The sequence below is a fragment of the Coffea arabica genome, chromosome 9e, assembly GCF_036785885.1.
Source record: "Coffea arabica cultivar ET-39 chromosome 9e, Coffea Arabica ET-39 HiFi, whole genome shotgun sequence".
Classification (NCBI taxonomy): domain Eukaryota; kingdom Viridiplantae; phylum Streptophyta; class Magnoliopsida; order Gentianales; family Rubiaceae; genus Coffea; species Coffea arabica.
Genome location: NC_092327.1, coordinates 33,402,529 through 33,524,424, shown reverse-complemented (window position 1 = coordinate 33,524,424; position 121,896 = coordinate 33,402,529). Strand labels below are relative to the sequence as shown.

Here is a 121,896-nt window from a genome sequence, read left to right as displayed (position 1 = left end):
AACAAAAGGAAATTTTAGTTACATATCATTTTATTTATTATTTTTGGTCTATTATTTTATCATTTTTAATTTCCAAAATCAAGTACTTCATGAGTACCTTTTGTTTATTGAAAGGCGTTGATGGTATTACAATGAATTGGCAGACAAAGTAAACAAGAATTGGTTTCAAATCGTGATTGTATATCACTTTTCTTTAAACTTTATTTATCCTGTATAACGTGCAATAAATTTGGACAAATATCCTTTTAGATAACATGAAATTTGTTTGTCTTAAACTCTTGCACAAAATAAGACAAACCCTTTTGAACTAAGAAGTGCTTTTGAGAGAATTCAAAATAGTAAGAAAGTGATTTTTTTTTTTTTGCAGTAAAGCACTCTCTACTTAACCTCTTTATATAGGAGAAATTGTTTAAGAAACAACTGAACATAATAAATACTTGTATGAATATATTCAAGGTATTGTGTACAAATTCATGTATTTAAATTCATGCATCACATAATTCTATGATCAAATATATGAATCTATCCTTACATTCAAGGATCCCCACATACATGAATATATTCATGAATAAATATACATTTATCACAATATATGTACATCTTAAAATCATTTGATTCATAATACAATACATGTATGTACATCCTAGAATCACTAAATAAAAATTTTGAAAATTTCCAACAAAAGGAAATTTTAGTTACATATCATTTTATTTATTATTTTTGGTCTATTATTTTATCATTTTTAATTTCCAAAATCAAGTACTTCATGAGTACCTTTTGTTTATTGAAAGGCGTTGATGGTATTACAATGAATTGGCAGACAAAGTAAACAAGAATTGGTTTCAAATCGTGATTGTATATCACTTTTCTTTAAACTTTATTTATCCTGTATAACGTGCAATAAATTTGGACAAATATCCTTTTAGATAACATGAAATTTGTTTGTCTTAAACTCTTGCACAAAATAAGACAAACCCTTTTGAACTAAGAAGTGCTTTTGAGAGAATTCAAAATAGTAAGAAAGTGATTTTTTTTTTTTTTTGCAGTAAAGCACTCTCTACTTAATCTCTTTATATAGGAGAAATTGTTTAAGAAACAAATGAACATAATAAATACTTGTATGAATATATTCAAGGTATTGTGTACAAATTCATGTACTTAAATTCATGCATCACATAATTCTATGATCAAATATATGAATCTATCCTTACATTCAAGGATCCCCACATACATGAATATATTCATGAATAAATATACATTTATCACAATATATGTACATCTTAAAATCATTTGATTCATAATACAATACATGTATGTACATCCTAGAATCACTAAATAAAAATTTTGAAAATTTCCAACAAAAGGAAATTTTAGTTACATATCATTTTATTTATTATTTTTGGTCTATTGAAAGAAAGTTTGGCATATTTTTTTTGTTACTTTTACTTCAAAATATTCGTGGCATTACACTTTATTGAGTTTGTATCATTTAAACTTGTTTCACATTGCACATATAGCAGATTAGGCTTGAGTAGTTGTAATTTTGATTTGTCAGACAATTGCCCAACTCTATTTACTCCTTTTACATTTCCCCTAACCAAATATTATTTTCCATCCTAATTCCTGCTTAATTATGTGTTTTATGTCATATTTAGGACAATGAAATCAACATACTAAATTTTTCATTCCATTTTGCCTTCTCAATAAGATTATACCAAGCATTGGAAAAGAAATATACATTTCATTCTGATTTCGGTTACCTAAGTATAGAATGATAAATAATTTTTTGCCCATTCTGACAAGAAAAAAAAAATCTTAAGTGGAAAGAACTTTCCATTCTGGACCATTCCTATGTAGTATCAAACAGAGGTAAGTGATTTGTAGTGATTCTAACAAATCGCATGCACTTTAACGGGTGCAAGACTCAAACTCGAACAAGTCAATACACGAATATGTACAACAGTCTATTTATCGTCTCATATTAATATTAAGTAAAATATATTTGTTTTCCTAAAGCATCGTAAGTTCTTCAAATAACATTTATTGTTAGAAAAATATATTTTCAATTAACACTTAAACACATTTCGTATTTCTTACCCTTTTTATACGACTTATATCACATCCAAAAAAATGCTTCAATAAATTTTATCTAATTGATTGAATTTCCAAATAATTTCCAAGAAAAAAAAAGATATGCATAAACCCAAGAAGATACAAAGAAAGATGGAACTAGACCTAGTAATCATCAAACAAATGGTCTAGTTGACTCTATGCTCCGTAATCTGCCATTTGCACTAAAGGCAACTCATCTCTGTCCTCGAATCCAGAGGACAACTAATTAACTTCCAAGTTTCAACAGATTAAAATTCCCATTTGCTCAAATCAGGCGTGGAGTTTCCAAGAAACGCGGTTGGGCGAGTGAATGTAGACGTATCCAATTATATTTAAGCAGTGACGACAGCCTTTACCTCATTTGTTAGTGACGTCTGATTAATCCATTGACTACTAATTTTCGTAAAATTTTAGTTCAGTTGGAGCACTTAAATTATAGTAATACCTTGTGAAACTTTGGACTTGTCAATGGTGTTCGATTTTTAAAAGATGGAACACATTTTAGGCAAACAAGAAAGGCCTGCACTGATTCAAGAAATTCTTTGTTTAATTAAATTTTCTTGTTTCACTTGGGAATTGCAGATGGTGAACGGCCAGCCAACTACTTAGACACATCAAATTTATCAAGCATGCATACAAGAAAGAAAAACATATGTAGGAGAAAATTTCAGTTTGAGTAGTTCTATGAATCTTTGAGAGTGGCGATTGAGGTCCCCAACTAAAACAAAAAGCTCGAGTGAGAATATTCATGTTTTCAGTTAAAACCATCTACAGGCAACAAATGAAACGGGGAGCACTTATGTTGTTATTGTTGAGTGAATAAATATTACAGAATTTTGTCTGATCGCATGTTTTAGTATAAAAGATGTAAAGGGCTGTGAAGGAGTGGTGAGAAACGGGGAAAGCTTGACAGTTAGGCACTGAAGAAGATGGTGAAGGCATCAGGGAAGAGGAAGCAGAGGATAAAATGGAGCAAACTGTATACGTTTTCGTGTTTGAATCCTCGCACTACAGATAATGATGCACCAAATCAACAGCTTCTTGGGCAGCCGGGGTTTTCGCGAGTGGTGTTCTGTAATCAGCCTGAGCTGCATAAGATCAAGCCACAAAAGTATCCCAGCAATTACGTGTCGACTACTAAGTACAATTTCATGACATTCCTTCCTAGAGCACTTTTCGAGCAATTTCGCAGGGTTGCCAATCTGTATTTTCTGTTAGGAGCAGCATTATCTATTCCCAAGTTGGCTCCTTTTAGTCCTGCAAGTATGATTACACCCCTTGTCTTCGTTGTGGGAATCAGTATGCTCAAAGAAGCTATAGAAGATTGGAGTAGATTTTTGCAGGTAGCTACTCTTGCATCTTTTTGGATTCTTTTAATTATGCAACCATAATTTGCTTTCTGTTTTTTCCACTTTACTTGCTCAAAATATCCTAAAAGTTTGACACGTTTCACTTCTGTCTTCGTGCTTCATCGGAATTGCTTTCTTTTAATCAATTTCATGGCCTACTTTTTAAGAAGTGAGTGAACTAGTTGAACATTTGTTACCTAATTGCCAAATGTTTATCCGATATTGTTTTTCTTGTTAAAAGCAATTAAAGAAGCATCTTCTTATTCCCTTAGAAACCAAGATCTCTAATCTGCATTTCATAAAGCTTTGCTGAGTAGTATTTTCTTGAAGTTGGATGCATGTCTTCATACTGCCTTAAATCAAATTTCCAGGACATGGATGTGAACTCCCGGAAAGTGAAGGTTCACTCAAGGAATGGTTCTTTTGTTGAAAAGACCTGGAAAGAACTTTCTGTGGGGGATGTTGTGAAAGTAAACAAGAACGAAAACTTTCCAAGTGATCTCCTCTTGTTGTCTTCTAGCTATGAGGATGGTGTTTGCTATGTTGAGACCATGAACCTTGATGGAGAAACCAATCTGAAACTGAAAAGAAGCTTAGAAGCAACACTTAGTCTGGATGATGATGTGGAATATACAAAGTTCCAAGCCACGATACATTGTGAGGATCCAAATCCAAACCTCTACAGTTTTGTAGGAAATTTGGAGTTTAATAATGGAACATATCCCCTGTCCCCAACCCAAATTCTATTAAGAGACTCAAAACTTCGGAATACAGAATACGTGTATGGAGTAGTGATATTTAGTGGACCAGATGCAAAAGCAGTGAGAAATTCCACCAGATCACCATCGAAAAGGAGCCGCGTAGAGAGAAGGCTAGACTATCTTATATATGTTCTTTTTCTGTTATTGGTTATGATATCAGTAGTAAACTCAATTGGCTCTGCATTGGTCTTAAAATCTGAAGCAGCTATGTGGTGGTACCTTCGCTTGCAAGAAAATGCTGATTCACCACTCAATCCATCAAAGCCTGTCACGTCGTTTTTCTTGCAATTTGTAAGGTCCCTCATTTTGTATGGTTACCTGATTCCCATATCACTGTATGTCTCAATTGAAGTTGTCAAAGTTCTACAAGCCATGCTTATCAATAAGGATATGAGGATGTATGATGAATTATCAGGTAAGGCAGTGGAAGCCCGAACATCAAATATAAATGAGGAACTTGGACAGGTTGAGATGATCCTCTCAGACAAAACAGGAACCTTGACTTGTAATCAAATGGAATTTAGGAAGTGTTCCATAGAAGGAATATCTTATGGTGGTGAAATAAATGAAGTTGATCTTGCAGCTTCCAGAAGAATGAATGTTGATGTAGAAAGGTATAGGATCAGCATAGATGGATCAGATTCCACAGGGGAAAGCATTGAGATGTTTGAGTACTCTGTAGCTGAAGCTGATGCAAAGCAAGCTGTTTTAGGTTGTGATCATGCCATAGAGAATTCAGATATTGAACATAGAAGAATTCCTGCATCAGGGAAAGAACCTAATATTAAGGGTTTCAATTTCAGAGATGATCGCCTTATGGACAAAATGTGGATCCACGGGTCAAATGTACATGACATGATAATGTTTTTCAGAGTTATGGCTCTGTGCCATACAGGCATTCCGGTTGAAGATGGTAACAGCAAGAGACTGAAGTATGAAGCAGAGTCCCCTGAAGAAGTTACATTTCTAATAGCAGCGCAAGAGTTTGGATTTAAGTTCTGTCAAAGAACTCAGTCTGTGATGTTTCTTCAAGAGCTCGAACCTTCTTCAGGAATTGAAGTAAAGAGGTGAAATTATGCCTGACATTAATTTTGTCTAATCTTTTCCATTCATATTTGTCTTTTATTGACAATGTTACTTATTTTGCAACGTCTGATTCTTCTTAACAACATGTATATGAAACTCTTAGGGAGTACAAGCTTTTGAATCTTTTAGAGTTCAACAGTGCAAGGAAAAGAATGTCTGTGATAGTAAGCAACGAGGCTGGGGAGATCTTTCTATTTTGCAAAGGAGCTGACAAGTAAGTGTTGGCTTGAAAAGCAATTAAGGCCAAGAAATCTATGCCACTAGAATTAGTTTTTTCTGGAGATAGTTAAGTTGGTAATCATGTCATTGTGAACTTTCTGCTTAGTCCACTAAATATATCCTTCTGCATTTTGGATGAGGTCCGACAGTTACTGCAGTGTCTTAGATGTAAATTTTTTTTATGTAATCCAATCATAGACTTGCAGGGTTTCTATCATCTAATTGAGCTGCTTTCTGTGGTTGTCAGTATCATCTTTGACAGACTAGCAGACAATGGTAGGATATATCAGCAGGCTACAACGGCTCATCTATCAAATTATGCAGAAGATGGTCTACGCACAATGTTGTTTGCATACAAGAAGATTGAAGTGGTAGAATATGAGAGTTGGAATACATTGTTTACAAAAGCCAAGGCAACAGTAGGTACTGAAAGAGAAGAGCTACTTGAGCATGCCTCTGAAATGATTGAAAAATATTTGTTTCTGCTGGGGGCAGTAGCAGTTGAGGATAAGCTACAGAAGGGGGTAAAGCTCACTTCCTACCTTTCTCTGTCGTTCCTTTTCTGTATTCCCCTTTATTCAGCGTTATAGGAATTCAGCATGTGCAATTTATCAGTTACGTTTCCTAAATTACATGAAATGGGATTTAAATTACATGAAATATGCAGGTTTTCAACTTAAATGCCAGATTTTGCTAAGTGAACGCGATCAAGTCCATTTCTTTTCCCTCAGGATTTGAATAAGTGACATAGGAATTTGGGTATTGTGATTGACAATTGTTTTGAGTATCTAACTCCCCATATTGGCCTTATATTGGAATATTTTCTCTTCATAGTCTTAACTAGTACACAAATTTTTAAATCAACATGCTTTTTTCTGGCAACATTTCACACGGAGTCAATTTTATACTTTCAGAATCTTTTGGTGGATAACATGAAGGAGATTGGAACTAGTATTATTAACTTTGTAGATACAAGTACAATTTTAAGATCAGCTATCCTTGGACTTCACTGCTTGACATGGTATTGGTATATTCCTGCCAGTGTTTAGATACTCAAAAATCAACATAATATATCTCTGAGATTTGATAACAGGTTCCTGAGTGCATTGATAAACTTGCACAAGCTGGGCTGAAAATCTGGCTGCTAACTGGTGATAAAAGAGAAACGGCAATGAATATTGGGTAAGACTGTGATCACTCCATCCTTCTAGCTGATGCGACTGTAGTAATGCTATGACATACGTTGGTATCATGTCATTGTAGTTCTTAGTTTCCATACTAACTTGTAAGGTGTAATTTGGCAGATTTGCTTGCAGTTTACTTCGCCATGACATGAAACAATTCCATTTGGTTTTGAGCAAAGAAGCTGAATCCAGTCATCAGTTAAAGGTGAAAACAATTTTCTTTAACTTCCATGATAGATAATATCTGCTAGAGATGATCAACAGCATGAACATAAATAATTCACTGGAATTAAGTTGTTTGTCTATGTCTAGCTTTTCAGGCTGTGGAAGAAGACATTTTATCCCAAATCAGGAATTCATATCAGGAAATTGTTAAAGGCAACAAGAAGGATGTCCCTTCTGCTTTGATAGTGGATGGAAAAGCCATGGAAGTTGCTCTAAGAAGTGAGATCAGCAACCAGTTCTTACAGTTAGCAGTAATGTGTGATTCAGTGATATGCTGCCGTGTTTCTCCCAAGCAAAAAGCTTTGGTAGAATCTGTCCTGTTCTTCTTCCTTTACACCTTCTTTGAGTGCTGTCTCTTTTTCTCCTGTCAGTCTCCAAGATCTGTGGCCATTACTTCCCCAAGAAATGTCTAGGAGTAACTAAATATCTCCATTGAACTGAAATTTTATGCTGTTAGTGAAATTGACATGCGGAACATCTAATTGAATGTAGAGGTTAAGCGAATTAATCAATTGGGACATATGTAGCCGACTTTGTAAACATAGGTCTTAGAATTTTCTTCCAGCATGTACCTTCTGTCTTTTGCACGGCATTTTTCAAGCTAGGTTTCTCTTTGTCCCTTCTTAAAGTTGCTTCACTCTATTGCATTTTCTTTTATGAATATTCTGACTGCTATAACCTTTTTTTAATGCATGATAAAATATAAAACGTTTCAATGAAATATAAGCACACTTATTAGACGTGACATCTGTAAATCTCTTTCACAAGTCTACTAATAACTTTGTTTGCCTACTAATCATGCCTAATACAAGCTTTTATGGACATACATGTTTGTTTTATACCTTGCCATGTTGTGGCACTTCAGATCGCTCGCCTTGTAAAAGAATACACAGGTAAGACAACCTTAGCAATTGGAGATGGAGCAAATGATGTTGGTATGATTCAAGAAGCTGATATTGGAGTCGGAATCAGTGGCATGGAAGGAATGCAGGTAAATATTTGGCTGGCTTCTTTTTTTTTCATTACTATTAATTTCGCGAATAAGGTTTGATAAATTGAATCCAAGCATACACAGCAATTAACTGAGGGATTCCACATTGAAAAACAGCATTTTATCTACAAGAATGGATGACAGCTACTTGCTACTTGTTTATCAATTACTAACTAATATGGAATGAGTTTCTGAAACCTTGTGTCAATGCAACATGCAGGCGGTCATGGCAAGTGACTTTTCTTTGCCTCAGTTCTATTTCTTGGAACGTTTACTAATAGTTCATGGGCATTGGTGTTACAAGAGAATCTCCAAGATGGTAATACTCCATCCTATCTTGTGTTGCGTGTATGCAAGTGCCCAGAAAAGAAAGATAATCGACTTTATTAAGGTTCACTGACACAAATTTTGTTCTGCTGCAGATTCTCTACTTCATGTACAAAAATGTTGCATTTGGCTTGACATTATTCTACAATGAAATTTACAGCAATTTCTCCGGTGATGATCTGTATGACGATTGGTATATGGTCCTATTCAATGTTCTGTTGACATCTTTGCCTGTGATTGCACTAGGTGTTCTAGAGCAGGATGTTTCAGCTGATGTCTGTCTGCAGGTGAGAAGAAACAAGTTCTACGATTTCATAACACTAGCCTTCATTGTTTGAAACCTCAGATAAACATGCAATTCTCACGCGTCCCCATCCCTACTGTCCCCTGAAAAAGCTAATCTTCTTGCAAGATTTTAACTTGATTAACCATTTTACCGTCACTGGAATAGTTTCCAGCACTTTATCAACAGGGACAAAGAAACATATGTTTCAGCTGGAAACGTATCTTTGGCTGGATATTGAATGCCACTCTTTCTTCTGTAGCTATCTTCACAGTCACCATATACATATTTTCTCCAGCTGCACTCAGACAAGATGGAAAGGTGGCAGATCTAGCACACATCGGTACCATCATGTATACATGTGTAATCTGGACAGTAAACTGCCAGATTGCACTCATAGTCACACACTTCACTTGGATTACCCATGTTCTGATCTGGGGAAGCATCTTGTGCTGGTATATCTTCTTAGTCTTGTATGGTATGCTTCCTCCTGAGCATTCTCAAGGTGGTTTTCACATCCTTATTGAGGCCATTGGGACTGCACCAATGTATTGGATTGTAACATTTCTTGTAGTAGTTGTTACACTCCTTCCATACTTCATTTTCAGTATAATCCAAAGATCATTCTACCCCATGGATGATCAAGTGATCCAAGAGATCAAGTACGGTAGAACGGATGTAAGCAACAAACCAATGTGGTTGAGGGAGCAGCAGAACTCCAGGAAGAGGACTCAAATTGGATTTTCTGCAAGAGTTGATGCAAAAATTCGTCACTTGAAGGAAAGATTGCGCCGAACGAAAAAATGAATATACGAATTTGTCACAAATAGCTAGTTTAACAATCAGCTGGAACCAGTCAAGTGACTAAATGATTATTAAGTGTATAACTTCCTCATTATCATCGAAGTATATTGTAATTATTTAGCAAGTTAGAAAATAAAGCATGGCTAGCAGCTTTAGCAAGGCTTAGAGTTATGCAGGTGAAGTCCCCTAATCTGCATTTCTTGCGAACTTAACTTGTCTTGGCTGTGATTTCTGGTTCTTTTTGGAAGGAAATTAAACCGAACTGTATTACCTAATCTTTTAGTCTATTGTTTGGTGTGTTGTTTGTCTAGTTTCCATATTAGATTAGGGAATCTCAATCAGTTTCCAGTTAGGTTTTGATTTACATTTGTATTTGTTTTAGGAAGTTTTAGAGTTTATAAATATTACTAGTTTAGTAGGTTATTAATTAAAGAGTAGAGTTAGGTTGAATTGAGTCTTTAAAGATAGATTTGAGAGAGTCTCATAATTGAATTTGTAAGTTGTCATTAGTGAAAGGCTATGACTTGATATTTGTTTTTGTTGAGTTTTGAATTAAATAAATTATTGACTATTTGTTCTCCTTCTCTTCCCACATATTTTTATATGTGTCAAAATTGCTTCCGCTATACACGTGATTTTTTGTGCCAACAAGTGGTATCAGAGTTCTAGATTCAAGAGTTTGATTTTGGGGTGTCTTTGGTGGTTGGAAAGGTGCAAAATTTTTTGATAGAGAAACCTATACCATAAAAAGGTATAAAGGTTGTTATACGTATATTAAAAAATTGAATCACAAGAGTTGGTTTTGAAGTACTAGTTCATTGATTGGAATTAGAAAAAAGACCCTAATTGGACAAAGGTCTAAAAAGAAGGATTCTGTCATGATTATTGATGTTATGCAGTGATCAAAACAAAAAAGATCGTGTCAGATTGTTGATTGTCAGTTTGTCACAATAAAATTTGATCAAATCTGAAGCCAGGGAAGTCAAGAAATTCAAGAAGGGAAGAAAAAAAATATTTGTCAAGATAAGTAAATTATTTTGAGTTGTCATGGATAGAGAATTTGTAAGTGATGAAAAATTTAAAGTTTTACGCACATTTAGTGGTGATAAAGAAAAATCTGAATGGTCAAGAATAATGCACAAATATCTTAAAAAGTGTGGTTTGGGTGAATTTCTTAAGATCAATCAAAAGAAATTAAGAGAAGGAAGGTCAGATTATTTTTCAAAATAATGCGAAAATCAATGGTTGAAAAGTATTATAAAAGGCTTATCATCTCTAATCAATTGGCTTAGTGGTTTTGGTTAGATCTCTTTTATATTTTGATGATAGAATTTTCATATGAATATAATTCTAAGTCAAAAATTGGTTTGGAACGCAAAGTTAATTTAAAGATGATGTGTTTGTTGATGATAAAGAGACTTTTGAAATTTTTGTTATGGTTGAAAATTATAATTTGCATATTTTGTTTGGGATGATTGATGAAGAAGAAATTTGTGATGGAAAAAGAAGAAAAAGAAGTTTTTGATGAGGCAAATAAAGAAGAAATTGTGGGTGCACATGAAAATAAAGAATTTGTGACTCAAGAAAAAATTTTACAAGTTAGTTGAGAAAGAAAGTGAAATCATTGGTCAAAGTAAAGAGGTGATTAAAGATCGTGACAATGTAGAAATTGTTAATTTTGTTGAGATTGATAAATTTTTTGAAGAGAAAAATCATGTGATGGAATTGGTTGATATCAATTATGAAGTGGATGATTTAGTTGAAAATTGTGACACTATCAAGGTTGATGCAGTTGTCAATGTGAATCAATCAACACAAAAATATGGTGAGGTTAAAAATCTTGGTGAAAAAAATTATGATTTTTTTGGTTTTGGGAGATTTTATTAGTGACATGGATGAATTGAATTATGGAGTATTAGATGAAGAATAGGTGGATATGTTTGAATTTTTTGACAAGAGTGATCAATCGAAGAAATTACTCAAGAAGTATAAGATTCATCCACTACTACGTGTAAAAATGAAATTGAAAACCAATCATAAGTTGAGATTGAATGTTGTGTCTATCGCAATCGAGTTTTTCATGGAGAGTCAAACTCGTGATAGCATTGGAGATGACAATGAAGAGTTTGGTTTAAGAGAGACAATGAAAGAAATTAAACCAAACTGTATTTAGTTTTGCAATCCATTTAGTTAATTGTTTTGGTGTGTTGTTTGTCTAGTTTTCATATTAAATTAGGAAATTTCAAATCAGTTTTCAAGTAAGTTTTGGTTTACAATTATATTTGTTTTATGAAATTTTAGAATCTATAAATACTACCAGTCTAGTAGGTTATTAATTGAAGAGTTGACTTGAGTCTTGAAAGATAGATTTGAGAAAAAGTCTCATAATTGAGATTTGTGAGTTGTTGTGGGCTAAAGGTTATTGATATTTATAATTGAGACTTGATATTTGTTATTGTTGAGTTTTGAATTAAATAAATTATTGAGTATTTGTTCTCCTCCTTTTCCAATATATTTTTATATGTGATAAAATTGCTTTCGCTATGCACGTGATTTTTGTGTGCCAACATTTTTTAACTTCATTAAAATGTATATCCAAACATAATTTGTTAATGAAGGAAAAGCAAGGAAAGAAAGTAGGATCAATGGTAATTTTATCTTACCCGTTTTGTTTTCATGGGCAAAGAACATGGCAAAAAGTTACAAAGTTTGAGATGGATTTAAACATGGGATAATTTCAGAAACTTCTCCTCAGGTTTCTGAAAGGTTTTTGACTATTTTCACTGATCTCCCTCCAAATTTTAAAAATTACATTAATCTTCCTTGAGGTTTACTATCTTATAATAGGGATAATTTCAGAAACCTCCCTTGAGGTTTCTAACAATTTCACTGAGGTCCCTTAAAATTTGAAAAATTACACTTACCTCCCTTGATTTGATAGTTTTAGTAACAAAACCTTAAAATAATATTGACTTGGTCAAATTTTAAGTGAATACCCAAAAATGCCCCTGTGTAATGAGTTTTAATTTACTTTTTCATACAATTATAAGATTATCTTGTATAATTATAAGGAAAAGATACCAAAATTTTCATGTTCATAACTTCTATTTGATAAACAACTATAATAATAGTAATAATAATAATTTTATCACTATGATATGATACTTTTGATGGTATTTTATTATGGATTTAGATTTATAAGATAGAAAAGAAAATGATTCATTTAGAATTTATAAATTTTTTGAGCAGTGAGATTATCATAATTTAGTACTGATTTTGGGTTATTTCTTTTTGATGTGTTATTAATTTTAATGCCAAAAAATAGAAAACAAAGATCAACAAAAACATTGGATTGCATAGAAAGTTAACTGATAAAAAAATTTACTAGTTTGACATTTGGTTACAATAGAAACTAGAAGTAATAGTAGTGTTAATTCTATAGTTTTATTGGAAAAAATTTTTTAAAAAATGAATAAGAATGAAAAAGAATGAAAAAATAATTTTTAAAAGTCATTGTAAATATAAGCATACCAAACAAGGGAATTTCATTAAAATATTTAAGGGTAGTATTGTCATTTTAAATGACGAGTGAGGTATGTATAATTTTTAAAACCTCGAGGGAGCTAAATGAAATTGTAAAAAACCTCAACGGAGGTTTCTGAAATTATCCCCCTAGAATATTTAGGTCCAATCAACAATTAAAAAGTGATATTAGAACAGAGAAGATAATATGATTTCCCCATTATCGCTCATTTACTAAATTGTTTGATTAATCTAATATTTGCCCAAATACTAAAGAAAATATTAGAATTTGTTGTTTATCATCAGTAATTAAATCACATATAGTATCAAAAATAGTGCATCATTTTATATATTTTACTTATTGTAAGATCTCAATTGCACATTTCAGTTATAAATCCATTATCATACATGATTAACAACAAATAATGAAAAAAAAAAATTTGTAACCAAAATATTATAAAGTGCAAGTTTTAATACCATAAAAATATCAGCAACTAACTTTAATATGTTGACAAGAATATTTATGATGTTAAAGTTTGTTCTCTATAATATTTTAGTTGCAAATTTTTTATTATTTATTATTGATCATATTTAACAATTGGTATGTAATTAAAAAGAGTAATTTGGATCTTATATTAAGTGAAAAATATAAAATGATATACTATTTTTTGATGTTATATGTGATTTGATCCTTAATGATAAACATCAAATTTTAGTATTTCTCTTTAATGTGTGGGTTGGTATTAAATTAATTAAATGATGTAGTAGATGAGGGGCAAGAATAGAATCATATTATTTTCGCTATTTTAATATCACTTTTTAATTATTGATTGGTGCTAAATGTTACAATATAATTAATCTCAATGAATGTTATTGTAATTTTTGAAACTCAGAGGTTTCTGAAATTATTCCTAAAAACCTCGGGGAGGTTTCTGAAATTATCCCTAAAAACAAACATTACAGAGGAAATTACAAATTGCACCAAACTTTGAGGGCCTCAAAGTACTTAACGCCATTTCTGAAGTAATCTGTCTTCTCTGCTCATTAATTTGCAGGTGTTCTCCGACTCCATCGGTCTCTCTCTAATACACGTCACTAACTATTTTCAGCGAGAGGTTAAAAATGGTAATTAATTGTAGTTAAATTAAGCAATCCAAAATTAGAGCCGGATTCTATTTCTATGGAATGTTAGATAGAATAGGGAAAGAATTGCCGTGCAAACTTGAGAGTGCCATTTATCACCTGAGGATTAAAGGGTTCCACTGCAAACTAGAAAGTTAGTAAAATTTTGATCACCTGAAGATTAAAAGATCATTGATTTTATTTCAAGATTTTTTGACCCTTTTCAGTTTATTCATTTTTCTGATCAGTTTTTACTTGTGTTTTGCAGCCCAGCTGAATATTGAAAGATGTCCGTCAATGCAGATACAGATTCACCAGGTAATCTCTACTAAATGCAAGATTGATTGTATTCTTGATTCAGTTTCTTTAGAACTTTTAACAGGGAAGTTATAAACCAAGTGAAATGGTATAACTTGTACGTTTAAGGTATTTTGTTATCTTAAAATGTACCGCATTAGGCTTAAATCTTGCTTCAGGTGACACATGTATCTAATTTTAATTGTCTACGGAACATAGCTGTTAAGAGTTAAAGATGCTAGAAGTATTTCTTTTCCGTGCTAAATATGCTAGGAAGCCAGTTCATGTTGTTCCGCAGACAAAAGTTTGAAAAGAGGAAATGCTGTTTTTAAAGTTGAAACCAGACCTAAGTTTCGGAGGAGATCTAAGATGTCCAGGCCCATAGCAGGATATAAGTGATAAGCCTGCCTTTTAAGTATGCAACAGAGGCCGTATCTTATAATCTTACTGTAATGATGCTGACTTGAATAATTTGCAACATATCAGAAAGAAATGAAGAATAATCTAATTCCAGAAGCCTAGGTGCAGAGTTTCTTTTTTTTTTTTTTTGGGTTGTCTCAAATGTGGTTATAATGCCTCAAGCTACAGTAAGAAGATTTAGTGATGCAGATGTTACTGCTCTAGCTGTTTGGAAGTATGTAACTAGCTTTTCTTGTCAGCTGTATCAAGCTTTTGTCTGGATTAGATGTATAGGATTTCAGAGTGTTGCATTGTTTTCCTTTTATTTTCTGTGGGAAGAGAGACTTGGAGAAAAGTTTTATATCTAAGCCTGTAATTATTCTCCCTGCAGATATATTGAAACATCAGACTGGCAATTTTAAACATCAGATGAAGGGTGCAGCTACTACATTCCGTAATGAACATGATCCATTTGATTTTATAAGATTTTTATATGGTAGGTTTATGCTTTCTATGTTATTCTTGAATATCATTGTTGGGTCAAAAGAAATGTTAACATAGCATGGTTAACATAAGTTTTGTACCGATGAGCTTTACATCTACAGACAAAAATTGCTAGCACCTTGTGCATTATGTTGCAAAGACATATTACTACAAAATCTGTTGCTATTTTCATTTATTAATAGCAAGTAGCTACATGCTTTGTATGTCCATATAGTTTTTCAATTCTTTAATTTTGTGGATGGAATTCTTTTCTTTAGTTTTGGGAAGCAAGTTTTCGGTGGGAATATAAAGGACAACTCAACAATGGAAAGCTTGAAATGAGATTTGACAATAATATTATATAGCATAAAAGTGGCTTTTAATTGGTCTGGATTATGATTTTTGTGGGTTTATCAGCCCTATCTGTCTCCATGTAACCAGATAATTGTCTAATGGATGGTGTAAGTCCTTTTTTTTGGGGGGGTAAAATAGTGCATGCATTAGTCTCACAATCCAAGCCGCAGGGAATGGTTGTTTTAGATTACATATACTGAAATGTCTTGTATATTGGTTTGTGAACAACAAAACGACCTCTAAACAAAAGTATGTTGAAGTGAGTGCATGAAATTTGAAAGTAGTGTAGTCTGACTGAAGCTTATAGATGAGATGGCTGTGTGGAAATGTCTAAAATTGGGGTTCTTGCTTTGAATAATTGAATTACTACCACATGTTTTAACTTTAGGTCGATGCTACAAGCATTAACAAAGTTCACGAACTCGACAAATTGAACTTTTAGTTCTGCTTGTATTGCTTGGCATCATACTAAAATATTGGTAACTGACAGTCCTATCATATAGCACTACAATTTATCTGTATAAATGACTGGCATGTTCTAGATAGAAATGTGTTACCCTTTCATTGGAAAAGTTGTTTTATATATATTGGTAGTTTTGTCCAATCTACAACCCTTTGCAGTATTCCATCGTATGGTTTTGCAGAGGGTGCTGTAGCTGGAGCCACAGCTGGTGTTGTCGTTGAATCTGTTCTGTACCCAATTGACACCATCAAAACAAGACTTCAAGCAGGTTTATTTTGTTAACACATTTTGTTGTAGTCTTGTAGATTAAAAAGTAGCTGATTAAAAAGGATCAGATGACAGTTCCACCTGTTGTTTGGTGAAGCTTTACATTGACGTATTTCTTCTTGTGAGCTGAGGTGATCTGTTTTGCTTTTCATTGTTTTATGGTAGGCAGTTCATGGTGGAGGAAAGATCATATTAAGGGGTCTTTACTCCGGATTGGCTGGAAATCTTGTTGGGGTCTTACCGTAAGTACTTATAACTGCAACTGCTGTTTTTCTTGTGCTCTACGAGAAACAGATAGATGATAATGTCATACAAATGCAGTCTAAAGTTGATTTGAGCAACCTTGATTATGTAGATTGGGTATAGAGGCTGCAATTATATTGAAGATAACTTCTTCCTGTAGATATGGCCATAATTTGATTTACTAGTTTTCTATGTGTTCTGGGAGAAGTGATGGGACATTTATATTCTTTTCCTAAGAGATATATTATGACCTACACCTATTGTAGCTGGAGAGAGACAAAGAGCCCAAACCAGTGGCAGCATGTTCTTAATCAGAGAGTCTTCAACTTGGCCTTTAAACAAGAAAAACTTCTTTGTTGTGATCCATTAAATAGTTGTCTTAATTGACTGGATCACTTCAAGAATTGGCGCCACTTAGAAATTAGATAGTCATGGCTTTATGCACAGCAGGACATTAAGGGCGCATCTTAAGTGTTTCTTGTGGTACTTCTACATGAGCTTCTCCGGGAATGTATTTTTGAATACAATTGCTTATCATGAGACTAAGTCAGATAATAGGAAACCCATTTGCAGAGTGATGTAGATGGTTTCTTCTGGAATCTCTCGAGTCTTTTTAAGATAACAAGAAGCTTATACATAAGGGAAACTAGTGAAGCTTGTAAGGTTAATGGGTAAGCTTAAGGTATCATGCAGGCTGGATGTGTTTATGTGTAATCATTTAAGCAGTCTGCCTCTTTGAATACTGTGAAGCTCTTATGACATGCATTAAAAACTGTTCACCTGGTTTGGTATGATAAGACATACTAAATTTTGAAAATAATGTATGTGCTTCGTTACTCTCCATGATTTACATGTTTGGAGGAAGCAAAATTAATATGTTATTTTTGTTGTCTTTAATTTTTGAGTCTGTGTTTTCTCCTTCTTTAGGTGCCTTTGCAAGTAATATGTGACCACAGAGGCATGAGAAAGTGGTAAATTGAGCCACAGGTTCCTTGGAAGGAGTCTAGAAGGAAGAAATATATAAAGTGGTTCTTAATGATAATTAAGAAACATTGCCTATGGTAGTCTGAAAATGGTTAACTGTGGTGCTTTCTGTTTAATATAGCCAAATTGAATTCTTGAATCCTGACATGGGAATCACTAACATTAGTTGCACAAAAAATTTAATAACTTGTTTATCTATTTATGGTGGCATTATCTGCATCTGCAAGGAAACCTGCATAATTTCTGATACCTGTGTTGTACTTTTACTTCTTGCATGAAGAAATTTGTTGAAGCTTTTTGGAGTTATAGTCTTTATGGGAATAACTTTAACTGCTTTTCATTGTTCTTAGCGAGAGTGCAGGACAAGTCTTGACAAATTTTCTAACATTTTGCAGGGCATCAGCAATATTTGTTGGTGTATATGAACCCACAAAGCAAATGCTTTTGAAGAGCTTCCCTGAAAGTCTCAGCGCCTTGGCTCATTTGGTTAGTTTTGAAACTATACAATATAAAAGTGCCATCTCTTTAATGGCGTATTACAGTTGCTGCTTCTTTCTAAATTGATTTAACTGCAAATTGTTACATTGATACAACAATGAAGAAATTAAGGAGTTATCTTCCAGTAGCAGATTCTACTCTTTGATTTAAATGCCTCCTGTAGTTCCTATTGGGATGGCTAATTTGTAATTCGAACTAATCATCTTCAAGATCATAATTAACTCCTGTCTCTTTACTTTTCTGCTAACTCCATTTTTTTTTTCCTGATCCAGGAAATCTAATTATATCTGCTCAAACTTTTTCATTATTGTTTAAATACCTTTTCATTTGGGGCAAAACTAAGTGTAGATAGCTGATAGGAGTTGTCTAATAGCTTTAATTGTATTTCTATAGTGATGAAATGAGCTAAATCAAAACTTTCCTATGTCTTATTGACTGAGACAAAAAAGAAATAATTGTCTTCCATGTTTTAATTTGCAATGTTTAAAGATTTTGAATGCTTTTTCAGACAGCAGGTGCTGTGGGTGGGGTGGCATCTTCTATTGTTCGTGTTCCAACTGAGGTATTCAAAGTTGGTTATTCTGTTTTATTTATGGGTGTTGTATGAAATCCTTATCTTTTATAACTACTTAGGTTGTTAAGCAAAGGATGCAGACTGGACAATTTTCATCTGCCCCCAATGCTGTGCACTGTATTGTAGCAAAGGAGGGCTTTAGAGGCCTCTATGCTGTACGCCATGCTCTTATCTTTCAGGGTCTAAATCTTTGTTTAAGGTGCTATAGGTTTTCCATCTTTTGAAAGTCTTTTACTGCACGTTTGCCTTCACCTTTATCTTTACTATTGCAGGGATTTGGATCCTTTCTGTTGCGAGACTTGCCTTTTGATGCTGTACAGTTCTGTATCTATGAGCAGCTTAGAATAGGTTATAAATTAGCGGTAAGAGATCCAAATAATTATTCTTTCATTTACTAAAGAGGCCTAATATTTTCCCGTGGAAATGAGATTTTATTTCCTACTTTGATGTAGCAGGCTTAGAAGCATCTCACAAAGTTATAAAATAGCCAAACTAGTCAACCTCTAACAAGATAAACTGAGCACATTCCCATATCTTTTGAAAAAATGAACACTATTGTTGTTCAACTGTGCCACCTGATATTTCCATCTTCTTTTTTTTGGTAATTGGTTGATCTCTGGAAAGATGGCTTGTGTAGTGTCACTTGAGTAGAAATCTATGGCTTATTTTGATAATGGATCATTAACAAGGACTAAATTTGTCATGACCATATAAAAGATTTATTGCCTTTGTTCTACAGCTTCTCAGCATCCACTCTACTTTTGAAGTATGGTTATTTATTGTTTTGCTAACTTTTTTGCAGGCTAGAAGGGATCTGAATGATCCTGAAACTGCAATGATTGGTGCTTTTGCTGGTAACTACAATCTTGTAGGATTTTGTTTTTGAAATGCATAAGGGTTTCATCAATTAATATTTTCTAGTCTTCTGCAACGCTCAATAGTGGTCAGGTTGTGAAATTTTCCTGATTAGTATGGTTACATATATTAGCTGTAGAGTTTGACTTTGTTATGTTTGTCACCGGTTGCTTTTCCGTTTAATCAATGCTTAAGAAATTGTAAGATACTGCAAAAGCAAGGTTTGAATGCTTATGAATGCTTAAGAGAGTTGACAAGACAATGCGAAATGAGAGGTCAATGCTGTTCTATCCCTTCCACATTGACAAGACGGTGAATTGACTTTCTTGGAAAAGGTATTGTAATGCTCAAACATAGCAACTGGAATGCACCTGCTAGTTGTCTCGTACCCGAAGCTGACTTAACATGGTAAATGTCGTTGAAGTTACCTTGAGATTTGTCCTAAAACAAAACTATTCTGTCTAAGTAAGATGACTACAACTTCTACATCTATGAGTATTAGTCTCTTCATATTACCAGTAAGGGACTGAATTTCATGTTTATACCTTCCTGAAAAATTAAATAAAAATTTAGGAATTATTCTGACAACTGCCCTTGGATTTAAACACTGTCCGCAACACAACATTAAAGACTGAGTCAGACAGCAGAAATAATGTGACATATTCAAATTGAAATGGTTTGTACACCAGTGAAGTACAAACCACAATTAATTCTTTTGTAGTAAATGGCAAGTTGATGCACCTGCTCCTGTCTTAGATCTATCATGTCTTTGCTTGCACTTTTTAAACATCTCCTGATTAACCTTTCTAATGAAAATGAATTCATTAATAATAGACAATACCATGATCAATTTTTTTTTTCCCGATACGAATTCCATGGTCACTATATTATTGTTTGTGGTTGTGATTCCTACTTCTACTCAGAGTGCTTTGATTCCAAGCTCCTGTTAATGTGGTGGTCTCCATTGCTTTTCACAACTTCAATCCCTGCTTCCTGGTCTCCTTTTTTTTTTTTTATAATCCACTCCATGTATGTCCATAGGTTCATCTTTATGAAAGCAGATGCACTCCATTTCACTAGCAGAACTGTCTAATTGCCTTTTCTGCAACTCTAGTTCTAGAACGGTGGGTGCATCATCAGAGGCATGTGGTTACATAGTTGAAATACAAGAGACGTTCATAAGAACCCTTGAGAACTTTCCCCATTAACCTTTTTAGCATAACGCTTATTATACTTTTACCAAAATAAAAAGCTCAAGGATCCTTTTGTTAATCTAGTTGCTGATGCTGCAATACTGCACAGGAAATCTTGCCTAATTTGCACACCATGCTGATCCAGGTATTATGCAGTCTGCATCTGACTGCAAAATTGTGATCCTTTGGTGACTAGCAGTGAATTCATTTTTAGTCATCTTACTAATACCTTTCTCAATGTATTTGAATTTGTGAATTCTACTCTTGTGGCTCACTCAATATTAAAGAATGATTAACCATGGTTCCACCTCTTCCGCATGCATATCAGTGAAACTGAACATCCAATCTTATATGGGAATCTCTTGGATTTCTTTCTTGTTAATCAACAGGTGCAATAACTGGAGCTATAACAACTCCATTGGATGTCATAAAGACTAGGTTGATGGTTCAGGTGTGCTTTAATGATTGATGCTTATGCGTTAATCCTTCATTCTTTCTTAAATACATACACATGCTTGACCTTCAGTTGTTTACCATTTTGTTAATTCTTCAGGGATCTGAAAAGCAGTATGAAGGCATCCTCCACTGTGTTGGTACTATTGTCAGAGAAGAAGGCACCTCCACTCTTTTTAAGGTGTGTCTATATGTTACACATAATATACCCTCTATCCTTGATTCACAAAGACTTTAGATATTGTTAGCCAATTTTATGTCTTTTACGTTTTCAGGATTTCTATTGATAACTCAAAAGGATATATTGATACTTTTTTGAACTGTTATTATACCTGATTAGTTTAATATGTTGATAGCCATAGAGGAAATACCATTTTCTTTCTTCTTCTCCTTCCAGTTATCTAAATTGAATTCATTTCGAACTCAAATGAAACCTTGTTCCTTACCATTTGAGTCATGGAATGAATCCGCTTCTCTAATTTTCAATCACTTGGAACTAAAGATGATGTACTAATGGAAATTTATTGGACTTGTTAGTTATAGTCACCACTATTTTGTAGGAAAGTGGATGATTCTGGTCTCATCAGCTTAAATGACGTGAGACCATTGTTTTGACTGTTATCTTGCAGGGCATAGGGCCGCGGGTGCTGTGGATAGGGATAGGCGGTTCAATATTCTTTGGTGTTCTTGAGAGGACGAAAAAGCTGCTCTCTAACAGTGGCCCAATTCACCCCAGTCCAGATTCTTTGAAGCAGGACTAACATAATACTATCAGGTTTAATTAGTTCATGAAATTTACTTCCAAAATGAGATTCGTGGCATCATGTAATAGATTTGTAGGAATTTGGTGAATTTGGTGGATTTTAGTGCAATATGAGTTCTGCCTCCTTTGGACCATGTTTCTATCAAGTAGCAGAGAACTGAGGGCCTTGTGTCTCTTTATGGAAATTTTACATAATTTTATGAACTCGATGTATATTAAGGGAGTACAGAGAACATTAGTTGAATCTTTTAGATAGAGTATTATTTGAAATAATATTTTTTGTTATTGATACGATAGATTATCCTACACTAAGGGGGCGGAGAAGGATCTAAAGAGATCTAAAGGTAATCCGGAGAGGATTGAACTACCACCGGATCAGCGCATCCGTCTGGATTTTTTAAGCAGAGTCACTTTTTAAATGTGGCAAATTGGTTGCCTCCCATCCCACCAAGCTTTAATGCATTGGTGGTGGTCACCGATCCAAAGACTGGTGGTTGTATTATTTGAAATAATTATTGTAGCACTTTTTGTGATGTGATATATATGAGATAAACAAAAATGATTGAAAATATAAAAAGATAGATTGAAAAATACGTGTATAATATAAGTGAAATATTATTTGAAAAAATGTAATTATCCAAACAATACTTCAGGAAAAAAAGGTGTTTGGATAGGAGATTATTTGGGATAATTTTTTTTTAAGAAAAATACTGTAGTGTTTTTTTGATTTGATGTATGTAAGATAAAAAAATTGATTGAAAAATATATTGATAATACAAGTAGGTTAGTGTGTGTAAATAATGTGAAAATAAGGTGCAATCCAAATGCACCATGGAAGTGTGCAGAGGGAGAGAGATATAAGATTTAAAGAGGAGGAAAACATTGGCAGCGTACGAAGAGGCCGAGAATATAATGAGTATCATCCACGTCCCAGCCAACACAAGAAAGGTTTTGACCAATAATTTTATGATTTATTCGTTTTACGAATTATATAAACCTAGACACTCAATTAGTGATTCTAATAGAACTATGCCGAGATGCTTGGTCGCCATTAAGGTCTTCCATTCATAGATTAGTATATTCTAACGAGTTGTGAGTACTGATATACGTCACATGTTACTAGATGAGGATATATGAAACTTCTATAATTGTTATTTTTATCAAAATTGCACTGCGAACCTTAGAGTTTTTCGTTCGAAAAATTAGAGCATAAGAGTTGTTGTTATTTAGTGAGTTAATCGAGTAAGGCCACAAGATCGATCAAAAGTATTCAATTAGTGCAAATTAGGCCATAAATATGGTCCTAATTTGTCAAATTGATTGTGTGTTGAAAACGAGATCAAAAAAGGATTAGAGAGAACTGTTGGTCGCTGCAAGTTATCAAGTTGAAGGATTTGATTTGTTTAGCAGTCATAGACCGGAAATTTGACAAAGGGAGAGAGGAACAACTGATGGAGGTAATTAAAATTTTCCAGCAATGATAATGGTGCAAAAAGAATTTACTAATGGTAAAAAGTTCAAAATTTTGCACACATTTAGCGGTGGCGATGAAATATTCAAATGATCGAGAATAACGAAAACATATCTCAAAAAGTGTGGTTTAAGTGATGTTTTTGGATTAAGTTTTAAAATCGTTTGCCCAAAGAAGTTTGGAAAAGGAAGTTAAGGTTATTTTTTAAAATTATGTGAAAATCAATAATTGAAGAGCTTTACAAAAGACTTTTGCTCTGTTTGGATTAACTGTATTTGGAGGTGTTTTTAAAAAATTTTATTATAGCAGAGTTTTTATAGTATATGTTGAGATATTTTTAGAATATATTTTGGGATATTTAAGAGTAACAGAGTTTTTAGAATATTTTTTAAACATTAAAAAAAAATTGGACTACTTTTTAAAGTACATTTTAGAGTACTTTGTAAAAAATTTTATAGGATTTGAAAAATTGATGAATCCAAACAAAGCAAAATTGTCATTTATATAATGATGGAATTTTCACATGAGTATGCTTACAAGTCAAAAATTGGTTTAGAGTGGAAGTTGGCAGGGAGAGAGAAGAAAAAACATTTGTATTAGTCTTTTTTGTCCTTGTTTTTCTTTCACAATCACAAATTCTTCATAATGTAGATCAAAATTGTCATTCTTATCAATATCTTCGTAAATGACTTCATCATCGATATACATGTCTGCATTGAGATTAATTTTCGAATTTTAAAACCAATTTTAGACCTGTAACCAGGCCTATACGGAAATTCCATCGTGATATAAATGACATTTGATCTGAAAATTTGAGGTGCTCGAGATCAAGAAAAAGTATTTTGTAAAGCTCTTCAATTATTGGTTATCGCATGATTTTGAAAAATAATTTTGCCCTCCTTTTCCAAACTTCTTTGGACAAACAATTGTTGAAATTTATTTCAAGAATATCACCTAAACCACACTTGTTTAGATATCTTTTCAGTATTCTTGACCATTTGAATTTTTCACCACCACTAGAGGTCGTGGAAAATTAGTGACTTTTAGAGTGGGAAAAATCCACTTTTCCTCCGTAAACTTTGAATTAGGAACACATTTCATCCCCAAACTTTTAGAAGCAGCACATTTAATACATGAATTAACAAATTCTGACCACATTTAGTCCAAAAATAGTAAATTGTTCAATTTGGACGAAGAAGGCTAGCATGTCTAGCACACGGCCATTAAGTAAAAACAATTTTTTAGTCAAAATCAACGATCATGTGCCAAACATGTGATCTTTTTTATCCAAATTGAACAATTTATCGTTTTTGGACTAAATGTGACCAGAAATTATTAATTTATATACTAAATATGTTGTACCTAAAAGTTTGTAGATGAAATGTGTCTCTAGTCAAAGTTTAGGAATGAAAAATGGATTTTTTCCCTTTTAGAGTGGAAGGCAATGTGGCAATAATTCGTAACATAAGGATGTAAAATGTCAAAGATGACAAGTGTGAATGTAGAGAAGGCCTTAAAGTGGAAAGTGAAATTTGTCTAAAATCTTGTAGTAATTGACAATTGTAACATTTATATTCCCATTTCTTTTACTTTATTTTGCTCAACCTAGATACTTTCCACCGGTGGTCTGGCTCCTGTGGAGGAGGAGAATCTCCAATACCCACAAAAACCCAAATTTTGACCAATCAAGACTATCCATCTCAGCTACATTTACACTCATATCTCCACCTTATCCACTCTCTACCACTAGTCTCCTTGCTCCAAAATCTAAAAACCATCCCTCTCCACACGCCTTCTTCTCAATCTCCTATACTCTCATTCCTACCATACTCTTCTTCTCTTGCAAATCTTATTTTCATCCCACAAAAACTTAACAAAAAATCCAGCAAAATGTCTCTCACAATTCCCACAAATCTTTCTACAGCCATTGCTACACCAAAGCTGAATTCCCAGTTCAGCACAAAGCCCAGAGCTGCAACAATTGTATGCTCTGCTAATTCTCCCAACCAAAGCACATCAACCTCAGAGCAACCTTCACCACCATCACTCAAGGCATTTTCTGCAGCTCTTGCACTTTCTTCCATTCTTTTATCGGCCCCGGTGATGCCCGCCTCGGCCGACATCGCTGGCCTCACACCATGCAAGGAGTCCAAGCAATTTGCCAAGCGCGAGAAGCAAGAAATCAAGAAACTTGAGTCATCCCTGAAGCTTTATGCCCCTGATAGTGCTCCTGCTCTTGCTATTAAGGCCACTATCGAGAAGACCAAGCGCAGGTTAGTATTGCCTGCAATTTTTTTTCATTTCTTTTCACCCGTGAGCAGACCTGCAGGAAGAGTTGAAAACTGTGTTCTGAAATGTTGATTGGGTTTGCAGGTTTGATAATTATGGAAAGCAAGGGCTGTTGTGCGGATCGGATGGATTGCCTCACTTGATTGTGAGTGGAGACCAAAGACACTGGGGTGAATTTATCACCCCAGGGATTTTGTTCCTGTACATTGCTGGATGGATTGGGTGGGTAGGCAGGAGCTACTTGATTGCCATCAGGGATGAAAAGAAACCAACAGAGAAGGAGATCATCATTGATGTCCCCTTGGCCTCGAGACTCGTGTGGAGAGGATTCATCTGGCCCGTCGCCGCCTACAGAGCGTTCGTGACTGGAGATCTCATTGACCCTACTGTCTAAATCCATTATCAGGTTATTAATCTACCCTTTTCTTTTAACCATTTTTACTATAAAAGACAGAAATTACTCAGCCCTTTGTGGAAATTTGACTAGCGGTATCAACAAGAAGTTTGAAATCACAATGTTTCAACCATGAACAAGTTCACAGGATCTTGATGATGTTGGTTGCTAAGCTTGCTACTAGAAATGAGTTTCTTAGTTATCAATCCTTCTGTAAGAATAACTAAGCTTACTACTAGAAATGCAATGCAAAAAATGTCACTCATTTTTGTGGTTATGACTTTTATCAAGTGCGTTATTTGGCTGTTCTTGTATAGTTTAGGCACAGACATGGAACCCCAGCGACCGAAGATGAAGTGAAAGGCTTGAATTTTGGATCTTGCTCGGGAAAAAAAAACAGATGATGGAAAAATTCTTGTATCTGGAAGTTGTAAACTCAAATGTATCTATTCGTTTCTTTGGAGTGACACCAACCAATAGAAGATGCTTAATTTTCTTTTGGGTGATCAATCAATTCTGAGTAATGCATGTCCAGTATTTCATTTTTTTCACTTTTTTGTTTCATTTTGTTTCCCTTTTAACTCCTTTTCCCTGATTGTGATGTGATGATGAAGACATCAGAGACTAATGGGGGGAAATTTATGTCGGATTCTCAACTAAACTGAAGCAATTAACCAACAGATATCTAGAAATTGTACATAGAAGAAGAACATATTCTATAATGCAAGATATACATGCCAGTAAAATGGATCAGTAGTATTCATTGCTGTACATATAAGGCATATGGGATTCACTGGGATGAATATAAGCCATCCCTTCAGCAACATCATCAGCAAAATTTCCCATCAATTTAGACAGTGAACTGAATCTTTAGACACTCGCAGCAGCACTAACCAGCATAACTTTGAATGTTTTCCTCCTCTATATGTGTGTTTGTCATGTGTCAGATGGTGGGAAAAAAAATAATGTCAGAAGATACTATCCACTTCTTCCTCTAATAACTCCACTTCTGAAATTAACTCATCAGCCAATTGAAAGCAATCTGCTATAGACAAGATGCAACTAAAAACATGTATTTTTTTTAAAAATATATATTTCTATTGCAAATCTTCCTATCCAAACAAACTCATATATCTCTTCAAAAGATAAATGCATTTAATTACCGTTTGGATTGGTCATTTTTTCAAAAACAAGTTTTTCAAATACAATGCTACAGTAATACACAATAACTCAAAAAAACATCTCATCTATATAATATATCAAATATTTCAAAAAAAATTTATAGTAAAAATTTTTCATATACATTGTTACAGTAAAATTTTTCAAAAACACTTTAAAAAACAGATAATCCAAACGGAAACACCTTGACCTAGGTCTCTAAGGGCCAGTACATCAATCGCTAACATGTCCGGCTCTAATTTATTTTGGTCCTTGCAACGCTCGTACAAGTTAAAGGTTGTTTGTGCAACTTTTTAGACTTATTTGTGCAAGTTTAAGATACTTTGTGCAATGCTAGTGGTGGCAAATAATTGATTGAAAAGTTAACCAGACACTACTAGAAATTGTATAAAATTTGAAAAATTAATTGCTATGTCATTATACTCAGGAAAAACAGGGCAACACAAATTAAGGAATCATAATAAAACTAACAGAAAATCATATGTATGAATATATTCATAAGAGAGAACAAATGCTCTTGCAGATTTTGGTCAATCTTTACCAGATAAACTCTTGCAGTTTAGGTAGGATCAAGACTCAGCATTGTTTAAACTATCATCTTCAATATCACAAATAGGAAGGTCATCCAATTTGTTGAGTTCACTTTTAACCTAATACCATAATGATTGTCCACAATTTGTTAACAATACAAATTTTTAGAATCAACCATTATTCCTCCTGCAAATTAAACTGGACAAACTGTCCCCTTTGGCAAAATCATTATTGCCTTCAAAGTCCAGACTTTGCAAGATGTTTTAGATTTCATTGCAAAATAGACCTCTTAATTAAAAAAAAAAAAATTCTTCCTTGATCCCATCATCCAAATCAAGGGATAAACATTTTGGGTTTCTCTCAAAGTTTATCAGCAGATGACAAATTAGCCAAGAAAACTGCCTAATAAATACCTAAAATATGAAAAATGGGTGCTAACATGGTAGCAAATGAACGGCCAAAATTTCACTAGGAAAGTCCTTCAATTTTGTTTTCTTTCATCCAAAATTCTCTGCCTTACGTTTCTTGTCACAAAAGTTGCACATACTCACAACCACATATAACAAGAAAAAGTTAGTAAGTAAGGTTGCTCATTTACCAAAAAAGAATAAATAAATAAGGTTGCTTGGCAAATTATCCTTCCTCCTCATCAATTTTCTTCCAATACCACTTTCACTAGCCCTTCGTTATCTTAAAAAATACATAGACAATGCCTAATCTTTAAACGTGAGATGTATATTGTTGAATTTGCAAATAAAAATTTAGTCTAGTGATGTGCATAAGTATGCTTGTCCTTTTCGATCCTTTTCTTTAGAAACAAAATAAGTATTTTAGACAAAGTCTACGGCAATTTCTTTTTCTTTCTTTTTTTAAGCCATAAAGAGTAGAGATTCAAGAAATGAGAAAGAAAAAAAAAACCTATAATAAGTTTAACAACAAAAAAAAAAAGGAAAGTAACAAAAACATACGCCATCATTTAATTAAATTATGATCTGTTTTCCCTCCACCATCACCCCCTTCTTGCACACCACCTTTTCCTCCTCCTCCTACCCTTTTCGCCAGTGCCCCTCTACCATGCTTCACCCCTTTTTCCTCCTACATTTCCCTTTTAAGTTCTATCTTCCCACCTTGCAATACGCCTCCCACCTCCTCTCCCCCTTCTTAATGGATGTAAGGGGATCGAGTGAGAAGTGGGGAGAAAGAGTAGGAAAGAAGTGGGCGGAATGCCAGGGAAAGGCATTCAATTTATTTAGATTGAAGATTTTGTGCATAAAAAAATCATTTACAATAATGCTTTTGTAATATATTGTATCTGAAGAAAAACAATTTAAAATAATAAAATGGTGATGTAATAATAATTTAGAAAATCTCCAAAAAAAAATTTCCGAAAAGGTTTTTGTCCAGACATTATTGTATTATGCTATAGAATGAACTGTAGAATTCATAATGTACTTAATTTTTGAATTTTTAAAGTGAAATCTCAACAATGTATGTATTTTTTTTATTACTAACTCCACATGCTAAGATTTAGTAATTTTATTTTGAAAGATAAATTAAAAGATTTGTAAGTGTACTTATTAATGCATTTAAATTATATATAACTTATCATGTTATTACATGTATTCAAATCTACCATACTTTTTTTATAAGAGAATTAATAATAGTTCCCTATTTATTTCCTTTGATTACTCGAACTGATGTAAAATGTTTTACCAATTGGGTTACGTTTTCTTGTCAATTAATAAAAACAAAAAAAAATTATTGCACCCTTACATCTGTGTTTGGATTGTAATTTTTCAAAAAAAAATATTATATTTTGCGTAGATACATTTTTTAATTATTTTTTTATTTCACGTATTTTAAATTATTATAATAAATTTTTTAATAAAAAATTCAAAAAAATGCAATTCATACAAACCAATCACCAATGCCTCCTTGGCCAAATCCAACACAGTCAACTTTACGATGTCAAATCAGATGAATTATTACTACTATAGTTAGTATTTTAAGTCCTAATTTTAACATCTAAAAAAAATAGGTCCTAATTTTAAAATACTCCAAATTACAACAGTCAAATCAAATCTTGTCCCATTCAAAATCTGCTATCGTCATGTCACTTCACTTCCAGTGAATTAACATCAAGGCCACAAGGAATTCCCGCCAATGCCCATGGATTAACATCGGATTTCAAACCCAATATCTAGCCAAAATGCATGTTTCACGCAGAATCCGCAAGGCATCATACACAAAATGCCGCCTTGTTTGGATCATGGGTCTTGGCGGAAAAATTGTTACGTGTTTTTGTAAATAAAATTTTAAGTATTTTTTAATTTATGTATATTAAATTATTATAATATATATTTTTAATAAAATTTCTAAAAGTATCAATTCGAAGAATAGGCTTATTGTTTTTTAAGGAAATTTATTTTACGTTTTTTGTGAGTATATTCTTGTTTGAATTGTACTTTTTCTTATAAAAAATTTCTATATTTTTCATAAACATATTTTTTAATCACTTTTTTACATTGTATAGATCAAATTATTATAATACATTTTCTATAAAAATTTTTAAAACTAACAATTCAAATAGGCTTGTAATTTAGATTATTATTTTAATTATTTTAAAATTGTTTATAAATATATTTTAAAATCACTTTTTTAATTGATGCAGTCCTTTTGATAAAAACTCCAAAAGATAGATACAAAAAATATATTAATATACATATTTATATATAAATATTATATACAAAAAAATATATTTTGTTTAATAAATATATAAATGAATACATAAATATTAATTCAAAAATTAATATACAAAAATATTTATATATAAATATTATATATAAAAAATTTATTTTGTTTAATAAATATATATTTATATATAAATATTAATACAAAATATAAATATATATAATTAAATATATTTATTTTTATTTATGTAATTATATAATTATATTTAATTATATATATTTATATAAATAATATATTTATATATATTTATAAATATATTTATTTCAATTTTTTTTATTATATGTAAATTAATATATATATTATGTATATTTTGATATTTATATTTCAATTATGAATATAAGATATATATAAATTATAGTAATATTAATATATTTCAATTATGTATATTAATATGTATAATATATATATTATATCAATTGAAATAAATATTATACTTTTATATATTAATATAAATATTTTGTTTTAAAATATATTTATATATATATTTATTTAAATATAAATATATATCTATATATATTTATATAACTATATAAATATATTTATTTATATATTTATATAAATGTGTAAATATATTTATTTCAACTTTGTTTTATAATATGTATATTAATATATATTAATATGTATATTTCAATTTGTATATTTCAATTATGTATATTTTATTACATATATAAATTATATTAATATTAATATGTAATTTAAATTATGCATATTAATATGTATATTATATATATTATATCAATTGAAATAAATATATGTATTTATATATAAATATTAATATTTGTTTAAAATATATTTATATATATATAAATATATACATATCAATTTTATTTTATAATATGTATATTAATATATATTAATATATATTTGTATATGTATATTAAATATATAATAATATACATATTAAAAAACAAAATTGAAATAAAAATATTATATATATAAATAAATAAACATTAATATATAGAAACAGACCCAGTATATATTTAAAAAGAATCTCAACAAAATTTTAAATTATAAAAATATTTAAAAATATCTCTAAAAATAATCTAAAAATATCTACAATAAAAGTTATTCATATACAAAGTTACAGTAAAATATTTGAAAAACTCCCTCCAAAAACAGCTAATCCAAACGGGAGCCCGATTCGACCATTTTGTCTCTTCTTCCCCCATGCATGAAGTTTCCTGACGGCTAAGTCTACACGGAGGCATATGCACCGCCAAAAACCTCCCCAAAATCCTAGTACTATGCTAATCCTCGTACGATCTTTTTGTCTTCTACCTTTACCTTCTTCCTAGGCTGATTTCCCTAGGACCCTTTACTATAAATCGTCCTTCCAGCTTGATTTCAACTATCATGACAGAGATAATCAGTTTCTTGATTTCGTGTTGGCAAAAAGGTTAGATTTTCGTGTTGGTTGTTGCATTTCTGGGATAATCGAGAATTTTTCAAGGAGCTTGGCTGTGAATTCGAGGATGGATTCGGAGAGGGAGCTTCAACACAAGCTGATTAATGCTGGGGTGAAGCTTCTGGTGCCAATCTCTTCTACCGATGATCTCCTTGCCTCCCTCGATGTAAAGATCACTTTTTCATGAGGCATCTGGAAGATTTAGAGATTGGCTTGGCTTATTTCCTTTTTTTTTTTGGGCTATGTTGCATGCATGCGCAAAATCAAATATAAAAGTTTTGGTTTTTGTCTCTTGAGTGCTTTTGTTGATTTAGTCCTTGTTGATTGAGATTATTAAATCCTGTTTTGTTTGTATCTTGGTGATTTTGCTGCTTAATAATGTAAACTTTTGTTGGGTTTGCTTCTGTAAAGTTCAAAATTAATTGCACATAGTAACAATAATTGATAGAAATAGGCTTGCACCAAGCACGCACGAGGCACAGAGTGTTTGATCCTGTAGGTTCAATGTTTATTTGATAGGTTACTTCTCCCTAAGAAATGTTGTTAATCGAGGCTTTCGTTTTCTCTGATAAACGTTCTCTTTTCACGATTCAAAACTGCTGGCTTACTTCTGCGTATTATTTTATATTCGAGAACTCTTTTCTGTCTGATGTAAATTAATTATTATCTTCTTTTTCGTCCTGTTGTTTAGAAACTAGAGGGCCTTTTATCGGTCCTAGGTCAAGATCCTTTCAGTTCGATACGAGATGCACTGTTGCCTTCGATGAAGGCTCTGATCTCTGATAGGCTGTTTAGACATCCTACTACGGAGGTCAGGATTTCGGTTATGTCTTGCATCTCTGAGGTGTTAAGAATCACAGCTCCACATCAACCTTACGAGGATGAAAAAATGAAAGTAAGCTGAAGAACCTATGGTGGTATTTATTCTTGGTTTAGTTGCATCTGCGCTTTGTATTCTACACTTATTTAGAACTCAGTTGTCAGCCTTTGCATTTTGATGGCGTGCAGGAAGTTTTTCAGCTAACTTTAGCTGCATTTGAGAAGTTGTCTCTTTTATCTGGTCGCTGTTATTCTAAAGCTTTGCACATTCTTGAAATTGCTGCAACGTTCAGATGCTGTGTTATCTTGCTGGACCTAGGCTGCAATGCATTTGTCACTGAAATCTTCGAACTCTTTCTAAGTACCATTAAGTAAGTCTAAAATCTTATATTTTATTGACAAAATCTTCTAATTGACTGTTTGTCCTCTTTGGATCATTTAGTAATTGCTATCGTTCAGCTTTTTCAAAGTAACTCTAGTACTGGTAGTTACAATACTCTTTAATTTGAAGTTACTAGATGTGTTACATTACCTTCAACCTTCTTTCCTGAATATATGATCTGATTTTCGCTTCATGAATTCCTCAGTGGCGGCAAAGGTTAAAAAATTGATGAGCTCATGGGAAAACCTTTTTGATGTGTTGTTGAGTGATTAAATCATGGTCTCTAATTCGAACAATCAAATTATGAGTGTTCATTTGTTTGTCTTCCACCTGTGTTGTACCTATCAACATATTAAACTATCATGTGCTGATAGATACTCTTATGTTTGAATGTTAAATACAAGGTTCAACCACCCGCATGCTGTATTCTCCAACATGGCAGAAATTATGACTTGTCTTATAGATGCAAGTGATGAAATTTTATTAGATCTTCTAAAGCCTCTTCTGAATAGTGTGAAAAAGGAAAATCAGGTACTCTTCCTTGTATAGATCTCTGCGTCATTTGTTCTCCATTTTTTTTAAAAAAATAATCTGTACTCAACCACCTTTGTTGTTTGCCTCAGATTACTTCACCAGCTTCCTCTTGGCTAGGAGAGAAAGTACTAAAGAACTGCTCAACTAAAGTCAAACCTTATCTCATGAATGCATTGAAGTCAATGAGTCTAGATATTAATGATTATGCCGATATAGTTGCTTTGTTATGCCGAGATATGCCAGCTGGGGCCAATGTGGTGCGACATTTTTCTTTCGTTCAACTGGACCTTTTTTTTTTTTTGGCAAAAGGCAGATAGGTTTATGATTTTATACTGTCTCCAAAATTTCATACTTCTCTTGTAATTTATCTTGCTCCTTGTATTTGTGAATGATGGAAATATGTTTGGACTTCCTTAAAGTTGTTGTTTCCCCCCACTGTCTAATACGTGAGATGTTAAGAAATAGTCTATAACTCTATATTCATCTTCCTGTAACTCATAGAAAAACCAGAAATTGTTCAGGAAGAGAATCAACATCAGAAAATGATTGTTGCTATAGATTTTCATTTAAAATTAAGCTGTGCTTGAGATGTCAGACTGATTCTGTTGCTTCCAATGCATCATAGGATCGTTAGTTTTCATAGTTGAAGTTCTGTAAATCGAATTAATGAGTCTAATTTTTCCTAAAGATTAGGAAAATGCTCTTTTAAGCAAAATTAGTAGATCAGGCAGCTGAAATGGTTGATATTCTCCTGTTGGAATTGCTCAGTCTAGTAAGACTATTTAGAATCTGGTTTTGTTCTTTGTTGCTTCTTCACTATTCTTTCTGCTATTTAAATGTTTGTGTTGAAATGAAGAGACTGGCTTTAATTTGTCAATCTTAATTTAATCAGGTGATGGAGGAGTCAGGAATGACTGCTGCTGACCTTGTGCAAGATGAAGCTCAGCTTTGCAAGTCACTGCTAGATGATTGCACAGCTCAGGAGGCATACAGTGATGATAATGGATCAAATGATAGGAATTCTTCAAAGCTATTGCAGAGCCATGAACAAGTTGTTCAGCTGAAGAGCATAGCTAAAAGATCTGTTGCCCCTGGAGCTTTAGACGGTGGAGGAGAAATGCAAGCAAGAGCAAGAGTACGAGTCATGCCAAATAGAAGGGGAAGAAAACCCAATTCTCTGATAAAACCGGAGGAAGGTTATGAATATTCTGGGATAACTGGACACCGAGATTCTCACAGAATACCTTGTAAGAAAAAGAATCTTGGGAAAGTTAGCAGCTTACCGAGTAATTCATCTGCAACGGAGTCTGTTTTGCAGCCTGAAGCAGAAAAGGATGACAAGCCAAGTTCTTTTCCGCCAAGAACGTTACATTTTGACAGCAGATGTGCTCCCATTTCCCTAGATCCAACTGAAGGAGGTAAAAGTCTTCAGAGAAAGAGTAGGCCAAGGAAGAAAGAGAGCATGTTTAGTCATGATGTTAACATTGCCATGTTTGACAAGGAAGGTGTTTTACTGGAAGATCAACTTAAGAAGAAAAGCTTGCCAGGTTCTGATGGTTGCTTAAGAACAGGATCAGACAAAACAGAAAATGCTGACAAAAAACCTGGGAGATATTCAAGGAGGAAGAAATCTGCTGTCTGTAACAACATAGAGACAACCTTTGGCATGAAGAATGTATTTGTAACAAAGGAAAAAGACATGCAGAGTGATTTGGATGGAAAACCACTGCTTTTGTTTAGAAGGAAGGATGGACAAAAAGGAATGAAAGACAAAGAAATTGAAAAATCTGAGGTATTATGTTTGTTTAGTGATGTTTGATTTGAATTTTGCGATAGAGAAAAGTGGACATAGTTTTGCAGCGACCAAATAGGAAATTAGGATGTTTAATTTGATATGGAGGGAGTTATTTTTCATGTAAAGGTGAAGCAATTCTGTTTTCACAGTAGAAACCACCTCTGGTGTGAAAAGAGTACTTGTAAAGAAGGAAAAAGATATCCAGAGCGATCAGAAGGAAAACCACTGGTTTTATTAAGAATGAAGGATGGACAAAAAGGAATGGAATGCAAAGAAGCTGAAAATTTTGAAATATCATGTTTGTTCATTAATAAGTCAATTAATGTCTGAGGTATTATGTTTCTTTATTGATGTTTCTGTGCTTTTACCTACAATTAAAACTGTCAAATTAAGCAAAGTGGACAAGTTCTCCGCCCGCCACCCATATAGGAAATGAGGATGTTCAATTTGATATGAGGTAGTACAAAATCTTATTTTTCATGTAAAAGGTGAACCAATTCTTGTAACTTCTGTCTAAAACTTTCTACTACAGAAAGTAGATAATTAGAATCTTGCTTAGCATATGCTGAGAGCTTGAGCAAGCACCCCGGTCTCTCGATATGTTTGTAAGCAATGACTGGCTAAATTTCGTGCCTGTCTGATATGCCTTGTTTAGATGCTTTGTGTTTGTTCCATATATTCTGACATGATTTTCATATCTGATTTCTAATGTGCGAAGACATCTTTTTGTATTCAGGGTTGCAGGAAGCCTAGAATTGTGAAAGAGTATGGTGAAGAATTAATTGGTTCAAGGATAAGGGTCTGGTGGCCCATTGACCGGCAGTAAGTGACTCAAATTGTTAAATGATCAAAATTAATGACAATATGTTGATCCTTTTTGCTATTTTTGTAAGTTTGAATCTCTGAATGTTGCTATCATCTTGACTTTGGTCCAGGTGGTTCTGCTTCTTTGAAACAGTTTACAAGTAATAGGACAATCTTCTGGGTGGCTTTGTTGATATGGGTGTTAAATAGCTGAAGCTATTGCCATCTAATTCCCCCAAGCTGTCCCCCATTCCCCCAACTTTCTGCTTGATTTTGGTGTGTCCTTCCACCTAAAATGCATGAACTACAACCCTTTTTTTTTTGTCTCAGTTTAAATTCCATCAGCTTTTCTTTTTCTATGATATAACACCACTTATTAGCTCCTACCTTACCCCTTAAATGTCAGTAGTGGAAACTTCCTTAGCTGATAAGTACAAATTCTTTTAAAGGAGATTTTGGCTTCAAAAGCCAATTTTATGAAGTTGGTTCAACCAAGGCTGGAGACTATTTCACCACTATTGCCTCCAACCAAATAATTCTATGATTTTTCAAAAACCATGCATGATCTCAGCCTGAAAAACTGGGAATCTTGTTCACTTAAGTGTCTTCTTTTCTCCGTTCCAGCATACCTTTCTTTGACTGAGCGTATCTGTGAATTTTTCCTCTCCCCACTTCTGGGCATTGCTGCCCCTGTCCTTTCCCTCTTTTACTAAAGGAATTTCATAGTGCATGATGATTTAGTGCCCTTAAAACTTATATTTATGCTAGATGAACCCAATATTTCATTCTAAAGTTATTCTTTTCTGATTTTCAGTTTTGCTATGGAAAACCATGGCCTGCTATGTGTTGATTTTTTTTAATGTTAATGTAGTAGTTTGATATATTTTTTGTGCTAATATTTCATTTTTCTGTGGTTGGAAATATTTCTGCTCAGTTGGGTGTCAATGGTGCTTTTTGGATCAATCTTTGACTGGTAATGTAATGTATTTGAGCATGTTAAATATGTACATATGTGCATCTGCGTGTGCATGTGTGTGGTAACTTGTTTGAATCAACTTGGATTCCAGAGTTGATTATTTCCAGTTGTAAGAAACTGATGATATTAATGCGGGCTGTTGGAAAAGAAAACCTTCCTATTATTATGTTTGAACAGAACTGAAAACACATGCTTAGAACTGGGGAAGTAAACAGTACTTTAATTGCATGACCAGATAAAAAATTAACATGGGATGCACATCGAGGAGAAAAATTGATGTCAATGGCCATCAGATTCCTCAAGAGAGATGAAGTAATGAATCTATGAATCTAAGTGTCTGTTATTAAATCTAAGCATGACAGGATGAGGGCAGTAGTGAAGCTTTGCTGTTCAACAATGTACTTGAATACCATTAAAGCACGAAAGCTGAACTTGATTGAAGGCGACTAATATTGTGGAAGTTGGTAGATTTCAATTGCGTCGGAAATAGCTTTGTTGAGTTGACTCAGCAAAAAGGTAAAGAAATTGGGACGTCCTCAAGAGCTTTCTAGCTATGGTTGTGAGTGAAACTTGGACCTCAATGACATGTAATTTTTCCTCTTGGGATAAGTAATTTCCTTTTCATATGTATGTTTGACTTCGATAGTTGATATATTGATTAAGTACATAATTGTTAACTGTATTATGTGCATGAACATCGTAGTGGCTAGACACCTGGTGCAGAATTTGCCAAATAACAAAATCAACTAATTTTTGTGTTTATTTTGGGTGGCATTGTTTGAGTAGTCACTCTCTTCATTAATAAGTACAAAATTGAAATCACTACAGCTGAAAATGAGATAATCTGTCGACCTTAATGTTTGAAATCGACCAAACTTGAGCCATATGTGTCAGGGAACAAGCAGAATATTATGTTCTATCTTATTAATTTTTTTTTTTTGCGCAGGTTTTACGAAGGCGCTATTGATTCTTTTGATCCCTTGAGGAAGAAACATAAGGTGAAAATATTGACAATGACAGCCTAAACCTTTACGTTTGCTATTATTTAACTCTTTCAAATTCATCCTTGGTTTGCTTCATCCTTTATTATACCTCCATTTTCTTGCTTTTAGGCTCTGTTTTTTATCCTTACCTCAACATGAGATAAGAATACTTTGTAAACCTTCACCCTATTCTTTTGGATTAAAACATTTTGCTGGTGCATTTGTGACATATTAATTCATCTTAACTGCATGAATAAGCAGTCATCTTAGTTTCTATACTGTAATTTTACATGCTCAGGACCACAGTTTTCTCTCACTGGTTTGAAATTTTGTGGTGATCGAGAATGTGCTGATGTTAAATGGTTAAGTTTGTTTTACGAGTGATCACATGCTTACTGTCCTTGTTTCAGGTTTTTTATGTTGATGGTGATGAGGAGAATTTGAATCTAAAAAGGGAACGTTGGATTTTGCTTGGCGGCAGTTCTTGTCATCAAGTTAGTCACTGATTTTCTATCTGTCACCTTTCAATTTTTTTTTTTTTTGGGCTGCTGCTCTCAAGTACTGTTTGAGACAGATGAGTTTATTCTTTTAGATCCTCAAAACGTGTTTCTGTTGAAAACTTGTCTTTACTTTGTTATTACCAAGTTTTTTCAAGTCGTCAGTCAAGCTTTTCTTGGTGTTGTTCTTCACTTCCCTTATATCAGAATATGCATAACTAGTTTAATTCTCATGTTCACCTTACCGAAAATTCAGTTTTCTTTTGTGGATTTTAGATGTCATGACATTCCCTCTGAACATCTGTACAGTATGCTTTGCTGGCTTGCTTGTTATCCATGGATGATGATTGTTTTTTTGATCAATTTAGTCACTTAACTGGTTAGGGATTTTTAAGATTCCCTTTTTTTTTCCAATTTCAAGAGTCAATACAGTTGGAAGGGAAAAAAAAAAGAAAAGGAAAAATACAAAATAATTAAAATGAAAAAGAGAGAAGCTGTCGTAATAGATACAATCTGAATATTGACCTTGAAAACAGATTAAATCCTTTGAAGTATCTTTTTCTAGGATAGAAGGTTTATCTATCAGTATGTGTCTTGGTCATCACTTCTGGTATAGGATGTTTTTCTATGATGGAAGTTTTATCTAATTCTTTATATCTTGGCCATTACTTCTGGTATAGGATGTATGTGCAAGTGACTCTCACATTTAACTTCTAGAACGTTACTCCACTGAAACAATAATGTCTTTTCTCCAGTCAACTTTTGGTGTTCTTTAAGTTGGAGGGGCAGGCATTGGAAGCATGAACACTTAATCGAAATTTCAACCAAAAGCTTCTTCTTTTTAGATGTGCTTATATTTCTTTTCTTACTGAGGCTTATATTCACTTTGGCTGATTTAGCAGATGAAAACGAACACAAAGAATATGTACAAAGATAAAACAGCAAGATCTTTCTGTTTTTTCAACATCAAAATATAATTGTTATTAATAGTTTTTCCTTCAAAATTAAGCTATATATTCCAGACATGAGACTGTATCTGTTGTCTCTGATTCATCAGAGGGTTGTTTGATTCCATGTCTGGAGTTCTGTATAAGAATTGACGAGTTGAACTTTTTCTGAAGACAAGATAATTTGTTTTTTGTTAAGCAAAATTAGCAGATCAGGCATGTCAAATGGTTGGCATTCTCCTGTTTGACTTGCTAATGTCTTTGGTCAGTCTAGTTTAGATCGTATAGAATCCCATTGTATATTTTGCTGCTTTGTCACTAATCTTTCTTCTGTTTGAATATTTACATTAAAATGTAGGGATTGGCCGTAGTTTATGTATCTTGAATTAATCCTTGAATTAATCAGGTGATGGTGGAGGGGGAAACAACTGCCTCTCATCTTGTGGAAACTGAAGCTCAGCTTTGCAAGTCACTTATAGATGATTGCAAAGCTGAGGAGGCAGACACTAATGACCATGGATTAGATGATAGGAGTTCATCGAAGATATTGCAGTTTGATGAAAAAATTGAGCAGCTGAAGAGCATGGCTGAAATATCTTTCGCCTCTGGAGCTTTAGAAAGTGGAGGGGAAATGCAACCAAGAGCAAGAGTAGGAGTTACGCCAAATAGAAGGAAAAGAAAACCCAATTCTCTTATAAAACCAGTTGAAGTTTATACTGAGGTATTATGTTTCCTTATTGATGTGTCGGTGCATTTCTACCTGTAATTAAATTTTCAGAGTAAGCAAAGTGGACATAGTTTTGTCACCACGCAAATAAGAATTTAGGATGTTCAATTTGATACGAGGGAGTACAAATCTTATTTTTCGTGTAAAAGGTGAATCAATTCTTGTAGCTTCAGTCTAAAGATTTCTACTATAGAAAATAGATCAATGGAATCTTAGTTGGCATCTGCTGAGAACTTGAGGAAGCACCCTGTTCTCTTCACATGCTTGTTAGCAATGATCAACTAAATTTCTTGCCTGTCTGATATGCCTCGTTTTGAAGCTTTGTGTTTGTTGCAATATCCTGACGTGATTTTCATATCTGCTTTCTAACGTCCAAATATATCATTTTATACTACTTCAGGGTTGCAAGAAGCCTAGAATTGTCAAAGAATATGGTGAAGAGTTAGTCGGTTCAAGGATAAAGGTCTGGTGGTCCATGGACAGTGAGTAAGTGACTTAAATTGTTGATAATGCTCGAGAGACAATATATTGATCCTCTGTACTTTTTTTGTAAGTTGAATCTCTGAATGTTGCTATTATCTTGACTTTGGTCCAGGTGGTTCTGTTTCTTTAAAACAGTTAAAGAGTGCTAGGAGAGTCATCTGGGTAGCATTGTTGTATGGGTGTTGGATATCTGTAACTATACTCATCTTATTTCCCCACCCCCCCCCCCCCCCGCCTTCTTTCTGCTTGATTTTGACATGTCGTTCCACCTAAACTACATCAACTACAATCCTCCCCACTCTGTCTCAGTTTAAACTCCCATCTTTTTATTTTTTTTGTTTTCTATAATATGGTACGATTTATAATCTCCTGCCTTACCAATTAAACACCATCAGTGGAAGCTTCCTTAACTGAGAAGTAGAACTTGTCTTAAAGGATGTTTTGGCCAAAAAGCCAATTTTGTGAAGTTGGTTTGGCCAAGTTAGGAGACTGTTTCACCACTATTGCCTCCAATCCAGCAAGACTATGGTTTTTCAAAACCCATGCATAATCTCAACTGGTAAAACTAGAATCTTGTTGGCTTATTGACTTCTTTTCTGTAGTTCTAGCAAACCTTTAATTGACCGACATCTGTGAATCTTTTCCTATCCCAAATTCTGGGCATTTGCTGCCCCTATCCATTTTCCTTTTACTAAAGAATTTCATAGTACATGATGATTTAGTCCCTCAAAACTCAGGTATTTGTTGCTACATAAAGTTGCTGTTTTCATCCTGAAGTCATCCTTTTCTGATTTTCAATTTTGTGATTGAAGGTTGTGGCCTGTGTTAACTGTTAGATTTATTTATTTATTTTGTTTGTAGTTTTAGTGGTTAGGAATATTTCTGGCCAGTTGGGTGTCAATGGTGATTTCTGCTTTAATCTTTCATTGATAATGTAATGTATGTGAGCATGTTATATATGAACATATGTGTCTCTGTGCAGTGTGTATGTGGGTGGTAATTTATTTGTTTGAATCAACTCAGCAGCTGTAATTGATTATTTCCATTTGTAGGAAGCTCATGATATGATGCAGGCCATTGTAAAAGAAAATTTTCCTATTGTTATCTTGAAACAGAATAGGGAAAAAGATGAGATATCATGAACAGATAGTGAAAATTCTCCCGGAGGGATGAAAAAAAAAAAGCTTAGAACTGGGGTAGTAAACAGTACGCTAACTGCTATTACCAGATAAAAGACTAACAGGGATGCATGTCGAGGAGGCATAGTGATGTTGATGGACGTCAGATTCCTCAAGAGGTGAAGTAATGAATCTAAGTGTTTCTTATAACATTAATAAATCTCCAATGCTACTTGGGATTACTTTTGACTTTGGTAGTTGATATATTGATTAGATACATAAGCATAGATACACTATGTGCATGAACATCCTACTGGAAAGACACCTGGTGCAGAATTTCCCAACATGACATCCTAGTTTTCATGTTTACTTTGGAGGGCATTGTTCGAGGAATGCTCCTCCATTTCATTGATAAATGCAAAGTTGAAATTTCTGCAATTGAATATGGGATAATTTGTCAAACTTAATATTTATGTCAGAGAACAGGCAGAAAGTTGTGTTCTATCTTATCCAGTTCCTTTTGTGCAGGTTTTATGAAGGTGTTATTGATGCTTTTGATCCTTTGACGAAGAAACATAAGGTGATAATATTCACATTCATAGCCTAAACCTTTACTTTTGCTATCATTTACTCTTCTAAAATCCATCCTTGGTTTTGCTTCATCCTTTATTATGCCTCCATTTTTTGCTTTTAGTCTCTGATCTCTGTCCTTTCCTCATAATGAGATAAGAACACTTTGTAAACCCTCCTCATATTCTTTAAGAATAAAACATTTTTTTGGAAGATCCATTTGCTGGTGTATTTGTTACATATTGATCCATCTTAGCTACTTTAATCAGCGGTTGTCTAAGTTTTTTTTATTGTATTGTTACAAGCTTAGGAGCACAGTTTTCTCTCACTCGTTTGACATTTTTTGGTGATTGAGAATGTGCTGATGTTGAATGGAAGTAAGTTTTTTTTATGAGTCATCACATGCTTCTTGTCTTTGTGTCAGGTTTTATATGTTGATGGGAACGAGGAGAATTTGAATCTGGAAAAAGAAAGTTGGTTTTTGGTTGGCAACACTTCTTGTCATCAAGTTAGTTGCCTGATTTCCTACTTTTTCTTCATTATGCTATTTGTGGTGTTTCTGTTATCGCCTCCCCCCCCCCCCCCCCCCACCCAAAAAAAAAAAAAATTCTCTCCCTCTCATATATTGATGAGATCTCTGTGATGTGATATTGATAGAATAAACAATCAAACCTTTCAATTTCTGCTGCTGTGGCTTTGAAGTACTGTTTGAGACAGCTGTCATTATCCTTTATTAAGGATTTTCAAGTTGTCATTAAGCTTTTCTTGATGTTGTACTTGCCTTCCCCATATCCGAATTTGTATAGGTAGTTAATTCTCATGTTCACCACACTAAGAGTTAAGTTCCCTTTTGCAGATTTATGTTGCCATGACATGCTCCCAGAACTTCTGTACAGTATTCTTTTGCTGGCTTGCTTGTTATCTACAGAAGATTATTTTCTTGTTTGATCATTTTAATCACTTAGCTGGTTAGGGTTTTCAAACATTCATTTGTTTCAAATCCAAGGATCAATCCAGTTGTCAAAAAAAAGATAAAATTATTGAAACGAAAGGAGAGAAACTATTGTAATAGATAGAATCCTAATATTGACCTTGAAAACAAACTCAAATCCTTTAACATATCTGTTTAGAGAAGTTTTTTCTTTATTTGTATGTCTTAGCCATAATTTCCTGTATAGGATGTTTTGTCTAAAATAGATGTTTCATCAATGCTTTATCTCTTGGCCATTACTTTTGGCATAGGATGTATGTGGACTGCACTTTCAAATTTAACTTTTAGAACATTCCTCCACTTGAACAATAATCATGGGCATTTCCTCCAGTCAACTTTTGATATCTTTAAACAAGAGGAGCAGGTATTGGGAGCATTAACACTTGATCCAAATTAGAATTAGAGGTTTTTTTCCCCCGCTTTTTAGTGCTTAGATTTCTTTTCTTACTGAGGCTTATGTTTGCCGTTGCTGGTTTTGCAGAAGAAGAAAGCAAGCACGGAGAACATTTATAAGAGAAAACAAGAAGATGATTCTGTTTCTTCAGAGAAAAGGTTTGTCGTTTGATAACGTTGTCTTTTCTTCAGAGTTTGAGTTTTTGGAATTTTTATGGCATTCACGTCATCTTCACTACTTTTTTTGTTGTTATCAAATGAATTGCCAAGGGCTTTATAACAGCCAGAGAGTTTCTGCTTTTAGGTACCCAACTCGAGCCCGAAAAGCATCAAGTCTTCTGCTGTAGGTGATCTGACAAAGGATGATAAGGAAACAAAGGATGAGGACGAGAATCTCAGAAGCAAAGCTCTCAAGGATGCAAGTAAATCTAGCATGTAGCAGCTTAGCTACACAACCAAGAAGATTATTTCAGCAAGAACTCCATGGATATGCATGGAAAATCGCGATGCTGCGTCTTGAAAATGGGCACAACTAAATGGCCTGAAAACACAGACAATGTCATTAGGCTGATGACATGGTACTTAAATTAAGAGTGGATGATTTGAATTTTTGTAGAACTGGATTTTGTTTTTATTATTACTGCCAAAACATCCCAGTTTTGTGACTATTAAGCTGAATTAAAGTCATCAAGCTGAATTAAAGTTTCACGAAGTTTCACAAGTTCATAGCTGATTCCTGTACTTGTTAGGCTGGTCGACTGAGCTTTGTTGGTGCCTTCGCAGCTATCGTGCTATGTCTTGTGAATTGTGGCTTGTACTCTCTGTTTACTTCGGGATTCTACATAAGTCCTTAAGATGGTTAGGCTAACAGGAAGTTGAGATGATGGGAGGGAGGATTGGTCAAAGGTCGTTTTGCATTTCTTTTGTTTATTTGTTAAATTAGCATTCTTTCAGCTTGTTGAATGCTAACTCGGACATAGGTAAAGACAATGATCAATAAAAGTTCATATGGTACATAAAAATTGCTAGGCGTGAAGTGAAAATGCAATTACAAGATTATGTGCACAAAACAGAAGTTGTACATGCCACAAATATTCATTAACTCCAAACATTGATATCATTCATCCAAATAATAAAATTAGCAATTTGACAATATGCAAATGCATTGAAGGCATGTATAATTTTTAAAACGAATAGGGTATTTCTTGTAATCATGTTCGGGACAATGATTAACAGGAACATTAGGAAGATTAGTTTGGAGGAAAAAAGAAACGAAAAGAGTGGTAATTATTGATAAAAAAAAAAAAGAAAAATGATCATTTTGTTAGGAAGTACAAATAAGAATTCTGCCAACTCGCTGGTGTAGAGTTGATTAATTTATTTTTCCTAATATAAATAATACACAAATTTAAAATCTCTCTTTCTTGGCATTTTACTATTTGAAGTCAATGTTTAACAGCATATAGGACATCATTAGAAAGTTTTACTAACCAGACAACATTTTCCTTTATGAAATAAAAACACTCTAGAAATTACATGGGTTGGTGGTGAATGGTTAATTCTTTTCACACGAGTGATTGTAACAAAAGCAAATGAAGTCCTTGATCATTATATGAATAGTCTTCGTGACCAATCAGTGACAAGTTTGACTTTTACTACTCTATTAATTTTCTACACAATAGTTAGCATCCAAAACAAAAAAAGTTGTCTTGCTTTTGTGCTCCTTTATGCTTGATGAATCATCACAACTAACTTTTTTTTTTTTTTTTGTCAAAAAAAAGAACCTGGCCCCACTTCAGGCCCCAACCCTTATTCGAGTTGTTGGGTTATTCCCCATTTTTGTGACAAGACTCGAACACTGGATCTCGAGTGTACTAACCCTTAGTGAGACCAGCTCGGCTGCCTTGGAGGGTCATATCATCACAGCTAACTCGGTGGTATGATTTTGATAAGGTCTTGAACAGCTACTTAATATTCATACATCTTAAGAAAAACAGAATAACCTAAGGCTTTCTTTGAGGGGAGGAGATGGGTTGGGGGAGGAGGGAATATCTAATTTAGGCCCTTTTATTCTAATTCCTATGTTTTAACACACTTTACCTAGAGACTGGTTTGTGGTGCCAAAGCTAAAGCTGCCATTGCCATTGGGTTTGAATGTTTTCTTGCCCAGTAATGCATCCCGTAATGCAGAGCAAATCTTCAAAAAAATGAAGGCCAAATATCCCGTCTATTGAGGAAAATGTTGAAATCTCTGATCCCTGATATAGATGCTTTGAAATGATTCACATTTGCTCATAACGTCGTTTCTAGCCTTCATTGTTTCAATGATCTCTGTATTGTTGAATATTTCAATGAAGTAGTGGTATTTTGACTATTTTCTAAAGAACAAAGATATTTTGGTTTTTTTTTTTAAAGTTCCAATAGTTGTATAGAAAAGTCGGATGTATGGTTAACTAACTGATTGAGAATTGGGTACAAGAAGTTCTGCTTTCATTTTGGCATTTCTTCAAATTGAGTTACCTAGGAAATTGGTTCTTGGTTGTGTTTGGTAGCTACTATTTTGCTCGATTGAAATCATGACGAAATATTGAAAAGTACATGTCAAATTTTCATTTTGCCAATTGACATACTTTAACAAATAGAAGTTTTTACAAACTCTAGAATATTGACTAAGAGAATAGGGTGGGATAAGTATTTGGATTAAGTTTTTATTTTAACTTTCATATTATTTAGTTTAAAGTTTTATATTCTTATTGTTCAATTGTTAAATAGTAAGTACTTTTGCGGCATAGTGCACAGATGAGAAAAAAAATTAGTAATTAGGCTTATTAGACATTATAAATAAATATTTAAAATTAATGATGGGGTGCAAAGGGTGGAGTGGGATAAGTTTTTGGATTATGTTTTTATGTTAACTTTCATATTATTTGGTTCAAATTTTTATATTCTCATTGTTCAATTATTAAATAGTATGCAATTTTGCGACATGGCGCACGATGGGAAAAAATTGGTAATTAGACTTATTGGCATTATAAGTAAATATTTAATATTAATGATGGGTGCAAAGAGTGGTATAAATTGATAATTTAGTTTACAAAATATATTTAGATAGGTTTGTAAAAAGTGAAAATAAATTGGTTGTAGATGGATAATTGGATTACCCCACCCATTTTTTGACTTACTTATTTATACCCATCTAATTATATATATATATATATATATATATATATAATAAAGTCGTATTCTCATTCTTATCCCTTTATGTTTTCTCTTTCTTACGTGGCTTAACGAGATGGCAAGTAGTTTCCTACGTGGCTTGCTCCTTTTTTGTTTATATATATATCAATTCTTATTCCCTATAAGAATTCTTAATATTATATGATTCTTATTTCCTATCCAAAAAAAGAATTGGAAAGTAATGCGATATAAATAAAAGAGAAATAAATATCTCTATTAGATATATCTCCAAATTCATGCCAATAATTTGTGTACTGCATAGGGAGCCGAAGTAAATAAGAATTGTTATCACTAAAAGAAGTAGAAAAGTAACTAATTTCAAAAGGAACCATTAATAACAGAAGTCAATATCTGATGTTGGAAATAAGATTCTTAATAAATTTTATTATTAAGTACGTTATCAAGACATAGTGCATAGCACGAAATTTATGGAAAAGAAAAAGTTAATTGAATCCAATTAACTATATGTATTTGACCCGTATGGTTAAATATAAATTTCTATTTGAGCACGGGTTTGTAAATTTCTATAAACCCGTTCATTGTTAATCAAAATATGCAGGTTATACTCATGACTAGGTTATAAGATTCACAATACATCTCTGCTCAGATGGTGGGGAGTATTTAGTGTGTGGACCCACACCATAGGAGTCCATGCACTAAAAGGACTCGATATAGTTGAGGTGGTCTTTCAAGGTAGGTAAAGTTTGTCTTGAGAACGCATTTTTATTTCCTATAAGAATTCTTAATATTATAGGATTTTTATTTCCTACCCAAAGTTACGTACTTTAAACAATTTAAATCAAGATAAACCTACTTTTAATGTTCTCATCAATATCTTTTTATATTCTTATCAATTATTTCTTATGCCTACACTACATATAGCCTCTAATATATTGATTTCAAACATCAAATTCATGGTTAGGTATTTTCAGTGCAAGCGGTTGGCACATTAAAGCATCGATTTTTGGTTTCCACTCCTCTTGATTATCAGGTACATTTTCTTTCAATACATATTTTTTTTAAAAAAAGGCATGTTGATCTTCAATTGTAAAAGTTTAGTAACATATCTTGAATTTTGTTTTTATTTTCTGTTTGTTTTTTTATGAACACATAGGATTAGTAATATATCTTGAATTAGTAATAAAAATTTCTCTTATATTTCACATATTATATCTCACATAATATTTTTGCCTTTAATTTTGATAAATCATTATCAGATTGGTGGAACCGACAACCAATACCAACCTGAAGCATCTTCTTCCTAGATCCCAATTAGTATAATAGATTATTCTAATCAACAACATTTCAATACACTTCATATGAATTATTCATCAGAGGGTTCAACAAAAACCACAGAGGAAGGGAATCCTCATAAAAAGATTTGCATGAGAAGGTAGATTTAATATATTATTTTACTTTCTTAAATTATAATCTTTACGTATTGTTATACACAATCTTGAATGCGATAAATCATTTTTTTTTTTTATACTTAGTTATCCTGCTTTGCTATCATGCAGTGATAATGGAAAATCAATAAATGCTGATTTGCACGGACAAATCGAGGAAATGTTCAAACAGAAGAAAAAGAAAAACGAGTTTCTGAAGAGTAGAATATTATTTGATACTATTTACTGCACTTTTTATTTATTTTCAAGTTTTTGAATGTTATGGTATTGTCGAATGTTATTTTTTTCATTTTTGAATTATTGTTTACTGAATTAGATGTTCAAATTTATATTATAAGAATACTTTATATTACAATGCGCATATAGTAATATACTTAAGAAAGGTTATAATAAAATATACATTAAGTTTGTATTTCATATCGACATTTTTATAAAATTGACTAAATAGATTATTATTTTTCGAAGATTCCCGTTCAACGAACGGGTACAAAACTAGTTAAATGAATATAAATAGATTGACTCACTTATACCTATGACCCATTTTAACCCACCCAAATCAACCATTTAACACCTCTAATTTTAGCCTCCAATGTGATTTGATTGAGCATTTTATACATGCAACAACAGTAACTCTGTTCTTGAGCTAGATTTTGAATCATTTATTACATCAATTCCCAAGCCAACTCTAATGAAGTCTATTGGCAATGAAGCAGAGTTTCTTAACAAATATATTTCTACCCCCATGTTCCATGACAAAGAGAGTATGGCCTATCTTCTTCTTGAGTTTCTTCAATCCCACCATTACAAGGGTAAGGTAAACTATCACCGTCCAATCACATGTGCAATCTAATAGCAATACAAAATGCTACAATCTTATTCACTATCTCTTATTCTAAGCAAAATATTGAATTTTCTTGTGCTTAGATTGATAATAAACAATAGTTAACATGAAAGTCAGAGAATTTTAGTACTATTCTTGAAAATACCCATGCATATGTAATTCATGTGAAATTATATTATCAAGTGCTTCAGAAGTGTCCTCCTCACAATGAAGTAGATGTAACATGTGTTCTAAATTTACTTACTGCTACATTCTTTAATCTTGTTTAATGCTAAATTAGATGCAGGCAAAGACAACGATCATCAAAGATTCATATAGTACATAAAAATTGCTATGCTTGAAGTGAAAATGCAATTACAAGATTATGTGCACAAAACAAAAGTTGTACATGCCACAAATATTCATCACTCCAAAAATTGATATAACTCGTTCCAAAAATTAATATAGGTATTTGACAATATGCAAATGCATTTAGGGCATATATAATTTTCAAGATGAGTAGGGTATTTCTTGTAATTATACTCTGGACAATGACTAACGGCTAAATTAGGAAGAATAGTTTGGAGAAAAAAAAGAAAAAGAAAAGAGAGTATTGATCAAAAAAATTATCATTTTATTAGAAAGTAACGTGAGTGCTATGCGTGCTTTCTCAGAAATAGAATGCTGTCAAGTTTCTTGTGTGGAATTGATTAATTTAACTTTCCCAATATAGATAATATGCAAATTTAAAATCTCTCTTTCTTGGCATTTTACTACTTGAAGTCAACATATAATGGCACATAGGACATCATTAGGAAATTTTACCAAGCAAACAACATTTTTCTTTACGAGACAAAAACATTCTAGAAATTATTTTCAAATGAGTGATTGTAACAAAAGCAAATTAAGTCCTTGATCATTGACTAAATGACTTCATGACGAATTAGTGACAAGTTTGATTCTAATCGATGCAAATTGAGTGCTCATTTTGATTCTAATGGACTAAATGTCATATTAGTAATATGTGAGAGACAGTTAGTGTACTTTTTCCAAATAAAAAAGTGAAATTCCAGTTTCCCCTATGAACTCTAATTCATGCTTTGAGAGATGTGCTACTTCCATTTAAATGTAATCCTAGATGCCTTACAACAAGTAATTGATCCATTAGATTGTCTTTGTAGTTAAACGTTGGTGATTTTGGCTCTAGTTACTATCATTATGCAAAGTAAATCATGAGACCATAGGTCGAGGAAGTGGTTCAATCACAGTAGAGCTAGAACCTTGTGGTAAGGAGATACAATAGTCAACTTTAGCATAAATCATGCTCTTAGATTGATATAAGAAATAGGATATTTACTTTGATTTAGAATGCCAAATCCTTTTTTTTTTTAATTAGAGTGTTGTTAATGTTTAATTTGGAATAGATCCAAAATTTTTGTTAGAAATAATCAATAAAAAATCTTATTTTTAAGGAATAAATGTAGAATAAGGGAGGAATATATAAAATTTCAAAAGATAATCAATATAGAGAAAGGAATTTTCTTAAATTTAAGGGGGACAATACAACTAAAAAGGAGAATTTTATGAAATTCAAGGGTGCAAATATGATGCAAACTTAAAACTCTTGAAAAATTTCAAGACCATTGTATAATTTTATCAAATTTGTGAGGGACAATTGCCCATCTACAATCCTATGTGACTTCACCGTTTTTCAGTCATACCTAATGAATCAACATGTGTTGGCTTAAGGAGCATCCACTTCATAGTGAATTATCTTAGTGCTAAATTCTTCTCTCGTTTCTAGTACTAACTTAAGATACAAGTACAACAATATGCCATATGGATTGTTCTTTTTTTAAAAAATTATTTTTGTTTGTGAAGTTTACAATAACTTCAAAAATACAGACAATCTCAAATACACCTAAAAAAAATAAAAAAAAAATTAATTTCCACCCAACAGACATACCACCACCACCCACTATTACCACCACTTCCTTCCTCCTCCTCTCTCCTCCCTCTTCCCTCCCCTCTTCCTTTCTTTCCCTCCCTCCTGTGGCGGCAGTGGTGGGTGGTGTTATTTTCAAATTTTAAAAAATATTAAAATTTTTTTAATTCTAAAAATATTTTAAAATACATCCTCAAAAACACCCTAAAAAAATACCTTCAAAAACACTTATAAAAACACCTAACTATCTGTAGTAAAAGTTTTTTTTTTACAAACACTGTTACAATAAAATTTTTAAATAAGCACCCTAAAAAATACCTAATCCATGCGAAGCCATGATTAGAAAAGGTTAGTATGATGCGTGAAAATTGTTATGCATAAATTTGCCGAACAATCAACCTATATCTTTTCAAAAGAAAGTGAATGTAAGAAAATATGACCTTATTATGTTTTTCATGAATAATCATGTTCTTCAAAATAGTTAACATCGAATCTAGGAAGAATAATTTGAAGAGAAAAATGACTGGTTTATTATAAATAAAAGTATAAAAATATACTAAGAAGGAGCACTAACTATTTCACACTAACTATAATTTATTAAACTCGTGGAGTTTACTAATGGAGTTTGCATGATATAGATAACATACACATCCAAAATCGCGCTCACTTGATGGTGACTTTCTTCCATTATATTGCTGGTGGTCTACAATTGGAAGCATATTTTCTCGGAATTGGAAGCACTTAAAAGTGTTTTACAATGAAGACTTCTATGGTTAGATCTATCAAATTGTCAACTGTTTTAGAAGTATCCACTTCATAATAACTAAATAACATACATGCATGTTTGTGTTTGGATTGCTATGTTTTAAAGTTTTATAGAAAAATTTGTTGTAACGATTTCATGTATATGAGGTAAAGGTGATTGGAAATTGTGATCACAAAAAATGTAAAATTTTTCCTAGAAAAAACCTCAATCCAAACAAGGAAGCGCTTCTCTGCAGATTTCTCTCAGCTAATTATACTAATTGAGAAACAGGCAAGACATTAATTATTGCAAATTAAGGTTGGTAGATTAGTTGAAAAATATTTTGCTTTAACTTGCCAAACAATCGACCAATACTCTATTTGCGCACAGGCATTTAGGGCATATAAATTTTAAGATAAGAAAAATTGATTTCACTCCATTTCTAATGTATAATCAAAATTTCCACACAAAGCTAAAATCTAATCCAGGAAGAATAGATTCGAGGGGAAAATGGCTGAGATGTTAACTGTCGATCCAAAAAAAAAAAACATAAACTTAATTTAAAGTACATTTCAAGAGCCAAATTGCTTTAAATCTTTTTCAATACTAAATAATCCAAATGTTAAATCACAAAATCACTCAAATGCATGCTCATAAACATATAAACTGCATTTGTATTGTCCCGGCATCTTTATTATTTAGATAACATAGGAAGCTTCTCTCCCTTTGACTGTTCTTGTATTTAATTTTATTTACCTTTTTTGACATCATTCTTTTTCTTTAATTCTGAATGACTTCTTTTTCAATACTATTCTTCATTACTATATATGATCAATTTCAAAAGCATCCCTAACATAGTGAACTGACCTATCATCCTCTAAATTACCCTTCTATGTTTTGATTTCAATCTTTAGATGGAAATATTGCTGCCTGCCTTTAAATCATCAAGTCAGACTTCGATAGAGTTTGTTTTATTAAAGACAATTAATTCACAGTTATTGCTACATGCACAAGATATGCACGATAAATTTGTATCGAAAACAATCTACTGAGCTTGATTGTCTTCAGAGTGGAATGTAGCATTTTGATCATTCCACCATATGATTCTGAGAATGCTTTGGTTCTTCCCAAATCTTGTTGCAATCTTGATTATATAGTCAAAATGAGCCAAATTCTTGGATGGATTCCAAAAAATGGAGTTGTTAAAAGTTATTGCTCTGATTTTCAGTTCACTATTTACTATAGATTGATCCAACCCAATTAAGACAAACTCAGCTATGTAAAAGTTGATGGTAAATGGAACTTGATTTTCTTTTTTGAAAAATAGCTAGGTAATGGGCATGGTTCTCTCAAATTTCGTTTCGTCCCACTAAAATGCTTTCAAAGCAAACGTAATATATCCTTTGCTCATCTCTACATCGTAAGTGCATCAAATTATGCACATTTGGATTGGAGAATTTGACGAAAGATTTGAAATCCACTCAAATCGCTCTAGTTATTTGGGTAACTTTAGATGCATTTAGATTTGTAATTTACCAATTATCAAAATATATTTTAAAATGACAATAACCGGCGATTTACAAATTCAAATACCTTCTGAATAATTTAAACAATTAGAGGGATTTGAGAGTATCTTTCTTCAAATCCTTGAATCCAAACGTAGCCTGAAATTAGAGGAGTAATTAGAGGTCCTGAAGGAATTGTTATTGCTGGAACTAAAATGACCATAGGGCACAGCAATCAAACGGCAGAATTACGTGCACTTTTTTCTTCTTTTAACGAAAAATTATGCGCACTTAATGTAGGACTTGCAATTGGATTGAACTAATATCTCACCTCTAATTATTCAGTCTGATTCTTGGGTTATTGTGAAATACATATGTAGACCTCCACATGCAAACAAACTTGATCATGGAACGCGGGATTGTCAGGACATGTACTATTGGCAGATCCTTAAATAAACGACCTGTCTACTTAGCATCCCCTCCGGCTTAATATTTTGGGCATGCAAGTTATGATGTACTAAAACTAATAACACCTAGAATAGGTCTTGCACATAACCGTGTTTTAGTAATGGAATCTTTGTTTATCTCAAACATGTATAATGGTGCCTTAATAGTGCTGGTGGCATTGGCGCCTACTATATAAACCATTTAACTGTTACTCCTGGGCAGCTCGTTTGGTCACGACAACCCCTTGGAAGTCGTTGTCCAACTCTCCCACCAGGGATCGAGTCTCAGGATTACCGTGTTCGGGGGAAGGGCCTCTCCTCTCAGGTTGGAGTGGGATTAGTCGGGTCCCGTAAAGATTGACCCGGACACCCACCCCGTCAGCCAAAAAAAAAAAAAAATATATATATATATATATATACACACACACACACACCATTTAACCACTATCCCTTCAATTTTATCTTCCTTTATATAGATTGGTAATAGTTCACGTGATTTGCATGTGATCACAGTATCATGATATATGATATTTCTTATACACTAATTTTTTGGCAAAATTTTATTGTTAACATCATAATTTAATATGTGCATATTTTTCATCTTTTTTGACCAATTATCTTTAAAACTTTATTTTAAATTAACTGGAGGTATCACCCATTTGTTAAATTTTCTCTAGAGAATTTCTCTGAATTTATTGTGGACTTTTTTTTCTAGCTTGCTAAGCAAAAGATAATTGTTTGGACAAATAATGTTTGTTTGCTCTACCATTATTATTTTTTATGGTTTGCAAGTTGAATATGTTAGTACTTTGATGTAATTTTTCAATATGAAGTGATATGCATTGTTTTTGAAAAATGAAGGGATGTACGCACATTCTTTAAAATTGAACTCTTTTGCATTCTTTTGTATGATATTTTTGTTATTAATGGAGTGTAAATGATCAACCAGATACAAAGATTTTATGTATGACTGTTCATTTTTACAATTGAAATTTCATTTCTCCAGAATAATTGAGTTTTTCTTTTTCCTTTCCTTTCCTTTTCTTTTATTTTTTTTTGTGGATAGAATTTGATACAAAGCACAAATGACAAAGACTCCATTATCCTAAGAGCACCCTATTTTTGTACCAAGAGTAACATTTATGACGATTTAGAAATTGAATTAGGCTGTAATTAATCAAGAAATTTAGATCGAAATAAAAAGTGTTGCTTTGTTTATTGTCTTCATAGTTCAACGTCAATTAAGTTTTTAGTTTTTGGCCTTCATAAGTGATACCATTATTGACTATTATTAGAACATAATAAATCTAATTATTAGGAAGAAAAGGCATTTTTGGCATAATGTAAAATTAAGACAAATCTTACTTAAGCTCTATTCTTCCTAATTAAACCTATACCATACTTATATAAACAGGAGTATTTGGAAAAAGCTGCACAAAGTAAGGCTACTTGGAACTGTTTCGTACCCTCTTTTCTTGTTCTCTTCTACCACATAACTACATATTCAACATATGGCGGAGGACAGACAAAGCTTCATCTTTGGATCTGAGATTTATATTCACTAAAGATACGCCATTAGATTTACATGGTGAAAATGAAACTTAGTCGGATGACGTGTCAAATGTGGTTTTGGCAAGGTGACATATGATTTGTCTTTCATTAACTATTGCTACCTCGGTAAATTCATTGCCCGTATGTTGTTCGCTTGTCATAGCAAAAATCACATTTTGCATTTGATTTAGCACAACGCAAAATTTTTTAAGTATCCAAAACGACAACCATTTTCCCAACTAAGAAAAAAAAAAAGACAACCATTTTCTTAATGTATACACTGTTTATGTGGCATTCCATAATTAACTTTCAGCAAATGCCCAATATAACCATTATGGCAGCCAATAAGGACTCAAGTGTCAACTAATTTCCAACTTTTTTTTTTAACCTCTTATATCTTTTCACACCCTTCTCACTCCCAATTATCAGGATTCGAATTTTGAACTTAACAGTGAAAGGAGATCTAAATCAACTTCAACTTCATTAAAGCATAATGAAAAATTTTGAACAGCTAACACGAGTTAGTTCAATTGGTAAGGACGGCCAATTTTTTTTTTTTTTTTTTTTACAAAAACAGATGTGTTTAAATTCCATTATCAACATTAGCACTGTGCTGTTGAACGACTTGTAAGTTTTAAATGACTTATGATCCACCTGTGTTGATGCTCGAAGCCAAATCAATTTTGAGCAAATTGCAATTCAGGAAAAGAAACCCTTGAGAAGGGCATTATGCTATAAAATGAAATGAATTGGTGAGTTCAAAGTGGACTTATTTTGACTAATATAAGCATGAAAAAGTTGATTCATCTCTCATTATAAGTAAATAGATTTTTGTTTATAAACTCCCCGTGCATTATACGTGTTTTTTTTTTTTTTGAGGGCAATACGTGCATTATACGTGTTTGGACTTGGTAATCAATTTTGAGGGTAAAAAACAATAATCGACATTAGGAAGGGCCAACTAAAGACAAAATAGAGCCTAAGAAAATTATGAAGTCAAATTTTGTACTCACATATCATTACATCCCTTCAAGATCTGCTCTTGTCAAGTCACTTCACTTCCCACAATCCCACTTCAGTCAGCTGACTTCCCACTTAAAAGTGAAAAATCCCACCAAATTGTACGAACAAACACCGGATTTCAAACTCAAAATTTAGCTAAAATGCATATACCACCCAGAATCCGCGAGAAATTCCATCAGAATTCGAAAATTCCTCTGCATGCAAAGCCATTTCTTCTTGCAGATGTCCTAGTACCTGTAACGGCTATGTCTGAGATTACCCATTCATGGCCATAATTTTAAAAAATGCAGCTTATTCTGTACTCTTAGTTAACTAGTTCTGCACTCATCACTGCGTCAGCCCACAAAAACCTGCCTTTTCCTTTCATCCGACGACGGAAGTTCCTAGGCTTATTGATAAAATCTCCTTGATTTCTTCAATTTTCAACTCTTGGGGAGAAATTTTGGTGCAGGGTCGACGAATTAAGGGCCAAATTCGAGTTGGGTTGGCAAAAATATAAGATTTTGGAGGTGGGTTTTGGGAATTAGGAGCTAGGTTGCCAGCATTTCTTGGGTTGGGGTAATTTTGCCTCGTGGCTCTGTGGGGATTTAAGTTGGGCAATGGATGTTAACGGTTTGGGTGTTTTGGATTCGGTGAAGGAGCTTCAACTTCAAAGCCAGCTGATTGAAGCTGGGGTGAAGCTTCTGGTGCCATCTTCTTCTGCCGATGATCTTCTTGCTGCCCTCGATGTAAAGATCATTTCTTTTATGCTACATTTTCTGCATTCTTTTGATGTTGGCTTGATTTATAATTTTGTTTTTAGCTATTTTGCATGCATGTGAGAAATCGTGTAAAAATGTTTTTGATTTGGTCTTATTGGGGGTCCTATAATTCGTGCTAAAAGGTTATTTCTTGAGCGTTTTTGTTGATTTAGTTCTTTGGTTTTGGGTGGTTGAGATTGTAAATTGGCGCTTTATTTATTTGGTCATGAATTTGCTGGAAAAATGTGAATTCTTTCCCTAATATTGGGTTTGATTTTGTAAACCACAAAAAATAATTGCATACGTTTACACCAGTTGGTAAGAAATAGGCTAGCACCAAGCACGCACGAGGCACTAAGAGTTGTTCCTAGTACATTATTGTTTCATAATCATTTTGAATAAGGCAAAATATTTATCGCATTTTTGTTGATTTTCGTGATCTTTATTTCTCAGTCCGTAGGTTCATGATTGTTTGATGGCTTACTTCTGCCTGATAAATATTGTGAATGAGGCTGTCCTTTTTCCTTGATGAATTTGTTATTTGTTCAAATTTGTCGGCTTACTTCTACATACCATTTTGCGTTCCACCTCTCATAGTGTAAATTAACCATCATCCTCTTTTTCATTCTGTTGTTTAGAAAGTAGAGGACCTTTTATCCATTGTGGGTCAAGATCCTTCCAGTTTGATTCAAGATGGGCTCTTGCCTTCGATGATGGCTTTGATCTCTGATAGGCTGCTTAGACATCCTAATACAGATGTCAGGATTTCAGTTATGTCTTGCATCTGTGAGGTGTTAAGGATAAGTGCTCCGCATCAACCTTATGAGAATGAAAGAATGAAGGTAAGCTGAACACCTACAACAGTATCTACTCTTTTCTGTATTTGTTTGTCTGCTTCCTATTGTATACTTGTTTAGAGCCAGTTCTCAGCCTTTTCATTTGCATGCTGTACAGGATATTTTTCGGTTGACTTTAGCTGCATTTGAGAAGTTGTCGCTTTTCTCTGGTCGCTGTTATGCTAAAGCTTTGCACATTCTTGAAATCGTTGCAAAGGTCAGATGCTGCATCATCTTGCTGGACATAGGCTGCGACTCATTGGTCACTAAAATCTTTGAAGTCCTTCTAAGTACCATTAAGTAAGGCTAAGATGTTACAGCTAATCTTTAAAATGTATTTTTATTGTCAAGACATTTTGATTAACTGCCTTTTCTCTTTGGATCTTGTAGTAATTGATATTTGTTAGCTTCTTTAAATTAACTCTAATACTAACAATTAAGGTTATCTTGAATTCGAACTTGTAATAGCATTCCCATTATGTCCTGCAAATATGATCCGCTTTCAACTTCGTGAACTCCTCATTTAGCAGCAATGAAATTGAAAAATTTGCTGGACTCATGGCAAACCTTTATTATTTGTTGTCGAGTGATCAACTCATGGTTTGCAATGCAACTTGCATAACGGAGTAATTTAGAAAGTTGTACCAAATTAAACAAATTAGAGGTATTCATTTGCTAATCTTGCACCTGTCTCATGCAAGTCAACACATTCAATTGTGATGTGCTGATTGTTGTTGTGTTTGAATGTCTAATACAAGGTTCAACCACCCGCAAGCTGTATTCTCATACATGGAAGATATTATGACTTGGCTTTTAGATGAGAGTGATGACATCCCATTGGGTCTTTTAAAGCCGCTTCTAGCTAGTGTGAAAAAGGAAAACCAGGTACCCTTCCTTATATAGATCTCTGTTTCATTTATTCTTGTTCTTGTTTTATTATTACTCAGTTACCTTTATTGTTTGCCTCAGATTACTTCACCCGTTTCCTCTTGGTTAGGAGAGAAAGTATTAAAGAACTGCTCAACTAAAGTCAGACCTTATCTTATGAATGCAGTGAAGTTAATGAGGCTAGATATTAATGATTATGCCGATATAGTTGCTTCGTTATGCCGAGATATGCCAGCTGGGGACAATGTGGTGCGATATCTTCTATCCTTCAACTGACTTCTTTTTTGGCAAAAGGCAGATGTAGTTATGATCTGTGCTCATCTCCAAATGTTCATGCTTGCTTCTGATATAGTTTTTCGTTGCTCATTGTATTTGTGATGATGGAGATATGTTTGGACTTCCTAAAATTTCTTGTTCGTTCTCCTTCACTTTGTTTATAACGAGACATTAGAAAATATACTAACACTCATCTTCCCTTAACTAATAGCAAAATTTGAAGTCATTCAGTAAGTTAATCAACTTTAAGGAGTAACTTATGCTGTCAGTGGTTGTTCATTCAAATTATGCTATGTGTCCCAGATGTGAGACTGAATCTGTTGTCTCTCATGCATCAGGAAGCGTTTTTAGTCTTTAAGTTTGGAGTTCTTTAAATTTATTTGCGAAGTTGACTTTTTCCTAAAGATGAGAAAAAGGTTCTTGTAAGCAAAATTAGCAGACCAGGCATATCAAATGGTTGGTATTCCCCTGCTAATTTCTGGTCGCTCTAGTGTAGATGGTACGGAGTCCATTGTGTTTGTTTCTGGTTTATCGTTCTTCTTTCTGCTGTTGGAGTAGTTGAAATAAAGATATGAGATTGGCTTTGATTTATTTATTTTGAATTAATCAGGTGATGGTGGAAGCAGAAGCATATGCATCTTTTGTTGTGCCAGCAGAGGCTGAGCTTTGTGGTTCACTGCTGCATGCTGGCACATCTCTACAGATTGATGATGATGACAGCAGATCAAAGGATGAAATTGAGCAGACGAAGAGCATGGCTAAAGAATCTGTTGCCGCTGAAACTTTAGAAAGTGGAGGAGAAATTCAAGCAAGAACAGGTGTTGGAATAGTACCAAGTAGCATGGGAAGAGAATCTAAATCTCTGGTAGAACGAGAGAAAGATTATGAACATTCTGGGATGACTGGCAGCCCAAATTCTCTTGAAATGCCTTATAAGAGGAAGAATCATGGAAAAGTCAGTAGCTTGCCACATAGTTTGTCTGCAGAAGAGTCATCTTTTCATCTAGAACCAGAGAAGGAGAGCGAACCAAGTTATTTTCAACCTAGAACATCACACTTTAACAGCACACCTCCTCCCATTTCCCCAGATCCAAGTGATGGAGGTAAAAGTCTTCAGAGAAGGGGTAGGTCAAAGAAGAAAGGGAACATGGCTAATCATGATAGTGATCTTGATGGTCACTTTCAGGGCTCTGATGGTCACTTAAGAATAGGATCTTCCAGAACAAAACATACTGAAGAAAACCCTGTGAGATATTCAAGGAGGAAGAAATCCGCTGTTAAGAATAATATGGAGAGAACTGCTGGTGTAAAGAATGTAGTTATTAAGACGGAAAAAGACTTCCATAGTGATTCAGAAGAACAACCACTTATTTTATATAAGTTAAAGGATGGAAGAAAAGGAGCAGAAGACAAAAAAGCTCTAAAATCTGAGGTATTATGTTTGTTCATCAATAAGTCAAGTAGAGGAACTTTGTTTGTTTAAGTGATGTTTGGATGCATTACTACCTATGATGATTAAAACCTTCCATATAAGCAAAGTGGACAAAGCTTTTTCACCACCCAAATAGGAAAGTAGGATGTTCAATTTGATGGAGGGAGTAAAAATTTGATTTTCCAAGTAAAGGGAGAAGCAATTCTTGTAGCTTCAGTCTAAAGCTTTCTACTAGAGAATGTAGATCAATAGAATCATGCTTGGCCTCTGTTGAGATCTTCGGCAAGCACTCCTGGTTTCTCTAATGTGTCTCAGCAGTGATTGCTAAATCTTGTTTCTGTCTCATATGCCTTGTTCTAATGCATTTTTCCCCCCATATAATCTGTGGTGGTTTTTGTATCTTATTTCTGATGTTCCTGTAAATATTTCTTTAACCAATTTAGGTATCCAAGAAACCTAGAATTGCCAAAGAGTATGGTGAAGAATTAGTTGGTTCAAGGATAAAGGTCTGGTGGCCCATGGACAGTCGGTAAGTAACTTAAATTGTTGATAATTCTCTAGACTTTGTATCCATCCTCCATATAGACTTCTTAATTCTTAAATCTTAATGTTACTGTCATTTTGACTTTAGGCTAAGTTGTTCTGCTTCTTTGAAATAGCTTAGAGTAATGGGAGAATCTTCTAAGCCGTGTTTGTTGATCTGGATGTTACTTGTTAGATATTTGAAGCTATTTCGATCTGGCTTTTTTTCCATCCTCAGCAAAGCTTTAATATGATTTTTTTGGGCTTCATTTTGACATGTCCTTCCACCTAAACTACATCAACCCCAATTCTCGATGCTTTTTGGCTCAATTTAAAGTCTCCCTGTTTTTATTTTCTGTTGGACGACACCATTTTAAGTCCTGCCTTATCAGTTAAACACCATCAGTGGAAACTAACTTAGCTGGAAAGTACAAAATTCTCCAAAAAGGATGTTTTGGCTTCAAAAGCATAATTTATGAAGTTCGTTCAGCTAAGCTAGGGGTCCATTTTACTACTATTGCCTGCAATCAGACAAGACCACGGGTTTCCAACAACTCTGCATAATCCCAAACTGAAAAACTAGGAACCTTATTAACTGCCACAGTGAAATCTTTTCAGAGTTCCAGCAAACCTTTCCTTGACCGAGCATTTCTCTGTATTTTTCCTCTCCACAGCTGGGCAATTGCTGCCTGAATCCTCTAATCGTTTTAGTAAAAGGAATTTGATACCGGATTATGAGTAGTGCCCTTAAAATTTCCGTTTGCTGCATCAAGCCAATACTTTCATTCTTGAATAAGCCTTTTCTGATCTTGGAATATGTGATGGAATGACGTTGCCTTGTTGATTTGTTCTGTTGATATACGAGTTTTACTGGTTGGGAGTTTTTCTGGCAACTTCGGTGTCAATGGTGGTTTGGTAAAAATCTTTGACTATGCTGTAATATGTACAGCATCTCGCGCGCGCGCACGTCTGTGCATGTGTGTGTGTATATTTAGTAACTTTGTATTTGAATCAACTCGGGCAATTTTCTGTTATTTCCATTTGTACGAAGCTGATTGATAGGAATGCATGCCATTGTAAAAGAATCTTCAGTCTGTTAGATCTAAGCATGACAAAGTGAGGTCAGTACTGAAGCTTTCCTGTTGGATAATGTACTTGATTACCATTAAAGCTTGGAAGTTTGAAGTTGATTGAAAAGGGCATATAGTTTGAGTGTAGGCAGATTAAAGATGGATCGGTAATAGCTTTGTTGATTTGAATTAGCAGAAAAGGAAACAAATTCGAACCTTCTCTGGAGAAATCAACCTATCGGTGAGTAATACTTGGGTCTGAATGAGATTTTATTTTTCCTCTAGGGATAAGTATGTCCTTTTGACTTTGAAAGTTGATATGTTCAACGAATACATGATCATGAATGTATTATATGTACAGACTCCTTGGTGGCAAGACACCTTGGTCCAGATTTTGCCGAATTGACAATGAACTTAATTTTATGATTAGCACAGGTAGTGTTATTGTTGAAATGGTAAACTGGTTCTTCCATAAATTCCAAATGAAAATTCTACCACTGGGATTGAGATAATTCATCAAACTTCACGTATTACATCGGCCAAACTTGAGCCATTTATGCCATCTTCAGTGTTAGGAAAGAAATGGAATGACATTTTATCTTATTCATTTTCTTTTGTGCAGGTTTTATGAAGGCGTTATTGCTTCTTTTGATCCTTCAAAGAAGAAACATAAGGTGATAATTTTTGCAAAGATGGCCTATTTATTTACTATTGCTATCATCCAACTCTCCAAATCCTCCTGCACCCTTGGTTTGCTTCATCCTGTATATTATACCTCCATGTTGTGCTTTTAGGCTGTGATCTTTATCACAAACTTATAATAAGAGAAGAGCACTTGTAAACATTCCCCTTTATCCTTTAGGAATATGACCTTTTGTGGTAGATCCATTTGCTACTGTATTTCTCCCTTTGATACATAATAGTCTTAATTACTTTAATATATTTAAGTGGCTATATAAAAATTTTTGCTCCATAATACATTCCAAGGAGAGCTGCTGTATCTCACTGGTTTAACATTTTGTGGTGATCAAGAATGTGCTGATAAATGGTTGTTTGTCTTGTGAGCCATCACATGCTCATTTGCTCTCACCTGTGTTTCAGGTTTTATATGTTGATGGTGATCAGGAGATTTTGAATCTGAAAAAAGAACGTTGGTTTCTGCTTGATGACCAAGTCAGTTACCTGATTTTATGCTACTCTTCATTGTACATTTTTTAGTTTTCTGTCCCACCCCCATTCCCCCCAACCCCCCCCCCCCCTCCTCAAATGTTGATGGGATGTGATATTATCAGGAGAAAAAGGGCAGCCTTACAAGTTCTGATGCTGCTGCTGTTCGGTAAGCACTATTTGAGAAGGCTGTGTGTATTCCTTTAGATCTTTAAAACTTCTTTCTGTTGAAAATCTCTCTCTTTTAACTTAATCCACAAGTTTTCTCAAGTAGTAAATGAGGCACTTTTTGAGGTTGTACTCTGCCTTGCCCATATCTGGATCTGCATGATAAGTTTTATGCTCATGTTCAACGTGAGAAAAGTTGATGGTAGTCATTTGCTCGTTCATGTAGCCATGACATTGATTGGGAACTTCTGTACATGAATTTCCTTTTGCTGGGTTGCTTGTTATTGGTGCTAGATGATCGTCTTCTTGCTCATTTTAATGACTTAACTGGTTAGTGTTTTCTTATGTCTAATTGTTTCAAATTGAATAATCAATAAAAGTTGGCCGAAAACGAGGAAAAGGGAGCTATTGTAATCGAAACAACCCTAATATTAACTGTAAAAAAAAAAAAAAGACAAAAATCCTACAAAACCATGCTATATCAAACTCTTTTCTATGGAAGACGTTTCATGTAATGCTTCATATCTTGGTCATTATTTTTGGTATTTTATGTTTGTTTACTGGACTCTTTAACTCTGCGACATTGCTCTACTTTTGACTATAATAACAGGCATTTCCTCTACTCTAACATGGTGATGTACTTTAAATTAGAGCAGGCATTGGGAGTATAACCACTTAATCCAAATTAGAATTGTATGTTTCTTTTATTTTGTCAATGCTTTTATTTCTTTTCTCATCTGAGGTTATTGTTTGCTTTGGCCGATGAACATCATTGATTCACAGAAGAAGAAAGCGAACACAATAACAAGATAAAACTAAGATGATTCTGTTTCTTCAGATAAAATGTGTCTATTAATTATTGAGTTCTGGAATTTTGTGATGCATTCACGGCATTTTGATAATTTGTGTATGATTGCAATGAAATAAATTGCCAAGGGTTTCATAACAGCCTAGGAATTTCTGCTTTTAGATCCCGAACTCGAGGCCGAAAACGTGGTAGGAAGTCAGCAGCAAGATCTGCTCTGGATATTCTTCACATCAAAACCGAAATCGATGTTTTGGCAAAGGATGATGAAGAATCAAAGGATGAGGAGGAGAATCTCAGAAGTGAAACTCTCACGGATGCAAGTAAATCTAGCAACTAGAAGCTTAGCTGCACAATCTAAAAAAGCATCTCAGCAATAACTCAACTGATATGCATGGCAAATCGCTATTATCGCATCTTGAGAGTGGCAGATTAAACTGCTCAAAACAATATATGAGAATATCATAAAGCTAACATCATGGCACTCTTTGAAGAGCAGATCTTCTGAAATTTTGTGGAACTTGATCTTGATACATGCTATGCAGTCGATTTCTGCATTATATATAACCTTGTGAAACTTGTGGGGATAGTAGTTAGCTCTTAGGCATAGACAGGGCATGACTTGTTATCTCAGCCATATGGAGCTCTGGCATGACTTATTAGCACAGCCTATGTTGTAATGTATCTCTAGTTTAGGTACCTTTGCTCCTTGGAATCGCTTTTGGTGCCAGCATGCTGATGCTGCAAATACATGCTTGGTGGAAGTAACAAGTGAATAAGGCTACTATATATATATTCTGGTGGTATTCCTGTCTAAATTGGAACAAGTTCTTGCTTTCAGAACATTTCCATGCGTATATTCTTTTTTTTTTTTTTTAACATCTCTGTTTAGAAGTCAGAAAGATCCATGCAATGACTTAAATTCTTCCATCCAGATGAACTGGAATATCTTAATTAAAACTGTGCTTTGCTGACTGATGAGTGGTCAAAGAAAGAAAATATGTTTGTCTTTTGTGCTTTTAAAGTTTTGTGAGGGTTCATTTGGATTAGATTGTGAATGCAAGGGGTTTATGGTTTTTTTTGGCACTATGCATAACATAGTCGTTTACATTTTGCCATTTGTTCTTGACAAACATACTAGCTTAATTCTTTAAACAATATAAAATACAACAGACTTAAAAAGCAAAATGTCAAATAAAAATGGAATTTTTATGAATTTTCTGTTGTTCTCTAGAATTTTTTTTTTTTGGGATCTCTCGCTTACATCCCTTATTTTTTTCTTGATGTTGCTTGTCTAGTTTTGTGGTAGTATAAATTTGGGTACGATTAATTCTGAGTGTAAAAAGAACAAAATATTCAAAATCCCTCCCACCCACCCCCCTTCCCAAAAAAAAAAAAAAAAAAAAAAAAAATCCCTACTGGTTTTTTTTGCATCGAAATATATTTTTTTCACTTTTGGTGATATCATACTCAACATCCATCCTAAAACTTTTATCGTGGAAAAAAAATTAATACAGAATGTGATGTGAACAATATGATGGCACATTACACATATGCATATGAGAAATTATTTTCCCTGAAGTACAGTTACAAAGTCCAAAAGCAAAATTTAGAGTTAGCATAATTATACTTCTTCTGTCCTATTGAAACTTAAAATTGTCAGACTTTTCATTTTTTGATATTTTAAAATGTTTGTCATGTTAAGAAAATAAAAAATTTAAAATGTTTATCATGTTTTTGAGATTTCCCTTTTTGTCTTTTCTTCTAATATAGTCTTTTTATTTAATCATATTCATATTATCATTTAAATTTAAATTTTAAATTTGTTAGAATAAAATTTAAAAGAGAAATACAAATATCACAATCAAAATATTCTTAAAAAGTTGTAATATTGAAACATGACAAACAAATTGGGATGGAGTAACTAAATGAAAACAAACGTGAATAATTTTGGGATATTTTAAAAGCATAAAAACGCATGTTTATTTACTACATTTTTCTGATCCTATGAGAAATATTAAATTTTATTCCCTGGAAATTTTAGCTAAAAGTCCAAAATCGGAAGAAAAACAAAATAGAAAAATAAATACAAAAGCCTACGTGATTCTGCCTTCCAAATTCTAGAGTATAACGGATAGACCAACTTGGCGCCAAGTCTCAATTCTCGTCTCACACTTAGGCTAGCCTTTTCATCTCTCTCGTTCGCTACATCAGTGATCATATTTCTTCGCTCATCCAAGTTTTTCCTCAGGTGAATACCATATCTCTATATTTCTCTGTGTAATCTCCAGATTGAGTTCATTTCTTCCTTGAATTCTAAGAGTTCATGGTTTTGCGGTTGATTATCCTTTTTTTTGGGGCCAAATGTCTATGTGTTTCATTTTGGTGATCTTTTGATTGCCGAACAATGGTTTTGCGGATGATTATCTTGGTTAATGGGTTTATTGTGAATGAAAATGCTTGCAACTTTGCAGATGGTGACTTGTTTCAAATTGGGATTTCTGCATTATACATGAAACGAAATTGTATGTTTGAATACCAATAAAAAGGCCATGGAATGAAAACAAATAAAACAATCAAACAGGGAACTAAAGATAAGTTGATTGATCTTTTTATACTGATTGTTGAAAGACTTCTATGAACTGAAGATTTATACATTTTCTTTCTGGGTAAGTCTGAAGATATATCTATTGCTGCTATTACATGATGATTTGGGTGAAAAGCCACTGGTATTTGTTGTATGTTGTCAAAGAGTATCAAGAACTAATTAGTTACTTCTTGTTATGTGTTTGTTGAGTAGTGATGAAGAGGAAGAGAAACTCGAATGCAGTTAGAACCCAAAATGGGGAAAGAGAAGCAGATGGAGAGATTGAGATAACGAGTACTTCCATACTGGATTTACCTGATTTTATCTTCACGAATGTTGTGCTGTAGCTGCCAATTAAGGCGATCATCATGTGCAAGTGTGCTTGTAAACCTTAGCGCCGCATCATATCAGATCCCCAGATGCATTACTCTCGTGCACAGCCTTGTCCTCTGGTTTGGACTTTGGGTAACTCACGAGTTTCCAGAATGCTTTACCTAATTGACCATCTGAGGTTAATCTGAGCTACAATTCAGATTACTATTCTCCTGATGGGGTCAACTTGAAGCTGGATACCAGGTTGAAGATCCCGCTGCGTAATGCTCAAATGGTGCCTCAGAATCCTAGTGATGCCAACTTGAGTCTTAGCAGTAAGGGTGGCTCTAAGAAGCGTTGCATGAATGTGAGAACCATTAAAGCGAGGACGAAAGAGCAGAAGTTTCAGATTGTTAATTCATGCAATGGGTTTCTTTGCTTGTCGGATCCCTCATGTAACAATCCCTTGTGTGTAATCCAGTAACAGGGGAGTATTTAAACCTTCCAAAGATAGATGAAGTTGATAACAGCCCGAAAGATATAGTATCTTGTGGTTTGGCTTCAGTGAGGAGACTAACGAATGTAAAGTTATTAGAATGTTTGGTCAAGGAAATCTGGATTTTTGTAGTTGCCCGATTACTGGTAAAGAAATCTTAGATGAAAGAGTGGCTGAGGTACATACACTTGGCTCAGGATCTTGGAGACACATTGGTCATGCTCCACCTTATAGCTGTGAACTAAAATTTCCTTCTTATCTAAATGGATCTCTTCATTGGATATGTGTAGATGACTGGAAGTTCGACTTCATGTACTCTTTTGACCTTGGCCAAGAGCAATTTAGAAGCATTAAGCCATCTTCTTTAAAGAATGGCATGAAGGGTTGGGATAGTCTGCATAATATGAGCATGGGCGTCTTAAGAAGTAGCTTGTGTTTGTGTGTTGGCTCAGTCCATGATAAAATCCACATATGGATTATGCGGAAAACCCAAAACTTGGAAAAATTCATTTCCATTCAGTTGTCTTTTGATGATAGGTGGCCTGTTGGTGTGCAACAGCCCATAAATTTCTTGGAAAGTAAAGGGTTGTTGATGTTTCGGAACCCTAAAAGTGCATTCCTGTACTAACATCAAAACTGAATTTGAAGTAGTTGCTCATACCCCAAGTTTCATCTCGTTCAAGGATGTAGTGATGGGAGATAATGCTGAGATACTGAATATCAATTCCGGATGATGGTTTACTACATCTTATGGTGTTTAAATAAATTACTCTTTTTTGCTATTCCTGCATTTTGTCTGCTTCATACTGTACTAGTTATTAGGTATTGAAAATTCGTTATGTCTGATGAAACTGAGAATGCTTTGACCTTTGCAAGCGATAGACATATAAGTTCTACCTTATATTGCATATTTTTGGGTAAAAAATTAATTGTCACACACCAAGTCTTTTCTGCCATGTTGAGAACTTAACTTCCTCTGTTACTTGCATGATGAGATCATGAATACCACAGCAAACTCGTATCTTCTGATGAATTGTGCTTACTTTGGTTACTGGCATTCTCCATTGCCATCGATTCACTGCCTTTCATCTCCATATGATCCTAATTGTCGAGCTCAAACCTGCATTGACATGGAGATGAAAGGATCATATGGCAAAAGAGTTGCTGAAATGCTGTCAGCTTTATGGTCTGTGTTTGCTAAATGTACTCCAATTGAATTATTGCTGAGTGGGTTCATTACTTTAAAGAGTTGTACCAAGATATACAGTAGTAAACATGCTGGACTTTTCATCCGTAAAATGAACCTGGATGCTAATATTCAGTGCAGTTATGTGCATTAACCATATCCAGTGGTATCCATCCACTGGCTAAATTTCTTTTCGACATTCTTTACAAATTTTAGTACTTGCAGAATCCAGTAGTGATGCTTCAAAGGTTTGATTTCTTTGATATGATATAGGTGCAATGAGTCCAAGCTGCTGGGAGGAACCAAAGCTCTCTTCTTGGTAGAAGAACTCAGGGATTTGGAGATGGACACAGATTCCTCTTATTACAGCGACCAAGAATGATCTACTGCAGATTAGCACACTTGGGAAAGCACTTGAAATGTTTTGAGAACTTAGTGCCTGCAGTTGGAACTTGGAAGCTGTTTCCCCTTTGTTATTGGCGAATCTACATGCTTTTGCTAAGTTATAATTTCATGATAACTATTTTAAAACAATGCCGAGCACCTCCTTTAGATGTATGACTGATTTGAAGCTTGATGTTTTAGTCATCAGCAACCCATGGAAATGTTTACTCTCTTTCAAGTTACTCTGTCCACCTATTATGTATGGTAGCAACAATTAGACCTCTCTAAGAGAGGCTCTTAAAACACGCATCCGATTCTCGGGCACCTTAAGGGAATCGGACACCTTAAGGAGTCCCTTATCGAGTCTCATTCTAAAAATTTGACATATGTAACAATTCATGTGATTTCTCTAATTCAATCCTGCCCCGAAACGTATTTGGCTATTCTTTTCGCTTGAATATTATGAAATCCAGTCAGTGCATTAATGATCCAACCAATGAGAAATCATATCAAACAAAAATCCATAAACCCTAAATCCATAATCAGAATTATTCTAAATCCTCTTAGCATCCGATGTTTTCCGTCACTCTTTACACCTTTTTTTATTTGAATATTTGTGGTTGATTTGGAATTCCAGAAAATCACTATCAAATATCTGTGATTTACTTGACTTGGAATTCTAAAAAATTACTACTCCTTTTATGAAAAATAAATTTGTTTGAAGATGTTAAATTTTTAGGATGAGACCCAGTAGAAAGCTCCTTAAGGGAGCTGAGGATCCGAAATTAGTGCCATTCTCAAAAGATTAGTCCTACAGAAATTTCATGAAGTATAGAATACATGAAAAGTTTCCTTTTCTCGTAAGTTGGATTTGTTTTTGTTTCAAAACCCCTCTTTGCTTTCCGTAATAGGTGGTTTCTTGCAATTTTCCCATCAACATCAATTTTCCAAGGGACAATCTTTAACATGCATTTACCTTACAAAAAGTGCAAGTATATTGTGAGGTATCATGTGTTGGCATATTATAAGAATTTTTTCCGAAAGAATATGAGAAGTCCAAAAGAAAAATCTAGAATTGGAAAAATTTTAAGAATAAAATCGAATGTGATTAATTTTGATTATAGTTGAAAATTACAAGGTAAAATACAGGTTTATAAACATAATTTTCTGAATACCATATATGATCAACTCTAAATTTTGTTTTCTGAAAATGTATCAAAAAGTTCAAAAATGACAAAAGCAAGTACGTACAAAATCCTAGCGACTCTGCTTTCTATTTTCCCGCCATTGAAGTAAACTGCAGGCCAATTTGGCGCCAAGTCACAATTCCGGATACATTTGGGCTTGCCCCTTCATCTCTCTCTCTCTCTCTCCCATTTTCAAACTTTTCTCTCAGGTACACATTTCTCTATCTGACTATCAGTAATCTCCAGAAAAAATTAATTTATTTACTCCTTGCAATCTAGGAGTTTGTGGAAAGTTTTTTTTGGCTAAATGACTTTGATCAATGTATATGTATGTTTTTCTTTTTTCTTTTGATATTGTGATTGCAGAGCAATAGTCTTGCAGATGATTATCTTTATTAATGGGCTTCTTGTAAATGAAAACTCTTGAAATTTACATCTGCGGACCGATACTAACTTGTTTCGAATTGGGATTTCTGTATTTTTGCATGAAATCAAGAAATATGTTTCGAATACCAATGAAGAAAAAAAGAGGAACTAAACATAATTTGTGGTCTTTTTATATGATTTTTCCGACTTTACTTATGATTGTTCAGATTTTAAAGGCTTCTATAGAATGAAGATTTATACATTTCTCGTATTGAATGATGATGTGGCTAAAGTTTTTGCTCCTCAGATGTCTGTTTCATGTTGTCACACAATATCTTGAACTAATTTGTTGCTGCCTGTTAAGTGTTGATGTTGATCGATTTTTTGCTTTGGACTTTCTTGTAGAGTAATGATGAAGAGGAAGAGAAACTCAAAGGCAGTTGGAAGCCAACATGTGGAAAGAGATGCAGATGAAGAGACTGAGACAAAGAGTACTTCTATACTGGATTTACCCGATTTTATCTTTAAAGATGTTGTGCTGCGACTCCCACTCAAGGCAATCATCATGTGCAAGTGTGTTTGTAAACCTTGGCGCCGTATCATATCAGATCCTCAGTTTGCTAAGATGCATTTTGCCAGTGCACAGCCTTGTCCTCTGGTTAGGACTTTGGGTAACTCAAGAGTTTCAAGAATGCTTTACCTAATTGAACCGTCCGAGATTAATGTGAGCTACAATTCAGATAACTATTCTCCTGATGGGGTTAATTTGAAGCTAGAGACCAAGTTGAAGATCCCGCTGCGCAATGCTGAAATGGTGCCTCAGAATCCTAGTGGTGCCAAATTGAGTCTTTGCAGTAAGGGTGGCTCTAAGAAGCGTTGCATGAATGTGAGAACCATAAAAGTGAGGACGAAAGAGCAGAAGTTCCAAATTGTCAATTCATGCAATGGAATTCTTTGCTTGTCAGATCCCTCATATAACAATCCTCTTGCCATATGTAACCCAGTAACAGGCGAGTATTTAAACCTTCCAGCGATAGATGAAGTTGATAACAGCTTGAATGATATAGTATCTTGTGGATTTGGCTTCAGTGAGAAGACTAACGAATATAAAGTTATTAGATTGTTTGATCAAGGACGTCCGGAGCTTATTAGTTGCCCAATTACAGGTAAAGAAGTTTTTGGTAAAAGAGTGGCTGAGGTACACACAGTTGGCTCAGGATCTTGGAGACGCATTGGTCATGCTCCATCTTATGGTTGTGAACTGAGATTTACTACCTGTCTGAAAGGATCTCTTCATTGGATCCGTAAAGATGACAGGAAATTGGATTTCATATACTCTTTTGATCTCAGCCAAGAGCAATTTAAAGCAATTCAGCCACCTCCATTAGAGCACCGGATGAAGGATTGGGATAATCTGCGTAATCTGAGCCTGGGAGTGTTAAATAATAGCTTGTGTTTGTGTGTCGGCCCAGTCTTTGATGACATCGACATATGGGTTATGCAGAAACATGGTGAACCCAAAAGTTGGACAAAGTTCATTTCAATTAACTTGTCTGTTTATGATAGATGGCCAGTCGGTGTCTACCACCCCATAAATTTCCTAGAAAGTAAAGGGCTGTTGATGTTTCAGTGTCCTAAAAGTGCATTCATGTATTATGAACCTCAATTTGATCAATGGAAGTACTTCAGAATTCAAGACATCAAAATGAAATTTGAAGCAGTTGCTCATACTCCAAGTCTCATCTTGCTCAAGGATGTTGTGACTGGTGACAATGCTGAGATACTGAATGTCAATTCAAGGTGATGTTTTACTGAGTCTTGATTTGTCTTAATTAAACTATTGCTTTTGATATGTTATTCTTTGTCTCTCCTTTAGGGTACTAGTTGATGTTGCATTGGATCTTAGTCTTGTTCAATTAAGCTGAGGATTTATTTTCCTTTGCAAGGGGTAGACTAAACAATTACACCCGATATTATAGACCTCTGGGGAAAAATCTGATCATCACAGATTTAGTTTGTGCAACCAGTTAGGAGCACATGTAAATTCCTATGCTGTTTTGCATGAAAACATCACTACTAAAACTCTGCATCTTCAAATGAACCATACTGACATTTGTTGCTGACGTTCTCTATAGCTCAAAATCCATTATATCCGATATTATCATGCTCAAAATTGCATATCTCTTGTATGAATGAGCAAATGAGATGACTTGCACTTATGCGTGTATATGCTTATAAGGCATTATTTTTCATACATTTTTTACTCATGTTTTAAATTGAAGACTTGTAATTGTGGGTCTATTTTCTTGAGTTTTATGTTGATGCAACACCTGCTCGTGCTTTTCTAGTTGTTGATTGAGCATGATGGTCTCAAATGAAATTAAGTGCTATGCCTGGATAGATAGTTTAATATATACTATTATAACAGTGTTCAAAGAGGTTTTATGACTTCAGAAGCTGCATTTCCTTGTCTATTATTTTGTAGTGTCTTTTTTAGAGTTCGCTGTTTTAGCTGTTAAGGACTAAGGACTTGTACATTTCGTGGGATCCTCGTGTATGGCGCTTGCTTGATGCCATCAATCTACTCCGTGTGATAGAACTTAGTAACTAGGATTATAAGTAATCTTATCGGCCTGTTGATCCTGCCAAGTGGTTCATTTTCCAAATAGTTTTGCTTTCATTAATTTTGATATTGTTGTGCAGTAGAAATGTTTAACTAGATTTTTTAATGTGCAATCAATCATTTAGTATACAATGACGTAAGGAAATAAGACTACTAGTTTTGCAGTCCCAAAATGCTGTCATTCTTATGGTATGTGCTCTGTTTTTTGGTTTACGACTTTCCATAAGTTTTTTTTATCAAGTTGTACAGTATTAGATACTGTTTGTACACACATACTGATTGGCTGCTGTTAGTTTCGGCAATTATTATTTCGTAATACCCATAAGGAATTGTTTTCAGGCAACTAGTTGAGCTCATTTTATATATTCTTTAGAAGTTTTATTACTTCAGAATCTGAAAATGATGCTTCAAAGGTATAACTTCCTTGGTATGATATAGGTGCCATGAATTTAAATTGCTAGGGGAAACCAAAGATCTCTTCTTGGTGGAAGAAATCAGGGATTTGGAAATAGACACTGATGCCTCCAGTTACAGTTACAGCGATGAAGAATGATTTACTGCAGTTGTGAAGCACTTGAATGTTTGGAGAACTTAGTACCATGCAGCTGGAACTTGGGAAGTTGTCTTTTCATTTTGTTGCTATATCAGGAGGCTATGCTTGCTTCTCCTTGGATGTACATGCTTTTGGTATGTGACAGTTTGTGATACTAGTAAAAGTCAATGCCAAGCAAGCACCTTTTGCAGAAGCACTACTAACTACTAAGTTGAAGCTTGATCCTTTAGACTTGAAAATTCCATGAAAATGCATATTTTCTTTCAAGTTACTGATCAATAGCAACCATTTGGTTCTCTTTGGAGGGCTATTAAAACACAAAATTCAGTACAATTTCTAAAGCATTTGATACTAAAAAGATTCCATAAAGTTTAAATGCACTTGCTGCTTACTGTAAGGTATAAAGTACATAAAGAGTTTCCTTTTCAGCTAATTGGATTTGTTGTTTTTTGAAACCTCGAATTTGCACGTAAATGCTTTCCAATTGGATTCAGTATTTGGTAGTTTTTAAGGCCAAATATGTACATGACTTGAGAGGGAGTAAAAAAAAAATGTTTTTCTGTTTCCATACATGGTTGGATTTGGTAGTGTTGGCAGCCTCAATTGCATAAGTTAGGTTTGATTTTGGCACAAGAAAATTGAAATAATGGAAATCCGAAAGAAAGACCAACGTAGTTTTTGCACTTCAGCTTGTATTGTACCTTCTGTTTTCTTCTCATGAAGTTTCTTTTCATAAAGTAAAATAAAACCTTTCTGGCACACTTAGTTTAACCAAACAACAAAACAAATAAAATTGGCTGATTTATTGTGGTAACTTTATTTATTTATTCATATTTTGGACTTGTACAATAGATTTTGTAAAACCAGCAAAATCACAAATGGTGATTAGGTTAGTGTCAAGGATAGAGATAGAAAGGAATTAATGTACCTATAAGGCTATAACTAATTAATATAGAATTATTCCCACAAAATAATTCTCTGTCCAACATCTTCAAGTTTTTTTCTTAAAAATGTTAAATTTAATTTTTTTTGGGATAAACAAGATGCTTACATTCATTCGCTGAAAACTCCACTAATGGCAGCGAAAAAAAAAATTCAAAATTTCGTACAAATATATATAAATCTCTGCAATTCCCAGATTTGTGCATGTCTCCAACAGACAAACTACATACCAGTTCCAAAGCCCTAAATAAAGTTTAGAGTGACCAGATAAATATGAGAAATCCCAGCTTCTGTTTTTTTTTTTAATGCTTTCCTTCGGCTAGTTCGTTTCTTTCTTATATACATTAATTGTATTTGGCTAAGTTTTACATAGGGTTAAAAACAAAAAAGCCCCCTGTGCTAAACCTAATATACAAATAAGCCCCCTATGGTTTCAAAATATACAACGCGACACCTCGTGCTTTGAACTAAGTTGTAACCGTGACGGAAATCGGTAAAATTAACGGGACTGATGTACTGGAAGCTAAAAACAAATTCTTTATACTTAATTTTTAGCAAATATTCCTATTGTACCCCTTAGCCCCCAATAAAACTCCCTCCCAGTGATGCTTGTGTACAGAATCGATTTCTACTTGATTGAGAGAAATTGAACTAGCCTTTGGGAGAAATCAAATTACCACGCAAGAGGTTTGAAAGGTAAAGCCATTCTCCAGATACGAAGTCAACCTGCGAGGAACTACTACTCAATCTTGGCTAAGGTAAAAGGATTTGATTTTGGGTTTTGGCTAACAGATCCTACTCAACACCCCTAATCAGCAAAAATTTCCCATCACAAATGGAAATTTCAGAAATTATTTGCGTCACCTAGTCAACACCCAAATATCAACAAAAATCTCAGCTTTAAATCCAAACTTGCAGTCCCAAATCAGCAAAAATCTCCCATTAGAAATGGACTGGTTGCAGATCAAACCAATGCCAATCATTACCATTCTAGTAGTCAATCACCTTAGGTGAAAGATGTTCTTCTGGGATTTCTGGTATGATACTAGCTAGAGGTGAATCCGTAAGCCAGGTATCTAACCAAAAGTGAATGGATTTCCCATTACCCACTCTCCAACAAACTCCCTCATCCAAAATAGCAGCCGTGCTCCATATACCTCTCCACAGATGGGAAGCATTTGATTTACACAAGAAAGCGTTGCTACCATATTTACTGTAAAGGATTTGCTGCCAAAGACCATCCTCATGTTTCAACAAATTCCACCCAAGTTTGCTGAGGGCTGCTTCATTGAGAAGTGAAAGATTTCTAATACCCAGGCCACCACACTCTTTCGGCAAGCAAACCTGATCCCAAGCTACATAATGAACTTTCCTTTCGCCATCATTTTCCCCCCACAGAAAGCGTCTATTGCAGCAAAGAAGATGAGACCGTTTGGTTGGGCTATACTTCCTCTCTCTCGCTCTCGCTTTCCCTCTCTTTCTCTTCGTAGGGTTTGAAGGAAAGAAATGAGTCCGTTCAATTGCCTTTTGGGTATTATACAAGGGCATTTTGGTCCTTTCATCAGTTCTCGTTAATTTTACCAATTTCCGTCAGTGTTACAACTTAATTCAAAACACGAGGTGTCGCGTTGTATATTTTGAAATCATAGGGGGCTTATTTGTATATTAGGTTTAGCACAGGGGGCTTTTTTGTTTTTAACCCTTTTACATATCGCTTGAGTCTAACATGGTCTCCTTCACCTTTAATGCATCTATTATCGTCTTTTTGTTTTTCCTTTACTTGTTTCTCATTAAAATTTGAGTATTGAAGGATTTAAATTTTATTAAATACCCCTAGTTTATTTGAGGAGGGGTGCAATATATATTTCTTGTAGTTTTAGACTATTAATTATAACTAGTTTAAACCAGAAATAACGATATTTATAAGGTAAAACGGAGGTTTTTAGCTCTTAATCAACTTGGTGGACATAAATTTACCAGAACAAAGCACGTGCATTGCTCGTGAGAATACTAAAGTATATAATTAGTTTTATTATTCTCATTATGTTTCATCAATTGCCAAACATGAGTATTAGCTTATGAAGAGAGTTATTCACTCTTGTGAAGAATTTTGCATTTGGATTATTCCTGCAATCCCTTCTCTTAACTCTTTTTCTTGTTCTACCGATCAAAATACCCTACAATTATGCACATTCCAATAGAATTAATTTCACGAAAAATTTTTGCAACATTTATTTATATCTAGATTTTGGTATGTCACGAATCTAGAAGCAAAACACCTAAACTCATTCTTATTAGCTAATGCATGAGAAGGCGATATTAACTTGTTCATATTAAATGCAAGTGTGTCAATGAGAAAATACAATTTGAGCTAATTATTTTAGAAGCAAAATCTGGAATAGCAACAACATGTTTGGAGATAACTATAATTTCAATAATATGTTCTAGACATAGTAGTTTGGAACAAGGTGGAAGACAAAAGTGTAACAATGGAGTTTTGGATTAAAAAAAAAAGTAAAAAGAACATACAATTTTCTTAAAATGATAAAATTCCCCTAACCCCGACTACCAAATAAACCTTCAACTTTGGTTCGATAAATGTTTGGATCACCATAGAAAAAGTCAAATGTTTCACCTCCCTGATCACCATTTTGACGCAAGCAACTTGATTAGGGTTTAGAAAATTCCTATAATTATCCTGTATCTAATCTGATGGAATGAAAAAGCATCATTGCACACGCGTCGATTGAGCTTGATTAGATGACTTATTTGCGTAAACTCTCGCGTTTGGTGACTATTGAATCGAGGAGTTTTTTGCAACTATGAATCGAGTGAACTGGGAGTAGTTCGTTCTGAGGAACTGTGTTAAGAGTTAACGGTTGGATATTTCAGGGTCCAGGGGCAACTTTCGTGCAACCACAGTTTGATCTACTCATGAGAACCATTCCATGTGTTCAATTTGAGCTATTTTCATCTTCGTACAATAACAGCAATAGGTTTGGATGCTTAGATTCAAATAGCATGCCATTAGTATGTTACAAAAAGATGCTAGCTAATGCTTATTATTGAACTCAGCAAAGTAAAAATTTCGTTTGAATCTCAACAAACAAAACTCCATTCAGTAGACATCTACCAATCTCATCAATACTTCAGGAGTAAAAAGTTAGAAAAAGAAATATTTGACTGATTTAGAAATGCTAACAATTAATTTACCATCTAAACCAGTAGAATTACCGTCTAAACTAACAAATTTACCATCTAAAGTCAACAATTAATTTATCAACAGATTTACAATCTAAAGTCAACAATTAATTTATCAAAAAGAAACTGGATGAATAAAAAATAGCAAAGACAATTCTCTCAAGAAACTAAAAAATCGTATTAAGTTTCCAAAAAAAAAAAGTAACAGATGAGAAAGTGACTGAAAATCAATAATTGAGAATTTGTTACCTATAGACTTCCAGAGGTTGTTGCGACTTGCGACAAGAGGAGGATGATGATAGGACACCGGAGGAAGACCATGGGAGCTATTCTTGGGCTGCCGACTTGTCGCGACTGAGGAGTGAGGAGTGGGTGAGGGCTAACAAACTTACTGCTGCAGCTGGCGGATAGAATAGAGGGATTCAAGGTTGGTGACTGGTGAATGGTGGTGGCGGTGGTAAGCTAGGGTTTTAGAAGTTCGATTGAGGGCCGAGAGATTGAGGATTTGGGAGAATTAGGGAGAGATGAGGGATATGAATTCTATTAAGGGTAAAAACGTAGAGGGATGTTTCTGTAACTTCATAATTAGTTGAGTGGCTTGACGAGCAATCGAGCCAGAGATAAGCTTACTCGAAATTGACTCACTTTCAAGCCACTTGAGTTCATAACACTGATGCCCTTGTGGGGTTGCCATCCCACATCGGTTCTAGGGGGGGGTTGGGTTTGTCTTTATAAGTCCTCAGGAGGACCTCAAAAGTTGCCGGCTTTTGAGGTTTCTTCTGGGATTAGGTTTATAAAAGCCGAATTCTAAACTTCTGTTTAGAAAAGGTCAAGAGGCAATTTCCTGCAGGGGTAGCATACTGAGTGTCGTGAGGGGTTTTTACTTCTTAGCAGCAGCGGCCTTACTGGCTTGCCCTTGTGGGGTTGCCATCCCACATCGGTTCTGGGGGGGGGTTGGGTTTGTCTTTATAAGTCCTCAGGAGGACCTCAAAAGTTGCCGGCTTTTGAGGTTTCTTCTGGGATTAGGTTTATAAAAGCCGAATTCTAAACTTCTGTTTAGAAAAGGTCAAGAGAGAGTTCATAACACTGAATTCAAGGCGATCTCTGGCTCGTGCTACTCGTGTGCAACTCATGAGCAGCTCGACTCATGTGCAGCCCTATTTAGATCTGATTAAATAATTATTAGAAATCCCAAATTTGATAAAATACAAATGATAAAACCCCACATTTGAATAAGAAAAATAAAAAACAAAGAAAACTCTACCGTGGAATATGCAAGGAGATTGAAAACTCTTATTACAAAATTTTATTTTAGGAGAGATGAAACTCTAAATAAAATTTTTAGGGGAGAAAAACTTATTATATTAACAAAAAAGTAAAGAACCTAGTGAGATGCATGAGATGTCTATATTATTAGTTCTAACTACCTTTATCCTCGTGCGATGCATGAGATGTCCACAGAACAAAAAGTTATAGTTAGACCTATTTATGACACAAAAAAAAAGGAATACTAACACACCCATCTTGAGCAATAGTGATCGAGATAGCAGAGATGATTTCTTGGACCTTGGGAGACAGATGACAGAAAAGGAGAAATTTGTTGAATTTCTTTATAATTCATATACAACATGGTAAATCGCTTTGTCCACAACAAAAAATAAATTTAACATAAACATCCATTTTAGTCATTTTGGATTAAGGTCGAAGATGAAACTGTAAAATGGAGTTTTGGAAAAAAAAAGTTAAAAGTACATATAATTTTCTTAAAATGATAAAATTTCCCTAACCTGGACTGCTTTCATTTGCACAATCTATTTTTCTCTAAGATTGTTCCTAGACGCTATTTCATTCCAATTATCAATCAACACATCTCATCGTGTTAGGCATTCTCTTGTAAAATAGGGTTCGCCTTCATAGTTATCCACCCCTTTAAGAAAAACCAAATAAATTTTTAGGATTGGTTCGATAAACATTAAAGGAGAAAAGTAAATGTTTCGCCTCCTCGATCACCATTTTGAAGTAAGCAACTTGATTAGAGTGACGAAAAATTCCTATTATTATCTTGTATCTGATCTGATGGAATGAAAAAGCATCAATGTGTGTCAATTGAGCTTGATTAAACGACCTATTTAATTAAACTCTTGCATTCGGTGACTATATAAGTAGAATCAAGCACTATAAATTATTTCTGCCACTAATAATATTAGAATTTTACAAAAGAATGCACAAGTAATGCACGTGTTTTAGGTCAAACCAATCTATATCTTTGCAAGAGTTTACGTAAATAAGTCAATTAGTCAAGCTCAATCGACAAACACTGCTGCTATTTCATTCCATCAAATTAGATACTAGAAAATAATAGGAATTTTCCCAACAACTATAAAAATTTGTTTACGTTAAATGTTTTGCACATGTTTTGGATTTGCTATTTATTTTCCCCAAATGCCAACAACTATAATTTTTTTTTAAAAAAAGCTATACATTTTAATATCAATGACCATTCAGCTCAAGTTGCTTCCCCTTTTCAAGTTGCTATGAGTGATCCAGGGATCTTCGATGGCAACTACCCCTGGAACTGAATTGCATGTAATACTAAATAGGCTTTAATATAATATACTATAATATAATGTACAGCAAATTATTATACTATAAATAATTAATTTTAGGGTAAATAAATATATACTTAATCGCGGCTTCCTAGTAGCCGTCTTCATATTTAGAAATATTATTATTGTCTATATATTTTTAGGGGGAGATTGGGAGAGAAAGAGAGGACATATATGTATGTATATGAGTGTTTGTTTAATATATTTTCTTTTTATCTATGTGTTTATTTCTATTGTGCTTGTTGTATGTAGGTTTATTTTATTTTATTTTTGGGTACATTGGAGGGCCTAAAGGTCCATTACAAAGAAATAAAATGGGAATCGATACCCTGATTACATCATAATTCAAAAACTTTTTCCATGTTACCTGATCAGGAAATTAATAGAGGTAAGCAACTTGTTTCGCCTTCCCAATCACCATTTTGAGATGAGCAACTTGATTAGAGTCTCAAAAAATTCTTATTATTATCTTGTATCTGATCTGATGGAATGAAAAAGCATCGATGTGTGTTGATTGAGCTTGATTCAACGACCTATTTAATTAAACTCTTGCATTTGGTGACTATACAAGTACAATCAAGCACTATAAATTATTTATTCCACTAATAATATTAGCATTATACAAAATAATGCACAAGTAATTCATGTGTTTTAGGTCAAACTAATCTATATCTTTGCAAGGGTTTACGCAAATAGGTCATTTAATCAAGCTTAATTGACAAACACTGCTGCTTTTTCATTCCATCAGATCAGATACTAGCAAATAATAGGAATTTTCCTAAATGCTAACAACTATAAAAATTTGTTTGCGTTAAATGTTTAAGTAAATTTTATATATATTGATAATGTATACGCTATCACGGTTGAATGCAAATACATATGCAAAATTTGGGTTTCAAATTTAAATTCGAATTATGTGTCATGCATTCAACGGTAAAAGTGTATAAACTATTAGTGTATAGAACATTAATTCTAAATGTTTTGCGCATGTTCTAGATTTGCTATTTATTTTCCCCAGATGCCAACAACTATAAATTTTTTTTTAAAAAAGCTTAATATTAATGACAATTAAGCTCCATGAAACTTTTCTTGCTAGAGCATGTAATTCCTAATATACTAGGAAATGGACGAGCACTTGAATTACTTCTAATTAGTAAAATTTTCTATTCTGAAACTGACGGGATTTTTATATCAATACAAGTTTATTTTCGAATTTTACCCGTTGGACTGCAAGTATACGGGTCACTTAGTAGTTTTGGGCAAATATTAGGTCGATCCCACAAGGAGCAATGTCTACAAGTACTAGGTCCTTATTTTTTCTATTATTTAGACTTATAATGAATCTGAGGAAAAAGATTATAATGCTATTATCTACAAATCTGATTTAATAAATGCTAAATGCAAATGGAGAACTTTCACTAAAAATTGAATCTAGGGATGTAGATTCCACTTATGGCATAAACGACTCAAATAAATAGATTTACCTCTTGTTATTATCCTTGTTTAATCAGGGATTGATTTCCAATATTAACAAATTTCATTCTCATGATAAAATGGCCTAGAACAGTTCAGTTTTCCCTATTTTCATGGTGAAATACTAGTTCTACTTTGTTTTCCTTCATGAAATGCTAGATAATCCACTTAAGAGTACCTCTATTTTTATGAACATGCAACTCAAGCTCTACTAATGGTTTTTCATTGTTACTACCAATTCTCATTGACTAATAACAACTATAAACATGCTATTGCTGATCAAACAACAACAAGTAATTACTACTGCACAAATAGACAAGTTAATACAAGATACAACAAATATAAATCACATTCCATTCATATCATTCAGCCATAAGTTTCATCTACTCTCTAGATAAAGAAATTTAACTACTCATGAATGATATAACAATCGAACTCACAAGTTTATTAATGTAAAACATCATTAAGTACAAGTACAAGAAAGATAAAGAAAAGTTTAGCCAATTAATGGTGAAACCCTCCAAATTCTGCTATGTCTTGTGCAAGATGATTACAAGTGAAATCTCCAAGTGCTTCCTCTAGAACTTCTAGCTTAGAGAGAAAATTGTTACAAGAGGAAAAACTCCCTCCGTATGGTGATCTTTGGCTTCTCCTTGCTTCTCTGCATAAAAGGTGGTGGAAAGCACCTTTTTTCTCCTTTATGATTCCAGCAACTAAGATTTTTTTAAAGAAAGTCAAAAGACATGTTGTTTTGACTTGTCAATAACTCATTTTGTCTTCCCTTTTGTTGCAGAAGCATGTGCCACCGAATTCTCTCACCCAAAATAGCTGAAAAGTTGTGTGAAAAGTGAGAAAAAATGGCTGTGCCACTTGCAGAAGAGAGAGGCAGATCCGAACCTCGGATCCGAGGGGTGAAGAAGGATCCGAGCTCGGATCATTGCTGATCCGAGGTCTTTTCCATATAGATCCGAGCTCGGATCGTCTAACCTCGGATCCATTGCTCTAGAAGTACAGACGAGGGCTCGGATCTTGTTTTGTTCACACAGATCCAAGCTCGGATCTGTGCTAGACAATTTCCAGTTTTTCACTTCTTTCCTTTTTCTTTATTTTTGCTCCTAGTATCCTTGTACTTTTATCCTCCAGATGATCCTTACATTTTCTTCATCTCGTGCATGAATTTCATATATCAATATCCTTCACAATTTCACAAAATTAACGCGTTAATCCACTCATTTATCAAGTTTTGAACACTTAAACAATATTTAAGCAATTATAACCAAAAAGAGTTCAAATATGACTTTAATCTTCTTAAAACATACCAAAAATTTATGCCAAACTTGTACAAAATGTATGTTAAATATTCACTTATCAGAAACTATACACGAAAATTATAGCTACTGGTTGAGAAGGAAAAGTTAATTAGCACATAGAGGAGATCTATCCCTTATTTTTTCTTATGTTAAAGGCATAGGCATAGCTATGTAAAGACAGGTGAGTCAGTCCTAACCAATTGTTCTTTAATATATTAGAGCTGTAAACTAAAAGTTAATTCTATCTAATTACTAATTAAAAAATGAATTAACGAAGGAGAAACGCTCCATAAATATTTGACATAAAACATGTGCATTATTTGTGCATTGTGTAGGATTCTAGTAATATTAGTGGAAGAAATAATATATAGTGCTTGATTCAACTTTTTCATTATGAAATGATTTTGATCTACTGATTGAATGATCCATCGCATATTGATCATGACCTATTAAATACCCCTACCAGTCAAGTGATTTGCTAAAACGTTTTGATCTATTAATAGAATGCTCAGGTGCCTCAATGGTCGTATTGATTAATTGTTTTGATGGAAAAATTGCTTGCAATGTGATTTGTTTTACATGCTTTAATTAATTTAGATATTCCATTGTGATGGATCTCTGTGGCGAGTTATTGCAAAGGGAATGCCTCTTTTTACGTTTCAAGATATATAGCAGGAAGATTGGAGTAACTAGACAACCTGCAAGGTAATCGAATTAATCTCTTCTTACCTTAGGAATTTTTTAATTGATTGCAACCACAAAATTCTGATACCGTATTTGAAGTTCAAGTTTGTCCATCATTGCACTGAGTTTCCAATATTATCCTGAGGTATGCTGCATCGTCGTTTACCGCACTAACTCCCAATTTGCACCAGCACCTCCTCAGCAACATGACAATTATTATTCTCCAGTCGAGATGCTCCTCATCTGAAAAAACTGCCTCATTAGCAATCACTGCAATCGCTCAGGTTATCAAATATTATTCCAAGACTGCTGTTGGGATACAAATTTGGTACATAGAACAAAGACCCTTGAAGTTGTCCAAGTTTGGATCTTTCAAAACAATATTTAGAGCCAAAGCCAAATCAAGGCACAATTCAAACAAAGCTTGACAAATAAGTCTTTACCTCGTTCCAAGTTCTACTCATCACCAGCTCCCTGGAAATAGATCATGTCAAAATAAAAAATAGCAATGACAATTCTCTCAAGAAACTAAAAAATCTTATTTAGTTTCGCAAACAAAAAAAAATAACAAATGAAAAAGTGACTGAGAATCAATAATTGAGAATTTGTTATCTATAGACTTCCAGAGGGTTGTTGTTACTTGCAACTAGAGGAGGATGATGACCGGACATCGGAGGAAGACCATTGGAGCTATTCTTGGACTGCCGACTTGTCGTGACTGAGGAGTGAGGACTGAGTGAGGGCTGACAAACATACTGGTACAGCTGGCAGATAGACGTGGAGGGATTGAAGGCTGATGATTGGTGAATGGTGATGGTGGTGGTAGTGGTGAGCTAGGGTTTCAGAGGTTCAACTGAGGGCTGAGTGATTGGTGATTTGGGAAGAGAATTAGGGAAATGAGGGATATGAATTCTATTAAGGTTAAAAATGTAGAGGGATATTTCTATAACTTCACTATTAGTCGAGTAGTATGACGAGCTATCGAGATAGAGATAGACTTACTCGAGATCGACTCGCTTACGAAAACAAGCCGCTTGAGTTCGCAACACTGAACTTAAGGCGACCTCTGACATGTGCAACCCTATAATTGGATCTAACTGGATAAATATCACAAATTCCAAATTTGGTAAAATATAAAGGAGAAAACCCCACACTGAACAAGAAAAATAAAAAATAAAGAAAACTCTACCAAGGAATATCCAAGGTGATTGAAAACTCTTACCAAAAAATTTTATTTTAGGAGAGATGAAACTCTAAATAAAATTTCCTAAAATAAAATTTTTAGGGGAGAAAAACTTATTATATTAACAAAAAAGTAAAGAACCAGAGAGAAAATCCAATATTTAGACCTAGTAATCGCCATAATGGCTATAGATTTCCTGGGTAAAATATTATTAGAAATCTGTGGAGCCTTCAAGTCCAATCCCTTTTGAGATTCAAGTGTCTTTGAATTTAGTTGTACCTTTTCTTAGTTTCAAGTCCTCATTTTATCAAAACCCATTCAAAATCAATAGTTCTAGAGCCAACCTACAATTGGTAATGTGGAGCACTTTTGCAGGTTGATAGGTCGCAATTTTGTTAGTTATTTTATAATTAATTTCCCCTATTACCTTACCAAATGTGGATTAATTGTCAGATTCTACTCATTTTTGGCATTTGTGCTTATCGTAGGGAGTTGAAGCAAAGTGTGGTAAATAGGTGCAAATTTCGCACTACAAATGCTGTTTGGCGTGGTCACGTGAACTCATGTCTTAACATGTCCAGAAGGTACGGGAAAGACATGTGATACCAACCACCAATTGGAAATGCAACATGGGAGCCGCAATTATTCCATTAGTTGGTTATTTGATTTGAATTAATAGGAGAAGTTGTAGCATAGAAAGGAAACTTACTTGCAACATGGGAGCTGCAATTATTCCATTAGTTGGTTATTTGATTTGAATTAACAGGAGAAGTTGTAGCATAGAAAAGAAACTTATTAATAAGTAAGTTTCCTTATTTTTGTGTGGCGGCTCAATAGGAAAGAAAAGTCAAAGTTTGATTAGGACTCTAATTCTAGTGCTTTTGGAGTAGGGCCGGCCGCAAGGTAGAAAAAGGAAACAGACGGTTTCAAATCTTCTGTCCCCAAATTAGTTTCTATCTCCTCTGTCTCTTCTTTGTACAGCTGCCATGTGTCTCTTAACTTTTTAATAATCCAAACTCAAGCAAACCGATAATAATTGATTGACAAGTTTACTCAAAACCAATTAAAACAGATAACTCAAATTAAAGTACTTGTTAGGATTTAAGAAAAAAATGATTTGGGATAAAAAATAAGGAAGAGTTTTAGTTGATTTCTACGTTTATGACCAACAAGACTCTTTTTTGTTAAAATAAAAATAAAAAAAAGTTTTGAGTTATCTGTTTTAATTGGTTTTGAGTAAACTTGTCAATCAATTATCATCGATTTGTTTGAGTTTGGGTTATCAAAAAGTTAGAGACACGTGGCAGCTGTACAAAGAAGGGACAGAGGGGATAGAGACTAATTTGGGGACAGAAGATTCGAAACCGAAACAAACTTAGCTTATGGGTTGTTGTTCTTTACCTTATCATTATCCCCGTGAGACTCTGGCAAAGGCTAGAGAGAAGACATTAGCCATTCTTTTTGACTTTGTACTTTTCCTCTCATTCTTAATTATTCGGATTTCTTCATTATATAGTAAAGAATGTCTTCGACAATTACTTCTGAATTTTCGTGTGGGATTTTCTCCATAAAGATGAACTAAATCTCTTTTTCTAGTCAAGGAACTACGGATGCTTTGATTCATCTAAAAATTGTGAGATCGAATTAATTTTATCTATTCCTCTTATTTATTGGGTATTTGCATATTCTCTTATTACAGTGCTTATGGTTGTTTAATTAATTGATTATCTTAGATCCGAATAATGAATTGATTTAGTAACCTATTGTCAATTGGAGCATTAAATCCGTAATTGTCTAATTGCTCTGAAATAGTGACAACTGGCATGATTGGATTTATGTTAGGGGAATACGCAGGCTAATTTAAAATAACCCTGGTAGTGCGTTATTTGATTAGAATATGGCTCCTCTAATACGTAAAGCAATTGGGGAATTAAATCTTACAGGTATACCTAGGATTATTTCTCAATTAGAGCAGTGATTAACGGGCGTACTTTAATCACCGACACAGTAAGGAGGGGTTGACTGTCTTTGCTTATTTGGCAGTTATAACCTATTTATTAGTAAATGGTTGGAATTACCTTTGCATCGACGATCAATTAGGTGAATCATTGTTGAAGTTATTTCTTGGCTAGATCTTTAGTTATTATTAATTTGATTTTAGTAAATTGCCATTTAATTTTTAGCTAGCTATTTGTTTCCATTTGAACTGTTTTAATTGTCACCGGTTATATAAAATCACCCCTCTTGTTACTTTGAATTTCAAAAGGGACAAATATCCCCAGTCCCTGAGAAGACGACCTTACTTGCCCTTTATACAAATCAATAATTCCTTGTGAATAAGCAATCACATTCTGGTATATTGGATTAAACAAACTCTTCGAAAACAGGGTGAATCAAGTAACCTATTGCACATCCAGAGTACCTACTCCAGTACTTAGAATTGGATTACAACATCTTTAATTGACAATTAGATTTATTTTTATTATTGCACAGACATCGACAACCTGTCACAGGTTATTATTATCAGTATTGAAGAATTAATGAACATGCTATTGATGATATTGATGTTGAATTTGTGGCCAATGACGTTGTAGGTATGTTTCTTATGTAGGGGATTGTAACGGGTTGATTTGTTGGGCAAATATATTTCTTTTTATGGAACTCATTTACCACAAATCTTTTGATGGAAAACTTCCTTAAGGTTTTTATTGAAGACGACAATGAGAGAAACTCCAGTTCGAACTTGATTACATGATTGTTGATTGTTGAGGATGATAATAGTAGGTTTCTTTGGAGACTTCGAGATCGAACTTCCGGCTGAAAAATTATATGCCAAAATTGCACCCGTGATAGGATCTGATGCTTTTCTTGGTCTCTGTCGCAAGCTGGGAACTTTGGATCCACCTCACTCTCTAGCTTGAGGGGCTGTATTGTGGCATGTTAAGATATTTATCTTGATTGTAATATTTGTAATAGCATTTAGTGATTTGATGTAGCTCAAATCATGCAATCTGATCTGATGTAGCTACGACCATTCACTGTTGGATCTCATTTCCAATCTAGGACATCGTGTATAAACTTGTAATACAAGTAACAAAAATATATCATTCTTCCAATCTTTTCCACTATGAAATGAACAAATAGTGCACTTCTATTAATTTAGGGAGCCAATTGTAGTTTTGATCCCAAATATTTGGGATATAAGCCGTTTCTTTAAAGTCTGAATAAAGCAAATGTAATACCAAATATTTTGATTTCTAAGCATATTTCGTTCAATTGACTAATTTTTGAAAAGATTTTTAAAAAATTGAAAATTGTTTTGGCATAATATGTAACAAAAGATGACTATCACCTGCATGGGGATCACGCGAGTAATTAATCTTCTACTTAGAATTTTTTATTGTCATTCCAATTTTTTTGTTTTGGACTAAAGACAAATTGCTCACATGATTGGCATGCGAATATTTAGTCCTCTTTTATTACAGAACATGGCTACAATTTTTTTCATTTTTTAAAAATTTTTAGAAAATTAGTTGTTAACATGAGGAGACACATGATGGGATTTTGGCAACAATTGAAACAGTCAATAGGAATAAATGTGTTTAGAAATTAAAACATTTAGAACTACATTTACTTTCATCCAAACTTTAGGTACTAAATTTGCTCATTACCCAAACATTTGAGACCAAAAATACAATTATCTCCAATAAGGACAATGTATGTTCCCAAATTGAATATTATGTTAATGATTATTGATGATATTTGCGAAATGTTAATGTTGAGCTCTTATTTAAGGAAGTGGGTTCATTGCATTGAATTCCCCTAATCAAATAAAATTAGATTTGGAATGAACTTAAGTTTATTTTAATACTTTGATGAAGTTTATATAATAAAATTTTGTATTAATATGAAGCAATAAGTTATTTGATTGAGTATCACCAAAAGTTATACATACAAGGAAATCATTGTTGGAGTTTTATTTTAGGAAGAGGATTTATTATGGTGATGTTAATTTAGAAAACAAAAGGAAACTAAAAGAGAAAAAAGGATGTAGAAATAGTATCATATTAGGAAATGATTTACAGTAATTTTGTTAATTTCTAAAAAGGAAAACAAAACTGCACCGTAAAAAGTACTTAAGTATGTGTTTGTTAGGGATTAATAATTTTATAGTTGGTTGGAACTATGCTGGTGTTATTATCTCCCATTATAATGCAAGAACTAATGTGCAGATCAATATGCACCAGTGATAAGGTTGCACTACCATATATATATATATATATATATATAACATGCATCTTTTTGTTTTATTGATGGTAATAGGGTAATAAAGTAATTTATAAGGTTGCACTAAAAGGAAAGTTCAAAAAATATTTGATTTATGATTTCAAGTTAATCCTCAAGGAATTTCAGCCAACTGTAAAATTTCCCTAATGTTTCTGGAGTTATTAAGAAACTTGACTAGTGTCAATTTCTTATAGGAAATTAGAAAACCGATGAATTTAATTTTTTAAATTAAGTTTCCGAATATGAAAGACTCCTCTCCATTAATTGGATAGGATTTTCTCTCCGTCACACCTAAACAAACATAATCATAATATTACTTTTGAAAATCAAAACCATCCATATTATATTTCTCTAGTTTTTTTTTTAAATGGGAGGTTTTGAACTCTAAGTCTCTTACTTAGCATTCATCCTACTTTATCATCCAACTTAACCCACACCCCAGATTAAATTCTACTTTTAGATCAAGCTTTCCAAATTGAATGGCAAAATATTCATAAATGAGTTTGATTTTTTTAGTATGTTGATCTACATATGAAAATAAAATTATTGACATAAACAGATTATTGTAAAAAAAATTAAATTATATAAATATAATAAAAATAGATAGATAAATGGAGAGAAAAGTAATGGAGAGGATCTCAATCCCACATTTATTAGTTCTAACTAGCTCTATCCTCGTGCGATGCATGAGATGTCCACTGAACGAAAAGTTATAGTTAAAGCTATTTACGACCAAAAAAAAAAAAGAAGAATACTAACATACCCATCTTGAACAATAGTGATTGAGAGAGTAGAGATGATTTCGTGGACCTAAGGAGACAGATGACAGAAAACGAGAAATTTGTTGAATTTCTTTATAATTCATATACAACTAGGTAAATCGCTTTGTCCAAAACAAAAAAATAAATTGAACGTAAACATCCATTTTAGTCATTTTGGAAAAAAAAAAGTTAGAAGTACATATAATTTTCTTAAAATGATAAAATTCCCCTAACCTGGACTGCCTATAGTTGCACAATCTATTTTTCTCTAAGATTGTTCCTAGACGCTATTTCATTCAAAGTATTAGTCAACACATCTCATCGTGTGAGGCGTTCTCTTCTAAAATAGGGTTCATCTTCATAGTTATCCACCCCTTCAAGAAAAATCAAATAAATTTCAGGTTTGGTTTGATAAACATTAAAGGAGAAAAGTAAAATGTTTCGCCTCCCCAATCACCATTTTGAGGTAAGCAACTTGATTAGAGTCTCGAAAAATTCTTATTATTATCTTGTATTTGATCTGATGGAATGAAAAAGCATTAATGTGTGTCGATTGAACTTGATTAAACCACCTATTTAATTAAACTCTTGCATTTGGTGACTATATAAGTAGAATCAAGCACTATAAATTATTTCTGCCACTAATAATATTAGAATTCTACAAAATAATGCACGTGTAATGCACGTGTTTTAGGCCAAACTAATCTATATCTTTGTAAGGGTTTACGCAAATAAGTCATTTAATCAAGCTCAATCGATGAACACTACTGCTTTTTCATTCCATCAGATTAGATACTAGAAAATAATAGGAAATTTCCCTAATTGCCAACAACTCTAAAAATTTGTTTACATTAAATGTTTTGCAGATGTTTTCGATTTGTTATTACTTTCCCCAAATGCCAACAATTATTAAAATAAAAAAAGCTTACATTTTAATAGAAATGACAATTAAGCTCACCCTGCTTCCCCGTTTTAGGTTGTTATGAGTGATCCAGGGATCTTTAATGGCAACTACCCCTGGAACTAAATTGCATGTAATACTAAATAGGCTTTAATAAAATATAATATATAGCAAATTATTATACTATATATACACAATTAATTATAGGGTAAATAAATAAGTACTTAATAGCGGCTCGCTAGTAGCCATCTTGAGATATGTAAAAATATTATTATTGTCCATATATTTTTAGAGAGAGATGAGGAGAGAAAAAGAGAACATATATGTATATATGTGCGTGTTTGTTTAATATATCTGCTTTTGTCCATGTGTTTATTTCTATTATGCTTGTTAATGCCTCTTCCTTCGAACTATCAATTAAAAAAAATACGTGCCACAGATGGGCCCCAAGTTCTCTCATCAAACAGGAGCCTGGAATTCCCCAAAAAAAAAAGGAAAAATAAAAAATATAACAAGATCCAGGTGCACAATTTCCTTTTGCAATACCTTATTCTTTTGATTTTATTGCTAGATCTGAATAAATATCTTGTCATCTGCCTAGGCCCATAGTTTGATTTTTTTTTTTCTGAAATTCATGAACTCTCTAGTTTTTCAAGTTCCAAGGATATACCTCACTTTCTTCAGATGTAAATTCTAGTTTGATTAATTTAAAATGTATGTCCCAATTTCTCTTCGGCTGCAATTATGTTTTTTCCAAATCATGAGTAAGTGTTTTTCTAGGTGGTGTTGTTGCATTAAATCAACTTCACATCATAAATCCTTCTTTATCTTGGCAATCCATCATTTCAATTCCATCTCAAGCTTGAAATTTAGGTTGGCATGCTATAGAAACGAAAATCACAATGTAGAGATAAAAGCAAGTACAAAATCCAAAATTAACATTTATAACACCAATGTAGCCATCCAAAATCGAATTACATAGCTGCACATTATAAATACTAGAAATATGCACGTGTGCTGCACGCAATGGCGAATTAAAATTGAGAGTCCATTTGGTAGGTGTGATTTTCGGGTATTTGTATAAAATTTTCCCTTGAATTACTGTAGAAATTGTAGAAATTTTTTTGTATATATTTAAGGGTACTAGTACAGGCATATAATATCAGAGTTAGCTTAGGACAAATTTCACTTTCCCTAAATACCAGTTAAAATAGGAATAAACCAAATCACCAAGTAACAATACCAACAGTAATAATAAAATGCAGGAAAAATAAATGGCACAGGATACCAAAATTTTTACGTGAAAAATTTAAATTGAGAAAAATCACGGGATCTAGTCCAGTAAAAAATCTTTACTATCACAATAATGGAAATGCACAGATCTACCCGAAATATTCGAATGATAATAGTATCATCAATATCAACCAAATCAAATCGCTACAAAATCACCCCCAAAAACTACAACTGTCAAAGAAGTGGGTTTGGACAGATGTTACCAAACGAAGAGGAAATCCAAAATCTGAACCAATAGATGAGTAGAACTTGACGAGAAGATCGCGTGTGTAAAATTTCTTCTCAATTGGATTTCGAATCACCCTCCAATCAAGACCTTGAAGTTTCTCTCTCTTTAGCTTCTTTACTCTTTCTCTCTTTCCGTTTTCTCCCTAGCAAAACAAAAGTGACGGCTGACATTTTTTTTACTTTCTAAGAATGGAAACCAATGACTTTGTTTTGTGGCTTGGTTCACAAATGGGTTGACCCACAAACCCAACGATCTCCCTTTCCAACTCATTTGAAGGGTATAGTCAAACTTGCTTCCTGTCTGCAAAACAAGAGTTTCTCCTTAGCATATTACACCATTGTCATTAGTGTGAACTTTTTCAAGTGTCAATAACTTGGAATCCAATAGTTCCCAAATTCAATGATACCTCACATCAATGTGTTTGGATTGAGAGTAAAATATAGAATTTTTACACAAATGAATAGCGTTTTGACTGTCACAATAAAGGTTGTACTTCTTTTGCTTTATACCCAACTCCTGAAGGAATTTCTGCAACCAAAGAGTCTTCTTGTATGTTTCAATGGTTGCGATATACTCTGTCTCTTTACTGAAAAGGGCTATACATTTCTATAACTTACTTTGTCATGACACTGCTCCCTTTGCAAAAATTATCGAGTACTCAGATATGGACTTCCTATTATTAAGATCACCTATCATATCTGCATCGGTGTACCTATCCAGTATAGTTTTACCATTGCCGAAACACAAGCACAATTTGGAAGTTCCCTTGAGATACCTGAGAATCCATTTGACAGCATTCTAATTCTCCTTACCAGGATTGGAAAGATACCGACTGACTACTCCAATTGCATGAACAATATTTGGCCTGGTACAAACCATAGCATACATCAAACTATCAATAATCGAGGCATAAGGAATTTTTTTCATGTCTTCTTTATCTTTTTCACTTGTAGGACACTGTTTGATACTCAATTAAAGTGACCTGCAAGTGGAGTAGATATTTCCTTAATTTTACTCATGTTAAACCTGTTAAGCACCCTCTCAATGTACTTTTCCGGAGACAACCAAAGCTTCCATTTTGTTTGTCTCGTGAGATTTTTATCCCAAGAATTTATCTAACTGGACCCAAATCCTTCATTGCAAAGGATTTACTTAGTTCCTTTTTTAGCTTGTCAATCTTCATAATATCACAACTAACAATTAACATGTTATCAATATACAGCAAGAAATAATAAAATCACAATCTGAAAAGTTTTTCACATAAACACAGCGATCAGATGTAATCCTGTGGTACTCGTGGTTTGTCATGAAGAAGTCAAATTTCTTATATCACTATCTCGGTGCCTGTTTCAACCCATATAACCTTTTCTTGAGACGGCATACAAGATTTTCCTTGCCACTTTCTTTGAACCCCTCTGGTTGCTCCATGTAGATCTTCTCTTCCAAGTCACCATGCAAGAAGGCTGTTTTCACATCAAGTTGCTCGATGTCCAAATTTAAACTAGCTGTAATACCTAGAACAACTCAAATTGATGACATCTTTACCACAAGAGAGAAAAATTCTTCAAAATCTATACCCTTCTTTTGACTAAATCGTTTCACAACCAATCTTGCTTTGTACTTTGATTGTGAACTATGCTCTTGAGTTTTTTAAATTGTTGATCCATTTGTTTTTCAAAACTCTCTTACTTATAGGTAATTTTACTAAATCATAAGTGTGATTCTCATACAGAAACGCCTTCTCCTCTTACATGGTTCACAATCAATTTTCTTTATTTTCATGCTCTAGAGCCTCACAGTAAGACTCTGGCTTTCCTCCATCTGTTAACAACACATATTCATAGAGATTATATCTGCTAGAAGGTCTCTTCTCTCTAGTAGACCTCCTAAGTTCATCTTGTCCTGACAGAGATGGAGTAGGTGGCACCTCATGCTCAGGTTCATTAGCAGCAGGATTATCACCATCATCAACATCCTCTCTCTGTTCTGTCTCAACTCCCCCTTGATTAAAATCAACAGGTATTGGAATTGGATCTGGATCTAAATTTGAACTAGCAGGAATGTTATCTAAGGATTTTGGATTGTCACCTTTATAAATGTCTATGGTTTGATTTTCAAAGAAAATAACATCTATTTTCCTAGTCACCTTCTTTTCAACTGGATCATATAGTCTGTAGCCAAAATCTTTATATTCATAACTCAAGAAAATACATTGTTTTGATTTTACATCAAGTTTTGATCTTTTATCTTTGAAAATATGAACAAATGTCCGGCAACCAAATACTCTCAAATGTTTAAAGGACACATCTTGGTCCGTCCATACTCTCTCTGGGATATCACCATCTAAAGGAACTGATGGAGAAAGATTTATCAAATCAACTGCAGTCCTCATTGCCTCACCCCCAAAAGGATTTTGGCAGTTTTGCATTGGATAACATACATCTGATTCGCTCAATGATGGATCTGTTCATTTTCTCTACTACTTTATTTTCTTTAGGAGTTTCTGGTACTATTTTTTCTAGTCTGATCCCACGAGATTTGCAGTAATTTTCAAACGGTTCTCTGTACTTACTATCATTGTCAGCACGAATATACTTTAACTGCTTGCCAATTTCTTTTTCAACTTTATTATGAAAATCTTTAAATACATCCAAAATATGATCTTTGGATTTCAAAGCAAAACACCAAACATTTCTAGCAAAGTCATCAATAAATGTTACAAAATAAACAGCACCACCAAGAGACTTATCTTTCATATAGCAAATATCAGTGTGCACCAAATCTGACGGATTCAATTTTTAGATGGAGAAAAGTATTGAAATGCAACTCTATGTTGTTTCTCATAAATGCGGTCAACACAAGCTTTAAGTGCATTACCTCTTACTTCAGGTAGGAGTTGCTTGCGAACAAGTGGTTGAATCCCTTTTTCACCCATGTGCCCAAGTCGCCTATGCCAAAGGTCAATTGAAAAATCATGAACTCTATTCACTTCTCCCTTCCCCAACTTGACTTGCATCAAGTAAAGGGTATTCTGCTTCTTTCCTTTGGCAATAACGAGATTTTCTTTACTGGGTTTTCATTTGCCTCCATCTTGTGAACTATGGTAGCTCTCATCATCAATATTTTATGTAAAAATAAGATTAAGGTGAATATCGAAAACATGTTGAGCATTTCTCAAGATCAGCTGGTGCGTGGTATCTATGTCAAAATATATGTCTCCCATGCTAACAACTTTGCATGAAACTTCATTTTTCATCCTAACATAACCAAAATCTCCTTTAGTGCAGGTTGAGAAGAAATGCCTGTGTGGAGTAAAATGATAGGATGCACTCGAATCAACTATTCAATCACTATCATAACAAATAATATTCACCTAACCATCATTACAGAACACAAACATATCATCATGAGTTGCCATAACTGTTGTAGTCTCTTCATTACCTTTTTCCTTCTCCTTACCTTTTTTCTCAGCTTGTTCCCATTTTAAAACTCTGCAATCCTTCATATAATGTCCATTCTTTTTACAATAATAACATGTAATATTTTTTTGTGAATCAGACTTGCCTCTTGATTTGTCATTTTTATTGTGGGATCCTCTACTTTTGCTTCTCCCTCTTTATTTTTTCTTTTCTGTCACCAGGACCTGGGACTCATAGACAATTTCTTGTTCCTTCCTCTTGAACGCTTCATTCATCACGGCCTCTTTTGCAATAGTCATGGTCAACACACCATTAGAAGCTGAATTACTGACGGAGACCACCATAGTTTTTCAACTATCCAATAGTGAACTGAATAATAATAGAACTGGTACTTCATCATCCAAATTCAAATTTAACGTAGTTACCTGATTTATCAATTTCTGAAAGTTACTTAGGTGTTCAGTCATAACTTTCCCATCTTTATATCTCATCCGAGTAATCTGCTTCAGACAACTAGCCTTGTTCAAACCGATCTTCTGTTCATACATGCTCTCAAGCTTTTTTCACAATACATCAGGTCTAGTGTCATTAGAAAAGTGTTGAAAAATATTCTGATCAATCTATTTTCTAATATTACCAACAGTTTTTCTATATATAACAACCCATTTTTCCTCACTCATATAACTTGGTTTACCTTTATTCCCTAGAACAAGTTCAAACAAATCTCTACAATACAGGTAGCCTTCCATTCTAAACTTCCAAATCGAATAATTAGTTACATTTAATTTTATCATACAACCACTATCCGAGTAATCCATTTTTAACTAGTACAATTGAACAGTCCAACTTGGCTGATCTGATACCATTTTGTTTGGAAAAGGTACCAGTACAGGCACACAATATCAGAATTAGCCCAAGGCAAAATTTTCTTTTCCCAAGTATCAGTTAAAATTAGAATAAACCAAATCACCAAGTAGCAATGCCAACAGTAATAATAAAATGCAAGAAAAATAAATAGCACAGGATATCAAGATTTTTACGTGAAAAATCTAAATTGAAAAAAATCACGGGATCAAATCTAGTAAAAAATCTCCACTATCACAATAATGGGAATACACGAGTTTACCCGAATTATTCGAATGACAATAATATCACCAATATCAACTAAATTAAATTGCTACAAAATCACCCTAAAAAACTACAACTGTCAAAGAAGTGGGTTTAGAAAAATATTATCAAACGAAGAGGAAATCCAAAATCTGAACCAGTAGATGAGTAGAGCTTGACGAGAAAATCGTGTGTGTAAAATTTCGTCTCAATTGGGTTTCAAATCACCCTCCAATCAAGACCTTGAAATCTCTCTCTCTCTAGTTTCTTTACTCTTTCTCTCTCTTATTTTTTCTGCCTAGCAAAACAGAAGTGACGGCTGACACTTTTCTACTTTCTAAGAATGAAAACCTCTGACTTTGTTTTGTAGCTTGACCCACAAATGGGCTGGCCCACAAACCCAACATATGGTTTAAATTTTTTTTTAAAAAAAAAAGTTTCTTCTTTTTTCCTTTTCTTTTTCTTCCTTCTTTTTTCCCCCTTTCTCCCTCCCTACGCCTATTCTCCCTCCTCCCTCTTTCCTCACTACTATTATTGCCAACCCCCACTTCCGTCGCCGTTGGCTAGCTGCCTCATCTTTTTTCTATGTCTCTCTCGCCTCTTTCCCTCTCTCTTCTCCTCCCTTTTTCCTCTTTTTCTCCCTCTCTTCTACTTCCGTCTCTTCTCTCCCTCCTCCTCCTCCTTCCCTCCTTCCCTTGCCACCCCCTTCCCTCCTTTTCCTTTACCCAGCCCCTCCCCCATCCTTGTACCAGAGGCGGTCATGTGACCAGAGGTCGTCGAGGTGGAAGAGGGAAGGGAGAAGCGGTTGGGGTAAAGGGTGGCAGGGGAAGGAGGAGTGGAAGAGAAAGAGGAAGGAGAAGAAAAAATAAAGGGGAGAGAGGAAGAGAAGGTGACGCCAGCACCAGAAGAGATGTTGACAGAAGTGCCAGCAGGATGAGATGGGGAGAAGGATGAAGAAGAAAGGTAAAAAAGAATAATAATTATTGTGTTTTTGGATATTTTGAAATCTTTAGTTTAATTAGTTGGGATAGTTTTAGAGAATTCTTATAGACAAAGTTATTAAAAAAATTGTCTATTGAAACCCCCTAAAAATCACCCTTTCCAAGCAGACCTTAAGTTTCTCTGAAAAATTATAGATAAAAACTTAGCAAATTAAACACAGTTATGCAGTGTCAAAATAAAGGTATGAATTAAGTATGGATTCAAGTTTTTGATGAAAATAAGGTTTTCAATTATAAATTTTTGATAACACACTTTAAAAACACCCAAAAACATTTCAAAAAAAATTATCAAAAATCCAAAAAAAAAAATAAATGACAATAAACCAAAAAAATAACCAAACAAGTAAACCAAAAAGTAAATTAAAAAAACTACTCTCTTCCTTAACCATCCTTCCCATCCCTACCACTCTCTCCACACGTTAACCATCTCTTCCTTGCCCCTTCTCTCCTCTCTCCTTTTTCCTCCCGACTCTTCTCCCTTCTCCTCTTCCCCTCCCACCTCCTCTACTCCATCCTGCTCATCTCCTTCCCAAATCAAATTATGATGATCTAGTCACAACAAGATCTAATTAGGATCAGATCTGCAGAAAGTAGAGAGGAGTGGGATGGAAGGAAGAAAAAGAGAGAGGAAAGATTGGAGAGAGGAGAAGAAGGGATCAGAGAGAGAGGAAAAAGGAGGAAAGAGAAGGAAAAAAGTGGCCGACAAGGAAGGGGAAGGAAGAATATAATATTCAAAATTCTTAAGAACATCCAAAAAAAATAAATTTTAAATACACTTCAAAATATAGCATATAAATAAAGTTTCATAGATGTTTTTGTACAAATACATTTACAGTAAATTTTTTAAAAAGCAACCCAAGAAATACTTAATTCATATAGAGTCAATATAGTTTTTTAGAACTTGAGGAATTCGTAGTTTTGCTTTTGGTTGCTAATTGCTCCTATATTCATCATTATGAAAGCATAATACTCCATGAGAAGATAGATTTAACTTTTATTATTAAGTACCCTGTTAGTTTATTTGAGGAGGGATGCAATATATATATCTTGTAGTTTTGTTGTTGGGGGGAGGGGGGAAGGGTTGCAAAGTATTAATTATAACTAGTTTATATTAGAATTAACAATAATTATAAGGTAAAAAGGGGATTCTTAGTACTTAATCAGTTTGGTGCACTTAAATTTACTAGAACAAAGCACATGCATTGTACGCGTTTGCTTTTTATTATTCTTATTATGTTTCATCAATTGCTGAACATGAGTGTCAGCTTATGCAGAGAGTTATTCACTCTTCCGAAGAATTTCGCGTTTGGAATTCCCTTTAAAATTCTTGCAATTCCTTCTCTTGAGCTGTCTCTGCACGTTTATTAGAGAGAAAAGCAACGAAGAGGATCTCAATCCCACGTTTATTAGTTCTAACTAGCTCTATCCTCGTGCAATGCATGAAATGTCCACTGAACAAAAAAGTTATGCTTAGAGCAATTTACGGCACAAGGAAAAAAAAGAAAGAATACTAACACACCAATCTTGAACAATAGTGATTGAGATAGCAGAGGTGAATTGTTGAACCTTAGGAGACAGAGGATAGAATAGGACAAATTTGTTGAATTTCTTTATAATTCATATACAGCTAGGTAAATCGCTTTGTCCACAAAAAAAAATAAATTTAACGTAATCATCCCTTTTAGTAATTTTGGATTAAGGTGGAAGACAAGAGTGTAAAATGGAGTTTTGAAAAAAAAAAGTTAAAAAGAACATATAAATTTCTTAAAATGATAAAATTCCCCTAACCTAGACTGCCTACAATTGCACAATGTGTTTTTCTCTTAGATTGTTCCTGGACATTATTTCATTTCAAGTATTAGTCAACACATCTCATCGTGTTTGGCATTCTCTTCTAAAATAGGGTTTGTCTTCATTGTTAAGGAGAAAACTAAAATGTTTCGCCTCCCCGATCACCATTTTGAGGTAAGCAACTTGATTAGAATCTTGAAAAATTCCTGTTATTATCTTGTATCTAATCTGATGGATTGAAAAACCATCGATGTGTGTCAATTGAGCTTGATTAAACAACCCATTTAATTAAACTCTTGCATTTGGTGACTATATAAGTAGAATCAAGCACTATAAATTATTTCTGCTGCCACTAATAATACAAGAATTCTACACAATAATGCACGTGTTTTAGGTCAAACTTTGCAAGAATTCAGGCAAACCGGTCATCTAATCAAGCTCAATCAGATCAGATACTAGAAAATAACAGGAATATTCCCCAAATGCCAACAACTAAAAAAATTTGTCTACGTTAAATGTTTTGCACATGTTTGGATTTGCTATTTATTTTCTCCAAATGCCAACAACTATAAATATTAAAAAAAAAAGCTATACATTTGAATACAAATGACAATTAAGCTCCATGAAACTTTTCTAGGAAAAGAGACGAGCACTTGAATTACTTCTAATTAGTAAAATTTTCTTTTCTGAGACTATAAACTAAAATTACCTGGTACTGGTTGAGAAGGAAAAGTTGATTAGCACATAGAGTAGATCTATCCCTCCCCCCCTTTTTTTCTTATGTTAAGGGCATAGGCATAGCTATGTAAAGACAGGTGAATCAGTCCTGACCAATTGTTCTTTAATCTATTAGAGCTACACACTAAAAGTTAATTCTATCTAATTACTAATTAAAAAATGAATTAACGATGGAGAAATGCTCCATAATGGAAAGATATAGATATTTGACAAAAAACATGTGCATTACTTGTGCATTGTGTAGCATTCTAGTAGTATTAGCGGCAGAAATAATATATAGTGCTTGATTCAACTTTATCATCGTGAAATGATTTTGATCTACCGATTGAATTAACGATTGAATTCATATACAACTAGGTAAATCGCTTTGTCCAAAACAAAAAAATAAATTGAACGTAAACATCCATTTTAGTCATTTTGGAAAAAAAAAAAAGTTAGAAGTACATATAATTTTCTTAAAATGATAAAATTCCCCTAACCTGGACTGCCTATAGTTGCACAATCTATTTTTCTCGAAGATTGTTCCTAGACGCTATTTCATTCAAAGTATTAGTCAACACATCTCATCGTGTGAGGCGTTCTCTTCTAAAATAGGGTTCATCTTCATAGTTATCCACCCCTTCAAGAAAAATCAAATAAATTTCAGGTTTGGTTTGATAAACATTAAAGGAGAAAAGTAAAATGTTTCGCCTCCCCAATCACCATTTTGAGGTAAGCAACTTGATTAGAGTCTCGAAAAATTCTTATTATTATCTTGTATTTGATCTGATGGAATGAAAAAGCATTAATGTGTGTCGATTGAACTTGATTAAACCACCTATTTAATTAAACTCTTGCATTTGGTGACTATATAAGTAGAATCAAGCACTATAAATTATTTCTGCCACTAATAATATTAGAATTCTACAAAATAATGCACGTGTAATGCACGTGTTTTAGGCCAAACTAATCTATATCTTTGTAAGGGTTTACGCAAATAAGTCATTTAATCAAGCTCAATCGATGAACACTACTGCTTTTTCATTCCATCAGATTAGATACTAGAAAATAATAGGAAATTTCCCTAATTGCCAACAACTCTAAAAATTTGTTTACATTAAATGTTTTGCAGATGTTTTCGATTTGTTATTACTTTCCCCAAATGCCAACAATTATTAAAATAAAAAAAGCTTACATTTTAATAGAAATGACAATTAAGCTCACCCTGCTTCCCCTTTTTAGGTTGTTATGAGTGATCCAGGGATCTTTAATGGCAACTACCCCTGGAACTAAATTGCATGTAATACTAAATAGGCTTTAATAAAATATAATATATAGCAAATTATTATACTATATATACACAATTAATTATAGGGTAAATAAATAAGTACTTAATAGCGGCTCGCTAGTAGCCATCTTGAGATATGTAAAAATATTATTATTGTCCATATATTTTTAGAGAGAGATGAGGAGAGAAAAAGAGAACATATATGTATATATGTGCGTGTTTGTTTAATATATCTGCTTTTGTCCATGTGTTTATTTCTATTATGCTTGTTAATGCCTCTTCCTTCGAACTATCAATTAAAAAAAATACGTGCCACAGATGGGCCCCAAGTTCTCTCATCAAACAGGAGCCTGGAATTCCCCAAAAAAAAAAGGAAAAATAAAAAATATAACAAGATCCAGGTGCACAATTTCCTTTTGCAATACCTTATTCTTTTGATTTTATTGCTAGATCTGAATAAATATCTTGTCATCTGCCTAGGCCCATAGTTTGATTTTTTTTTTTCTGAAATTCATGAACTCTCTAGTTTTTCAAGTTCCAAGGATATACCTCACTTTCTTCAGATGTAAATTCTAGTTTGATTAATTTAAAATGTATGTCCCAATTTCTCTTCGGCTGCAATTATGTTTTTTCCAAATCATGAGTAAGTGTTTTTCTAGGTGGTGTTGTTGCATTAAATCAACTTCACATCATAAATCCTTCTTTATCTTGGCAATCCATCATTTCAATTCCATCTCAAGCTTGAAATTTAGGTTGGCATGCTATAGAAACGAAAATCACAATGTAGAGATAAAAGCAAGTACAAAATCCAAAATTAACATTTATAACACCAATGTAGCCATCCAAAATCGAATTACATAGCTGCACATTATAAATACTAGAAATATGCACGTGTGCTGCACGCAATGGCGAATTAAAATTGAGAGTCCATTTGGTAGGTGTGATTTTCGGGTATTTGTATAAAATTTTCCCTTGAATTACTGTAGAAATTGTAGAAATTTTTTTGTATATATTTAAGGGTACTAGTACAGGCATATAATATCAGAGTTAGCTTAGGACAAATTTCACTTTCCCTAAATACCAGTTAAAATAGGAATAAACCAAATCACCAAGTAACAATACCAACAGTAATAATAAAATGCAGGAAAAATAAATGGCACAGGATACCAAAATTTTTACGTGAAAAATTTAAATTGAGAAAAATCACGGGATCTAGTCCAGTAAAAAATCTTTACTATCACAATAATGGAAATACACAGATCTACCCGAAATATTCGAATGATAATAGTATCATCAATATCAACCAAATCAAATCGCTACAAAATCACCCCCAAAAACTACAACTGTCAAAGAAGTGGGTTTGGACAGATGTTACCAAACGAAGAGGAAATCCAAAATCTGAACCAATAGATGAGTAGAACTTGACGAGAAGATCGCGTGTGTAAAATTTCTTCTCAATTGGATTTCGAATCACCCTCCAATCAAGACCTTGAAGTTTCTCTCTCTTTAGCTTCTTTACTCTTTCTCTCTTTCCGTTTTCTCCCTAGCAAAACAAAAGTGACGGCTGACATTTTTTTTACTTTCTAAGAATGGAAACCAATGACTTTGTTTTGTGGCTTGGTTCACAAATGGGTTGACCCACAAACCCAACGATCTCCCTTTCCAACTCATTTGAAGGGTATAGTCAAACTTGCTTCCTGTCTGCAAAACAAGAGTTTCTCCTTAGCATATTACACCATTGTCATTAGTGTGAACTTTTTCAAGTGTCAATAACTTGGAATCCAATAGTTCCCAAATTCAATGATACCTCACATCAATGTGTTTGGATTGAGAGTAAAATATAGAATTTTTACACAAATGAATAGCGTTTTGACTGTCACAATAAAGGTTGTACTTCTTTTGCTTTATACCCAACTCCTGAAGGAATTTCTGCAACCAAAGAGTCTTCTTGTATGTTTCAATGGTTGCGATATACTCTGTCTCTTTACTGAAAAGGGCTATACATTTCTATAACTTACTTTGTCATGACACTGCTCCCTTTGCAAAAATTATCGAGTACTCAGATATGGACTTCCTATTATTAAGATCACCTATCATATCTGCATCGGTGTACCTATCCAGTATAGTTTTACCATTGCCGAAACACAAGCACAATTTGGAAGTTCCCTTGAGATACCTGAGAATCCATTTGACAGCATTCTAATTCTCCTTACCAGGATTGGAAAGATACCGACTGACTACTCCAATTGCATGAACAATATTTGGCCTGGTACAAACCATAGCATACATCAAACTATCAATAATCGAGGCATAAGGAATTTTTTTCATGTCTTCTTTATCTTTTTCACTTGTAGGACACTGTTTGATACTCAATTAAAGTGACCTGCAAGTGGAGTAGATATTTCCTTAATTTTACTCATGTTAAACCTGTTAAGCACCCTCTCAATGTACTTTTCCGGAGACAACCAAAGCTTCCATTTTGTTTGTCTCGTGAGATTTTTATCCCAAGAATTTATCTAACTGGACCCAAATCCTTCATTGCAAAGGATTTACTTAGTTCCTTTTTTAGCTTGTCAATCTTCATAATATCACAACTAACAATTAACATGTTATCAATATACAGCAAGAAATAATAAAATCACAATCTGAAAAGTTTTTCACATAAACACAGCGATCAGATGTAATCCTGTGGTACTCGTGGTTTGTCATGAAGAAGTCAAATTTCTTATATCACTATCTCGGTGCCTGTTTCAACCCATATAACCTTTTCTTGAGACGGCATACAAGATTTTCCTTGCCACTTTCTTTGAACCCCTCTGGTTGCTCCATGTAGATCTTCTCTTCCAAGTCACCATGCAAGAAGGCTGTTTTCACATCAAGTTGCTCGATGTCCAAATTTAAACTAGCTGTAATACCTAGAACAACTCAAATTGATGACATCTTTACCACAAGAGAGAAAAATTCTTCAAAATCTATACCCTTCTTTTGACTAAATCGTTTCACAACCAATCTTGCTTTGTACTTTGATTGTGAACTATGCTCTTGAGTTTTTTAAATTGTTGATCCATTTGTTTTTCAAAACTCTCTTACTTATAGGTAATTTTACTAAATCATAAGTGTGATTCTCATACAGAAACGCCTTCTCCTCTTACATGGTTCACAATCAATTTTCTTTATTTTCATGCTCTAGAGCCTCACAGTAAGACTCTGGCTTTCCTCCATCTGTTAACAACACATATTCATAGAGATTATATCTGCTAGAAGGTCTCTTCTCTCTAGTAGACCTCCTAAGTTCATCTTGTCCTGACAGAGATGGAGTAGGTGGCACCTCATGCTCAGGTTCATTAGCAGCAGGATTATCACCATCATCAACATCCTCTCTCTGTTCTGTCTCAACTCCCCCTTGATTAAAATCAACAGGTATTGGAATTGGATCTGGATCTAAATTTGAACTAGCAGGAATGTTATCTAAGGATTTTGGATTGTCACCTTTATAAATGTCTATGGTTTGATTTTCAAAGAAAATAACATCTATTTTCCTAGTCACCTTCTTTTCAACTGGATCATATAGTCTGTAGCCAAAATCTTTATATTCATAACTCAAGAAAATACATTGTTTTGATTTTACATCAAGTTTTGATCTTTTATCTTTGAAAATATGAACAAATGTCCGGCAACCAAATACTCTCAAATGTTTAAAGGACACATCTTGGTCCGTCCATACTCTCTCTGGGATATCACCATCTAAAGGAACTGATGGAGAAAGATTTATCAAATCAACTGCAGTCCTCATTGCCTCACCCCCAAAAGGATTTTGGCAGTTTTGCATTGGATAACATACATCTGATTCGCTCAATGATGGATCTGTTCATTTTCTCTACTACTTTATTTTCTTTAGGAGTTTCTGGTACTATTTTTTCTAGTCTGATCCCACGAGATTTGCAGTAATTTTCAAACGGTTCTCTGTACTTACTATCATTGTCAGCACGAATATACTTTAACTGCTTGCCAATTTCTTTTTCAACTTTATTATGAAAATCTTTAAATACATCCAAAATATGATCTTTGGATTTCAAAGCAAAACACCAAACATTTCTAGCAAAGTCATCAATAAATGTTACAAAATAAACAGCACCACCAAGAGACTTATCTTTCATATAGCAAATATCAGTGTGCACCAAATCTGACGGATTCAATTTTTAGATGGAGAAAAGTATTGAAATGCAACTCTATGTTGTTTCTCATAAATGCGGTCAACACAAGCTTTAAGTGCATTACCTCTTACTTCAGGTAGGAGTTGCTTGCGAACAAGTGGTTGAATCCCTTTTTCACCCATGTGCCCAAGTCGCCTATGCCAAAGGTCAATTGAAAAATCATGAACTCTATTCACTTCTCCCTTCCCCAACTTGACTTGCATCAAGTAAAGGGTATTCTGCTTCTTTCCTTTGGCAATAACGAGATTTTCTTTACTGGGTTTTCATTTGCCTCCATCTTGTGAACTATGGTAGCTCTCATCATCAATATTTTATGTAAAAATAAGATTAAGGTGAATATCGAAAACATGTTGAGCATTTCTCAAGATCAGCTGGTGCGTGGTATCTATGTCAAAATATATGTCTCCCATGCTAACAACTTTGCATGAAACTTCATTTTTCATCCTAACATAACCAAAATCTCCTTTAGTGCAGGTTGAGAAGAAATGCCTGTGTGGAGTAAAATGATAGGATGCACTCGAATCAACTATTCAATCACTATCATAACAAATAATATTCACCTAACCATCATTACAGAACACAAACATATCATCATGAGTTGCCATAACTGTTGTAGTCTCTTCATTACCTTTTTCCTTCTCCTTACCTTTTTTCTCAGCTTGTTCCCATTTTAAAACTCTGCAATCCTTCATATAATGTCCATTCTTTTTACAATAATAACATGTAATATTTTTTTGTGAATCAGACTTGCCTCTTGATTTGTCATTTTTATTGTGGGATCCTCTACTTTTGCTTCTCCCTCTTTATTTTTTCTTTTCTGTCACCAGGACCTGGGACTCATAGACAATTTCTTGTTCCTTCCTCTTGAACGCTTCATTCATCACGGCCTCTTTTGCAATAGTCATGGTCAACACACCATTAGAAGCTGAATTACTGACGGAGACCACCATAGTTTTTCAACTATCCAATAGTGAACTGAATAATAATAGAACTGGTACTTCATCATCCAAATTCAAATTTAACGTAGTTACCTGATTTATCAATTTCTGAAAGTTACTTAGGTGTTCAGTCATAACTTTCCCATCTTTATATCTCATCCGAGTAATCTGCTTCAGACAACTAGCCTTGTTCAAACCGATCTTCTGTTCATACATGCTCTCAAGCTTTTTTCACAATACATCAGGTCTAGTGTCATTAGAAAAGTGTTGAAAAATATTCTGATCAATCTATTTTCTAATATTACCAACAGTTTTTCTATATATAACAACCCATTTTTCCTCACTCATATAACTTGGTTTACCTTTATTCCCTAGAACAAGTTCAAACAAATCTCTACAATACAGGTAGCCTTCCATTCTAAACTTCCAAATCGAATAATTAGTTACATTTAATTTTATCATACAACCACTATCCGAGTAATCCATTTTTAACTAGTACAATTGAACAGTCCAACTTGGCTGATCTGATACCATTTTGTTTGGAAAAGGTACCAGTACAGGCACACAATATCAGAATTAGCCCAAGGCAAAATTTTCTTTTCCCAAGTATCAGTTAAAATTAGAATAAACCAAATCACCAAGTAGCAATGCCAACAGTAATAATAAAATGCAAGAAAAATAAATAGCACAGGATATCAAGATTTTTACGTGAAAAATCTAAATTGAAAAAAATCACGGGATCAAATCTAGTAAAAAATCTCCACTATCACAATAATGGGAATACACGAGTTTACCCGAATTATTCGAATGACAATAATATCACCAATATCAACTAAATTAAATTGCTACAAAATCACCCTAAAAAACTACAACTGTCAAAGAAGTGGGTTTAGAAAAATATTATCAAACGAAGAGGAAATCCAAAATCTGAACCAGTAGATGAGTAGAGCTTGACGAGAAAATCGTGTGTGTAAAATTTCGTCTCAATTGGGTTTCAAATCACCCTCCAATCAAGACCTTGAAATCTCTCTCTCTCTAGTTTCTTTACTCTTTCTCTCTCTTATTTTTTCTGCCTAGCAAAACAGAAGTGACGGCTGACACTTTTCTACTTTCTAAGAATGAAAACCTCTGACTTTGTTTTGTAGCTTGACCCACAAATGGGCTGGCCCACAAACCCAACATATGGTTTAAATTTTTTTTTAAAAAAAAAAGTTTCTTCTTTTTTCCTTTTCTTTTTCTTCCTTCTTTTTTCCCCCTTTCTCCCTCCCTACGCCTATTCTCCCTCCTCCCTCTTTCCTCACTACTATTATTGCCAACCCCCACTTCCGTCGCCGTTGGCTAGCTGCCTCATCTTTTTTCTATGTCTCTCTCGCCTCTTTCCCTCTCTCTTCTCCTCCCTTTTTCCTCTTTTTCTCCCTCTCTTCTACTTCCGTCTCTTCTCTCCCTCCTCCTCCTCCTTCCCTCCTTCCCTTGCCACCCCCTTCCCTCCTTTTCCTTTACCCAGCCCCTCCCCCATCCTTGTACCAGAGGCGGTCATGTGACCAGAGGTCGTCGAGGTGGAAGAGGGAAGGGAGAAGCGGTTGGGGTAAAGGTTGGCAGGGGAAGGAGGAGTGGAAGAGAAAGAGGAAGGAGAAGAAAAAATAAAGGGGAGAGAGGAAGAGAAGGTGACGCCAGCACCAGAAGAGATGTTGACAGAAGTGCCAGCAGGATGAGATGGGGAGAAGGATGAAGAAGAAAGGTAAAAAAGAATAATAATTATTGTGTTTTTGGATATTTTGAAATCTTTAGTTTAATTAGTTGGGATAGTTTTAGAGAATTCTTATAGACAAAGTTATTAAAAAAATTGTCTATTGAAACCCCCTAAAAATCACCCTTTCCAAGCAGACCTTAAGTTTCTCTGAAAAATTATAGATAAAAACTTAGCAAATTAAACACAGTTATGCAGTGTCAAAATAAAGGTATGAATTAAGTATGGATTCAAGTTTTTGATGAAAATAAGGTTTTCAATTATAAATTTTTGATAACACACTTTAAAAACACCCAAAAACATTTCAAAAAAAATTATCAAAAATCCAAAAAAAAAAATAAATGACAATAAACCAAAAAAATAACCAAACAAGTAAACCAAAAAGTAAATTAAAAAAACTACTCTCTTCCTTAACCATCCTTCCCATCCCTACCACTCTCTCCACACGTTAACCATCTCTTCCTTGCCCCTTCTCTCCTCTCTCCTTTTTCCTCCCGACTCTTCTCCCTTCTCCTCTTCCCCTCCCACCTCCTCTACTCCATCCTGCTCATCTCCTTCCCAAATCAAATTATGATGATCTAGTCACAACAAGATCTAATTAGGATCAGATCTGCAGAAAGTAGAGAGGAGTGGGATGGAAGGAAGAAAAAGAGAGAGGAAAGATTGGAGAGAGGAGAAGAAGGGATCAGAGAGAGAGGAAAAAGGAGGAAAGAGAAGGAAAAAAGTGGCCGACAAGGAAGGGGAAGGAAGAATATAATATTCAAAATTCTTAAGAACATCCAAAAAAAATAAATTTTAAATACACTTCAAAATATAGCATATAAATAAAGTTTCATAGATGTTTTTGTACAAATACATTTACAGTAAATTTTTTAAAAAGCAACCCAAGAAATACTTAATTCATATAGAGTCAATATAGTTTTTTAGAACTTGAGGAATTCGTAGTTTTGCTTTTGGTTGCTAATTGCTCCTATATTCATCATTATGAAAGCATAATACTCCATGAGAAGATAGATTTAACTTTTATTATTAAGTACCCTGTTAGTTTATTTGAGGAGGGATGCAATATATATATCTTGTAGTTTTGTTGTTGGGGGGAGGGGGGAAGGGTTGCAAAGTATTAATTATAACTAGTTTATATTAGAATTAACAATAATTATAAGGTAAAAAGGGGATTCTTAGTACTTAATCAGTTTGGTGCACTTAAATTTACTAGAACAAAGCACATGCATTGTACGCGTTTGCTTTTTATTATTCTTATTATGTTTCATCAATTGCTGAACATGAGTGTCAGCTTATGCAGAGAGTTATTCACTCTTCCGAAGAATTTCGCGTTTGGAATTCCCTTTAAAATTCTTGCAATTCCTTCTCTTGAGCTGTCTCTGCACGTTTATTAGAGAGAAAAGCAACGAAGAGGATCTCAATCCCACGTTTATTAGTTCTAACTAGCTCTATCCTCGTGCAATGCATGAAATGTCCACTGAACAAAAAAGTTATGCTTAGAGCAATTTACGGCACAAGGAAAAAAAAGAAAGAATACTAACACACCAATCTTGAACAATAGTGATTGAGATAGCAGAGGTGAATTGTTGAACCTTAGGAGACAGAGGATAGAATAGGACAAATTTGTTGAATTTCTTTATAATTCATATACAGCTAGGTAAATCGCTTTGTCCACAAAAAAAAATAAATTTAACGTAATCATCCCTTTTAGTAATTTTGGATTAAGGTGGAAGACAAGAGTGTAAAATGGAGTTTTGAAAAAAAAAAGTTAAAAAGAACATATAAATTTCTTAAAATGATAAAATTCCCCTAACCTAGACTGCCTACAATTGCACAATGTGTTTTTCTCTTAGATTGTTCCTGGACATTATTTCATTTCAAGTATTAGTCAACACATCTCATCGTGTTTGGCATTCTCTTCTAAAATAGGGTTTGTCTTCATTGTTAAGGAGAAAACTAAAATGTTTCGCCTCCCCGATCACCATTTTGAGGTAAGCAACTTGATTAGAATCTTGAAAAATTCCTGTTATTATCTTGTATCTAATCTGATGGATTGAAAAACCATCGATGTGTGTCAATTGAGCTTGATTAAACAACCCATTTAATTAAACTCTTGCATTTGGTGACTATATAAGTAGAATCAAGCACTATAAATTATTTCTGCTGCCACTAATAATACAAGAATTCTACACAATAATGCACGTGTTTTAGGTCAAACTTTGCAAGAATTCAGGCAAACCGGTCATCTAATCAAGCTCAATCAGATCAGATACTAGAAAATAACAGGAATATTCCCCAAATGCCAACAACTAAAAAAATTTGTCTACGTTAAATGTTTTGCACATGTTTGGATTTGCTATTTATTTTCTCCAAATGCCAACAACTATAAATATTAAAAAAAAAAGCTATACATTTGAATACAAATGACAATTAAGCTCCATGAAACTTTTCTAGGAAAAGAGACGAGCACTTGAATTACTTCTAATTAGTAAAATTTTCTTTTCTGAGACTATAAACTAAAATTACCTGGTACTGGTTGAGAAGGAAAAGTTGATTAGCACATAGAGTAGATCTATCCCTCCCCCCCTTTTTTTCTTATGTTAAGGGCATAGGCATAGCTATGTAAAGACAGGTGAATCAGTCCTGACCAATTGTTCTTTAATCTATTAGAGCTACACACTAAAAGTTAATTCTATCTAATTACTAATTAAAAAATGAATTAACGATGGAGAAATGCTCCATAATGGAAAGATATAGATATTTGACAAAAAACATGTGCATTACTTGTGCATTGTGTAGCATTCTAGTAGTATTAGCGGCAGAAATAATATATAGTGCTTGATTCAACTTTATCATCGTGAAATGATTTTGATCTACCGATTGAATTAACGATTGAATTCATATACAACTAGGTAAATCGCTTTGTCCAAAACAAAAAAATAAATTGAACGTAAACATCCATTTTAGTCATTTTGGAAAAAAAAAAAAGTTAGAAGTACATATAATTTTCTTAAAATGATAAAATTCCCCTAACCTGGACTGCCTATAGTTGCACAATCTATTTTTCTCGAAGATTGTTCCTAGACGCTATTTCATTCAAAGTATTAGTCAACACATCTCATCGTGTGAGGCGTTCTCTTCTAAAATAGGGTTCATCTTCATAGTTATCCACCCCTTCAAGAAAAATCAAATAAATTTCAGGTTTGGTTTGATAAACATTAAAGGAGAAAAGTAAAATGTTTCGCCTCCCCAATCACCATTTTGAGGTAAGCAACTTGATTAGAGTCTCGAAAAATTCTTATTATTATCTTGTATTTGATCTGATGGAATGAAAAAGCATTAATGTGTGTCGATTGAACTTGATTAAACCACCTATTTAATTAAACTCTTGCATTTGGTGACTATATAAGTAGAATCAAGCACTATAAATTATTTCTGCCACTAATAATATTAGAATTCTACAAAATAATGCACGTGTAATGCACGTGTTTTAGGCCAAACTAATCTATATCTTTGTAAGGGTTTACGCAAATAAGTCATTTAATCAAGCTCAATCGATGAACACTACTGCTTTTTCATTCCATCAGATTAGATACTAGAAAATAATAGGAAATTTCCCTAATTGCCAACAACTCTAAAAATTTGTTTACATTAAATGTTTTGCAGATGTTTTCGATTTGTTATTACTTTCCCCAAATGCCAACAATTATTAAAATAAAAAAAGCTTACATTTTAATAGAAATGACAATTAAGCTCACCCTGCTTCCCCTTTTTAGGTTGTTATGAGTGATCCAGGGATCTTTAATGGCAACTACCCCTGGAACTAAATTGCATGTAATACTAAATAGGCTTTAATAAAATATAATATATAGCAAATTATTATACTATATATACACAATTAATTATAGGGTAAATAAATAAGTACTTAATAGCGGCTCGCTAGTAGCCATCTTGAGATATGTAAAAATATTATTATTGTCCATATATTTTTAGAGAGAGATGAGGAGAGAAAAAGAGAACATATATGTATATATGTGCGTGTTTGTTTAATATATCTGCTTTTGTCCATGTGTTTATTTCTATTATGCTTGTTAATGCCTCTTCCTTCGAACTATCAATTAAAAAAAATACGTGCCACAGATGGGCCCCAAGTTCTCTCATCAAACAGGAGCCTGGAATTCCCCAAAAAAAAAAGGAAAAATAAAAAATATAACAAGATCCAGGTGCACAATTTCCTTTTGCAATACCTTATTCTTTTGATTTTATTGCTAGATCTGAATAAATATCTTGTCATCTGCCTAGGCCCATAGTTTGATTTTTTTTTTTCTGAAATTCATGAACTCTCTAGTTTTTCAAGTTCCAAGGATATACCTCACTTTCTTCAGATGTAAATTCTAGTTTGATTAATTTAAAATGTATGTCCCAATTTCTCTTCGGCTGCAATTATGTTTTTTCCAAATCATGAGTAAGTGTTTTTCTAGGTGGTGTTGTTGCATTAAATCAACTTCACATCATAAATCCTTCTTTATCTTGGCAATCCATCATTTCAATTCCATCTCAAGCTTGAAATTTAGGTTGGCATGCTATAGAAACGAAAATCACAATGTAGAGATAAAAGCAAGTACAAAATCCAAAATTAACATTTATAACACCAATGTAGCCATCCAAAATCGAATTACATAGCTGCACATTATAAATACTAGAAATATGCACGTGTGCTGCACGCAATGGCGAATTAAAATTGAGAGTCCATTTGGTAGGTGTGATTTTCGGGTATTTGTATAAAATTTTCCCTTGAATTACTGTAGAAATTGTAGAAATTTTTTTGTATATATTTAAGGGTACTAGTACAGGCATATAATATCAGAGTTAGCTTAGGACAAATTTCACTTTCCCTAAATACCAGTTAAAATAGGAATAAACCAAATCACCAAGTAACAATACCAACAGTAATAATAAAATGCAGGAAAAATAAATGGCACAGGATACCAAAATTTTTACGTGAAAAATTTAAATTGAGAAAAATCACGGGATCTAGTCCAGTAAAAAATCTTTACTATCACAATAATGGAAATACACAGATCTACCCGAAATATTCGAATGATAATAGTATCATCAATATCAACCAAATCAAATCGCTACAAAATCACCCCCAAAAACTACAACTGTCAAAGAAGTGGGTTTGGACAGATGTTACCAAACGAAGAGGAAATCCAAAATCTGAACCAATAGATGAGTAGAACTTGACGAGAAGATCGCGTGTGTAAAATTTCTTCTCAATTGGATTTCGAATCACCCTCCAATCAAGACCTTGAAGTTTCTCTCTCTTTAGCTTCTTTACTCTTTCTCTCTTTCCGTTTTCTCCCTAGCAAAACAAAAGTGACGGCTGACATTTTTTTTACTTTCTAAGAATGGAAACCAATGACTTTGTTTTGTGGCTTGGTTCACAAATGGGTTGACCCACAAACCCAACGATCTCCCTTTCCAACTCATTTGAAGGGTATAGTCAAACTTGCTTCCTGTCTGCAAAACAAGAGTTTCTCCTTAGCATATTACACCATTGTCATTAGTGTGAACTTTTTCAAGTGTCAATAACTTGGAATCCAATAGTTCCCAAATTCAATGATACCTCACATCAATGTGTTTGGATTGAGAGTAAAATATAGAATTTTTACACAAATGAATAGCGTTTTGACTGTCACAATAAAGGTTGTACTTCTTTTGCTTTATACCCAACTCCTGAAGGAATTTCTGCAACCAAAGAGTCTTCTTGTATGTTTCAATGGTTGCGATATACTCTGTCTCTTTACTGAAAAGGGCTATACATTTCTATAACTTACTTTGTCATGACACTGCTCCCTTTGCAAAAATTATCGAGTACTCAGATATGGACTTCCTATTATTAAGATCACCTATCATATCTGCATCGGTGTACCTATCCAGTATAGTTTTACCATTGCCGAAACACAAGCACAATTTGGAAGTTCCCTTGAGATACCTGAGAATCCATTTGACAGCATTCTAATTCTCCTTACCAGGATTGGAAAGATACCGACTGACTACTCCAATTGCATGAACAATATTTGGCCTGGTACAAACCATAGCATACATCAAACTATCAATAATCGAGGCATAAGGAATTTTTTTCATGTCTTCTTTATCTTTTTCACTTGTAGGACACTGTTTGATACTCAATTAAAGTGACCTGCAAGTGGAGTAGATATTTCCTTAATTTTACTCATGTTAAACCTGTTAAGCACCCTCTCAATGTACTTTTCCGGAGACAACCAAAGCTTCCATTTTGTTTGTCTCGTGAGATTTTTATCCCAAGAATTTATCTAACTGGACCCAAATCCTTCATTGCAAAGGATTTACTTAGTTCCTTTTTTAGCTTGTCAATCTTCATAATATCACAACTAACAATTAACATGTTATCAATATACAGCAAGAAATAATAAAATCACAATCTGAAAAGTTTTTCACATAAACACAGCGATCAGATGTAATCCTGTGGTACTCGTGGTTTGTCATGAAGAAGTCAAATTTCTTATATCACTATCTCGGTGCCTGTTTCAACCCATATAACCTTTTCTTGAGACGGCATACAAGATTTTCCTTGCCACTTTCTTTGAACCCCTCTGGTTGCTCCATGTAGATCTTCTCTTCCAAGTCACCATGCAAGAAGGCTGTTTTCACATCAAGTTGCTCGATGTCCAAATTTAAACTAGCTGTAATACCTAGAACAACTCAAATTGATGACATCTTTACCACAAGAGAGAAAAATTCTTCAAAATCTATACCCTTCTTTTGACTAAATCGTTTCACAACCAATCTTGCTTTGTACTTTGATTGTGAACTATGCTCTTGAGTTTTTTAAATTGTTGATCCATTTGTTTTTCAAAACTCTCTTACTTATAGGTAATTTTACTAAATCATAAGTGTGATTCTCATACAGAAACGCCTTCTCCTCTTACATGGTTCACAATCAATTTTCTTTATTTTCATGCTCTAGAGCCTCACAGTAAGACTCTGGCTTTCCTCCATCTGTTAACAACACATATTCATAGAGATTATATCTGCTAGAAGGTCTCTTCTCTCTAGTAGACCTCCTAAGTTCATCTTGTCCTGACAGAGATGGAGTAGGTGGCACCTCATGCTCAGGTTCATTAGCAGCAGGATTATCACCATCATCAACATCCTCTCTCTGTTCTGTCTCAACTCCCCCTTGATTAAAATCAACAGGTATTGGAATTGGATCTGGATCTAAATTTGAACTAGCAGGAATGTTATCTAAGGATTTTGGATTGTCACCTTTATAAATGTCTATGGTTTGATTTTCAAAGAAAATAACATCTATTTTCCTAGTCACCTTCTTTTCAACTGGATCATATAGTCTGTAGCCAAAATCTTTATATTCATAACTCAAGAAAATACATTGTTTTGATTTTACATCAAGTTTTGATCTTTTATCTTTGAAAATATGAACAAATGTCCGGCAACCAAATACTCTCAAATGTTTAAAGGACACATCTTGGTCCGTCCATACTCTCTCTGGGATATCACCATCTAAAGGAACTGATGGAGAAAGATTTATCAAATCAACTGCAGTCCTCATTGCCTCACCCCCAAAAGGATTTTGGCAGTTTTGCATTGGATAACATACATCTGATTCGCTCAATGATGGATCTGTTCATTTTCTCTACTACTTTATTTTCTTTAGGAGTTTCTGGTACTATTTTTTCTAGTCTGATCCCACGAGATTTGCAGTAATTTTCAAACGGTTCTCTGTACTTACTATCATTGTCAGCACGAATATACTTTAACTGCTTGCCAATTTCTTTTTCAACTTTATTATGAAAATCTTTAAATACATCCAAAATATGATCTTTGGATTTCAAAGCAAAACACCAAACATTTCTAGCAAAGTCATCAATAAATGTTACAAAATAAACAGCACCACCAAGAGACTTATCTTTCATATAGCAAATATCAGTGTGCACCAAATCTGACGGATTCAATTTTTAGATGGAGAAAAGTATTGAAATGCAACTCTATGTTGTTTCTCATAAATGCGGTCAACACAAGCTTTAAGTGCATTACCTCTTACTTCAGGTAGGAGTTGCTTGCGAACAAGTGGTTGAATCCCTTTTTCACCCATGTGCCCAAGTCGCCTATGCCAAAGGTCAATTGAAAAATCATGAACTCTATTCACTTCTCCCTTCCCCAACTTGACTTGCATCAAGTAAAGGGTATTCTGCTTCTTTCCTTTGGCAATAACGAGATTTTCTTTACTGGGTTTTCATTTGCCTCCATCTTGTGAACTATGGTAGCTCTCATCATCAATATTTTATGTAAAAATAAGATTAAGGTGAATATCGAAAACATGTTGAGCATTTCTCAAGATCAGCTGGTGCGTGGTATCTATGTCAAAATATATGTCTCCCATGCTAACAACTTTGCATGAAACTTCATTTTTCATCCTAACATAACCAAAATCTCCTTTAGTGCAGGTTGAGAAGAAATGCCTGTGTGGAGTAAAATGATAGGATGCACTCGAATCAACTATTCAATCACTATCATAACAAATAATATTCACCTAACCATCATTACAGAACACAAACATATCATCATGAGTTGCCATAACTGTTGTAGTCTCTTCATTACCTTTTTCCTTCTCCTTACCTTTTTTCTCAGCTTGTTCCCATTTTAAAACTCTGCAATCCTTCATATAATGTCCATTCTTTTTACAATAATAACATGTAATATTTTTTTGTGAATCAGACTTGCCTCTTGATTTGTCATTTTTATTGTGGGATCCTCTACTTTTGCTTCTCCCTCTTTATTTTTTCTTTTCTGTCACCAGGACCTGGGACTCATAGACAATTTCTTGTTCCTTCCTCTTGAACGCTTCATTCATCACGGCCTCTTTTGCAATAGTCATGGTCAACACACCATTAGAAGCTGAATTACTGACGGAGACCACCATAGTTTTTCAACTATCCAATAGTGAACTGAATAATAATAGAACTGGTACTTCATCATCCAAATTCAAATTTAACGTAGTTACCTGATTTATCAATTTCTGAAAGTTACTTAGGTGTTCAGTCATAACTTTCCCATCTTTATATCTCATCCGAGTAATCTGCTTCAGACAACTAGCCTTGTTCAAACCGATCTTCTGTTCATACATGCTCTCAAGCTTTTTTCACAATACATCAGGTCTAGTGTCATTAGAAAAGTGTTGAAAAATATTCTGATCAATCTATTTTCTAATATTACCAACAGTTTTTCTATATATAACAACCCATTTTTCCTCACTCATATAACTTGGTTTACCTTTATTCCCTAGAACAAGTTCAAACAAATCTCTACAATACAGGTAGCCTTCCATTCTAAACTTCCAAATCGAATAATTAGTTACATTTAATTTTATCATACAACCACTATCCGAGTAATCCATTTTTAACTAGTACAATTGAACAGTCCAACTTGGCTGATCTGATACCATTTTGTTTGGAAAAGGTACCAGTACAGGCACACAATATCAGAATTAGCCCAAGGCAAAATTTTCTTTTCCCAAGTATCAGTTAAAATTAGAATAAACCAAATCACCAAGTAGCAATGCCAACAGTAATAATAAAATGCAAGAAAAATAAATAGCACAGGATATCAAGATTTTTACGTGAAAAATCTAAATTGAAAAAAATCACGGGATCAAATCTAGTAAAAAATCTCCACTATCACAATAATGGGAATACACGAGTTTACCCGAATTATTCGAATGACAATAATATCACCAATATCAACTAAATTAAATTGCTACAAAATCACCCTAAAAAACTACAACTGTCAAAGAAGTGGGTTTAGAAAAATATTATCAAACGAAGAGGAAATCCAAAATCTGAACCAGTAGATGAGTAGAGCTTGACGAGAAAATCGTGTGTGTAAAATTTCGTCTCAATTGGGTTTCAAATCACCCTCCAATCAAGACCTTGAAATCTCTCTCTCTCTAGTTTCTTTACTCTTTCTCTCTCTTATTTTTTCTGCCTAGCAAAACAGAAGTGACGGCTGACACTTTTCTACTTTCTAAGAATGAAAACCTCTGACTTTGTTTTGTAGCTTGACCCACAAATGGGCTGGCCCACAAACCCAACATATGGTTTAAATTTTTTTTTAAAAAAAAAAGTTTCTTCTTTTTTCCTTTTCTTTTTCTTCCTTCTTTTTTCCCCCTTTCTCCCTCCCTACGCCTATTCTCCCTCCTCCCTCTTTCCTCACTACTATTATTGCCAACCCCCACTTCCGTCGCCGTTGGCTAGCTGCCTCATCTTTTTTCTATGTCTCTCTCGCCTCTTTCCCTCTCTCTTCTCCTCCCTTTTTCCTCTTTTTCTCCCTCTCTTCTACTTCCGTCTCTTCTCTCCCTCCTCCTCCTCCTTCCCTCCTTCCCTTGCCACCCCCTTCCCTCCTTTTCCTTTACCCAGCCCCTCCCCCATCCTTGTACCAGAGGCGGTCATGTGACCAGAGGTCGTCGAGGTGGAAGAGGGAAGGGAGAAGCGGTTGGGGTAAAGGTTGGCAGGGGAAGGAGGAGTGGAAGAGAAAGAGGAAGGAGAAGAAAAAATAAAGGGGAGAGAGGAAGAGAAGGTGACGCCAGCACCAGAAGAGATGTTGACAGAAGTGCCAGCAGGATGAGATGGGGAGAAGGATGAAGAAGAAAGGTAAAAAAGAATAATAATTATTGTGTTTTTGGATATTTTGAAATCTTTAGTTTAATTAGTTGGGATAGTTTTAGAGAATTCTTATAGACAAAGTTATTAAAAAAATTGTCTATTGAAACCCCCTAAAAATCACCCTTTCCAAGCAGACCTTAAGTTTCTCTGAAAAATTATAGATAAAAACTTAGCAAATTAAACACAGTTATGCAGTGTCAAAATAAAGGTATGAATTAAGTATGGATTCAAGTTTTTGATGAAAATAAGGTTTTCAATTATAAATTTTTGATAACACACTTTAAAAACACCCAAAAACATTTCAAAAAAAATTATCAAAAATCCAAAAAAAAAAATAAATGACAATAAACCAAAAAAATAACCAAACAAGTAAACCAAAAAGTAAATTAAAAAAACTACTCTCTTCCTTAACCATCCTTCCCATCCCTACCACTCTCTCCACACGTTAACCATCTCTTCCTTGCCCCTTCTCTCCTCTCTCCTTTTTCCTCCCGACTCTTCTCCCTTCTCCTCTTCCCCTCCCACCTCCTCTACTCCATCCTGCTCATCTCCTTCCCAAATCAAATTATGATGATCTAGTCACAACAAGATCTAATTAGGATCAGATCTGCAGAAAGTAGAGAGGAGTGGGATGGAAGGAAGAAAAAGAGAGAGGAAAGATTGGAGAGAGGAGAAGAAGGGATCAGAGAGAGAGGAAAAAGGAGGAAAGAGAAGGAAAAAAGTGGCCGACAAGGAAGGGGAAGGAAGAATATAATATTCAAAATTCTTAAGAACATCCAAAAAAAATAAATTTTAAATACACTTCAAAATATAGCATATAAATAAAGTTTCATAGATGTTTTTGTACAAATACATTTACAGTAAATTTTTTAAAAAGCAACCCAAGAAATACTTAATTCATATAGAGTCAATATAGTTTTTTAGAACTTGAGGAATTCGTAGTTTTGCTTTTGGTTGCTAATTGCTCCTATATTCATCATTATGAAAGCATAATACTCCATGAGAAGATAGATTTAACTTTTATTATTAAGTACCCTGTTAGTTTATTTGAGGAGGGATGCAATATATATATCTTGTAGTTTTGTTGTTGGGGGGAGGGGGGAAGGGTTGCAAAGTATTAATTATAACTAGTTTATATTAGAATTAACAATAATTATAAGGTAAAAAGGGGATTCTTAGTACTTAATCAGTTTGGTGCACTTAAATTTACTAGAACAAAGCACATGCATTGTACGCGTTTGCTTTTTATTATTCTTATTATGTTTCATCAATTGCTGAACATGAGTGTCAGCTTATGCAGAGAGTTATTCACTCTTCCGAAGAATTTCGCGTTTGGAATTCCCTTTAAAATTCTTGCAATTCCTTCTCTTGAGCTGTCTCTGCACGTTTATTAGAGAGAAAAGCAACGAAGAGGATCTCAATCCCACGTTTATTAGTTCTAACTAGCTCTATCCTCGTGCAATGCATGAAATGTCCACTGAACAAAAAAGTTATGCTTAGAGCAATTTACGGCACAAGGAAAAAAAAGAAAGAATACTAACACACCAATCTTGAACAATAGTGATTGAGATAGCAGAGGTGAATTGTTGAACCTTAGGAGACAGAGGATAGAATAGGACAAATTTGTTGAATTTCTTTATAATTCATATACAGCTAGGTAAATCGCTTTGTCCACAAAAAAAAATAAATTTAACGTAATCATCCCTTTTAGTAATTTTGGATTAAGGTGGAAGACAAGAGTGTAAAATGGAGTTTTGAAAAAAAAAAGTTAAAAAGAACATATAAATTTCTTAAAATGATAAAATTCCCCTAACCTAGACTGCCTACAATTGCACAATGTGTTTTTCTCTTAGATTGTTCCTGGACATTATTTCATTTCAAGTATTAGTCAACACATCTCATCGTGTTTGGCATTCTCTTCTAAAATAGGGTTTGTCTTCATTGTTAAGGA

The 121,896-nt window shown here is 33.8% G+C and overlaps 6 protein-coding genes across 21 annotated transcripts; all 6 read left to right on the top strand.

Annotated features, from left to right (window-relative positions):
• Positions 1-2,587: 2,587 nt before the first annotated feature.
• Positions 2,588-9,616, top strand: LOC113709826 (probable phospholipid-transporting ATPase 4). Of its 3 annotated transcripts, none has more exons than XM_072065412.1 (11): positions 2,588-3,455; positions 3,833-5,289; positions 5,412-5,522; positions 5,775-6,051; positions 6,621-6,709; positions 6,832-6,902; positions 7,006-7,241; positions 7,802-7,927; positions 8,148-8,246; positions 8,350-8,541; positions 8,706-9,616. In XM_072065412.1, exons 1-11 carry the CDS (start codon positions 3,042-3,044, stop codon positions 9,342-9,344), a joined length of 3,711 nt encoding a protein of 1,236 aa, XP_071921513.1. In that variant the 5' UTR covers positions 2,588-3,041; the 3' UTR covers positions 9,345-9,616. The 3 variants fall into 3 exon arrangements, with proteins under 3 accessions (XP_071921513.1, XP_071921511.1, XP_071921512.1); XM_072065410.1 differs by having other exon boundaries at positions 6,832-6,916; positions 7,032-7,241; XM_072065411.1 differs by having other exon boundaries at positions 6,832-6,916; positions 7,032-7,241; positions 8,800-9,015.
• Positions 9,617-13,875: 4,259 nt separating this feature from the next.
• LOC113710588 (S-adenosylmethionine carrier 1, chloroplastic/mitochondrial-like) lies at positions 13,876-22,062 on the top strand. Of its 7 annotated transcripts, none has more exons than XM_072066113.1 (13): positions 13,876-13,988; positions 14,254-14,303; positions 15,073-15,135; positions 16,163-16,249; positions 16,418-16,490; positions 17,871-17,961; positions 18,482-18,535; positions 18,607-18,702; positions 18,820-18,909; positions 19,350-19,401; positions 20,985-21,046; positions 21,149-21,229; positions 21,678-22,062. In XM_072066113.1, the coding sequence occupies exons 2-13, from the start codon at positions 14,273-14,275 to the stop codon at positions 21,807-21,809; spliced, it is 912 nt and encodes a 303-aa protein (XP_071922214.1). In that variant the 5' UTR covers positions 13,876-13,988; positions 14,254-14,272; the 3' UTR covers positions 21,810-22,062. The 7 variants fall into 7 exon arrangements, with proteins under 7 accessions (XP_071922214.1, XP_071922212.1, XP_071922210.1 ...); XM_072066111.1 differs by having other exon boundaries at positions 13,877-13,918; positions 15,073-15,177; XM_072066109.1 differs by having other exon boundaries at positions 13,878-13,988; positions 15,073-15,177.
• A 2,790-nt stretch (positions 22,063-24,852) lies between these two features.
• LOC113709767 (photosystem I reaction center subunit III, chloroplastic) lies at positions 24,853-26,475 on the top strand. 2 transcript variants are annotated; one of them, XM_027232620.2, is made up of 3 exons: positions 24,853-25,555; positions 25,656-25,977; positions 26,288-26,475. In XM_027232620.2, the coding sequence occupies exons 1-2, from the start codon at positions 25,173-25,175 to the stop codon at positions 25,963-25,965; spliced, it is 693 nt and encodes a 230-aa protein (XP_027088421.1). In that variant the 5' UTR covers positions 24,853-25,172; the 3' UTR covers positions 25,966-25,977; positions 26,288-26,475. The 2 variants fall into 2 exon arrangements, with proteins under 2 accessions (XP_027088421.1, XP_027088422.1); XM_027232621.2 differs by having other exon boundaries at positions 26,283-26,475.
• Positions 26,476-31,539: 5,064 nt separating this feature from the next.
• On the top strand, positions 31,540-44,571 carry LOC113709532 (sister chromatid cohesion protein PDS5 homolog D). 5 transcript variants are annotated; one of them, XR_011821268.1, is made up of 17 exons: positions 31,540-31,997; positions 32,523-32,726; positions 32,816-33,021; positions 33,437-33,563; positions 33,656-33,823; positions 34,459-35,358; positions 36,098-36,183; positions 37,100-37,138; positions 38,088-38,139; positions 38,535-38,618; positions 39,975-40,289; positions 40,696-40,781; positions 41,831-42,075; positions 42,425-42,476; positions 42,891-42,974; positions 43,939-44,009; positions 44,155-44,571. XR_011821268.1 is itself a non-coding variant. In XM_072065415.1 (16 exons), exons 1-16 carry the CDS (start codon positions 31,899-31,901, stop codon positions 44,195-44,197), a joined length of 2,616 nt encoding a protein of 871 aa, XP_071921516.1. In that variant the 5' UTR covers positions 31,542-31,898; the 3' UTR covers positions 44,198-44,571. The 5 variants fall into 5 exon arrangements, 4 of the variants coding, with proteins under 4 accessions (XP_071921516.1, XP_071921517.1, XP_027088118.1 ...); XM_072065415.1 differs by lacking the exon at positions 41,831-42,075 and having other exon boundaries at positions 31,542-31,997; XM_027232317.2 differs by lacking the exon at positions 41,831-42,075 and having other exon boundaries at positions 31,543-31,997; positions 32,840-33,021.
• A 12,008-nt stretch (positions 44,572-56,579) lies between these two features.
• On the top strand, positions 56,580-65,277 carry LOC113710478 (sister chromatid cohesion protein PDS5 homolog D-like). 3 transcript variants are annotated; one of them, XR_011821446.1, is made up of 13 exons: positions 56,581-57,256; positions 57,907-58,110; positions 58,223-58,404; positions 58,863-58,989; positions 59,074-59,241; positions 59,879-60,700; positions 61,144-61,229; positions 62,489-62,533; positions 62,654-62,727; positions 62,915-62,966; positions 63,394-63,465; positions 63,585-63,628; positions 64,598-64,693. XR_011821446.1 is itself a non-coding variant. In XM_072066148.1 (11 exons), the coding sequence occupies exons 1-11, from the start codon at positions 57,128-57,130 to the stop codon at positions 63,425-63,427; spliced, it is 1,923 nt and encodes a 640-aa protein (XP_071922249.1). In that variant the 5' UTR covers positions 56,580-57,127; the 3' UTR covers positions 63,428-63,466. The 3 variants fall into 3 exon arrangements, 2 of the variants coding, with proteins under 2 accessions (XP_071922249.1, XP_027089309.1); XM_072066148.1 differs by lacking the exons at positions 63,585-63,628; positions 64,598-64,693 and having other exon boundaries at positions 56,580-57,256; positions 63,394-63,466; XM_027233508.2 differs by lacking the exons at positions 62,489-62,533; positions 62,654-62,727 and having other exon boundaries at positions 56,585-57,256; positions 64,598-65,277.
• Positions 65,278-70,724: 5,447 nt separating this feature from the next.
• On the top strand, positions 70,725-74,322 carry LOC113709756 (F-box protein At3g07870). Its single transcript, XM_072065508.1, has 3 exons — positions 70,725-70,793; positions 71,356-72,750; positions 74,012-74,322. The coding sequence occupies exons 2-3, from the start codon at positions 71,360-71,362 to the stop codon at positions 74,124-74,126; spliced, it is 1,506 nt and encodes a 501-aa protein (XP_071921609.1). The 5' UTR covers positions 70,725-70,793; positions 71,356-71,359; the 3' UTR covers positions 74,127-74,322.
• Positions 74,323-121,896: the final 47,574 nt, after the last annotated feature.

What these genes read in the sequence shown, in the direction of transcription:
- LOC113709826 (XM_072065412.1), top strand. Translation starts at nt 3,042, where the DNA reads ATGGTGAAGGCATCAGGGAAGAGGAAGCAGAGGATAAAATGGAGCAAA. An exon ending in GTGGCATGGAAGGAATGCAG is followed by an intron (nt 7,928 to 8,147) that starts GTAAATATTTGG and finishes TGCAACATGCAG; the next exon opens with GCGGTCATGGCAAGTGACTT. An exon ending in ACAAGAGAATCTCCAAGATG is followed by an intron (nt 8,247 to 8,349) that starts GTAATACTCCAT and finishes GTTCTGCTGCAG; the next exon opens with ATTCTCTACTTCATGTACAA.
- LOC113710588 (XM_072066111.1), top strand. Translation starts at nt 14,273, where the DNA reads ATGTCCGTCAATGCAGATACAGATTCACCAG. An exon ending in TTTTATAAGATTTTTATATG is followed by an intron (nt 15,178 to 16,162) that starts GTAGGTTTATGC and finishes ATGGTTTTGCAG; the next exon opens with AGGGTGCTGTAGCTGGAGCC. An exon ending in AATGATTGGTGCTTTTGCTG is followed by an intron (nt 19,402 to 20,984) that starts GTAACTACAATC and finishes GTTAATCAACAG; the next exon opens with GTGCAATAACTGGAGCTATA.
- LOC113709767 (XM_027232620.2), top strand. Translation starts at nt 25,173, where the DNA reads ATGTCTCTCACAATTCCCACAAATCTTTCTACAGCCATTGCTACACCA. An exon ending in ATCGAGAAGACCAAGCGCAG is followed by an intron (nt 25,556 to 25,655) that starts GTTAGTATTGCC and finishes TTGGGTTTGCAG; the next exon opens with GTTTGATAATTATGGAAAGC.
- LOC113709532 (XM_072065415.1), top strand. Translation starts at nt 31,899, where the DNA reads ATGGATTCGGAGAGGGAGCTTCAACACAAGCTGATTAATGCTGGGGTG. An exon ending in AAGAAATTGAAAAATCTGAG is followed by an intron (nt 35,359 to 36,097) that starts GTATTATGTTTG and finishes TTTTGTATTCAG; the next exon opens with GGTTGCAGGAAGCCTAGAAT. An exon ending in TGGTGGTCCATGGACAGTGA is followed by an intron (nt 40,782 to 42,424) that starts GTAAGTGACTTA and finishes CCTTTTGTGCAG; the next exon opens with GTTTTATGAAGGTGTTATTG.
- LOC113710478 (XM_027233508.2), top strand. Translation starts at nt 57,128, where the DNA reads ATGGATGTTAACGGTTTGGGTGTTTTGGATTCGGTGAAGGAGCTTCAA. An exon ending in GGTTTCTGCTTGATGACCAA is followed by an intron (nt 63,466 to 63,584) that starts GTCAGTTACCTG and finishes TGATATTATCAG; the next exon opens with GAGAAAAAGGGCAGCCTTAC. An exon ending in TCTGATGCTGCTGCTGTTCG is followed by an intron (nt 63,629 to 64,597) that starts GTAAGCACTATT and finishes TTCTGCTTTTAG; the next exon opens with ATCCCGAACTCGAGGCCGAA.
- LOC113709756 (XM_072065508.1), top strand. Translation starts at nt 71,360, where the DNA reads ATGATGAAGAGGAAGAGAAACTCAAAGGCAGTTGGAAGCCAACATGTG. An exon ending in ATACTGAATGTCAATTCAAG is followed by an intron (nt 72,751 to 74,011) that starts GTGATGTTTTAC and finishes GGTATGATATAG; the next exon opens with GTGCCATGAATTTAAATTGC.